General features: G+C 37.3%; 2 long non-coding RNA genes across 3 annotated transcripts; one reads left to right on the top strand and one right to left on the bottom strand.

Annotated features, from left to right (window-relative positions):
• Positions 1 to 39,773: 39,773 nt before the first annotated feature.
• Positions 39,774 to 96,770, top strand: LOC118148899 (uncharacterized). Its single transcript, XR_004735962.3, has 3 exons — positions 39,774 to 39,875; positions 43,741 to 43,857; positions 96,678 to 96,770. It is a non-coding gene; the product is annotated as an uncharacterized LOC118148899 (long non-coding RNA).
• Positions 96,771 to 97,707: 937 nt separating this feature from the next.
• On the bottom strand, positions 97,708 to 135,221 carry LOC118148898 (uncharacterized). 2 transcript variants are annotated; one of them, XR_013528861.1, is made up of 3 exons: positions 135,147 to 135,221; positions 100,231 to 100,326; positions 97,708 to 98,612 (listed from the first exon to the last, which is right to left on the bottom strand). It is a non-coding gene; the product is annotated as an uncharacterized LOC118148898 (long non-coding RNA). The 2 variants fall into 2 exon arrangements; XR_004735961.2 differs by lacking the exon at positions 135,147 to 135,221 and adding an exon at positions 102,850 to 102,920.
• Between the last annotated feature and the right edge of the window lie 8,958 nt (positions 135,222 to 144,179).

Genomic DNA, 144,179 nt, shown 5'->3' with positions numbered 1-144,179 from the left:
ATGTGTTGGATAGATTTACCTGCCAGTAAAGTGAAAGTAGGAGCAACAGAATCTCCATAACTCCAAATCAATATATTTCCCTTCTTAGTGAAAGTAAGGGAACATCATCAACTCGTTTGCAAACTTACACGCAGTAATTTTGGTTTTGATACTTGCTCTTTCTCATCTCCCTAATACAGCATCATCTAGATTGTGTCAAAGTAATCATGTGCCGGAGATCACTTCTGAAGGAGTCATGGGGCTTCCTGTGAAGGGATTCAAGCTGATCAAAGCAGAGGAAGTGAAGCATTGAACGGTTTCATCATGACATTCACATATCAAGTGACCTTCTATCATGCAATTTAATTTCTTAAAAAAAAAAACAACAGCACAATGTGCAGTTCTCTAGGTGAATGTGAGGAGAAAAAAATAAATCAGGTACCATCAAGGAGGCTTTTCAACATGGTATCACCTGGCCGGAGATTTAGATCATGACAGTGGAAATAACTGAGCCTTGGTGCACCGTGCTGCTATGAGACACGGTTAGTGTGTAGATGTGTGCTCAGCTGGCAGACAGCTAGGTCTATAATTCAGATTGCTTCAAGAAGTCGTAATGCAGCCACAAGAGCCATGTTCTTTGTGACAGAAATGTCAAGTCCTAGAAGGTCTCTTAAACTGTAAAGGGCACTTCATTACATAGAAGAACTGACTTAATATACTTTGCAAATAACTTCATAACATTCAAATTTGAGAATAATTTTTCACAGTACATGGGGAAATTAGCTGAAATATTTATCTTTGCTCCTCTCTAAGTTTTATAGCACTAGTCTAAAACTAATTAGACTCTGACAATTAAATCCTGCATGCCTGCCTCTTTTTTTTTCCCCTCAAGGAGTGTTATTTGTAATGTAACTCTCTTTCTTTAGCAGAGAGTGGCCTTTTTAATTTAAAGGATCTCAATTTAGGCTTTTTAAATGCCAAATGTCTTCACTTTTTAATGTATATCTGACAGGTATTTCAGAAAAGAGAAAAGAAAGGGAACCAGTCACCAAAACCAGTAGTTATTCTGATGAAGCATGATCCACAAAGTGGGTAGAAAGATTTCCCACCATTTCAGCCCAGTAGACAAGTAGGAGACCTCTCAGAGATGTCCTTCAAACCCACTTCCTACCTGAGAAGGTGAGGTATGTTATGGGGCAAGTTCAGGTTTATATTAACCCATAAATTCAGGGGAAGTAGACTTCCCTTCTCTCCTGAAAAAGAGTCTCAAAGTATGTATGTCTGCATCACCTGTTCCCTTGGAATTCTTCCTTTTGGAATCACTTGATCTGATTGTTGGCTTCCTGTTTTGTATGATATATAAATCTTGGGCAACTCTCCAAAGAGGGGACTTTATTGCATTAGGAAGGCTCAGCAGTGTTTGCCTTAGGTGAACTCTGCTCTGAGCCCAGAAGGAAAATTCTCTTTCCTTTGATGCCTTTCCCCCCTTGGGGATTAATTACCTTTGGCCATACCATTGGCAAGATCTTGAAGGTTAAAATTAAGATGTGGCTCTGTCATAAATTGTTTAAGAAGGGTTTCTTTCTCTTTTATTCCAGGTTTTAGACTAAACATCAGATATTTCCCTTGTGGCTTGCAAGTGATTTGGCACATCTCACCAGAGCTGGGGAAGCTATAGAAGGTTTCGTGGCCACAGCCACACAGAGAATGATATTTTGTAGTAGTATGTCTGATATTCAGATTTCCCTTGAAAATCTTGTAGTAGAAAGACACTAAATATTAGAGACATGGAATCCCAGCCACGTTTAATTCTTTCTTCAGAAACTTGGCCAATAAACATTTTCTCCATTCCAAAATAAATTGAAACAATGAAGAAAGCATGTTACCATAAACTACACCAAACAAGTCCTTGATTGCTTTTAGGGTCAGTTTGTACCAGTGAGATAAGGATGTTTAGTGATGAGCATGTATACATGTAGGAATTAGCACTGAGATTTGTAATAAAATGCATGAGATAAGATAGTCTTAGTCTATACAGTTACAACCTACCCGTATATACAGCTGGATGTAAAAATAGAGAAAGGCTGAGAAGCCAAAGCTAGAAACATTATCAAGTTTAAACAATGGCACATTTTAATTTATCCCTTTATTCAATCAAATATTTGCATGCATTTTGTGTCAGGGCACTGCATTGATCTTGCAAACAATACAAAGGTAAATCAGACGTGATTCAAGGAGTTACTTCTTTTAAAAGGGAATTAAATATTTATACAAATAACAAACTACTATTTTAATTTTGAAAAAAGGAGAAGTGACTTCTATCTCTCTGTGATGGGTGGAGAGCTTTGTAAAGAAGGGACTTGAAGTAAGTCCTAAAAGCAAATAGAAAAGAGGCACTTAATTAAAGAGAATATATGTGAAACCTGTTAGTAAATGAAGAGAAAATTTTTGGAGTTTAGGAAGTTCCATTTTGGTAAACAGAATTCTAAACTGACCACCGATATTTTTGCTTTCTAGGGTTCATGTTCTATGTAATCCTTTCCCTTGAGTATGGATGGAGCCTTAGCAAATATGATGGATGCCATTCTTCGGTTTATATTATATGAAGAGGGTGAAGAGATTTTTGAAGGCATAATTAAGGTTCCTAATTAGCTCACTTTGAGTTAATCAATTATGCTAGGTGGGTCTTACCTAATCAGGTGAGTCCTTTAAAAGTGGTCTAACAATCAAAAACTCAGAGCAGCACAGAAGCTCTCCTGCTGACCTAGAAAATACAAATCACCATAAATATTTCAACTGTGGGAAAATATATTCTGCCAATATTCTTGTGGGTTCGAAAGAGGACTCTGAATCTTAGATGAGCCACATTTCTGATCAGAAAACTCAACTAAAGTGTGTTTAGACTCCTGACCCACAGAAACTGTGAAATGATAAATGGGATATAGGTCCTATAAGCTTCTAACTTTGTATTAAATTATTACACAGCAACAACAAAAATACACTCAAATATAGATTATACCACGGCCTTTAAACTGAAATACATCTGCTCCTGGTGTAGACAGAGGCTTCCCAAGGGTTCACAGCCACAGATTTAATAGAGTTATTTCTCAGATGCCCAACACTTATGTGTTTCCTGAAACGGATCTATCTGAAAATGTGTTGGTTCTCTTTTCTTATCTCCTCTGAACAATCCCCTTCTTGCATTTTGACAAGAAAGGTCACCTCTCTCTCATCTGATATACTGGTTTTCTGCCATGGGGTAAATAATACTCTGTGATACCAAGCAGAAAACAAAAAAGTTTGAAATAACCGAGGTCTGCAAAGCCTCCTGTAATCAAGGTATCCTCAGTCTGTGGTTGGGCTCCATATCTTCTTCTCATCTTATACATATTTGGGTTGAGGAAAAGCTTGGCATTAAAAACAGGATATTATGACTTGTATGAAGACGATAGGAATTCAAAAATGTTGTAGAATTGGTGATGACACATTTTGTTTAATAAGCAATCTTCTTTCATCTTAAATGTTGTTAAATATTGCATTTCTCCTGAGGATTGTTCCTGGTGGTAAGAAGTACTGAAGGTTGTGACATCTTATTTTACCTAGACAAGAAGCATATTATATTGATTACAATGTTCAATATAATATGTTTCTCTACTTTTGAGTTAGAATAATTAAGATTTTAAAAAAGCATCCTGGTAAATACCAACCTCTTCAAGGTGCTTTCTTCACACTGTTGACAATCTGTCTTGAGAACTTGATGAATGATTTCAGGCACCTGTGTTTCTCTCTGCATCCCAGGGACATATTTTGCATGATTTCCACAAAAGAGAGAACTAACTAAAACTTTACTTCCAATATTTGAGTAAAAGAAACACATAGGAAAGGCAATTGAGCATTTTCTATTTAGTTGAAAAGTTATTCAGACTGCTAGAAGATTGTTTACCATTTAGTTTTGCCAAAAAAGTTTCAGATTATTGGATACTTTGATATTTAATGCTTTGTCTCTTGCGGTCACAGGGAAAAATACATCTGCATAGATAGTTGTTTCAGGGACATATGAAATGATCAATAAAAAAACTTTCAAGTCGAAACTACATTAAGATAAAATTCTGAAGGAGAAGAATGAAAATGTGAGTTCAAGGAGGAAAAATGAGTTATGTAAAGCTTCTGACTGTTAAGATAATGTTTAAGAACATTTAAAATAAGTTACAGTGGTTATTAAATTACCACACTTTAAATTTCATTGAGTACTTATAAAGTAATATAAAAATAATATGGCAAATTGTTATAGTGTTTATTAAAGACATAAATATTTAGAATTGCATTTTTGTAACTTTTTAAACCCACAGTAAAATTTGTTCAATACCAACTTAAAAATGGATGAGGTTATACATGGTTTCTAAACCTTCATTTTGGAGATTTGTGAAAACAAATGTCCAGACCAAAAGGTGAGAGAGACAATGTTTGAAAGGCAATTTTGTGCTTAATTTAATCCACTGGGATAAAGCATGTCAATTTTATTTCAAAAGCAATAGGAAGCCAACTACAGTTTGGGAAACACAATGATATTCTTTTGTGTAGGGTGCCTTGATTGAGTTCCTCATAGGTGCCATATACTCTGCAAAGCTCTGTGGTCAGAGTTGTGTGCTTCAGTAGAGTCTGGGTGACAAGCAAATCAAACTTCACAATCTCAGCAAAGATTTCAGCATTGAATTAATTTGGAAAATTGACTTTCTGAATTATTTTCTGTTGACTATATAATTCATTACCCCTATTGACACACCCAATCCTTCTGAACAATATTGACGGCATATCAAGAGCTGTGACAATCCCAGGCTAACTTACCCAGGGGCCAGAGGTGGAAGTGAACAGCCATTTTCCCCAGTCCTCAATTCCTGTGCAGCCAAGTGGATGAGTAGAATAGACCAGACATGTTAGCTAAACAACGTCACAATTCATTTCCTATACCATCTTGACCATAGTCAGTGGAAGAAACAGGAGATTAGCATTACCCAGAGCCGAACTCTTACTTCAGCAGCGTTATACATACTTCAGAGTCTCACCTTTCATGATGATACTCGCTATGGCACAGATCCCTTCTATTATACATACTTCAGAGTCTCACCTTTCATGATGATACTCGCTATGGCACAGATCCCTTCTATTATACATACTTCAGAGTCTCTCTCACCTTTCATGGTGATACTCGCTATGGCACAGATCCCTTCTATACCTTTCCTCCAGCCTTTTATGTAGAAGTTTATGAAGCCAAGTATTTTATTCACTGTAATTTCTTGTTTCTTTTTGCGTATTCTTTTTCTCATTATAATATCACAAACATGCTATCAATATAATGGATAAGGATCCCCATTGTCATTAGCAGTATAACACTAGCGTTTCATCCTCAGTCAGGGTTTCTGCTTTATTACACAAAATCTATGTGTTTAGTGCTCCCCTCTTCTGCAAATGCAAATGTTCTATTGTGTAACCTTCCTTATCCTACCTGTCCAATAGATCTTATCAACCTTACATATAATCCAGAATTCATTCTTTCACAAATTTTATGCCTGCTAAATTTCTCCACACCAAGTAGTGAATGCAGCCTCTGAATATTGATGCCATCTTAGCATTTTTTCCAACTGCACAAAGGAGTTGACTATAGTGGCATTCAACTTATTTATTAGAATACGGTCTACACATCCTGTTGCGTCATGGAGAGCTATAACGGTAAATGGAAAGAAACAATTTGGAAGGAGCTATTGGTAAAAGCAGGTGAAAGACATTGAGTTTGTCCATGAAAAATGAAATAAATGAGTCCAGTTGCCTTGCATAATTTTAAATGGTAAGTTTCTACTCCCTGTGGACCGAGTACAGAAGTATGCATTTAGAAGTTGCAAAAATAAGCTGAGATCCTTTAAAGAAAAAATTATTACTTTAATATGATTAAAACATAACTGACTTCAAATTTGGGCAAAACGGTCATTTCTACTTCTGTAGGTTAGGGCTATTTTCTATGTTGGATGTTTTATTAGTGAACAGATTGGTTCTTCTCTGGCAGGTCCTCATTCATCTCTTAATTTAACGTCAGTCTAATCAAATATTGGTACCTGTCTATAAAAAACCTCCAAGGAGGTTTGTTCACACTCAGCTTAATAAAATGGAGTTGTTAGCATAATTGGTTTGTTTAATGACAATTACATATTTTTCCAGAAATTTTCAATATCATTTGTTGTTCATTGTTCTATTTAAAAACTCACATGTCTTGTCTGAGCCTGAATAGCTAGACATGAAGAAAACAAAATGAAACAGATTATTACCATCACAATCAATGAATTGTCACTTATGGTTACTAGTACTGTTTTCTGATATATGGATCCTAAAAGGCTCACCATGCATGATAATTATATTCATACATATGGCGGCTTTTAAAGAGGTGCCCTGTTTCACACAAAGCCATTAAAAAATAACATTTTATAAAAGAAAAATGCATCTTCTAGCAGGGAGAGTTTTTTATACAGCCCTGTGTATGAATTTTAGTTTTCATTAAAAATACTAAATAATATGCTGTATTATATATTTCAATGCCTGTTAAGAAGATAGATTTGAGGGCCAGGTGTGATGGCTCACGCCTGTAATCCCAGCACTTTGGGAGGCCGAGGCGGGTGGGTGACGAGGTCAAGAGATTGAGACCATCCTGGTCAACAAGGTGAAACCCCGTCTCTACTAAAAATACAAAAATTAGCTGGGCATGGTGGTGTGCACCTGTAGTCCCAGCTACTCGGGAGGCTGAGGCAGGAGAATTGCTTGAACCCGTAAGGCGGAGGTTGCGGTGAGCCGAGATTGTGCCATTGCACTCCTGTCTGGGTAACAACAGCGAAACTCCGTGTCAAAAAAAAAAAAAAAAAAAATCAACAAGTATCAATCAATTAATTATTACTTGATTATGTAACAAAAATTATTTGAAAAATTTCCGCCAAATTTAATGAATGAAATACATAAAACTATGGCTAAATCCCAAAGTAATGCCATAGAAGGCAACAGTATTCATAAGAATGAAACTTTGTTACTATATATATAACATGGAGAATTATTCAGCCATAATTCTCAGAAGCACTCGTTGAAACTGGGTTTACCAAATGTAAAGAAAATCGCAAAATTGAAGATAGTATGAAAAGAGAGACAATAATATTGGAACCTTATATTTATTTTTCATTGGGTCCTAGAATTTTCTCCAGCGGCTGGTCAGGATGAAAGAGGAAAGGAGACATAAGAGTAATTGCTGCTGAACGGAAAAAACGTAAGACCTTTTAGCACGGGCCAGCTGGACCTTCTTTTCTCCTGTGCTGCAATGAAATAATATACCATTTGATATTTTCCCTAGAGATAGCAAATGATCTGTGGACAGAAAGCAAACACTTCTTTTACGATAGTATTTACTGTGAAAATATACAGAAAATATTTATTGCAAATTTCATATAAGTGATGGTTTGCTATATAGAACAATGTAAAGAACTGATCTGTATCAAAATTTGAAACACTGGAACAAATAACATTAATGAACTTTTTGTTTTATAGTGATTAGCAGAATAAGTATGTTATTTTATACTTTTAGGCAGAAAAATATTACCAATGAATATATATTCTGAATAAATCAAATGGCTCTTCGGATTCTTCCTCTGCAGGTTGGCATCTCAGAGTTATTACCTTTGGCAACTGAAGATTTAACAATGTGATTTTTACTTTTCCTCTGTAATTATTTGAATGCATGGCACTTACACGTGGATTAGCTTGAGGGCAGATTAAACAGAAATGTTCTAATAGCTCCTATTCTTATGTATAGATTATTTTCATATTTCTTAGGCTTTTTGTTTATGTATTCTGCTATGTAAATTAATGTTAACAGTCTGGTTTGTTAGTGACTGATTGTTGAGGGCCATATTCTGAGTAAAGATTCTAATTTTGAAAATAAGTGTTACTAGCTGCCTATTAAATTTCTTCATTTAATGTAAATATGAAAACTTTATTATTGAAAAGCACATCTTTCTTTTAAGGAAGCTGAAACCCTAAAATAAAATCTAAAAGTTATTGCTAATCCTGAGCAGCTAATAGAGTCCTTCATCCAAACATTTGGATCAGTTTTATATATTCAAAGGGGTTTCTGGGGCTGAGTTCATAAGATGGGGGCTAAAGAGAGCTGGATATTTTAGTGAGAAGTTGGAGTTAGGAATGGTCTGAGAAGGATGGATTTGGCAAAAGAGAAAAAAAATGAAGACTAGGGAGAAGAGATTCAGCAATATCACCAAGGCTGGATGCTCCATGAGTTCATATATCTGGTGAAAACATCCCAGTTGCAGGTTAAGCAAGAGGGATCTGAAACAGGAAAATCCAGTGTTCGACTTTGAGTTCTTGGCTTTGTGTATATAAATCCCATGTTGACTTCTGCCATTTAGTAATGACTTATGTTTATATGAAAGTTTTCTATCAGTGACTTTTCTTTATTGGCTTCCATCTTTTTGTAATTTCTCATTTATTTTTTGTTGACAATTAATGGTTTTACACATTAGTGAAGTGCTTAGTGGTGTTTCAACACATATACTGTGTAGTGATCAGATCCAGGTACTCACCATATACATCATTTCAAACACTGATCATTTCATTGAAAAACTTTTATTATTTTCTTTACACCTATCATATCCTCTTTCTAGCTATTTGAAACTATACCATATTTTCTTATCACCTACACTCATCGATTGTACATTGGTATAGAACACTAGAACTTATTCCTCCTATCTGGCTGTAATTGTGCATATTTTAACCAATCTCTTCCTATCTTTTCCTTCCCCCATTCTTCCCAGCCTCCAGTATCCTCTGTTATGTTTTTTACTCCCATGAGATCAACATGTTTTAGTTTCCACATATGAATGAGAACATGTGGCATTTAACTTTTTGTTTCCAGATTATTTCACTGAATACAACGTCCCCCAGTTCTATGCATGTTGCCCTGAACCACAGGGTTTTCTTCTTGTTATGACTGAATAGTATTTGATTCTGTATACATGCCAACAATTTAAAATGCATTTATCTGTCGTTGGACACCTTGGTAGATTCCTTATCTTGGGTAATGTGAATGGTGCTGCAGTAAACATAGGGGTACACCTGTCTCTTCCATATACTGATTTCCTCCACTTTGGATAAATGCCCAGTAGCGGGATTGCTGGATCATTCGGTAGTTCTACTTGCAGTGTGTTTGAGGAACCTGTACTAGTTTACATTTCCAACAGTGTATACGAATTCCCTTTTCTCTGCACACTTGCCAGCATTTGTTATTTTTTGTTGAGTATTATTTCTTATGTTTGTCTACTCTTTGTATGCCTTCTTTTGAGAAATGTCTGTTAATATCATTTGACCATTTTCAATTGAATTGTTTATTTTTATGCTGTTGAGACATTAGATTTCCTTATACATTGTGGATGTTAATCCCTGGTCAAATGAGTAGTTTGCAAATATTTTCTCCCCTTCTGTAGGTTGTCTTTTTACTCTGTTGATTTTCTTTGTTTTGCAGAAGGTTTTTAGTTTGATATGATCCCATATATTTAGTTTTGCTTTTGTTGCCTGCAATTTTGAGGTCTTATTCATAAAATCTTTTTCAAGATCAACGTCCAGATGTGCTTCCCATGTTTTTTCCTAGTAGTGTTAAGTGTCAGGTCTTAGATTTAGGTCTTTAATCCTTTGGGTTGATTTTTGTATGTTGAGAGGGGTAGAGGTCTAGTTTCATTCCTCTGCATATGGATGACTAGTTTTCCCAGAACCGTTTATTGCTGTTCTTTCCTCAACGAGTGTCCTTAGCACCTTTGTGGAAAATCAGTTGGCTGTAGATATATAGATTAATTTCTGTGCTCTCCATTTTGTTCCACTGGTCCAAGTGTCTATTTTTATGCTAGCAACATGATGTTTTGGTTACTACAGCTTTGTAGTAACTTTGTGGTAAGGTGATGGCTTTGACTGCGTTCTCTGTGCTCAAGAATGCTTTGGTTATTTAGGGTATTTTGGAGTTCCATAGAAATTCTGGAATGTCCTTTCTGTTCCTGTTAAAAATGTTTTTGGTATTTTGATTAAATCCGTAGGTTGTTTTGAGTAGTATTGTCATATTAACAATATTAATTATTCTGATCCATGAGCATGACATGTGTTTCCATTTATTTGTATCCTCTTTTTTCTTAAGTCAGTGTTTTGCAGTTTTCCTTCTAGAAGTGTTTTACCTCCTTTGTTAAATTTATTCATAAGGTTTTTTTTTGTAGTTATTGTAGATAAAGATTGCCTTCTTCATTTTTTCAGCTAGTTCATTGTTTGTATATAGCAATGCTTCTGATTTTTGTATATTAATTTTGTATCCTGCAACTTTATTGAACTTGTTTCTAAGTGTTTTTTGATAGAGTCTTTAGGTTTTTTTTATAAGTAAGGTCATGCCATACATTTTAACTAATGACCATAGCTGAGTGCCATGTTTGTGTTGATACAGACAAGAAAAGGTACAACATGCAGAATACATCGCAACTCTTCCTAACTGAATTCTGTAGACACGTGTAGACTCATAAGTGACCATGAGAAGTTTGCAGAAATCTTTGATGGTAAACTGTTCCTTCGTCATGCAGCAATAGGGAAAGGTCCTGCCCGAGGCAATTATCCCTCATTCTAAAACGTTGGGTAACTGTAGCCAACACTGATTTATAAATATTTAAAATTATAAGGAATAATGACATAAGCAGGTTTAGGAAAATTGACTCCTACTCTCTGCAGTAGCTGCAATCTTCCAAAACAAATACCTAGCCTTTGCATTTTAGCATTTTTCCTATTAGAAATATTCATTCCTTCAACTGTTTGGTAAGTAACTATTGTGAATCTACTTTATACCAGAAACTGCATTAGATTCTGGAAATGTGGACATGAATAAAATTGCCCCTACCCTTAAAAAGTTCATAGTTCTGTTTTTCTTTCACGGAAAAAGATATATGTAATTAAAGTTCAGTGTGATATAATAAGAATAGAGTTATTAAAAAAACTGTGGTAGGTATCCAAGAGAAATGGACAGCGATTATTACTGTGACGATTGGCAAAATCTTCAAAATAAAGGCAGAATTTATTGGGAACTTCAGGTTCCAAATAGGGGACTGAATACTTTTAATTCTCATCTGTTCTCAAATCTCATTGAAGTGACACAAGAAATCCATATCAATCCTGAAGAACTGGGATGGCATCAGAAGATGGGAACTCCAGAAATGTTAGAAAGGAGAAACAGATGATTAGTTTGGATTGATATTGAGGGGAGCTGTAGTAATTGAAAGATACCACTGAAACCATTCAGTGCTGCTTTTCCTAAAGGAACACTGAAAGACCATGAGATTAGAGCATGCAAAACTGACATTTAAGCACAGGAAAACTGGCAGGTAAGTCACTGAAAGATTTCTAGGTCAGCATTCACCCTTTACAGAGTGCCTCTATGAAGTTTGGGCCTCCAGATTATAGCTAGCAAATATAGATCTCTCAATAAAATAGAGTCCACCACAGTGGATTCCCAGTGTGGGCATCAGGCCTGAAAAAACAAGCAGGACTGGTAACTCCTGTCTTCTACAATTTATATCATGAAAACAACATGTGCATGGAAGGAAGGCCATCAGTCCCTATACTGCATTTTCCTTACCACCTTGGGCTTATGTAACTGTGAGTTATATTTACTGACGGAAGAAAAGTGATTTCCCGCAAGTGTTTGGGGAAACAAGCTACCTATACGAATTAAGTCTAGATGCCAATAAGTAACTGAGGAAATCACAAAAAATCACTTCGAAAAAGGAGGTAATAATCTAAACACATAACCAATCTCTGAAGAAACAGTTAATGCATAAAATGAAACCTTAAAGTAAGTCTATTTGATATTCTTGGAGTGTTTTATGGTGATATCATATATCACCATAAAACATAAAGTTATAAGCATAAAGCATAGTCTCTTGATAGAGGGAGGAGAATTAAAGAATTTAAAAAATTGGAGAAATTAAAAATTATTCATAGATGGTAATAGAAAATTTGAATAGCAAGAGATATGGCCGATAGCTAAACTATTAATCTAGAAGCAAATGTATTAAGAACAAATGCAACAATACAACATTGTTATTATATGAGAAAAGAGACAAAGAAGACAGATGTGAAACATCTGATATCAGTTTAACAGAAAATCCAGAATACAATATGTGAGGAAGAAGGAAAGTATTATATTAAAAGAAAAAATTCAGGTCTTCCGTCAGACTTAAGGAACTTTTCAAATATTTTAAGATAACATCGTGGAAGAGGAAAATAAAAAAAACATAGATTTAATAAATATTGGTAAAGTTTGTGAACTCCAAACTGCAAAGAAAACTAAGAGACAGAAGAGGATCCTGACAAATGAATTATTAGTGGCTAAACTGGATGCTAAGGATTACAGCAAGTGGCTATAATTTAATAATAGAATTTTGATCCTAGAATTCTATACCAAAATATAACTAAAAATGAAATCAGTATGCTACAATGAGCACTTACCGGAAAAAATATTCAAGATAAGGATGCAGAAAAAAAAAACAAAAATATGAGTTCATATGGATATAAAAAGCAGTGATGAGAGAAGGAGCCAGTAAAACTTCTAATTACATTTTGAGTTGCTAATCATTTGGCTATGAAATTTTAAATGAGAAGAAACTCCTGACATATGCGAGACAAAGTAGACAGTAAAATTGCTATCAATAGGGAGCTAGAATTCCCCATAATTTTAACAAAATGTGGGAGGATGGGCAGGGAAAATGACTATGTTGAGCTCTTGGGGTTTTGTTGTTGTTGTTTTCTGAAACTGGGTTTCACTCTGTCACCCAGGCTGGAGAGCAGTGATGGAATTACAGCTCACTGTAGCCTCAACATCATGGGTTCAAGTGATCCTCCCACCTCAGCCTCCCAAGTAGCTGGGACCACAGGCATATGCCATAAGGCCAGGCTAATTTTTTAATTTTTTTGTAGAGACATGGTCTCCCTATGTGGCCCAGACCGGTCCTGAACTTCTGGGCTCAAGTGAGCCTTCTGCCTTGGCCTCCAAAGTGCTGGGATTTCAGGCCTAAGCCACTCTGCTTGGCTGAGTTTCTGCATTATACAATGGCCAGAGGTTGTGCATATAATTGTTTTTGCAATTAAGAGAAACATTTCAAACATACTTTTACAAACTCAATAAAAACTATAAGTATAAAAGAAAAACAAGAGAGTATTGTCTTATCATTGAAATAAACTGAAATGTAAAAAAAAACTTGATCAAAATAGGAAGCTTGGCAGGAAAAAGGGCAGCCTTACCTTGATGCTAAAAAAAGGCAGAAAAGCTCAGAGCAATGCCATTTGTGAATGCAGAGACAAAATTTGAAATATTAAAAATTAATATTACAAGTAAGTCAAAATTAATGTTATAGTGTTGTTACTACTGTAGGCTGACTATAGTTAACAATAATATATATATAGTTTCAAAGAGAATATTGAATGTTCCTAACACAAAGAAATAATAAGTTTGAGATGATAGATATGCTAATTACCCTGATCTGATAATTGTACATTATATGTATCAAACTATAACTTAGTACCTCATAAATATGTATAATTATTTGTCAATTAGAAAAATAACATTTAAAAATGTTAAATAACAAAAATGAACATTATAATATATCATGATTTTTATTTCAGAAATGCAAAGTCAACTCAAAAGTAGGAAATATTAATAAGTTCTTATATTAATATATTAAAAGAGGATAAAATCAGTTATGTTACTTTTCTGAATCACAAAGACATTTATGTTTATAATTCTGCAAAGAAACCAATAGGCAATTTCATTAAAACTATATCTTTCATAATAGCATCAAACTGTAGCTATAAAGTTAAGAAACACTTCAGAGCTATAATAAACAAAATCATAAAGCTATAAGAAAATAGAGTATGAAAGATTTACACTGTCTAAATTAATTGCTCCTTAATAGAAAGATTTAGTATTGTAAATATACTATTTATCTCAAATTATTGTATAATCTCAATGCAAATTCTGTCAAAATTACATAGGACCTATTTTCTTGAACTTTAAAATTTTATCCTAAAGGTTTCTGTTTTTTGAAATGAAAATATTATAATAGCCAAGAAAAATTCAGATTCATCCACTTATTTAATATTATGTATAGTAGCAAAAAAGTTCTAAAGATTGATTACTAAATTATGAAACCTTGTGAAAAAATAATCAGTTATTGAGACATATTATGATCCTATACAATAAGGAAAATGGCAACAATTTTAGTGATATATGTAAAAACAAAATGTCTGTACTCTATATAAGGGCAAACATAAAAATAAGAATACATGAGACAAACTAAGTGAAATGCCATGAACAAAATGTGTTAAAATTGAACATAGCACTTCTTAGTCTTAAAATATCTAATATAGTTAATGTGTCCTCTTTCAATAAAACAAATATGAAAAATACAGCAAGTGGGGTCATAAATAATTTACTCAGAAAACATCAATAAAGAGTTTATTTTTCTTTATTTTTTTATTGTATTTGGGCTCAAGGGTAAACATACACATTCTGCATCCTGCAGAATTGTTGCATACGTACATACATGCAGTGGTGGTTTGCTGTCTCCACCCCCTGCTCACCTGTCGCCTATGTCAGGTATTTCTCCCAGTGTTATCCCTCCCCATCCTCCCCACCCCTCTGCACTGTCTCTCCCCCGACTCCCCTCTACTCCCCACTCCTAGCCCTGTGAGTGTTGTTTCCTTTTCTGTGCCCAATGATTCTCATTGTTCATCACCTGCCTATGAGTGAGAACACGTGGTGTTTGGTTTTCTGTTCTTGTGTTAGTTGCTGAGGATGATGGTTTTTAGGTTCATCCATGTCTCTGCAAAGGACATGAACTCATTGTTTTTTATGGCTGAATAGTATTCCATGGTGTATATGTGCAACATTCTTTTGTTCAGTCTATCATCAATGGACATTTGGGTTGGTTCCAGGTCTTTGCTATCATAAACAGTGCCACAATGAACATACATGTGCATGTGTCTTTATGATGGAATGATTTATAATCCTTTGAGTATACCCAGTAATGGGATTGCTGGGTCAAATGGAATTTCTATTTCTAGATCCTTGAGGAATTGCCACACTGTCTTCCACAATGGTTGAACTACTTTACACTCCCACCAACAGTGTAAAAGTGTTCCTATTTCTCCACATCTTCTCCAGCATCTGTTGTCTCCAGACTTTTTAATGATCGCCATTCTAACTGGTGTGAGATGGTATCTCAATGTGGTTTTGATTTGCATCTCTCTGATGACCAGTGATGATGAGCATTTTTTCATAGGTTTGTTGGCCAGTTATTTTTCTTCTTTTGAGAAGTGTCTGTTCATATCCTTTGCCCACTTTTGAATGAGTTCATTTGCCTTTTTCTTGTAAATCTGCTCTAGTTCTTTGTAGATTCTGGATATTAGCCCTTTGTTAGATGGGTAGATTGCAGAAAGTTTTTTCCCATTCTATTGGTTGCCAAGCCACTCTAATGATTGTTTCTTTTGCTGTGCAGAAGCTCTGGAGTTTTATTAGATCCCATTTGTCTATTTTGGCTTTTCTTGCCATTGCTTTTGGTGTTTTAGTCATGAAGTTCTTGCCTGTGCCTATGTCCTGAATGGTTTCACCTAGGTTTTCTTCAAGGATTTTTATGGTGTTAGTTCTTATGTTAAAATTTTTAATCCATCTGGAGTTAATTTTTGTGTAAGGAAGGGGTCCAGTTTCAACTTCCTGCATATGGCTAGCATTCCCAACACCATCTATTAAATGGGGAATCCTTTCCCCATTGCTTGTTTTTGTCAGGTTTATCAAAGATCAGATGTTTGTAGATCTGTGGCATTGCCTCTGAGGCCTCTGTTCTGTTCCATTGGTCTATATCTCTGTTTTGGTACCAGCACCATGCTGTTTTGATTACTGTAGCCTTGTAGTATAGTTTGAAGTCAAGTAGTGTGATGCCTCTAGCTTTGTTCTTTTTGCTTAGGATTGTCTTGGCTATGTGGGCTCTCTTTTGGTTCCATATGAAGTTTAAAGTGTTTTTTCTAGTTCTGCGAAGAAGGTCAGTGGTAGCTTGATGGGGATGGCATTGAATCCATAACGTACTTTGGGCAGTATAGCCATTTTCACAATATTGATTCTTCCTAACCATGAGCATGAAATGTTTTTCCATCTGTTTGTGTCCTTTCTTATTTTGTTGAGCAGTGGTTTGTAGTTCTCCTGGAAGAGCTCTTTTACCTCCTTTGTTAGTTGTATTCCTAGGTACTTTATTCTCTTTTAGCAATTGTAAATGGGAGTTCACTCTCTGTCTGTCGTTGGTGTATAGGAATGCTTGTGATTTCTGCACGTTGATTTTGTATGCTGATACTTTGCTGAAGTTGCTTTTCAGCTTACAGAGGTTTTGGGCTAAGACGATGGGGTCTTCTAAATATGCAATCATGTGATCTGCAAATAGGGACAATTTGACTTCTTCTTTTCCTAATAGAATGCCCTTTATTTCTTTTTCTTGCCTAATTGCTCTGGCTAGAACTTCCAATACTATATCGAATAGGAGTGATGAGAGAGGGCATCCTTGTCTAGTGCCAGTTTTTAAAGGAAATGCTTCTAATGTTTGCCCATTCAGTATGATATTGGCTGTGGGTTTGTCATAAATAGCTTTTATTGTTTTGAGATACATTCCATCAATACCTAGTTTATTGAGAGTTTTTAGCATAAAGAGCTATTGAATTTTGTCAAAGTCCTTCTCTGCATCTATTGAGATAATCCTGTGGTTTTTTGTCTTTGGTTCTGTTTATGTGGTGAATTATGTTTATAGAGTTGCATATGTTGAACCAGCCTTGCATCCCTGGGATAAAGCCTACTTGATCATGGTGGATAAGCTTTTTGATGTGCTGTTGGACTCAGATTGCCAGTATTTTATTGAAGATTTTTGCATCTGTGTTCATCATGGATATTGCCCTGTAGTTTTCTTTTTTAGTTGTGTCTCTGCCAGATTTCAGTATCAGGATGATGTTGGTCTCATAGAAAGAGTTAGGGAGAATTCCCTTTTTTTTGTATTGTTTTGAATAGTTTCAACAGGAATGGTACCAGCTCCTCTTTGTATATCTGGTAGAATTCGGCTGTGAACCCATCTGGACCTGGACTTTTTTTAGTTGGTAGGCTATTAATTGCTGCCTCGACTTCAGACCTTGTTATTGGTCTATTCAGGGTTTCAACTTCTTCCTGGCTTAGTCTTGGGAGTGAGCAAGTGTCCAGGAATTTCTCCATTTCTTCCACATTTACTGGTTTCTGTGCATAGAGCTGTATGTAGCAGTCTCTGATGGTAGTTTGTATTTCTGAGGAATTGGTGGTGATATCCCATTTTTCATTTTTTATTGCATCTATTCAATTCTTCTCTCTTTTCCTTTTTATTAGTCTAGCTAGTGGTCTGTCTATTTTGTTGATCTTTTCAAAAAACAAGCTGCTGGATTTATGGATGTTTTGAAGGGTTTTTTTTGTCTCTGTCCCCTTCAGTTCTGCTCTGATCTTAGTTATTTCTTGTCTTCTGCTTGCTTTTGAGTTTTTTTAATCTTGCTCCTCCAACTCTTTCGATTTTGATGATAGGGTGTTGATTTTAGATCTTTCCTTGTTTCTCATGTGGGCATTAATTGCTATAAGTTTCCCTCTCGACACTGCTTTAAATGTGTCCCATAGGATCTGGTATGTTGTGTTTTCATTCTCATTGGTTTCAAAGAACATTTTTATTTCTGCCTTCATTTCATTGTTTATCCATTTGTCATTCAGGAGCAAGTTGTTCAGTTTCCATGTGATTGTGCGGTTTTGAGTACTTTTCTTAATCCTGAGTTCTAATTTGATTGCTGTGGTCTGAAAGACTGTTATGATTTCTGTTCTTTTGCATTTGCTGAAGAGTGATTTACTTCCAATTATGTGGTCAATTTTGGAGTAAGTGCAATATGGTGGTGAGAAGAATGTGTATTCTGTGGATTTGGGGTGGATTGTCCTGTAACTGTCTATTAGGTCTGCTTGGTCCAGATCTGCCTTCAAGTCCTGGATATCCTTGTTGACTTTCTGTCTCGTTGATCTGTACAATATTTTCACTGGAGTGTTAAAGTCTCCCACTGTTATTGTGTGGGAGTCTAAGTTTTTTTGTAGGCCTTTAAGAGCTTGCTTTATGTATCTGGGTGCTCCTGCATTGGGTGCATAAATATTTAGGATAGTTAGCTCTTCTTGTTGCCTTGATCCTTTTGCCATTATGTAATGCCCTTCTTTGTCTCTTTTGATCTTTGTTGGTTTGAAGTCCATTTTATAAGAGACTAGGTTTGCTACACCTGCTTTTTTTTTTTTGCTCTCCATTTGATTGGTAAGTCTTCCTCTATCCCTTTGAGTCTATGTGAGTCTTTGCACGTGAGATGGGTCTCCTGAATACAGCACACCAATGGTTCTTGGCTTTTTATCCAGTTTGCCAGTCTCTGTCTTTTGATTGGGGCATTTAGGCCATTTACATTCAACATTAATAATGTTCTGTTTGAATTTGATCCTGCCATTTTGTTACTGGCTGGTTGTTTTGCCCGTTAGTTGACGTGGCTTCTTCATTGTGTCATTGTTCTTTAGCATTTGGTATGTTTTTGCAGCAGCTGGTACTGGTTGTTCCTTTCCCTGCTTAGTACTTGCTTCAGGAGCTCTTGTAAGGCAGGCTTTGTAGCAATGAAATCTCTCAGCAATTGCTTGTCCATAAAGGATTTTATTTCTCCTTCACTTATGAAGCTTAGTTTGACCAGATATGAAATTCTGGGTTGAAAGTTCTTTTCTTTTAGGATGTTGAATATTGGCCCCCACTCCCTTCTAGCTTGCAGGGTTTCTGCCAAGAGATCAGCTATGAGTCTGATAGGCTTCCCTTTGTGGGTGACCCGACCTTTCTCTCTGGCTGCCCTTAGGATTTTTTTCCGTCATCTCAACTCTGGTGAATTTAACAACTATGTGCCTTGGGGTTGCTCTTCTTGAGGAATATCTTTGTGGTGTTCTCTGTATTTCCTGGATTTCAACGTTGGCCTGACTTGTTAGGTTGGAAAAGTTCTCTTGGATAATATCTTGAAGAGTGTTTTCCAACTTGAATTCATTCTCCTTGTCACATTCAGGTACACCTATCAAATGTAGTTTAGGTCTTTTCACAAAATTTCTTGGAGGTTTTGTTCATTTCTTTACACTCTTTTTTCTCTAATCTTGCCTCCTCATTTTATTTCATTGATTTGATCTTCTATCTCTGATATCCTTTCTTCTGCTTGATCAATTCAGCTGCTGAAACTTGTGTATGCCTCGTGAAATTCTTGTGCTGTGTTTTTCAGCTCCATCAATTTGTTTATGTTCTTCTCTAAGCTGGTTATTCTAGTTAGCATTTCATCTAACCTTTTTTCAGTGTTCTTAGTTTCTCTGCATTGGGTTAGAACATGTCTTTTAACTCAGAGAAGTTTGTTATTACCCACCTTCTGAAGCCTGCTTCTGTCAATTCATCAGATTCATTCTCTTTCTTTTTTCGTTCACTTGATGGTGAGGAGCTGTGATCCCTGGGAGGAGAAAAGTGTTCTGTTCTTTGATGGTTTCATCCTTTTTATGCTGTTTTTTTTTGCATCTTCATGGATTTATCTCCCTTTAATCTTTGAAGTTGGTGTTTTTAGGAGGAGTCTCTGAGTGGACATTTTTTTTTTCTGTTGGGGTCAGAGCTATACCTTTTGTGGACTGTAGAGGGCATTGCTGGGCTCTCTAGGATGCAGTCAGGTTGCTGGGTGGGTGGGCCTTCCCTGAAGTTTGTTTGCAGGTGAGATTGGCCCCACCTTCCCAATGGCGTCTCTCCTTCCCCCCTGGATCTTCCTGGTTGGGGTCAAGCTGGTGTATCTGCTGTCTAGTTTAAGTTCTGTGGAAGTGGGGCCTGCCAGGCCTATGGTCTCTTGCCCTGCTTTCAACTCTGCCTCCCTCTTTGGGACAGTCTGTCCCACTGTCCTTAGTCCAAACTCCCACCCAGGTCCCCACGACAACTTGACCCACCCAGCAGTAGCCGCTTCTCAGATTTGCATCAACTACCCACAGCGCCCCAGCGTCTGGCAGGGCTCTTGTGGACTGTCAGTTGCAGGAGGGATGAGGTAAGCGCAGAATCGGAGTTGGAACACCAGGGGGTTAAGTCCCCCGACCCTCCAAGACCCTCCAAGCCAGCTGCACGTTTCAGGTGGGGACACGCCCCTCCCCGCCATCTTGATTAGCCCCCCTGGGTGGCTCTCTCCCTGCGGCTCCTTCCCTGGGCCTATTTTCAGAGCCCTATCAGCCCCACAGAAACCAGTCCTCTAGCCCTCTGCTTCTCATTCACTGGGAGCCGCCTTCTGGCTCTGGCTTCTCTCGGCCATTTTGGCGCCCACCCCAAGAGCTTATTTTTCTTTTAAAGTAATTTGTTTAGAATGTCTTCTTTTTTGTTTAAAATAAAGTGATAAAGAATTACCATGAGCTTCTTGGAGCTATTCATGTCCCTAACCATGAATCAGGCAGTCTCCCATGTTCCCGTGGGGGTAAACCCTTATCAGAGAAGTGAAGGTATTGTCTGACACTTCTGTTGTGTATGAGATTATAGAAGCTTAAGCTTCAAAATAAATACTTTGGGTTTTTAAATTTAATTTTTTACCCAATGCTTTTGCTTGAAGATTTACAAAGATCGTTAAGTCTGCTTTGTGAGGCTGACCATTCCTTTCAGGACGGTACAAATGGCAAGTTTTTCCTTGGTCCAAACCAATCTTTGCCTTCAGGGGTTTGAAGCCAGCTTGATTTGTCCTACATCGTGTATCTTCTCTCTATTCTCCTCTCTGTTCCTGACGCCTTCAATGCCTGCATCTTCCCCTGTAAACAGCTGATCTTTTGACATTTTCTTACGTTCCTTGATAGACAATTTAGCCATACCCAACTCAAATATCCTCTCCTGATATAGACCAGCTACTAATGGGGCCACCTGGAATGTTGTAAGTTCTACACATAACATAGTTTTAAATTACATTTATTGTTTTAGAAAAGCTTTTGGCTCACACCAAGCTTGCTGTTCACAAAAACCTGTTGGTTTTTTTTCAAATGAATTATTTAAGTTATACTTCATCTGTTCTGCATTGGAGAAATCATTTTTAAGCCTCAAAGGTAGCTCTAAAATATATCTCTAAAAAGTTGTTAGTAAAAATGTATCTCTAATAAGTTATTAGTAAAAGCTAATAAGTTTTTTGTCTGTTGAAATAATTTTAAATATTAAATGTCATGCCACATGTTACCTAGTTAACTCAATTTTTAGTTAAATGCAAATTTAACTAGTACGTCTTTTATATATTCTCTTAAGTTAGTAATCAATATATTAAATTGGTCAGTATTTCCTTGCCATATCACTACAGAAAACCAGGCTGGCATGATAGGGATGGCTGTCTAGCTAGCTACAGCCTAGCTAACTGTATTCTCGTCCCATCCATACTTTATTTCTATAGTCTCAAGAATATCACGAGAGACTTTGTTACGTCTCCTCCTAAAGGAAAAACACTTCAATAGGAAGGCTGTAAGATTACTGTTTGCTCTGTTAAAAGCAGCATAATTCTCCATTTTGAATAGTCTTATGTGGAGTCAAAACTTATAAAGCATAATATGGTGAAGCTGCTGTGTTTGGAATCAGAGTGGAAAGACAGTAAAGCTGTTCCCATCACCCCCATTACTCGGAAGCCCTTCCTACATCATGGCTGCCCACAAGTCTCAGGGATGCAAGAAAAACACTTGATGACACTGATTTTTAGTGTCCCATCATATTTATCAGTAGAGTCAGCTCCGCTATCAAGGAAATAAGATCCGTTAAGGAGGAAGTAAACTGGGTGAACACATGCTCATGCTTTGATGCCCACCACTCTATTTGAAGTACTCCTTAAAGTCTGTTTAATACTTTTATTGGATAATATAATGTGTATTCACAATACTTTCAAGCTTACTGACGTGTGTGTGTGTGTGTATGTGTGTGTCTGTGTGTATGCGTGTGTGTATGTGTGTGTGTATGCGTGTGTATGTGTGTGTGTGTGTATGTGTGTGTATGTATGTGTGTATGTGTGTGTGTGTGTGTTTGACATATTCTCCTTTTATAATACAGGAATTATAATTAGTGTGAAGGCCAAATCCTGGTGTCTGCTATGTCTCCTTAGAATTTTTAGTTAAGATATTTTGAAAGATCAGGAGACAAAAATTGCAACGACATGGGAAACTAAAAATAGGAATAGACCATATGCTACTGTATGAATGTATGCACGTTCCAGTTGTAGACACATTCCACTCAATGTACCAGATCCTCGGTGTCTGCTCTTTTGTGGCTTAAAGATTGACCAGAAAATCTGGCAGCCACTCTCATTCTGATGCACAAGAACTTCCATGGAAGATAATTTTTTCAGTTACCTAACTTTAAAATGTACAAAAAGGACAATTGTACTAGAAGTTTTTTTTTAAATGACCATCTACTTGTCAAATCACATATTTTGATAATTGAAGAAAAAACTGAAATTATACATGATGGTGGGATACAGGCATCTGTAAATAAACACCTTGTGATGATACATAGAATCCCAGTGTATATGAACTAGATGTATGCTGTTTCCCCCTTTTTCATGTAAAACCAGACAAAAGATATTGTAATATAGCTGCAATTGATTTGGGGGATAAATTCTTGCATTAAAACATGCTTTTAAAGACATATGCTTTTGAATTTTACTTGTTTATTACCATATTATGGTTCTCATTTCCCATCTTCGTATGCTGAAACTATTTTTATGAGTTTACTCCATTGGTGTTAAATAAAAATTGGAAATTGTGTTTAAGTGGAATATTGAAATTTCATTCTGAAGTTACAATTTCCAATTTATAACACAATCAAAAGTAGAGAAAGGGGCAAGTATTGCATTCTATCCTGTGTTACACAATGACCTCAGGAAAAGTCTTGTATGCCTGTGCTGGGTGAGCAAATAAGAATCACTTAAGCAGTACACAACAACAGATGTGATTTTTTAATGTACTTTCCTTGAACAAAAAAAACTACAGTCCAGTCTGACTCTTCAATATAGTTTAACAGGCTAACTAGTTCACTAGTCTCCTTAGTACACTGGATTAAATGACATAACTCTCTATCTATCCATCTGTCTACCTATCTGTCCATCCACACCAGGGCTGAATACCCCATTCTGAACACATTTCCTGAGACAGGTCTAGAAACAAAAGCAATAATTCATCAGTACATGTAGACTAAGTACCTGGATAAGAGTAACTCATATACTCTTGTAAAATAAAGCATCAGAAGAAGTTCTCAAGGATGAGTACACAGGGTAGTATTAGCAGGATGACATAGGGTTTATGGCAAGGTTTTTCAACATAAAGGCAAAAAACTACCCTGAAGATTCAGAGGGCAATATGTTTCTGAAAATAGTTTTCTGTGAGAATAAGACTGAAATGTTTGAGAATATTTGTCTTACTTTCCTAAGAAAAATCCAATAACAGCCAATAGGAGGTAGAAACAGGGACTGATATTAGTATCTCTGGATACAAACAGTAATTCTGATGTGGGTTCACTTAAGCGATTTTCTCATGTAACGGGAAGAATGGAAGCAGAGTGGATTGTCATGCAGGCTCCTTGCAAAGGTCAAGCTGTCATCAGAACTTCTGTGTTTTTCCAACCTCATTGTGTTGGTTCTCTGTTTTGAGGCTTTACCTCATGATCATAAAGGCTTACGTGAAGATGGCTCAACATGTTCATGTATCACATCCTTACATATGAAATATGCACATGAGGAGACTCCTCTTCCTAAGGCTCTCTCTCTCTCTCTCTCTCCTCTCTCTTTTTGAGATCGAGTTTCATTCTTGTTGCCCAGGCTAGAGTGCAATGGTGCGATCTCGGCTCACTGCAACCTCCACCTCCAGGGTTCAATAGATTCTCCTGCCTCAGCCTCCCAAGTAGCTGAGATTACAGGTGCCCACCACCATGCCCAGCTAATTTATGTATTTAGTAGAGACGAGGTTTCACCATGCTAGTCAGGCTAGTCTCAAACTCCTGACCTCAGGTGATCCACCCACCTTGCCTTGGCCTGTCAAAGTACTGGGATAACAGGTGGGCACCACCATGGCCGGCCCCTAAGTCTCTTTCTTAGAAAAGAAAAGCATTATGCAGAAGCAGTCAGTTGACTTTGCTTTCACACTGACCTGAATTGGACCACAGGAATGTTCCTTAGGCAATTACTGAAGTGAAAGGTAAAATAACCGTGACTTGCTTAGACGAATCATCTGAGGAGGTTCTGAAATCCATTACAGGGTCATGGACAGGGAAAAAGATAGTAAAATAAGGTTATAGAAGGGAACTCCCTAAAATAGAAAAATAAAAATCCACATTGGAAACAGTAAAGAGCAGGAATAAAATTGCAAAAATTGAACTGGTAATAAACTTAAGAAGCTCTCCCAGTGTTCTAAATAAAAGGATTTAAAACTTTGGAAAATTAAAAATATAGGAAGCATAAAATAGAGACTAAAAGTTGCACTTGTTAAGATAAAGCAAGAAAAAATGTATGAGAGATTAATCAAAGACTTAAGAAAAACCATTTCCTTGATATTGGTCTTGGAAATGGTGGTTTTAACATGACACCAAAAGCACTGATGAAAGTCAAATGAAGAACGTGGAACCACATTGAACTAAAAAGCTACTGCACAGCAAAGGAATCAACCAACACTATGTAACGGCAACCTACAGAGTGGGAGAAAATATTTAACATTCACACTATGCTATGATTCACACAACTCAATAGCAAAAGAACAAACGAATCACACACATACCACACCTGCCCATAAATAAACCAAAACCACCTCTTCAAAAAACTATCCAAATAACCAATTAAAAAATTGACAAAGGACCTGAATAGACATTATTCCAAAAAAAGATACACACATAGCCAATGGGTATATGAAAAGGTGTGCAACACCACCAATCATCAGAGAAATGCAAAGCAAATTGTAATGAGATCTCACCTTACACCTGTTAAGATGGTTATTATTACAAAAAGAGAGAAGCTAAGTGTTGGTGAGGCTATGGAGAAAAGAGACACCTTGCACAATGTTGGTAGGTATATAAATTAGCACAGCCTTTATGGAAAGCAGTAAGAAGATACTTCAAAAAGTTAGAAATAAAACTAGAATACAATCCAGCAATCCTGCTTCTGGGTATATATCTGAAGGAAGCAAAATCAGTATCTTGAGAAGATATTTGCACCCTCATGTTCATTGTAGCATTAGCCACAGTAGCCAAGAGACTTAAACTTTTCACTGACAGATGAACAAATGAAGAAAATTGATATTAAAATACAGAGGAATATTTTTCAGCCATAAAATGAAGGAAATTGTGTCATTTGAGCCAACATGGATGAGGACATTATGCTAAGTGAAATAAGCCAGACACGGAAAGAAAACGACCAGGTGATCTCAATTACACGTGGAATCTGAATATATTGACTTCATAGCGGTGAGTAAACAATGGTTGCTAAGGACTGGTGAGCGAGAAGGGATTGGGGGGAAATGGGTGAAAGGGTACAAACCTCAGGTTATGAGCTGATTAAGTTATGGGGATCTAATTACAGCATAGCAACTATTATTAATAACACTGTATTGTTTACTTGAAGTTTGGTAAGAGAGTAGATTTTAAGTGTCCTGGTAACGATGATTGGTATTGGATATGGTAATTTGATTGTGGTCACAATTACACCATATATATTGTATAATTATCATGGGTATATAAGTATTATATAGATATACACACATTTGATATTATCTTTGATATATAGAAATGTACATACATTTTTATGTATCAAATGTATATACATTTATATGCACACACGCATTCCTATATATACATGCATATATATATATATATACATACACAAACATATCAAATAATCAGGTTGTACACTTTGAATAAACACATTTTTGCTTGCCAGTAAATTTTTTTAATAAAAAAAGAAAACAGCAAGAGTCATTCATTTGCAAAAAAACAAAATAAAAAAGAAGAAGAAATGGAAAGAAAAGAAAAAGAAAATAGAAAAACATTTTCATGTCTATAAGGTAAAATTAACTTGAGCCTGCAGATTGAAAGTGACCGCATATACTCCAGGAAAATGAAATGAATAGTAAGAGACTCACAAATTCTGTACATATTTAGTTAGGAGAAACGACATATAGATAACATAAAAAGGAACATAATTACACTGGTCTCAGACTCTAATTGTGGCAACACTAAATTGTAAACAATGCCTATAGAATTTTTGGAAGAAGAAATTGTGACCTGAGAATTCTATGTGTAGCATTATTACCAATCTAGTTTGAAAGCAAGACTACAGCTATGTGTTTATGGCCTCTGAAAATATACTATTCATTTTCGTTTTCTGTAACTAAAAATATACTTAAGTTAATTACTCAATATAGAGAAAGTCTGGTATTGTTTTTTTTTAGGTGAAGTGGTAAAGACTCAAGATTCATATACTCATCTAAGATGTCACTCTTATTTAATGACAACAGAATTGTTTTCTTAGGTTTGAAAAGCTCTATTAAACTTGAGACTTACATATTCTTGCAGAAAAAGACATTAAGTCACTTTAAGAACCTAAGAATAGTAATGTGGTAATATGAGAGGACTGATTATCTTTTTATACTTAAAGCTACACGACTGGATGAAGTACAAACAACTGTGGTAGTTGCATTGTTCAGTTGAAAGCAAAGCTCCAAAATTAAACGTTCATATCAGAAAAAATATCCAAACCAAAAACCATTAATGGACACTGCATGGTTATTTCACTTGGATAGCTCTTTCTATTAATACCTTAAACAGAATAAAAATGTCAAGTGTTGTATAGAGATGTTTACCAATGAAATGACTACTGATGCATACAAAACTCTTCTACCTTATTGAAATGTAAACAAATAAAAATCAAAATAACAATGTATCTTTTTCACCCTTAAACTGCAAATTCTTAAGTAATTTTGGGACTCCATTCATTTGAAGATCCCATGGGAAGGAATTGCTGTACATGTACATTGAATCAAATTCTGAAAAGCAGTTGTCTAATGCACACAGTCATTCTATCCCAAATCAGAATGAAAGAATGAATGCTAAGGCAACATCTAAAAAATAATTGTTTCTGTGTCATGCTGTTCATCACAGTTCATTTATAACAGTGCAAACTGGAGACAAATATCACCGGAAGAGAAGTGATGTACAAATTCCATATACAAAGTGAATATACAAACTGTGATGTTATGTAGTTATTAAAGAAATGTTTTGAATAATCATTGCACTGAACAATGTTTATGGTTTAAGCAAAGTTGACTAATCCTGACGAGTAATTTTAAAATCATATTATTACTAGGTAAAAATATCTATAAACTGTCAGGAAGAAAATAGGCTGTGGTGACCACGGTTGACATTGAGAGGTAAAATTATAGGCAATTTTTTCTTCTTCTTAATACCATTCTACATGCTCTAATTTCCTACTTCTGATGTGAATTATCTTAATGAGTATAAGATAGAAGTAATTAAAATGAAACAAAAGTTACTTTTTTCCACTTCCAGTTTCTTCCATTTTTTAGACATCCTCAAAGTTTGTGGTGGTTCTGTTATTGAATCTCCAGCTCTTTTGCTCCCCTGAGATGTAATTTTTCTTAGGCCGGAGGATTACATATAAATATTATAAATATAATAAAGCCTTTGTAGGCTTTATATTTTCAAACTATCTCCCAACCTGTCTTGCTTTTCACTTTTCTCCTGTGTTTGCTCTCCTTTTGCCACTTTGGAGATAATTCTCCTGGTTGAAGAAGGTGGAAGCTAAATAGGAGTCGATTAGTCTCGGTTTTTTATTGTCCTCTGTGAGTATTGAACCATGTGGTACCCAGAGCCTGCCTTCCCTCATCTTCTGACTCTGAACTTAGCACAAAGAAAAAAGTTCCACTGTTTTGTCTTTAGAAAGTTTTGCAAACTTGAACTCACTTTGAGTACTCACCGTCCTTCTTAGAGATTCAGACCAATCTTCCAATTTAATCCTGAGTTCTATGTTCCTAATTCCTGCCCGAATCCCTTTCCTGTGTTCATTTAAAAGCTGAGCTCATCAAACAGTGTCCTTTGCAACTACAGTGAGTTTTTTTAAATCTGTGGCCCTTTAAACCAGATCAGTCCACTTACCAATCATTCACTGTTGATTTATGCTTCTGGTTTACCAACTGTTTCCTCTCTTAGGTCACGTCCTTTTATGCTAACTGCTTTGTATCTTATGTTACTTTCCCAAACTCTTGAGTGCTTGTGCATGGTTCACATACATATCTCTACAGGCCTGGCTGGTAAAAGGTGGAGAACTGGAAGGCCCAAAGCCCACCTACAGGGAGGGCAGCCATTATTTACCAACTACTTAGCCACCCCCAGCTGACTGTCATGCAGGACTGATGATCCATTGTGGTAAAAAGATGCTGAAAATCTCCATGTGTCTGCAAAGGAAGAGAGTGAGTAAGAGAAAAAGATGAAAGGAAAATAAAGAGAAAGAAAGGAAAGGAAAGAAGGAGGCAAAAAGGAAACAAGGAAAGGAAGATAAAAGGATCTATATATTTTAGTATAAGCAGTTAATACATTTATTTATTTATTCGGGTCAACTGTCCACAGAAATTACAAAAACAAAACGTTGTGTGCTACATTTGGTTTGAGACCTTTCGGTTTAACCTTTTATACCTACTATACATTTATTTTCCTACTCTGTCTCCTCTTAGTCCTGGTATTTGGATTTGAACTTTCTTAAAGTATCTTCCATAGCTCTATATTCTACAGCATCAACTCACAAAGCTTGTCTGTGTGTGTGTTTGTGGTTGCATATGTGTGTGTTTATGTATGTATGTGAAGGAAATAGATAGATATTGATATTTGGCTTGTTTCCCAGCAGTGTCGTCTGGCCTGGCATCTTTATGATCACATAGCAAAAGCTTACTTTTATTGAGTATCCACATATACATGATCCTCCACACAGCATGGCTCAGGACATAAAACAGGTTATGGAAACACACACTCTCAGGTGCCAGGTTGTCATGGACCCTTCATCTTCCCTCCCATCTTGTTGTCCTGGCCACCTCTGTTGTAATGTCTACTCATTTCTTTATTGTTTTTCTTGACCCTAAACTTGCACCTGAAACTTGTTAACTGAATTTGGTTCATTCGCTTTGACCTTCTGTCTTTTCTAGGGACATGACTTTAAATCACCTGTGGGTGCTCATTTTTCTTGACTACTGCAGGTTACTACGCCAACCCTGATTCCAGTACTGGATGACGGGGATGGTTTCACAAGTGAATATACTCTGACATCCAGTGACAACAGATCCCACCTGAAAACTTCAGTAATCAACTCTAGGTATATTAGAGAATGTACCTTATCTACAAAGTTTTCAAAAAGAACTTTTCTGAAATCCAAGGTATACATCAATTGATATCATTGTTATTAGGTTACATTAATTTTTGCTAGCCACTGTCCAAAATGTTTTATAAGTAGTAATTCATTCAATTGCAAGAACAACCCAATGAACTGTTTGTGATTATCATTCCTATTTCCAGAAGCAGAAACTGAGGCACTGAATGAGTAAGTAACATGCATTCAGCTAGAATCTGAACTGGGAATTTGGGCTTCAGAGGTATATACCCTTAACAACCCACATGGTGTTAGCTCTCTCTCCCTACATTGTTATAAACTCAAAGATGACATCGTTATTTTCTCCCAGGTTCCCATCATGTCTACTGCTTTCATCAGCTCTTGTTCACCAGAATGAGGTCCCAATAGCGTTTTTTCCTCAGTCCTGCCTCCACCCTCTGTCTTGGGAGCAGTGAAACCATCAGCTCAGCAGGGGTGTGTTAAGAACTTTTTGATGCTCCGCCTTCCACAGAATAAGTCTTCCAGCAGCTGCATTGATAGTTGAAGCTGCCTCTACTTGCTTCAGCAACAGTTTTGTGCTTTATTGATCATTTGCTTTTTCTCCACAGCTCTGAAGTGTCCTTCTAAAACTGCATCGATATATACACTTTTGTTTTTAACCAAATCCTACTCTTCCACTCTATGCACGGTCATTTATGTCCAGGTTAAACTGTGTTTGTATACAATGCTACTTCTCTTCTTTATTTCAGAGTCTCTCTGACTGACCTTACTCACCTACTTAACTTTTAAATTGAAACTTACATTTCCGTGGTTTCAAAATCTTTATGTCTGAGTCCACATGGAGTCCCCAGCTGTGCACAAACAAGTGGAAGTAACGCCTGGCCACATCTTCTCGCAGGCACCTCAAACGCAACACTTCCACAACGGAACTCATAATCTCTCCTCCGTAACTGCTCCTTTTTATCTCCCAAGTTTACCATCTATCTGGTTTTCTCAGCTAAAAATATTGGCTCCATTTCTCATATTGGTTGCTCATTTGAGGTTTCTTAGGTGACTTTTCCTTGGATTGACCTGTACATGTTGAAAATTTCCCCAGCTGAGTCCTTCAGTTTTTTTAATTGCTGCTGTAAAAAATTACCATCAACTTAGTGGGTTAAGACAGTGTAAATTTATTGCCTTACTGCCCTGCAGGTCAGAAGTCTGACCCAGGCTTCCCTAGACTAACTAAAATCAAGGTGTCATCAGAGATGTGTCCCTTTCTGAAGGCTCTAGAAGTCAACAATTTTCTTGTATTTTCCAGCTGTATATTCAGAATTATCAACCAAATGCTTATGTATTTAACTTTAAGGATCTTAATTAGGTAAACAACTAAGTCACACATTATCAAAGTGGTTAACAGAAAAATAACTAAAATGATGACTAACTTTGTCATCTATAATTATAATTTATAAAACCAAAGTTTTATAAATATCTATAGTTGCTCAAAATAAATTAGTTAGGAAAATATAAATAGAATAAATGTTTATAAATAATTTTTTTTTTTTTGAGATGGAGTTTCGCTGTTGTTACCCAGACTGGAGTGCAATGGCATGATCTCGGCTCACCACAACCTCCGCCTCCTGGGTTCAAGCAATTCTCCTGCCTCGGCCTTCCTAGTAGCTGGGACTACAGGTGTGCACCACCATGCCCAGCTAATTTTTGTATTTTTAGTAGAGACAGGGTTTCACCTTGTTGACCAGGATGGTCTCGATCTCTTGACCTCGTGATCCACCCGCCTCTGCCTCCCAAAGTGCTGGGATTATAGGCGTGAGCCACCATGCCCAGCCTAAATAAACTTTTTATGTAACTTAGAACCTTAAAATTATGTTATGCTAAATATTAATTAGATATTTGAGTCCTTTTCAAATAAGACAAAATACTAAGACACAAATTGCCAAACATAAATATGTTTGTTCTTGGCTTCTTAAATTTTACAGAAAGACTAAATATATTTGGTTTTATTAATACATATAAAAATTATGTTATGGGAGAAACATTCCTAAATCATAAGATAGTCCTCTCATATAAACTACTGATATGTGACAGACAATTCAAAATGTCTTGCTTCTTAAGTTTTAATTAAAAATTAAGGTTGCTAAGAATTAAAAATTAAAATTAATAGAGAATTCTGAGTACAAAGTGTACCAAAAAAGATGTTTTAAATTTAAAAAGTATTTAAACAGACATAAAAGCATATTATTTATTTTTTTAAAAGAATAATTTTGTCTAATTCAGAGGTTATTTAAAGTTTGTTTTAAAATATGGGTTTACACAAAACAAAAAACAACAAGATTTAAGAAACCACTAAGTAAGAGGAAAAGATATATAAATGTTGTAGGTATAACAATATATTTTGGGTATCAAAAAAGGTTATAGAAATAAAATAATTTTAAATAAACAGTAATAATATATGATAAATTTTTGTCTTAATGTAAAATGAGTGGTCACTTTTTTTTTAAGTATAGGGAAAAACAGAAAATCTCAACATGTCTTGAAAAATCTGAGTAAGTCACAGAAGGTTTGGAAAGGACAAATTTACAGAGGAAATTTTGTACATGATCAAGTTGCTTACAATTAGAGGAAATTATTTTTGTCTTTCTTTTTTTTTTATTCCTAGTAAAAGTTTTATTTTAAATTCCACTTTTTCTTGCTGTTAATATCTCAGCTTTCTTTTCACTAGTCTTTAGTGTTTTATCATTTTCTACCCTTTTACTTTTGCTTTATGGGAATATTTATATTTAACTTAGTTTTCTTATAGACTAAATACGGTTGGGTTTAGCTGTTTTTATCCAGTCCAACATTCTCTGCCTTTTAGTTGGACTTTTTAGACCACTTATGTTTTATTTTTGTCTTTCTAAATGTTGAGCTTTGATATTAAAAATCCACTAATAGAAAACTATAAATTCAGTCCCCTATATTAATAGAACAAGGTTTTCTTAAGGTATTAATCTACTCAGTAACATTTGCAAGAGGTTTTTATTTAATTCTAAAGTCTGTTTTTATTTAAAATGATCTTTTCAACTATCTTCTAATTTGTGGATTTACAGTTACAAGGAACGTTTTCCTTGATTCTATGATCTTGGCTTATCATGATGCTTCTAAACTCTTTGAAATTGAAGTTTAAAAGCAGAATGAGGCAATATTCCTGTTCTCTCTCCCTCTTTTTCTTCCTCTTTCTTCCTCTCCTTCTCTCCTTTTTTTACTTTTTAACATCCTAGATCCTCACCTCTACTCAATACATTCCTCTGAACAGCTGATTCCTTGTGATTCTCCCGTCCCACTGAAACCTCCAATCCATAAAAAAAAGATATTCATTTTTCTTCTAAAAAAAAAAAAGAAGTGAATAAGTAGTCTTCTTTCCCCTTCCCCACCCCAAAAAAAGAAAAGTAAAAGCAGAAAATTTCCCATGCTTTTAATAAAAGCCATGCATTTCCCTACTTAAGATATTACTTTTCTTGTTTACATTCCTTTAATATGGGCTAGACTAATGGCCTTTCCACACATACTCTTCCTATGTCTGACTCAATTCATGTACCTTTTCATCAGGTTTGACTTCCAGGTTGCCTAAATGAAATTCTCATAAAGAGAAGCGTGATACTACAGGAGGTGTTAATGAAGCCTCTTTAGTAACTGGTCTGAAAAACAGATTTTTATTTTGTATCACAATAGTTTCCTGTGTTGTCTTTATTGATTACTTAGGAAAACTGAGATTTGAAAGGGTTAAAATCTTTGAAAATATATATTATCCATGAAATGTCTGTGTTGCATTTAAAGTCTTTGGTTATCACTCTGGTTAAATACATGGCTATTACTTCGTAGTGACTTGTGATGCTGTTTTGATGAGGTGTTTTAAACGTTTTGGAATCTTTCACAGACTTCCTCATTATCAAAATTCTAAGTTAAGTCTTTCTGGTCTAAAACTAACTTTGGGATTTTCCAGTTGAGCCCCTGAAAAGCCTCAAAGGGTATATCTCTCATCTTGCAGATACATTGAATGAAGAGATTCAGTTGGTAAATTGTATGGAAAACATTGTCAAATGAAAAGTAATGTTGTATTTTCTTTTGATTACATTTATGAGTATGTTCTTAATATAAATGTCCCCAAATTTTATAAAATTCTTAAAAATCTAATATTTCATCGGTCATAATTCTGGGTATGATGTTGATTGCCACATAAATAACCAAATTTCCTTGTCAATTGCTGATTGTAATGAAGTTCCATCAGATTTTTAACGATGCTATTCTAAGTCGCTGTCTTCTAGTTTTAATTCTTCTCTAAAGGCATTTACAGTCAGATTCACGGAAAAGATTGTAACAAGTATGCTTAAGTAAAGATTTCTAATAACTTTAAAACAAATGTACTAAGTAAAAATCTTTCTAAACTCTAATAAAAAGAACTGATATATTCATAAAACTGAATCAAAATCAAGCAAAATAAAAAATTAAATGATATTAACTGATGAAATTTATGTTTTTAAATAAAGGCCTTTATTTAAAACAGTTTATGACCATTTTGTAAATTATACTTTTGTGAACATAAGTAAAAACATTTGCTTTTTCTTTCTACTTTGTTCTTCTAAAATTCAGAAACTATTTTTGAATATTCTTATGGCAATATGGTAATTTACATAAGTTCAATAAAAATCAACTGTCTTTTTATAACAAGAAACAACAGGAAATGTTGGTTATATTACCAGGGCTTTGACTAAAATAACATATTTCACAATGTTCATAAAATGTCCAACTTCAAGGATTCTCAGCCTTACAGTAAGAAAATAAAAATTGTCACTTTCTCACAGATCCAGAAATCTTAAAACTGTAGATGAAATCCAAAATCAGCCTTCATTTGGTTTTCTAGCCTTGAGAGGTTTTTAAGTCTGAGATTCCTATGTGCTCAATGTCAGGGAAGAAGTTGCATCTTTTTAAAAAGCTATTTATATATATGTTATTAGATTGTTATCAGAATGTAGCCCTACACATTTTCAAGTTCTTGTTATCTATCTATAGGCTAGACTAGATTCTGAAATCTTCAAGATTTCTGAAATTCATTTTTTTTCCTACACAATTACTAAAATGGAAAGTGCTCCATTCCTGAAGCTCTAGGAGCTAAAATTAGATAAATTTTAAGGGATAAGTCTTGCATCTGATGCATGGGCCTCACAGAAATCTCACCAAAACACACAATGCTGTAACCAGAGATATTCAGCCTCCCAAAGCGATGGAAAGTTAATGGCTTCATGCTATAAATGGCTTTTCCCAAGACATCTGAGCGAGACTCCCTATCATGAGACCCTTTCTCCTCTTCAGCCCTTCCTTTTTCACGTGGGAAGATAATAGTTTAATTAAAATTTTACAATCAATAGTTTCTGCTGGTTTTTGAGAAAAGCTGACCTAAGAGACCCTTTAGTCCGCTTAGCAGGAGACTTCGGTAACATCCCTCATACAACTGTTGTTCACTTTCTGCTTTAGATAAACTCAGTCATGAGATCTTAGGAAATAAAATCATACCATTGATTGGTTAAGTTTTCAGTCTGTGCTATGGCTAATGCTACATGCAGTACCTCGATAAATTTCTCTGTGAAAGGAATATACACAAAATTTAAAAATTTAGGTCACGTCTGTTGCCTTTGAAGCCCTTTGAAAGTGCCTGGCCACTGCTCCTACCATTATTATTCACACTGCATTTCATTGCAGCTATCTAAGCAACGCTGTGCCAACACTGTGCCTCTCTTAGGCTGCTCTGCTTTGCCAAAAATTGCTGTGCCTCTAATACATCAGTTCTCCTGATGTGTGGCAAGATCAACCTGCATTTTCTGCTAACCATCTCTTTCTAACCTATGTGCTATATTCTGTATATGGATCCTAAAACAGTGTTATTTTATGCTGCCGGTTTCTTAAAAACAAACAAACAAACAAACAAACAAACAAACAGAAGAAGTTATTTCTGATTTGCAGCTTTCTCTCTCCAGGCAAAACTTGTCTATTAGACTCTTTGGATCATTGCTTTCTTATTTCAAGGGTCCTTATTAGAAGAATAAACTGAGGAATAGATGATGTTCTATACTCCAAATTATCCCCTTCTAGGGTGCAGCCATAGTAAATGGATCACATGCACATATCCGAATCCCTCATTCAATAGGAATGCTGTTCCGGAAAGCCCCTCAGCACCACAGGCTTCCCTGACTCTCCTTCCATTCATGCTCTGCTGTTCTAGCTCATCTTTAACCAAACTGTTGAAAAAGCTGCATGCAATCCTCATTCTATCATGTGGAATCAGTTGCTACCAATTACTTAATTCCTTTTTAATTTTTTCTTTTTAAAGTACTGAGTTTAAGAGGGATTTATCACATTATTTTGGGTAGTTTTGAGCTCAGATGCATTCTAAATGACAACTGTGGACAACAGTCTATGCTGGGTAAATAGTGCCTTTTAAGGGGTGATGCTATCAGCCTTTTTTTTTCCTCCCTTTTTCACACTTTCTGTCTCCGTCTCACTCTCTCCTTCCTTTTCCTTCTTCCTTACATTTTTCTTCTGTGAATAAGTAGTTTGTTGAAAGCAGCAGAATTCCACATTAGCCTTGTCAGCTATATGAATGGTTAACACAGTCGCCTCAATATGGAGTCGTCTACCACCCTGTGAGTTGCTTTTTCCTTGCTTGGTGATGGATAACTCCCATATGCTAGAATCTGTGGGTCATCACTGTTACTGTGGGAATGCGGAAAGAAGTCAGTGTTTCTTTCAAGATGATGTGTTTCTCCATCTTTCTTTCATTATCATGCTCAACTTCCTGCCCACTCAACCCCCTAGAAGGCTTTTTTCACTTTTGATTCCCTAATCACTTCCCTTCGTCCCTATGAAATTTTAATACCACAGATATGTTACGTATCTCTTTGTTTATGCACTGTAGTCAGCTAACCATTGTAATAAATGTTTTATTTATTTCACCACTCCTTCCTATCTCTACTAAGAATCATTTTTTTACCTCTGGGGGCAATATTAATCTTCACAGAGAATTTATGCTTTCTAAAAAAGAAACTTCTGATAATACTGTCTATTTTCTTCTTTTGAGGGAAAGGCAGTTTGATATAATAAGTAGAGACTTGGGAGTCAGAGAAATGGAGGTTCTGTTTTTGCTACTACCAGCTGTGGGATCTTGAGAAAACACCTCTGAATCATATTTCATAAACGGTAAAACATAAGAAAATAGAGTTTATTCATAAGGCTGTTTGGAGATTAAATTTCAAATTCCTGTGTGTTCCTTAGCATAATGACACTCATGTAAGTTTAATTCCACAGTAGTTACTCTAGATCATAGTGGTCAACTCATCAATTTCTTGATGTCAATTACCTTCTGTCTTCTTGAAATCATATTATTCATGGATTAATTCACACACTAGTTCATATTTATTTCCATAAGATGTGGCAACTTAATATAGACATTCTTCAAACTGGTTCGTTTTCCCTCTGGAAGGAAAAACAGCTTGTATTAATTAGAGCTCACAGAACCTAGATCACGTCAGGTAAAAACAGAATGTAGGCTCCATAGGTTAAGGAAAAAAAATTCCTCGGGTATTCATATTTCCTGGGTCTAGAATTGAACAATAACTGATTTGATCTTTGCTAGAAATGTTGGGGTCTGCTCAGTAAAATGACTAATTACAAAATTACTAATAATGGTAGTCCCCCCTTATCCATGGGGGATACATTCTAAGACCCACAGGATACTCCTGAAACTGTGGATAGTACCAAAACTTACATATCCTGTGTTTTGTTCTATACATGCCTATTGTAATGTCTAATTTACAAATTAGGCACAATAAGAGATTAACAACAATAACTAATAATAAAATAGAAAATTAGAACATACTGTAATAAAATTTATGTGAATGTGGTCTCTCTCTCTCTCTCTCTTTCTCTCTCTCTCTCTCTCTCTCTCTCTTAAAATATCTTATTAACTCACCTATTTTCGGACCTAGGTTGACCATGGGTAACTAAAGCCTCGGAAGGTGAAATATTGGATAAAGGGAGACTATTGTGATCCCTAGGAGCTCTTGAGAGTATGTCTTTTAAACCTTAATCCTTGCTATTGAGACTTTGATTCGCAGACCAGCAGCTCCAGCATTCCCTGGGAACTTATTAGAAATGCAGACTCTCAAGTCACACCTAAGAACTACTGATTCAGGATCTTCATTTTAATAAGGTTCCCAGCTGATTTGTATGCATTGTAAAGTTTGAGAAGCACTTTGCATAATAACTTTTCTTACTCTAACTGCATCCAATAATCTTTTAATTAACACTATTTGCAAATGTTATTATCTATTCATACCTATTAACACTATTAACTAACTACTAAGCCCAGCCTTCATAAGTAAATCTAATGTACGTTGGACACATCCATAGAGTGATTCTAAACTTTAGTTATGAGCTGGGTGTGGTAGCTCACTTTTGTAATCCCAGCACTTTGGAGGTCAAGGCAGGTAGATCACCTGAGGTCAGGAGTTCAAGACCAGCCTAACCAATATGGTGAAATCCCGTCTACTAAAAATGCAAAAATCAGCTGGGCATGGTGTCATTCACCTGCAGTCCCAGCTATTTGGTAGGCTGAAACGGGAGCACTGCTTGAACCTTGGAGATGGAGGTTTCAGTGAGCCAAGATAGCACTATTACACTCCAGTCTAGGTGACACAGAGAAACTCTGTCTCAAAAAAATAATAAATAAATAAATAAATAAATAAATAAATAAATAAACTTTAGTTATGCTTATGACTTACCTGAGAAACCTACCAAAATTGCAGATTTCAGGGGACTACCCACAGAAATTAGTATTCCATAGATTTATGACTATGTCCAAGAATCTGAATTTTCTATAAACACTTAAGATTTTTTTAAATGCAAGTGATTTGTGGACTGTAGTTTATGAAAAATGTTATTACATCATTCAATTAACATAGGATCTTGTTCTTCCTTATTTCTTTAATCATAATGCGAGTTGATGGTCACTGTGCAGGTATATTTGGTTGGTAGAGAGCTCAGGAAATATGCACAAAGCCAGTTTCTTAGAATACTTACTCATCTCATTCTGATGTTTTTAACATTTTCTCTGATGTTGTAAAGTTCCTCTGGGAAAGAATATGTGATACTAGCTGAGACTGCAGAAAATGCATTGCAGTACTTGTTAATGAAGGGGAGAGAATTTCTTCAGGCTGAAGGCTGAAGATGAGCGGTCTTCATTTGGGGACCTCTTACCTCTCAAATTGTAGAGATTAGAGGTCTCCATAGGCACACCAATTGATTAGTCCCTCTTTAATCAACGATCACGGCCAAGATAACTAATATTTATTATATTTGTAACTTCTCTTGTAAGTATGTAGGGGAGGGGAGTGTTAAAAAACCAGATACATTGCAATGCTTTGAAGATAATTTCAAGATATGTCTTACCTAACTGTATATATTATTTTGTAAATGTTCGGCAGTAAATGGTTACTTCACAGCCATAGAATTTTCCTGTAACATTTTGTACTAGAATTAAGGTGTCAGGTAAAACACATTGAAAGTCTTTCAGAAATTAATGCACAAAGCAGAAAACACATTAATAGGAGTACAATAGACAATTTTAGAGATAGCAGATCATCCTCCCCATCTTGCTTGAGAAAAACAAGCAAGAAACAGATGCTGAATAACCATCACGTTACACAAAGCCTCCTTCAAAAACACCAAATGTAATTAGGAGTAGCTGTTACTTGAAGAAGGAAATAGCATAGTAAGAGGGTTGGTAGCACACATCAAATGGAAGAATTACATAATCCTCTGTATATTTAATACTACATAAAAGGTTTTTATGTGCAATGAGAGAGTCCATCAGATAAGAGAGGTTGGTAAATGAGCACATTTGACATTGAACCATGCTGGGGGTAGATATTGAGAATTTGACTTTGTTTATTATTGTTATTGTCAATATTTATGGCAAACCTTGAACTGACCACATGAGGGGCATTATTTTTTGTGTTTTTTTTTTTTTAAAAAAAGATTTCTTTCAACTTTTATTTGCCTTTCAGCATTACAGCCACTGTTGGGGTTTCTTAGCTAACAGAGCTAGATTTAATCAGTAGAAATTATGAAAATAAGAATAACTTTTGAGTGTCTGTCGATATTTATTTCTCTCTCTCTCTCTCTCTCTCTCTCTCCCCCTACCTAGCTGCCTATCAGAAGGAAGTGAAGATTCTTCCAAGGTCCCTTCTTCACAAGCCAATTTGATTCAAAAGATTCTGAGGGTGTTTCTGGAAGGTATTTTAAAGGTAATATGGCAGCAAAAAAGGAAAATATATAGGAAGTACCATAGGGCTGATTCAAGAAAGCTGTGGCTCATAGGGAGCAGATGGACTATTTGGGAACAGACATAAAAAGGAGCCGATAAGCCTCAAAAAGGGATGTTTTCCATAATTAGTTGTTAAGGGAAAGCCAGTAAAAGTTCTCTTATGCATCATCCTAGTTCCCATGATGTTTTGATGATCTTTTCTATAAAGAGACTGTTATAAGAAGTAAGATTACCAGCAGTACATCCAAGGGACTGCAGCTGGTTTACCTAATCCTTATACCGTGATTGGTAAAACTCACACAAGGGTCAGGGTAAGTAATGAGGCTGACATATCTTTAGGTGCATCTTTGTTACAAGTTTTGGATCAGCTTTAAAGAAGCAATTTTTACTTTGGCTAAACAGAGAGGCAGTGCTTTGTCTTTCTCTTTTCCAAGGTATATGTCTTTTCTTGTCCACAGCTAATCACACAGAACAATCACAGCAGCCTTCAGATTTTAAGACGCTATGTGAATGTAGCCTCTCTCTCTCACAAAGTATCATATTGTAGTTCACTCCAAACAACACTTTTTGTTGCCACTGATGTTTACAGTAAGAGTGGGGAGCTTAAGTGAGTTATTTCATGGCCTCTCAGATGCCCTTGCTCCCTGGAGATCAGAGTAACCTAATAGACCCCAGTAGGTCATTGCTGACATGGCTTCATTCAAATTGTAGAGATGAGACGTTTCCATAGGCACAACAATTGCAAATACAAACGTCGGTTGGGTCTCTGCAGAAGATAAAGTAACTTCTTAACAAAACAAAACAAAAACCCCCCCAAACATGTGGGCAAAGTGTAGATCTAAGAAAGCCCGAATAAGACGGTTTAAAAATTGGGTTTTTAATTAGATTGGGTTTGTTTAGAACATTCTTAGAGTGGTCTACTAGGTGAATTTAAAAATAGCAGTATGGTAAAAATGGGTAATATTAAAAAAGAGAGAGCAGTGAGACTGAGACTTATAGAGAAATTTAGGACACTTTGCTAACTGTATATAGAAAGTAGCTTTGGAAAAAGTACATAGAGTTTCTCCCACAGTTCTTGGCAGTCTTCCAAAATCAGACTAAGAGTTCTGTGAATTTGGAAAGAGAGGATTGTTTGGAAATATGGTGTCTATGGGGCCTCTGGGCAATAGGAATACTTCGCTTTTCAAACAAGAGGTGACATGGCTCTGGCATGTTCATAGATAGGGGTCAGTGTGTTACAGTGAGTTCTTTAAGACTGAGCCATTCTAGAATGAAGCGTGGTTAATCTGAGGAATGGGATCTACAGATGAGGGCGCTAAAACAGTTTGGAAGAGAAGAAAGAGAAGTCAAACTAAAAAGAGACCAGTGTAAGTAGCCGAGGCTATAGAAGGGCTCATGGTTTATAAATAAATTGAAACTGAAAGAAAGCAATTACAAAAGAAGCTGCATTCTCAGCAAACTGACACAAGAACAGAAAATCAAACACCGCATGTTCTCACTCATAGGCGGGTGTTGGAACAATGAGAACACATGGACACAGGGAGGGGAGCATCACACACTAGGGTCTGTGGGGGGGAACTACGGGAGGGACAGCGGGGGGTGGGGAGTTGGGGAGAGATAGCAGGGGGAGAAATGCCAGATACAGGTGATGGGGAGGAAGGCAGCAAACCACATTGCCATGTATGTATCTGTGCAACAATCTTGCATGTTCTTCACATGTACCCCCAAACCTAAAATGCAATAAAGAAAAAAAAAAAAAGAAGTTGCACTGTGAGGTCATGCAGCTCTGTTGGAGTATATAAATGCTATTAAACTCATGGGATGGTGTACTTTTATACAGTAAGGAAAATTGCTTGCCTTTATTTAAATCTGATGTTATTCACCTCATTTAATTGTTAGTTTTCTAGGAGAGCGTCAACAGTAAATGGTTAATACATGTGGCATTAGTCCTCAGCAAGCCTTGACCATGGAAAAAAGTAGTGGGAAGCTTCCGTTAAAATCAACGTGGTAGGCAAAACCCCTGAATGCTTTTATAGGAAAGGGCTGGAAAGCACAAGCCCCAGTCACTGAGAACCATTCTCTCAAGATAGGAAGCATATTATGTTTATCTTTTCTTCCTCGATGCTTGGTACAATCCATGGCACATCGTTTTTATTTTGTTTTGTTTTGGCAATGATTTGTGTGGGTGTGTGCCCTGTGGTGGATCAGCGTCATGATTTCTCATTAATGCTCAACTGAAATGTTAGTGTAATATCCTTTAAAATGTTCTTTCTGTTCTCTCTGCTGCCCTCCCGCCAACAACACGTTTAAAATGGGAAAGGCATAAATAAAAGAAAAAGGAAAATAAATTAGAGTACCAAGTAAAAAGATAAGAGAAACCCCAAACAAGAATAAGTTTCTGGGCAAGAAAACAAATCACATGAGTAATAGGAGGAGCGTTATATACATAATTAAACATGATATTTTAAATTGGGGCCATGGGATAAATTGGAACACGTGTACTTGGCAAAAGGAATCCATTTGTATGCAGAAATCAGAATTGTCATCAACTGCTCTTACAGTAAGTCTAAATTTCCATCTTTTGCCTTTGTACTTTTCCATTACACACAGCACATTATAACCAGATCAGCGGGGCAGCCAAGAGAGAAGATTTATATTTCTAAATGAAAGTTGATAGTTAATAGCCTAGCTGCATAATGAGCCACATGTCTTGTGCAGAGTCCAAGCTTATGCTGATTGTCCAAGCCTAAACAGTGACCGTCCCAAGCCTGATGACTTCGTCAATAATCCCAGATGGCCCATGCTATGTGAGACCCAATAAGTCAGCCCTATCTACAACACTGCCGCTGGGAATGAACACAAGAGAAGCAGCCACACTGGGCTTTCTCTGTGACAGCGAGGGAGGCGCGGTATCTACAACTTAGCACACAGCATGATTCCATTCGTGGAGGAGTCAGATACATTGAAACCACCTTTCAATTCATATTTTAAAATGAAAAATTTACCTTAATTTGGATAATTTGTGTTTTTTTGCACAACGGAGAGTTCAGTGATGGTGAAATTCCTTGTAATGGTGACAGCTTATGTTTATTTAGTGCTTTCCGGGAGCAAAGCATTAGGTTAAGCCCCTTTCATGCTTTGCACCATTTAATCCTAACAAAATTCTGATGAGTTAAATAGCACTGTAATTCTTATATTAATGAAACAGAAACTGAGGTTTACAAAGATTAAATAACCAGCTCAGTAGCAGAGCCAGGATTTGAACCCTAATCTTGTCTGATGCTAAATCTCATGCTTTTACCACAGCATGTTTGCTGTGCTTCAAAATATAATTGAGCAAAAGAAACCTAAAATTTGTTAGTAGGATCTATTAATAAAGATATTAATACTTTAATATCTTGTATCAATATAACATGCCTCTTCTGGAATTCAGCAAATTCTAAGACTCATTGTGTTGAATCCCTTCTGTTCCCACGTGGAAAAGAAGAGACTAGGGGGTGAACATTCTTTAGCAGTAAATAACTGTCCTCTTTGCCTCTCACATTTGACCTATCCTTTCAGGATCATGATAAATGCCATCTTCCCCAAGTAGACTCTTCCAGAACTATACTCCCACCAAAGTCAATATTAAGCATTTTTCCCCATGCTGTCCCCATCATGCTTTATGGAAATTATTCTCTCTGACTTCTGCACAAATTTCTAGGGGACAATTGCCTATCTTACACGCAGCTTTATTACCAAAACACAATGCCAGGCCAAGAAGAGAGTTTAGAATTGAATTCAATCTTATTTAGAATATTCTGTTTCTATTTATGTACTTAGGTGTTCTTATTTGCAATTTTAAGGTGCCCAAGAAATGAGAAGAAAGAACAAAGGCCAAGTCCATTGGTCAATTTGTACAAAATAACTTGAGGCCTGGCCAGGTGTCCATCCAGTTGAATCATCTGTCATGTGGTTTCCAGGTAAGAGTAGTTTGATGATGCTGTTCAAATTCATCACAATAGGGTGGGGAAGTACCACGGAGCACAAGTTGTGCTGAGGAGGGTTGTTCAATGCATCATCCTTCATATTTGCCAGAATTAATTCAAGCTGTCACTCAACAACCATCATTTGAACTTTGAACACTAGTTGGAGAGGGATCAGAAGACATGGTTTTCAGGAGAGGGAAATTATAAAAATGAACATAATAGCAGAAGTCTGTTTTCAAAGACCCATTTTCTATTAGAGAAAATGTGGAATTTTGCTCTCTTCCAAATTTAGTATTTATTTTGTTTGGCTTATGACAATAGCAATGTTTATATGGATAACACTTGACAGTTTACAAAGCAGTTTCACACTCATTTATTGTTTCATTTAGTTTTCAAAATAGGTCCTAATCAGCATCCTGCTGATGCTGAAGACCAAACACACTTTGTTATTTCTTGCATCCAGATTGTGGAAATTAGAGGCAACCAATGAATGGCCATGCTCAGTTAAGGTCATGGTGATGATGTAGAGAAAATGCTATTCTTTGGTTATAGGCATTAAAAGATGCACTTCCTAGGCTAGACTTCTATATCTTTATAAATCAGTCCCTAGTTTCATTTTTAGCTCCTAGCCTAAGGAAAACAGTAAACTATCTCCTGCCTTAAAAACCATCCACTTGAAATCACAACAATTCTTTCACACTAGATCACAATTTTAATTTTAATGTTATAAGTTCCAGGAGACATGTGCAGGTTTGTTACATAAGTATATGTATGCCCCAGTGGTTTGCTGCACCTGTCTACCCATCATCTAGGCTTTAAGCCCCACATGCATTAGCTATTCGTCCTGAAGTTCTCCCTCCCCTTTCCTCCACCCTGCAACAGGCCTTAGTGTGTGTTGTTCCTCTCCCCGTGTCCATGTGTTCTCATTCTTCAACTCCCACTTATGAGTGAGAACATGCAATGTTTGTTTTTCTGTTCCTGCGTTAGTTTGCTGACAATGATGGCCTTCAGCTTCATCTACGTCCTTGCAAAGGACATAGTCTCATTGCTCTTTATGGCTACATAGTATTCCATGGTGTATATATACCACATTTTCTTTATTCAATCTATCATTGATGGGCATTTGGGTTGGTCCCATGTCTTTGCTATTGTGAGCAGTGCCGCAATAAGCATACGTGTCTTTATAGTAGAATGATTTATAATCCTTTGGGTATATACCCAGTAATGGAATTGCCAGGTCAAATGGTATTTCTCGTTATAAATCCTTGAGGAATCATCTTCAGTCTTCCACAATGGTTGAACTAAGTTACAGTCCCACCAACAGTGTAAAAACATTCCTATTTTTCCACAGTCTCAACAGCATCTGCTGTTTCTTGACTTTTTAATAATTACCAATCTAACTGGCATGAGATGGTATCTCATTGTGGTTTTGGTTTGCATGTCTCTAATGATCAGTGATGCTGAGCTTTTTTTCATGTTTGTAGGCCACATAAATGTCTTCTTTTGAGAAGTGTCTGTTCATGTTTTTTGCCCACTTTTTGATGGGGTTTTTTTTTTTTGTAAATTTGTTTAACTTCCTTGTAGATTCTGGATATTAGATGGAGATCTTGCCAACATTTTCTCCCATTCTGTAGGTTGCCTATTCACTCTGATAATAGTTTCTCTTGCTGTGCAGAAGCTTTTTGGTTTAATTAGATCCCATTTTTCAATTTTAGGTTTTGTTGCAGTTGCTTTTGGCACTTTTGTCATGAAATTTTAGCCCATGCCTATGCCCTGAATGGTATTTCCTAGGTTTTCTTATTGGGTTTTGTTTTGTTTCATTTGGTTTTGTGTGGCTTTTGGTTTCAGATTTAAGCCTTTAATCTATCTTGAGTTAATTTTTGTATAAGGTGTAAGGAAGCAGTCCAGTTTTAGTTTTCTGGATATGGCTAGCCAATTTTCCTAGCAGCATTTCCAAGCACACAGGAAATCCTTTCCTCATTGCTTGTTTTTGTCAGGTTTGTCAAAGATCAGATGGTTGTAGATGTGTGGTGTTATTTCCGAGGTCTCTGTTCTGTTCCATTGGTCTATGTACCTGTTTAGGTATGAGTAACATGCTGTTTTGGTTACGGTAGCCTTGTAGTATAGTTTGAAGTCAGGTAGCATTTTGCCCCCAGCTTTGTTCTTTTTGCTTAGGATTGTCTTGGCTATACAGTGCCTTTTGGTTTCATATGAAATTTAAAGTAGTTTTTTCTAATTATTTGAAGAATGTCAATGATAGTTTGATGGGAATAGCATTGAATCTGTAAGTTACTTTGAGCAGTATGGCCATTTACATGATATTGATTCTTCCTATTCATGAGGATGGAATGTTTCTCCATTTGTTTATATCCTCTCTTATTTCCTTCAGCAGTGGCCTGTGATTCTCCTTGAAGATGTCCTTTACATCTATTGTTAGTTGTATTCCTAGGTATTTTATTCTCTTTGTAGCAATTGTATTCTTACCTTGTTAGCTGTATTCTTAGGTATTTTATTCTCTCTGTAGTAATTGTGAATGAGAGTTCATTCATGATTTGGCTCTCTGCTTGTCTATTGTTAGTGTATAAGAATGCTGGTGATTTTTGAATAGTGATTTTGTATCCTGAGACTTTGCTGAAGTTGCTTATTGGCTTAAGGAGTTTTTGGGCTGAGGTGTATGGGGTTTGCTAAATATAGGATCATGTTATCTGGAAACAAACAATTTGATCTCTTCTCTTCCTATTTAAACACCTTTACTGATTTCTCTTGCCTGATTGTCCTGGCCAGAACTTCCAATACTATGTTGAATAGAAGTAGTGAAAGAGGGCATCCTTGTTTTGTGCTGGTTTTCAAAGGGAATGCTTCCAGCTTTTGCCCATTCAGTATGATATTAGCTGTGGGTTTCCGATAAATAGCTCTTATTATTTTGAAATATGTTCTATCAATATTTTATTGTGAGTTTTTAACATAAAGGATGTTCAATTTTACCTAAAGCCTTTTCTGCATCTATTGAGATAATCATGTGGTTTTTGCCATTGGTTCTGTTTATGTGATAGTTTGTGTTTATTGTTTTGTGTATGTTGAACCAACCATGCATACCAGGGATGAAGCCAACTTGATTTTGGTGGATGAGCTTTTTGAGGTGCTGTTTGATTCGGTTTGCTAGTACTTTATTGAGGATTTTAACATTGAAGTTCATCAGGGATATTAGCCTGAAGTTGTGTGTGTGTGTGTGTGTGTGTGTGTGTCTGCCAGGTATTGGTATCAGGATGATGTTGGCCTCATGAGTTAGATAGGAATCCTTCCTTTTCAATTGTTTGAAATAGTTTCAGAGGGAATGGTATCAGCTCTTCTTTGTACTTCTGGTAGAATTCAGCTGTGAATCTGTCTGGCCCTGGGCTTTTTTCAGTTGGTTGGCTATTAGTTACTGCCTCAATTTCGGAACTTGTTATTGGTCTATTCAGGGATTTGGCTTCTTCCTGGTTTAGTCTTGGAGAGTGTATGTGTCCATGACTTCATTCATTTCTTTTAGATTTTCTAGTTTATTTGGTAGAGGTGTTTATAATATTCTATGATGGCATTTCTGTGGGGTCAGGGGTGATGTCTTCTTTATCATTTTTTAATTGTGTCTATTTGAATCTTCTCTTTTTTCTTCTTTATTAGTGTCTCCAAAGGTCTATTTTGTTAATTTTTTCAAAAGAACAGCTCCTAGAATCACTGACATTTTTGAAGTTGTTTTTCATGTGTCCATCTCCTTCAGTTCTGCTCTGTTCTTAGTTATTTCTTGTATTCTGATATCCTTTGGACTTGTTTGCTCTTGCTTCTCTAGTTCTTTTAATTGTGATGTTAGGGTATGGATTTGAGATGTTTCCAGCTTTCTAATGCAGGAATTTAGTGCTGTAAATTTCCCTCTTAACACTGCTTTAGCTGTGTCCCTGAGATTTTTGTACATTGTCTCTTTGTTCTCATTGGTTTCAAAGAATTTCTCGATTTCTGCCTTAATTTCATTATTTACCCAGAAGTCATTCCAAAGCAGGTTATTCAATTTCCATGCAGTAGTGTGGTTCTGAGTGAGCTTAATCCTGAGTACTAATTTGACTGCACTGTGGTCTGAGAGACTGCTTGTTATGATTTCCATTTTTTTTTTGCATTTCATGAGGAGTATTTTACTTCCAATAACGTGGTCAATTTTAGAACATGTGCCATGTGGGGCTGAGAAGAGTATATATTCTGTTGATTTGGAGTGGAGAGTTCTGTGGATGTCTATGAAGTCCACTAGATCCAGAGCTAACTTCAAGTCCTGAATATCCTTGTTAATTTTCAGTCTCATCGGTCTGTCTAATACAGACAATGGGTTCTTAAAGTCTCTCAGTGTTATTGTGTGGGAGTCTAAGTCTCTTTGTAGGTTTCTAAGATCTTGTTTAATGAATCTGGATGCTCCTGTGTTGTGTGTATATAAATTTAGGATAGTTAGCTCTTCTTGTTGATCAGTTTACCATTATGTAGTGCCCTTCTTTGCTTTTTTTGATGTTTGTTGGTTCAAAGTCTGTTTTGTCAGATACTGGGATTGCACACTGCTTTTTTTTTCTTTCCATTTCCTTGGTGAATTTTTCTCTATCCCTTTACTTTGAGTTTATGTGTGTCTTTCCAGTCTACAGCACACTAGGGTCTTAACTCTTTATCCAATTTTCTGTGTGTTTAAATTGGGGCATTTAGCTTATTTACATTTATGTAACCATAAATGTAATGTGATGTGTGAATTTGATCCTGTCATATTGTGATGTGTGAATTTGATCCTGTCATTATGATGCTAGCTGGTTATTTTTCACACTAGTTGATGCAGTTTCTTCATAGTGTCATTGATCTCTGTATTTTGGTGTGATTTTGCAGTGGCTGTTACCAGTTTTTCCTTTCTATATTTAGTGCTCCTAAAAGGCAGGCCTGGGTGGAGATGAGATCCCTCAGCTTTTGATTGTCTGAAAAAGATTTTATTTCTCCTTCACTTATGAAGCTTAGTTTCACTGGATGTGAAATTCTAGATTGAAAATTATTTTCTTTAAGAATGTTGAATATTGGCCCCTACTTTCTTCTGGCTTGTAGGGTTTCTGCTGAGAGATTTGCTGTTAGTATGATGAGCTTCCCTTTATTGGTGACCTGGCCTTTCTTTCTGTCTTCCCTTAACATATTTTCCTTCATTTTGACGTTGGAGAATGCAGAGTCTGAGGATTATTTATCTTGAGGTTGATCTTCCTGTGGAGTATCTTAGTGGTTGGTGCTCTCAGTATTTCCTGAATTTGAATGTTGGCCAATCTTTTGACGAAGGGAAAGTTCTCCCAGATAATATTCTGAAGTGTGTTTTCCAACTTGTTTCCATTCTCTCTGTCTCTTTCAGGTACTCCAACCACAGGTTGGTCTTTTTTAGTCCCATATTTCTCAGAAGTTTTGTTCATTCCTTTCATTCTTTTTTCTCTAATGTTGTTTGCCTGCTTTATTTCAGCAAGATGATCTTCAAATTCTGATATTCTTTCTTCTGCTTGATTGATTCAGCTATTGATACTTGTATATAGTTCACGAAGTTCTTGTGCTGTGCTTTTCAGGTCCATCAGGTCATTTATGTTCCTCTGTAAACTGGTTATTCTAGTTAGCAGCTCCTGTAACCTTTTTTCAAGGTTCTTAGCTTCTTTGTATTATATTAAATCATGTTCTTTTAGCTCAGCAGAGTTTGTTATTACCCACCTTCTGCAGCCTATTTCTGTCCATTTGTCCATCTCATCCTCTGTCCAGTTCTGTGCCCTTGCTGGAAGATGTGCTAATTTGGAGGAGAAGAAGCACTCTGGCTTTTTGGGTTTTCAGCATTGTTTCATGAATTCTTTTTCATATTCATGAGTTTGTCTAGTTTTGATCTTTGAGACTGCTGACCCTCGAATGGGGATTTTAAGGGGACTGTTTTGTTGTTGATTATGCTCTTGTTGCTGCTTTCTATTTGTTTGCTTTTCTTTCAATGGTCAGGTCCCTCTGCCGTAGGGCTGCTGCAGATTTCTGGGGGTTTACTTCAGGCCCTATTTATCTGGTGTGTTCCTGCACTTGGAGATGTTGAGGGACTTCTCTTCCCAGGTTCACCAGGGGCGTCCTTTGAAAGGCAGGAGTTTTCTGTCTCCACGCTTCCATCCCGGGAACCAGAGGGGTTTCAAATGTAAAGTTCTTTGGGTTTCCCAGCCCACAGGCTCGGTATGGAAAGCCAGGTGGACTCCTTTGTCCGAATAAAAGGCTGCTAAAAGCTCTGGGAGGAGTTGGCAGTGTAACTCAGAGTTGTGGACCAAGTAGCCAATCCAGTATCAGCGTCCATCATCAATCACTCAAAAAGAAGTTTGAAAGAACTCCTCTCATTGGACAAGAACATGAATGGGAGGGGCATAACTCAAGGGTTAAAACTCCACTGCTCCCACCTATAAGATTCCTTCTCTGGGTCCCCTCCCACAACAGCATGGGAGCTGTTTCTCTCTCTCTCTCTCTCTCTCTCTCTCTCTCTCTCTCTAACAAATCACTTTTCTGTAAAACACTTTGGGTCTACGATATTTATTCAAATGGCAAAGTGACGGCACCTCCAGGGCCCCTTTCCCCATCCTTCAGAGTTAGCAAGGCTAAGAAGCTTTTCGGAACCGGGAGGGAGCTGAGTAGCTCCCCTGGTTACAGTGTCACTCAAGGAGGCTATAGAACAGAAAAGATGGATGCCTGGTCCTTCCTCTGGGGAGTCACCTACCTGATGCCAATAAAAATGCTCCTGTACAGGATGTCTGACAACCCCTGCTGGAGGATCTCACCGAGTTGGGTGGCATGGGGTGCAGGACTCACTTAATGAAGCAGTGTCACTGTCCCTTTGTAAAGGGAGTGTGTCATGCTGTTGGGGAAACCCACTCATCCAGGCTGCCCAGATTCCTCAGAATTAGCAGGAGGAAAGACTAAGTCTACTAGTCGGTGGACTCTACAGCCACATCTCCCCTTAGGGGCTCAGGCCCAGGGAGATCAGACTTCTCTCCCAGAGCTCCTGGCTGGAGTTGTTGGAGTTCCTGCAGTGAGGCCCTGCCCATTGAGGAGGGAATGGCTCAGGGTCAGGCCTGAAGAGGCGCTCTGGGTGCAGTCTGCAGCAGCTGGTGTGTTGGGCTCTGGGAAATACCTCTTGGGATCAAGCCATCCAGCCTCCCTGGCTCCAGCAGGGGAAAGCATGGCCTGGAGCTATAGAGATGTCTGCTGCCCTTTCCCCACTCTGGGAATTTAGTGTAGTAGGCAGCTATCAGTCTTAGTGTTGGCTGTTGCCCGTCTCCCAAGGAGGTCAAACGGCTTACACAGCAGACAGCCACAGCTGTAGTGATGGCTGCCCCTCCCCCTGGGACCTTGGCAGACTTAAGCAGGCTCTAGCTGAGTGGCTGTGGAGAATCTGTGTGGCTCCGTGGTGGGGACCCTAGGCCCTGGTGACATGGGCTCACAAATGGTATCTTCCAATCTATGGGTTGCACAGTTGCATGCAAAAAGCATGGTTTCCTAGGATGGGAAGCTCTCTCACTCAACCAGTTGGCCCCTGAGTTTCATACACCCCAGGAACTGTCAATGCACCATATCCCCCTTAACAAGAATGCATCACCTCCCTTGGCTAGGGGATGGAGGCTCCCCTGCCCCTGTGGCTCTCAAGGGGGCAGCCACACCACACTGCTCTTCCTTCCTCTCTGTGGGTCACACCAGCCACCTGGTCAGTCCTGATGGCAGAACCTGGATACCTCAGTTACTGGTGCAGGATTCGCAGGAGGGTTTAGTTCTTTTTGATGGGAGCCTCTGATTGCCACTGCTTCTAGTTGGGCATCTTGGCCCCAATCACAACTTGTTATCGTGATGCTGTCTGTCCATTGAGATGCTGCACCTCGGGTGATTCCTGCACTGTATTGTAACCAGCCATCATCAAGAAATGCAAAAAAAAAAAAAAAAAAAAAAACCATGGCAGAATATTTTTATTGTGGTTTTGTTTTTAAAAAGGAAAAATAGAAGGCAAATAACTTAGACAAGCAGATAAAAGTTTTTGCACACAAATGGCATCTGGTTTTTTTTTCCACTATAAAAGCACCCAATCTGTTTCCCTCTCTCTAATGGATAAAAGTTGATTGTGTTTTAGAGACTGGCACACAGAGTTGAGGATCCATTAAAAGGGCCCAAATGGGTGACAGGAGATTAATGTTTGCCTTCTTGGGAACAGCTGTGCCAGCTTCCTCCCAAGAAGGAAGAATGATGTAACTCTTTGAATACAAAGAGCCAAGATGAGCTTCTCAACCAGTTGGCCCCTGAGTTTCACACACCCCAGGAACTGTCAGTGCACCATATCCCCGTTAACAAGAATGCAGTCTTACTTTTAAGGATGGCTCTAGGCCTAGTCATTTCCCTTTTGAAATGGTAATTTACTCATAAAACCTTGGGAAAAAAGTGTTTTGGAAGGAAACCAAACATTAAGGCATATACTTAATAATGAGTGTTCTCCTCCCTATAAAATAGAAAATGTCCCATCAATATAATTAGTACCAAAATATTCCCCATCACCAAAGTCCAAGTGAGAATTCAAAAAAACTGGCAAAGAAAAGGTGACTCATTACCCTTCATCAAAAGAGGAAAAGCTAAAAGTTATCTAGGCTTTTGATTGGTCTGTTTTCTTCTTCGAAGACTAAGTCAACTAACACTATGAAGTGCTATCAGTTGAGCAGGTGAATCAGAGATTCAGTCCATAACATATCAGCTAAAAAGTAATAATTAAGAAATTTCTGTTTTAAAACATAATTTCCTAGAGGAGGAAGAATATTCTGAGGATAGTGATAAAGCATGAGTAACTTAGGTTAGAAACAAGGAGGACTTTCTTGATGAGGAGAGAATGCCCAATGGTTGTGCGGAAAAGTCTTGAAAAATGGACTATATTTTTGTTGGAATGGGTTTAATTGCAGTTCTGATTAGCTGGAATTGAAGATTTTTTTTTTTAAACAATCTTTCAGCCCCCTAAATCTCCTTAAAGATTTCCATGATGAAATAACTGTACTGACATGCAGTTGTAGGAAATAATGCAGAGAGGTACCGCTTTTTAAGCAATGGTAATGTTTTGTAAAACTGTAGTACAATGTCACAGCCAGGATCTTGATGTTGTTACAGTCAAGATTATCGAGTTAAAACAAAACAATTAACAAGTTAAAAAATCACATTGAGTGGCTGGGCGCGGTGGCTCAAGCCTGTAATCCCAGGACTTTGGGAGGCCGAGGCGGGTGGATCACGAGATCAAGAGATCAAGACCATCCTGGTCACCATGGTGAAATCCCGTCTCTACTAAAAATACAAAAAATTAGCTGGGCACGGTGGCGCGTGCCTGTAATCCCAGCTACTCAGGAGGCTGAGGCAGGAGAATTGCCTGAACCCAGGAGGCAGAGGTTGCGGTGAGCCGAGATCACGCCATTGCACTCCAGCCTGGGTAACAAGAGCAAAACTCTGGCTCAAAAAAAAAAAAAAAATTACATTGAGTAAAAATAAATAAAAACAAATACAGAAAGGTCACCTACTGTACGATTCCATTTACAAGACACGTTTGAAATCACAATGCTTTAGAAACGAGGAACAAGCTTATATTCTCACCTTCTTTATAGTCATACTCACCTTCTTCCTCCTTACCTGTTCCTGACTGTTGACAACAAGTAATTTGTTCTTCATTTCTAAAGCTCTGTGATTTCAAAAGTGTCTTATAAACGGAATCGTACAGTATATGACCTTTTGGTCACATACTCAATATAATCCCCTGGAGAGTCATCAAAGTTGATGTGCATATTAATTGTTTATTCATTTTCATTGCTGTGTAGTATTCTTTGGTATGGATGCAGTTTAACTATTCACTTACTGAAAGAAATCTGAGTTGTTTACAGTTCTTGGTTGCTAGGAAAAATACAGTTATAAATATTTACGTATAGGTTTTTATGTGAAAATAAGTTTTAATTTGTATGGCTTAAATGTCTGGGAGCCTAATTGCTGAGTTATATGGTATTTGCAGCTTTCATTTTGGGGAAAACTTCCAAACTGTTTTCCAAAGTGGCTGGACCCGTGTTACATCCCCTCACCCTGCAGCCATATTTGAGTGATCCTGTTTCTCTGCACTTCTATACACCAGCATTTGCTGCTGTTATTTTTTTTAAAGCTATTCTAATAGGTATATAGTAATATCTTATAGAGATATTTTGCATTTTCCTAATGGTTAATAAGATTGAACCTAATTTCAGCTTATGTGAATCCCATCTCTCTAGCCTCTTCAGCTAAATGTTTGTGATTTTGCCCACTTTCTAATTAGATTATTTATTGTTGTTTTTTTAACTGTTGAGTTTTGAGAGTTCTTTATGTATTCTGTAGTTACTAATCCTCTTTCAGGTATGTAATTCAAAAATATTTTTTCTTAGTAGATAACTTGTCTTTTTAGCCTTTCTTTCTTTTTGGTCTTGCTCTGTTGTCTAGGCTGGAGTGCAGTGGTGCAATTATGGCTCCCGGCTTACCGTAGTCTCAACCTCTTAACGTTGTAAACTCACACAATCCTCCTGCCTCAGCCTCCCAAGTAGCCGGAACTACAGGCATTTAATTTAATGCCACACTCAGCTAATTCTTAAAAAATATTTTGCAGACTCAGGGTCTCATCGTGTTGCCCAAACTGATCTCAAACTCCTGGGTTCAAGCGATCCTCCTGCCTCCCAAATTGCTGAGATTATAGGCATAAGCCTCTGCAACTGGTTTTTTCTTCCTCTTAAGAGTTTTTTGGAGTTCAAATGGTTTGAAATTTTATTGAGATTAAAGTGATCAATTGTTTTTTCATTCTTTCTCTTTTTTTTGACAGAGTCTTGCTCTGTCACCCAGGCTGGAGTGCCGTGGCACAATCTCAGCTCACTGCAGCCTTCACCTTCCAGGTTCAAGTGATTCTAATGTTTCAGCCTCCCAAGTAGCAGGGATTACAGGTGTGCATCACCATATCTGACTAATTTTGTATTTTTAGTAGAGACAGGGTTTTGCCATATTGGCTAGCCTGATCTCGAACTCCTGGCCTGAAATGATCCATCCATCTAGACCTCTCAAAGTGCAAGGATTACAAGTGTAAGCCACTGCACCCAGCCTAATATTTTTCTTTTATGGTTCAAGTCTATGAACTCTTGTCTGTGTTTAAATCATGCAAACTTTTCTTAAAAGTTTTACAGTTTAACATTTTACGTTTAAGCCCATAATTCATTTTGAGTTAATTTTTGTAATAAAGTGTGAGGCTTGGGTTAAGGTTTTTGTTGTTGTTGTTACTGATGTCTAATTATTCCAGTACCATTTGTTGAAAAGACCATCTTTTCCCCGTTGATTACTTTTATGACTTCGTAAACCCATAGCTCTTAACATAAAAGAAGACACATGTTCTTCTATCTAAAAAAGTGATAGTTTTTGTTTAGAGAGTGCTAATTGTGTGCCAAAGCACTATCCTGAGCTTCTTATGTAGCTTTACCCGTTTTCTTGTCTCAGTGACTCATTACTCATTTAATTATCTTAATAACTTCTTGAGGTAAGTATTATTGTTTCCATCTCACAGATAATAAAACTAAAATTTTGCCAGGTTAAATGATTTGCTCAAATTCACAAAGCTGATGAGTTGGAAAGCTGGGATTAGGACCCAGGCAATATTCCCCTAGTGATCATGCTGTTAACCTTCATGAATACTGCATTATTTACAGTGTGCCAGATATCTAGCAAAATATTGAACATTTTGCCATTTTCCTCACTGTTACCACAAGGCATTTCAACTAACATAGTAATAAAAGACTCTCTCCTTACATCCTTTTTCTTAGGTTTCATGTGTTTGATGTTTTATTCATATCAAACCCCTCATGTCCATGAAAATACAAGTTAAGAGTCAAAAAGCATAAAATTCTATTTCCAAATTTGGAGTCTGTTTCACAAGCTGAAGGGCTCAGTTTTGATACCTTGACAACCTTTCTGTTACTTGCGAACCAATTCTGTTTCATGGGGTCTACACACACACACACACACACATACACACACACCACACACTGGGGGATCCCAGTGCTATTGTTATTAGCTGCTGACAGAGCTTAGGATTGTTTACTAAAATCAACTCCTATTTCCTTTTTGATTTGTCCTTTCAGTTTGTTTCCTGGCTTCTTAGAATAAACACAGTAAGTATTCACGATACATGAAGGCAGTGTGGAAATAAATAAGGATAGCCGTGCTGTCAGAGAAAAAAGGAAAAACTGCCCATGCAAAACTTTCCGACATGTAAATATTTCTTTCATATGCAGGCAGAAAATGGGTTTTTAAAATAGGAGCCAACAGTAGATTATTTAAACATTTCTACTCAGTAAAAATAAAAAATAAAAATAAAAACAAAGAAAAATCTTGCTTTACTTTAAGGGCATTTTGGAATCATTATTTACAAAAGCATTTCTGAAGTTGCAAAATCTGGCACAAATGAAAGACGAAGGAGCCAGAAGTTCCTTCTCACATAGTATCAAACTGACTTGGTTACAGGAACGCTGTCAAACTGAGTTTGAACAATCCTTTATTATTGTGTTTATCTATCCATGAAGTAACTCGTCATGTTTTCCTCTCAAGTGAAAAGCACTGTCCTAAAAATGGTACTTGTAGTAGTTCCCCTTATTGAGAAGAAGAAGAAGGGATAAAATCTGGTCCGAATGGTTTGAAGATTCAGTATGAGAGCTACTTGGTATAATCCAAAAGTCCCAGGATATTTTAAAATTGTCATCCTGATTTTTAGATGTGTCTCCAAACTAGATTTCCAAATCCTCTGAGATGTTTTTGCCACGATAGCTGGAGAGATTGGACGTGATACACATCAGGAGACTGGCTGACAATTGCTGGCTCTATGTCTACCACTGCTGAAGCTGTCAGAAGGTAGAGGCGAAAGCATTTATGCAACATAAACCACACACTTAGATTTCTTTTAAGTCATAGATAAGTGATATGAAATAGAACACTCTGGAATCTTGGTATACACTTGCCTCTCCCTCTCCCATTCCCTTCTTCTCAACACTCTAGGCTTTTATTCTGTTCTTTGTTCCCCATTTCACAGTCCATTTGTGGAAAGTTCACATCATGTGTTAAAATAATACCAACAGTTGGTGGCTCATGTCTGCAATCCCACTGCTTCGTGAGGCTGACGGGGGAAGATCACTTGAGGCCAGGAGTTTGAGACCAGACTGGACAACATACTGAGACCCTATGTCTATAAAAAAAAAATTCCCAAATAATAATACTAATAATTAATGAAACTCTGGATTTAGTGAAACTCTGGATTTACACATATTTATACCTAAGGGAAATTGTAAGCTACAAATTTTGTGTAAGGGTTCTTGCTGAAGTAGAAAGATGGAGTGAAAACTGTATATATACTTTTCAAAGAATTCTCAGAGCATTAAAGAAAGCAAAATCAAAGCCGTTCTTGTTGGCTCAGACTATATAAAATTTTGGGCATTCAGAAAAGGCCAGCTTTCAAATAAATTAATTTTATTTCTGTTTTCCTTCTCCTCAGATGAAGATATGCAATATTGCAGCAAGACATTTAACTGTGTAGGTCATTTGTGTTTTTAGTTTCATTATAAAAATCAAAAAGGGCAAAAGTAAAGTAAGTAATTTTGTTCTGAGCTTCATTATGAAAATCAAAAAGGGCAAAAGTAAGGTAGAGTGTAGTACATGGAATAATCAGTGTTTCTGAGACTCAGTGGTAAAACAACTTCAAGATAAAGCAGAAATAGAATAATTTGCCTTTTTTCCTTAACCATGTATAACTATGAACTTCTGAATAGCCTACTATTCTTTACCAGATCCCTTGAGTGATATTTTAAAAGGTAGACCAGATTATGTCAGCTCAAAATCCTTTACTGGCTCTCCATCTCCCTCAGGATAAAATCCAAAGCCCTCCCAATGGCCTTATAAAGTCCTGTACATAGAGTCCTGTACATAGACCAACCTCCAGTTACCTCTCTGATCTCATGTCTTCTGCTCTATTTTTCTCTTCTGAGCATTGTCAAGTTCTCACATTAATCTGCCTGGATTATGTTTTTCCTAAATGCCCTGTGGCTTGTTCTCTCACCTCCTTCAAGTCCTTCTCTCAGGAGACCTTCCTTGGTCTCAGAGACCCTCCACCCTTACTTCTACCGTTTCTCATCTCCCTGGGCTTTATATTTCTCCTTAGCATTTTTTAAAAATATAATGATAAGTATCTTAAATATTTATCTTGTTTTTTTATTGTTTTCTTTTGCTTTTTAGAATTCTCTACTAAAATGTAAATCCAAGAAGTGCAGGAATGTATGTCTAAAGCCAAAGTACTGTAAAGTAATGTGTGTGTGTGCATACACATAATGGAGTACTATTCAGCCGTAAAAAAGAATGAGATCCTGTCATTTGCAACAACATGGATGGAGCTAGAGATCACTATGTTAAGTAAAATAAGCCAGGAACAGAAAGACAAACATTGCATTTTCTAATTTATTTGTGGGATCTAAAAATCAAAACAACTGATCTCAATGATGTAGACAGTAGAAGGATGTTTACCAGGGTCTGGGAAGGGTATCGGGAGGCTTTGGGGGGCGTGAGGATGCTTAATTGGCACAAAAACTACGGAGAATGCGTAAGTCCTACTATTGGATAGCACAACACAGTGACTATAGTCAGTAATACCTTAATTGTACATTTTAAAATAACTCAAAGAGTGTAACTGGATTGCTTGTAATTCAAAGAATAAATGCTTGAGGGGATGGATACCCCATTCTCCAGGATGTGCTAATTTCACCTTGCATGACAGGATTAAAACATCTCATGTACCCCATAAATGCATACACTTATTATGTACCCACAAATATAAATATAAAATAGGTCCTGGCATATAGTAGGGTCTTAGTACTATATACTATTGGTGAGTGCTTAATAGATGGACAAGTCATGCTTCTAGAAGCTGAAAGAAAACTGATTGTTTCTCATTTACATTTATAAAGAGCTACAACATGGGGGAAGCAGAATTGGCGAGGTCATTGAATATCTACAATTAAAATGTGTTTTTAAAGATTATTTAAGTAGTTTCCTACTTTGGAGTGTAATTATGAGAGAGGCCTACAGGTCTACTTAAATTACTCAGTCAACGAATTGAAATCTCTATTCCTATTTTGCTGCAGAGGGCAATCCAGTTATAGTGTCTCAGCCCACAGAAAAGTGCCAAAATTGATTCAATAAAAGAGAATTTGGCTTAAAGAGGGATTTGTCTCCCCATTCCCCTACGCTTGTCCATGCTGGATGAGAAAAACTAGGCAGCTTTGAAATTTTTCAGACTTGGGTTTGATTCCCACCTCTGCCAGTTATTATCAATGTGAACTTGGCTGATTTGCTGACTCTTTCTTAACTTCCACATTTTTCTTCCTTAACTTCCACATTTTTCTTCCTCAATAAATGGGGGCACTTTAGATGTAGTAGTTTCCTGCGGCTGCTGTAAAAAATTACTACAAATTCGCTACCTTAAAAAACCCAGAAATTTATGTTCTCAGGTCTGGAGGCCGGAAGTACAAAGTCAGTATCACCAGGCTGTAAGCAGGATGTCAACTGTACAACACACCCTCCAGAGACTTCGGGTGGGATGTTTCGTGACTTTTCTAGCTTATTGTGACTTCTTGGAGTCCTTGGATTGTGGTCACATCCCTCTAACCTCTGCTTCTGTCTTTATATTGCGTTCTCCTTTCTGTGAAATCTGTTTTCCTCTTAGACGGACAATTGTAATGACATTTAGACCCAATAAAGTCATCTGAAATTATCTCATCATCTCAAGTTCCTTAACTTAGGCACATTCACTAAGACCCTTTTTCCGAATAAGGAAACGTTTAGAGATTCCAGGGATTCGAATACATATATGTTTGTGGGGGCATATTTCAGGCTATCATAGGTGTCCTCTTAGGATTGATGTTACAGTGACTGGCATATTTAACGAATTCAGTAACCTTCCTATATTTTTATCTTTCCCTTCTCTTCCTCCAAACCTCCATAACATTCCCCTGTAGCACTGAGTCCCACCCCTAATTTATGAAATAGGTTCTGCCTGCCCTTAGCATCATGCTGCCTTTCAGTTTGTACCTCCATTATCTGGTCTAAAACTGACTTTGGGCAGTGGGAATAAAAGAAACCTTTCCTATCCACAAGTGGCTTCCATTCCGGTATGGGAGATAAATCGTTAAACACCCAGTTGTCATATAAGGAAGAAGAGTACACAATTTACACAGACACATCTGTAATGCACCGTAGGTTAATAAAGGAATTAGTAATTATTATTGAGACATAGAAGCTAGTGAAATCTTGGAGCCAATAAAATTTGAACTGAAACTTGAAGATAAGAATGTCAGTGGGTTAATGATGTTGGAAGAAATTTCCAGACAGGAGAAGGGCACAAAGGAGAACTCTTTCTTATGTCTCTGAAAAACCAGTACCTTCCCACCTCCCTTTGCTGCACTGTACACTCCCCCAAGCTCCGCCCCAGGCAGCCCACCCAAAACTGCTCTATCCTCAATGCTTCATATGGCAAGGTGTCCTCTTCTGTCGATCTCCTACCAATTAGCAGCTGTAACTAGGTGCTAAAAGGAAAAGAATATGATTACTCTAACTCACTATAAGTGGCCGATAACTCCTAAAATCTCCTAGGGCAAAAAGAAGCGTTTCTTACCATAAATAAATCTCTACTGGCATTGTATGCCATGTGTAAAATTATATGCAGAAAGAGTGTATTTCTAAATCAAAGGTATTAAGGAATATTACTTTAAGAAAATGATAAGCATAGAAAACATTTTTCAAATGATAGAAATGCCTAACTAAGCAGCGAAGATTCTGAGCTATAGAAAACCACCCGTTTTATTCTCCATGACATCAGCATTGTTAGGAGAAAAAGATTCCGCCTCCCAATCTTATCCATACCCCACCCCCAAAGAAAGGAAAGAAAAAAACTTTTTTTAAATTTTCTCTTCATGTTTTCTAAGACACTGGTTGGGAAGCAATGGACAGAAACAAATCACGCAACCGTCCTTTTTTTTCCAGCTAATTCAGAATGAATTGAATTTACACAAGCAACAGTGCTTAAGCAAAACCGTTCCTATGGTTACACAGAAGGCTTTCTAAATGTGGCACAAGATGCAGGCAGCCAAAATGACTTGACTGTTTATGTTAAATATGAAGCCTATTCCCTATTGAAATTTAATCATCTACTAGCTGCATTTTAGCAGCTTGCACCCTGATAAAATTAACATTTCGAATACATTTGGAGAGATAAATTGCTTTAGCAATTGGCGAGTGTTCACTCATATTTATTTGATCACATCAGTGATGCAGATGAAAGCATTTCCTCCTGAACTATTAGAAACTGGGTCTGCAAATTATCCTCATCTCTGGGCCTACAGGTCCCCAAACACATTCTATCATCTTTTTGTAGGTTAGCTGATGCCAGATGTTAGTCCTAACACTTGATGAGAGAGCAGGGCAAAATATATATATATATATATATTCCTTTTATAGCAAAGAGACAGAACCATCACTGTTTGTTGTGGCATTGCTCAAGCCATCCAGTGGTTCTCAAATATTCAACAAGGTGAACAGTTCAGACAGGGTGAAGTCTGTTCCCCCACCTCCCTCTATTTCACGACCTGAATGAGGAAGACAATCTGTGTGTTTTAAAAAGCTGGCAGGAAATTGGATCTGGGAACGATATATTCACTGCATATTTTAGCTGACACCATTCAGATTTGCTACATAAGGGCGTTCCTTGATGTCTGTAAGTAGGAACCTCTCATTCAGCAAAAATAGAAAATGAAATCAGGCTGCAGGATGCCAGTCTCTTGTATTTATGTATATATTTACTTCAATGTGACTGATAGTTATTGAGCTTCTTACATAGTCTAAGCATGATGTGAAGGACTATGGATACAAAGACAAAATATGTATTTCCTAAGCACCGACAGTCATTGGTTAAGTAGAAAAGATGGGCAATCAATACTGCTATGCCAGGTATTTCTTCTCAGTAGCTATCTACGGATAGCTCTATACCATGTCACCATCCTCTGCTAATGTGATCACGCCAAATGTAAGATTTCAGTTGTCAGGAAAGGATAGCTGCAACATATGGCTTGGACCATCTCCATAACTCATGTGCTCCAGCCTCTCCTGTGCAGGATCACCCACTGGGAGTCTCATCTCCGTCAGTTTCTCTACAGAGCTCCGATTTGTTCACTTCTTTCTCTTTCCTCCAGAATCCCCCCACTTACATCGATTCAGGCTCATAAATGGTATCTGCTTTTCTACTACCCAACACCAAAGGCTTCATTTTCTATAGCCCAGAAGTATGAGCTTTGAGGTCTTGATAGACAAATTCTATGAAATTCAAGTATAAAACATTAAAATCCTCAAAACACAAATTTATCAAAACTTCTCTAGCCTTTCCTAGTGTCAAAATATTTCATTCTAAATAGCAAGCTAGACAAGGCAGACATTTAATAATACTTTTATTCTATTTTTTTGCTTGAGATGAATGTACTTACAGCTGACACTTGAGAATTTCAGTCTGTTTGAGGAAATTTATTTTGAATTGGCAAGCGGCAATACATTAATCACATATTGATTCCCTTGTCAGGTTAGTTTCTGAATTTAAGATACCTCTTAGTGTTCTAATGAGTAATTCTAGAAGTGATTCTTTATGATCATTGTTATCAATCTTTTCAGTGAAAATTTTATAAAATTCATTAGATAAACAGAATATATAGCTTTGTCTTTTCATTTTTGAAAATTGACTTAAGAATCTATTTTTTGTTTCGGAATAAGTTTCAAGGGACTACTATCACAAATATGTGAGGCTTATTAAAATATCTTTTTACCTGTAGATTTTACAGATGATGTCGTATTCTATAGTGAGTTTTAAATTTAATCCATACCTTTACAAGACAGTCAGTCCTAAAGCTGAATACAGTTCGGAGGAATTCTTACTCTGCTTTTTGCAGTTGGGGTACATTTTAGAGGGACCCTAATTTCCTACCCTGTTCCTAAAAGAACGTGGGGATTCCTGAAAAGGCCTTAATATTTTAGTAGTTAAAGTACTAAACATTCTCTGAAAATCCAGCTTTCAGGCCATGACTTATTTACAAAAATTCAATTTTTAACATTTTTCCTGAGTCTGCAGCTCTCTAGAATAACGGTATGGTTGAGAACTAATTTCAAGATTAGGCTGATCTAGATGCAAATTGCTTTTTTTCTCACAAGATAGGTCTTGATCACGGTCAGAGCTTCATAATGGTCAAACTTCAGTACAAAACTAAGGAGTAAAACTTTTGTATGTGGGAGATGAACACTCTATATGAGGAGAGAATTTTAAATAAGAAGTGGAATTCCTAAACTGCACATTGGGAGACAATTACAGAGGACTTTACAAACTTAATGACATGGACCCGTGGACAAGGATGCTATGTAAGTCAGCTAGCTGCATGATCTCGACTGCCAGAGCCAAGTAATTTTATGTAGCTAAATGTCAAGAAAAGTATAGGCCCACAAAGTGGTTGTTTTTCCCAGAAATGATGAATCATTTTCCTATCCGAAACTCACCATGGCATATTTATTACACAGTATTTTGGAAGACATATCTACTCTTTCCATTCTTGTTCTCTTTCCCTTTTTTACTCAGAGCGAGAGAGAGGATAATTGCAATGAGAACCAGATGGATTTTAAAATATTGATTCTAAAATATTGTTGCCTCAAGTGTACATATAAGGGATTTATTTAATAATATTTCTAATGTACAATTCAGGAGATTTAAATAATGCATTTTGTGTGGTTGAAACAGTTAATTGTTCAGTGCTGACTTCCAGAGTTCACATTCAACAGCTCATGCATAACATAACGTAGGTGTATTTAAATACCCAAAAGTAATTTCATCAGGCCATGAACCACGGTGTCTTTTCCATTTGCTCTTATTCAGAACGCACTCACTAGTTCACTCAGCATCCATCACTTTTATTTTGTATCAGATACTCATTGTCTGAAGCAATAATGAATAAGTGGTCCAAAGAATAAAGTATTGCTTTGAACTGAGGACACAGTGCAGAGCGCTGTATTATGCAGGATTTTGCTACTAGCCAAAATACCTGTTTAGCTCAGAGCTCTTTGCAGAAAGCATGCCATTGCACCCACATTTGTGTATAATAGATATGCTATAGTGGGGGATGTAAAATGGAACGCTGTCTGTTTTCTTCAGTAGAATGGGAAATGGTATATTATGTATTTCATTTTAATCCTATCACTCCATAAACATAGTTTTTCATGAAACCTATTTGAAAGTCTGCTTTTTATATCTTCAATGTAATATATATAAAATTGAAACAGTAGACAATTTGAGACAAAAAAACAAGAGAGTACTTTTATATTTTTATCTGAATTGTTTGGTATGAAAACTTATAGACAATTAAAATTTTCCAGGAAAAAAATGCATCTTACTAAAATGCCACTGATTAATCAATAGAGAATGGAGTCCCAGAAGCACCTTCTATTTTGCATATGACAGAATAAAATAAATAAGCAAATTTCTAGATATGTAATTAATTTCATACACACTTATATTCAATGCAGTAACACAAACCAGGCAAGGTCTGCCTACAACATAAGGCCATTCACATGAAGGTTGTGGCAGAATGGACATATTTTACTATAAAAAAAAAACAATATGACAGATTTCTTTCTCATTGCCACATAGACACAAAAATATGAGTGCATTTTCAAATGCTGGAAATACAAATATATATATATATATGTGTGTGTCTGTGTGTATGTGTGTGTATATATATGTGTGTGTATATATATGTGTGTGTATATATATGTGTGTGTGTATATATGTGTGTGTTTATATGTGTGTGTGTATATATATGTGTGTGTATATATGTGTATATATGTATTTATGTGTGTGTTTATATGTGTGTATACATGTGTTTATATGTGTGTATATGTATGTGTGTGTATATATATGTGCGTGTATATATGTGTGTATACATGTGTTTATATGTGTGTATATGTATGTGTGTGTATATATATGTGCGTGTATATATGTGTGTATATATGTGTGTATATATATGTGTGTGTATATATGTGTGTATATGTGTGTGTTTATATGTGTGTATATGTGTGTATATATGTGTGTTTATGTGTGTGTATATATATGTGTTTATATGTGTGTATACATGTGTTTATATGTGTGTATATGTATGTGTGTGTATATATGTGCATGTATATATGTGTGTATATATGTGTGTTTATATGTGTGTATGTGTGTGTATATGTGTGTGTATATATGTGTGTGTGTATATATATGTGTGTGTGTATATATGTGTGTGTTTATATATACACATTTAAAAAATGATGTCCTAGAGCCTCAATTAAATGAAGTCTCCAAGGAGGTGGTGGTATGTTTTTCTTAATCAACTTTTTTCTTCTTCTTCTTTTTTTTTTGAGACAGAGTCTTGCTCTGTCACCCAGGCAATAGTGATCTTGGCTCACTGCAACAGCAGCCTCCCGGGTTCAAGCAAATCCCAGCCTCCTGAGTAGCTGGGATTATAGGCACCTGTCACTGTGCCCAGCTAATTTTTGTATTTTTAGTAGAGATGGGGTTTCACCATCTTGACCAGGCTGGTCTCGAACTCCTGACCTTGTGATCCACCTGCCTCGGTTTCCCAAAGTGCTTCCAGGTGTGAGCCACCGCACATGGCCCCAATCAAATTTTTAAACCATCAAATTGTTAGTGAGAATTGCATTGACCTTTCTGTAAGCGAGGAGCCAAGAACCATGACTTAGCGTTCTCATTCCCTTCACTAGTAAGACACAACATATTGGTTTTCTTTGCTGCCTTATTGCGTACAACATGAAAACTCTACCTGTATCTTTGATGATTTTAGAATTTGAATTTCTTTGGAGTGATAGCTGTGTCCAGCAGCCTAGATCTAAGTTTCTCTTTTTAAACTACCCTGCAGACCATGGAAGTGAAAGTAAGATGGGGTAACAGGCCCAACTACAACTGTTGCTGTTGAATGAGAGAAAATGAAGAGAAATATTCAATGTTGTAAAACTGTCTGAGTACCTAGAAAATATTGGTCTCTATACTTAATGTTGTGGGAGATTACGTAAAGTGAAAGCTAACCTCATAGTACTGTGCCTGTTTTTACAAAATATTAGTATTATAACTTACCTTTCCTGCCCTAAAGAATGAATGCATTCATTATTCCAATGTGGTTTACTGAAGGTTCCTTTTAGTTGAATAATAGACAATTGATGCATTTCTATAAATATGCTTATTAAAAAGTTCATAAACATAAACATATTAAAAAGTTCATAAACATTAATGGAGCTAAGCACCCACTGGTGTTTTGAAATTCACAGAGTATTTTGTTGCAAATATATATCTTGCTAATTGTAATAATAACTATTTAGATATGAACCACACACGCTTATTTCTTTACCTGTGACTTCAGTTACAATCCTAGTTGGATATTTTGCTACAGAACATAAAATGAATGCATTTCATTAACTTTTATTTTGACAATGTTAGAATGTTTGAAGACATGTTTCTCTGAAATTCACTTACTTTCAGCACTTACAGCCTGCTGTCTCTGTTCCTCTATCATGAAGAAAATTCTCCAGGCCTTGATGTTAGAAAGGAATGATGCTACTGCTTTCTCATCACAGGAGGATGCTTACTTGCCTCTCCATTAGTGTGAATGGGTTCACACTGATGCATTTTCACTCTCTGCTTTGACTCCCTTGTGACTGAAGGCACCATTTCTGAATCTTTGACCAGAGTAAGAGGAGCAGTTTAGATAGATGAGTACTGCCATGTTCTCTGGTGGAAGCGATCAGACTCCAGTATTATCTGGTTATTTGGGTAGGTTACTTAACCTGTCGGCCCTCAGTTTTCTCCTCTTAACTGAGATACTTGAAACAGACTATTCTTTATTTGCAGAGAATATTTTTCTCTCTTTCTTTTTTTGTATTTTTCCATGAGATGAAGTCTTCTCTATCACACAGGCTGGACTGCCGTGGTGCAATCACAGCTCACTGAGACCTCTGTCCACAGGTTCTAAGCAATCCAACCGCTGCAACCTCCCAAGTAGCTGGGACTATAGGCATATGCCCCCATGCCCAGCTACTATTTTTGTATTTTGTGTAATAATGGAGTTTCACCATGTCGGCCAGGCTGGTCTCAAACCCCTGCACTCAAGCTATCCACCAACCTCAGCCTCAGCCTCAGCCTCCCAAAGTGCTGGGATAATGTGCATGAGCCTCCACTCCCAGCCTGTTCATATACAATTCTAAAAAGTGTATGTGAACCATGTTTTTGTTTTTCCCCCTCCCAATTTTACTAAGAAAATCTTCATATACAGAAATAGATAAAAGAACAGTAGAATGCTCAGTTTTATACTACTAACCTAGGTCCTAAATTTAACATTTTTCCATGTTCTCTTTGTTATGACACAGTTGAAAGTAATTTGCAGGTATCATACTACTCAAATATTTCAGCACGAATCGCATAAGAATGAGGATATTCTGTGACATAACCGTAACACCTCTATCACAAAACAATACTTACCTGATAGCTTTTCTTATCTAAGTCATATTCAAATGTCCCCCTTTGTCTGAAAATTGAATTATATAGTTTCTTTTTCCACCCTCATCTATGATTCAATCATATTTCTTGCATTACATATAGCTATTATTCAAGACAACTTGTAGTGTCATAAAGTATGTGAGCTTTCATATTGCAGTGGTTCTTCCATTCAGGACCACTTGACTGAGAAAATCTAGGGCAAAAATAAATCTCCGAGTAACTAAACATACCTAGTACATGGTAGATGGTTAACATTTCCTTGCTGAGTACATGAATTTAGTTGTTGTTTAAGTGATAGTGAATTTTACTAAGGACAATTCTAACTAAATATATTGGAAAAACAGTACATTTCCATGTGAAAGGCAATTTTAAGTTCAGTCCATAGACTCTAATCATAGCTCATGTGATTTTGCTAATTTATTATGCACTTTATATGGAGTGGAGCACTGAGTATGAGCTCATTTTGCACAACAAAATCATGGTGTATTATTTTTCAGATTAAGAGGCTAGACAAATCAAGTGTTTAAATATTTCAGTTATTAAGAGACATAATCTATATATAAACTGGAGCCTTATCGCATAAACTACAGTGGTTTGCTTGACAAAGCTGGGTGCATGAGGGGAGCTTATTTACTCCTCGGAATCCTTCCTTAGCCTCACCTAGCAGACAGGTTCATTTCTGTTTGCATGCTCGGCGTTCCCAGCTGAAGCACTGTCTAGCGTTCTGCTTACTGATTGCTCTGGCCTTAAGGAAACTAGATCTCAGTGAGGAAGCCCTTTGAAAACCGAAGAATAAGTGTACAGTTTTTCTGTTCAGAGAGAACTTTGAGCAAGGTCGTGTCTGTTTCCTGAATGGACAGGATTAGGATAGGAAAACTGGAGCCTTTCCCAGCTCGAAGGGAGCCAAGTTTTTGCTGTGTCATTTCATTATTCTCTTTGAAGTAAATTCCCAGAAAATCAGATGCACCGATATTTAACTTAAATAGAAAACATATCTTAAAGCCAAAGGGGCATGATTCTGGGAGTCTGTCACCATTTTGGATTGCCTGTTCTTTTGTTCCCTTCTGTTAGTGAGGATAATCACATTTTTCCTGTAACTTCATAGAGAGCAGATTAATCCAGTGCAGCCATATTCCTGCAAAGTATCCTGAATTATACAGAGGATAAGTCAGGAAAAGGAAGAGATCAACTTTACTAATCATCTGATCCCACTATAGCATCAGAATTTAGTTTGGTTCATTCTTTCAACCTGACAATGGAGATCATCTCTTATTTTTTCTATTTAATTTCCCATGAAGTGAAATTTTTATTGATTCTGTAAATGAGTGGTCTGTTCACATAAAATAGACATCTCCACACTCTTAGAAAATTCTCCCTAAAAATCTGAGTTGACAGATTTAAAAACTAGCCCCCAGAAAACTGTCTGGTTAGCAGTTGGTTTCCTTTGTGGGATTAACTTCAAATCTGCTAACATACTTTAAAACACACGCGCGCGCACACACACACACGAACTAAATTATATGTCAATAAAAGTCAAAATTAATCATGAAAAGATACCATGTATGAGAGAGAAAGACTTGTTCTTATAGATTTAAAAACACTGTGTGTGAGATCTGTATTTCCAGATGTCTTATAAACTAACCTTGTGGAAAAAAATATTTATACCAGGTTTGCACACAAGGTAACAAAATGTGGAATCGGTCCCACAACTTTCTAGCCACCCAATATGTAAGCATCCTAAATGCCTCTCATTCTGGGCTCTCAATAAATACCAAACAGGGCAGCAATTTCCTTTCCTGTCTAGTCAGGGTGTCATTATTTCTGTAAAGTCTCTGAGCTAGTGAGCACATAGAAAAACACAATCCACTGCAACCTGAAATATGCCTTTGCGCTCCCACCTTCTCTTTTTCATGTGGCTTAAATTGCTGTGTGACCTACTGGAAACCCTAAGAATATTAGCTCTCAGTTCCCACTTATTCAACCTTAACCTTTCCTCTCCCAAATGCCAAGAAGATATAGCAGGTCTAATCAGCATATTTTATTTTGCCCTTTTCAATAAGCTGTTTAATGATGTTGATTTACTGTTGGAAAAAGTCTAAAAAAAAAAACTCCACCAGCTTTTGGACTGTTTCTGTTCCTTAGGGGAAATGGCATTTTATGTCACTGCTTGTCAGGGTGTTTTCAGTGTTGCTTTCTCCAGTTTGGAGGTCCTTTGGGAGAGTCAACTCAAACCTTTCTCACGTCAGTCATTTATCAAAATACAAAGTAAATGAGAGAAACTAACACCCAAATGCTTAGTATTACCCTTGGCTATTAATCTTCCTTCATGCTACCAAACAGCCATCTCTGTCACTGCACATCATGATGTAAGTCCTATGCCCAAAACATTCAGTTGGCTTCCAGGATGCCACAGGCATTTTCCTCGTCCCTCACTGGCTGTTCTTTTTAGCTTCCTTAACTGGCTCCTCCCCCTCTCTCCTCCAAACATCCGTGTCAGAGTAGTTTAGGGTTCCATTCTCCATCTTCTCTTCTCTGTGGATAGTCACGGCCTGGGAGAGCTTCTCCACTCCTTTGGCATTAGATAGCTAAACATTGATGATTATCAAGTTTTTAGGTCCAGTTTAGAGCTCTAAGTTCCAGATTATTATACCCAACTCCACATTTAACATCTTGACTCTGTTATCGGTAAGTTTTACACACGTATGACGACAAGAGAATGCCATATTTTCTCCAAATGTGCTCTTCCTCTTGGCTCCCCATTTTAATAAAATGCACTCCCATTCAATCGGTTGGCCAGACCAAAATCATCCTCAATTTCTCTATTTCCTTCATCTTCCATACACAGTACCAGTCTTGCCAGCTCTACTTCCAGAGCGAATCCTGAGTTGTCCTCTTCTATCTATACTGATATGACTCTCACTCACACAACCATTTTTGTTTTCTGTTGACTACTGAGTAACTCCAGGGTGATTTCCAGCTCGAGTTTTTCTCCTCTACGGTCTGTACTTTATACAACAGAGTGATTTTTTTTTAAATGTACATAAGGTGATATAACTTCCCTGTTCAAAACTGCAGCATTTTCTCATTATGAGTTAAGTGAATTATGACCTCCTTACTGTAACTTACAAAGCCCCAGTACCCTCCCATTCCCTGATCTCCCACCATTTGTCCTTGCTCTTCAGAGTGGCCACTCTGGCCTACCTGCTTTTCTTTTTTCTTCTTTTGCTTTTTGAGATGGAGTTTCACTCTTGTTACCCAGGCTGGAGTGCAATGGCGTGATCTCGGCTCACCGCAACCTCTGCCTCCCGGGTTCAAGCAATTTTCCTGCCGCAGCCTCCCGAGTAGCTGGGACTACAGGTGCACGCCACCATGCCCAGCTAATTTTTGTATTTTTAGTAGAGATAAGGTTTCACCATGTTGACCAGGATGGTCTTGATCTCTTGACCTTGTGATCCACCCGCCTCGGCCTCTCAAAGTGCTGAGATTATAGGTGCCAACCACCGCACTGGGCCACCTGCTTTTCTTAAAGCACACCAATGCAGTCTCAGCCTCATGGCCTGCCAGTCACTGCTTTCTTTGCCTTAAATACTCTTTCCTTTTATCTCCACATGGATCCTGCTTCACATCATTCAGAAGAGGATTGTCCTCATTCCTTTCTTCCTCCAAAATAGTTTTTTCTCCCTTATCTCTGGTGCTGCTTCACTCTTTTTCAAGGTACTTATTACTACCTGAAAATATTTATTTTTTTTAGTTATCCATTGCCTGCCTCCCCCACCAGAATGAAAACCCAGTGGGAAGGGTGACTTTGTTTTGTTTAGACTAAAGGCCTGTGCCTTCAGCACCAACAACATACATTAGCTGCTCCATAGTATTTGTTTAATAAAAGGCTCACGCCTGTAATCCCAGCACTTTGGGAGGCCGAGGCGGGTGGATCACGAGGTCAAGAGATCAAGACCATCCTGGTCAATGAGGTGAAACCCCGTCTCTACTAAAAATACAAAAATTGGCTGGGCATGGTGGTGTGCACCTGTAGTCCCAGCTACTCGGGAGGCTGAGGCAGGAGAATTGCTTGAACCCAGAAGGCGGAGGTTGCGGTGAGCCGAGATCGTGCCATTGCACTCCAGCCTGGGTAACAAGAGCAAAACTCCGTCTCAATAAATAAATAAATAAATAAAAGGATGAGTGATGAGGAGTCTTTAGTAAATAGGATAATTTAATATATTCTGTGTCTTGTTTTGTTACTTTTCAGGAATCTTTTTGTTTCGCTTTGTTTCATTTTTATGTCGGTGGTCTGCTAACCTAAAAAGGTAGATTTGTATTATTACACAGAAACGCTTCCTAAAGTCAGGCTACAACCGTTACTGAAAAACTGGATTTATATTGTCACTTACTCACTTTTAAGGTTTTTTTGGTCCAAATCTTCAAGAGATTATTGCAATGAATTTCAAACTTTAATGTTTAGAACAATCGCCTGGGGGAGCTGGCTAGTAAAGCCAGGATTGAATTCTAAACCCTGATTTGTTAATAAGCCCCTAGGTAACTTTGATGCAGCTGCTCCTTAAACTGCTCTGAAAAATACTCGGCGATGGGGTTTTGTAATGTCTTTCATAACTTTGAGAAAAATAGATTGCCTGCCTGAGTTTCCTCTAATGGAGAATCAGATTTTGTTGCTTAGGTGCCCGATGCTTAGTTCCCAAAGACCATAGCTCTGTCATGTGAGATAATCTGTTAACCATGGAGAAGGTAGGGATGAGTTTAAACTGAAAGTGGAGTCTTCCTAACACATTCTATTGCCAGAACCAAGGGGAAAGCATAGACAAGGAAGGAGAGACAGAGTCTGACAGGCCAGAAGCCCACGAAGAAAATAAGAGGGGGACAAGTGAGGCTTAGAATGAAAGTAGGCATTTTCCCACATGAAACAGGAATTCTTCACAAACGGCCTGTTTGAAAGTGTAGGGACAGGTTATACTTGCCCAGTTGGTCACAGAGGGAATACACAGAATTCTGCATCTTCCAGAGGTACTTGAAAAATATAGCATAACAGTATATGGCAAAGCTTTCCGTGATGAGCAAGCCCTCCTCACAACTTTCAATTACCGGGTCATGTAGTGTGATTATTGGACTGAGTTTTAGCCTGTAAGACAAAGCCCTCAATATCTGCAGCATGTACACATACTGTGATGTGAGACGGAGTTAGGGAAGGCATAGAGAAAGAAACTTTTTTGAATTTGACATATATTCTGCAATTTCAATTCTTGAAAGCATGCCATTTAATGTTATTAATACTACTTATTATCATTTTTCAATCCCATAAATAAATGTAGATGGAATAATTTAATTGCTTCTTATTTTCACTTTCATACTATGGCAAAAGATATCCTGCAATCAGTTCTTGGTCCTTTGAAGTATAATAGAATTTTAATCAAACAGTTATGAATGATTTTCATTGAAAGCCTATAGATGAAAAAAACCGAGGTTCCGAGAGCTTGAGTAATTTTCCCAAGATCATACAATCATGAAATATCAGAACTGAGATTCAGAGCTGAGTCTGATCAAAGCCTGTGCCCTGGATGAGCTTCCTGACCTCAGTGCTGGGAGTCCTGCCTTGCTTCCCCTCTCTACGATCTGCCTGGTTTACCCTGTACCACAAACAAGGGATGCCTTCCAGAAATCTCATCTAGTCACCAAACCATTGAATTCCAGGAGTGAGCAGAGGCATCCAGAGTTAGTGAGATTGTGCTTCTTAGTCCTGAAGGTGAATAATCTGTTCCGGCTGGTGAAAGGGCATCAGGCTGTGGCCCTCCCATCTAGCCCATCTGTGTTTTGCCCAGTCTGCCTGCCTGGATATCTGATTACTTCTTTCTGTTTTATCTCACTCTCTAAAAATTGAGCCTCATCCAGAACTCTAGGCAGGGAACCGTGGGTACCTGACATGTTTGCCTAGTTCTCTATGATAATTTTCCCTGGTGAGAGTCACTGATTCCAATGTCATACCAAATGATTCTACACTGACTTCCCTCATTCATACCTTGGACACCTAACTGTTTGCCAATAATTAGCCCTGTTAGAAACCCTGGCACCACCCCTGCTCTGCTCCTTCAGGGTACGTACATCAGTTACCCACTATGCTTAGGATTCCCTACACTCTCACATACTGTGAGTTTGCACTGGGGACCCATGCCCTTAAAGCTGACTCATGTGCAAGAAGAGGTCAAGGATGGAGTCTTGGTTACGATTTGTAGTTAACTTGCCCTAGTAAATAGGCCAGTCGTACTGTTTTCAACGACTCAGGTCAACAAACACAGGGACCTGGAACTTGAAAGTATTTTACGATCAGGTTAATGATGAGTTTAGATTTCTGGAGGGATACACTTCAAATAATGTTTATGCACTCTGGAGATCACGTTCAGGAAACTGAATTAGGAAGAAACCTGCTTCCTTCCACTGCCTGGCTAAACAGATGGGACACAAAAGGAAATCCAGATATAGAACCATTCCTGTTGCAGAGAGGCATAGAATCCTGAGTAGAAAATGAAAAAAGATTTTTCCATTTTATGCATTAGTAGAGTTTATTTTAGTGATTTGTTTAATTGTTAATCTTCTCTGTGATAGTGTGATCCCTGGAAGGGCCACCAGGTCTCTTGTGCTCATCACTGTATCCAAGAGGGGGCACAAAGAATGTGCTCAATCATTGTCAGCTGCTGGAAGCAATGGATTTAGGGAATGTCTGAAAATAAAAGACCCTTCTGTAAGCTAACAGTGATATTAAAGGAAAGATAGGTGTTGACTGCCTTACCAGATATTAGACATCATGCCCTTAAGTCTTGTGAAAACCATCTACACAATAATTACAAGTCATGATTATAACGGTAAGCAGTAGAACCTTACTCTGTATATTCACATTGCACTTTTCAAATAACAACTGTAACATTTCTTGCTCAAGTTCTCAAAGCTCAGAAATAGTTATATTTGAAGTCTGTGCCAACAAAAAGGATATATTCAATACATTGCTGGCTAAAAGCCATCTAAAAACTCCCTTTTCATTTTTCCTTCACCCTTCTCTCTATCCATGTAAGGAAAGACCTAGGCACCATGGTGCAAAATTCTACTATAATATCACACTTGGAAATACCTGGCTTTGGAACATTGTACCTAACAGTTCTAATGTAACAGCAAGAATTTTCCTCCTCCTGTTTATTTCTCTGAAGCTGTAATAAGCAATCCTGTGTGACATTGCCTGTGGCGCGGTTGCCAGGCAGCAGAAAGAGATCTGCAGCAGGAGGCGGGAGAGCGGGGGAAGAGAGGAAAGAAAAGCCAGGGAGGAGGAGCAGGAGGGATCAGTGAGTGGGGGGCTGGGTTCTGAAACTGCTGAGCCAGAATTCCATCTCCTTGCCATCCTTCATGTTCCAGGCACATAATGAGCCAATAAGCTGGGTTTTTAGAGGGAAAATAAAAACAGAAAAGAAACAGTTGAATGTTGTCATTAGATAGGGTGTCAATAATCTGTTTTTATTTTGTGAAGAAAGGGTTTCAGCTTTTTTTTTTTCTCATGAACTTTGCTTCCTGGTAAATGTAACTCTACAAATATTAAGAAGACTGCTTCTCAGTGGGCCTGCTTTGCTCTAAAGCAACAAACAACACATAATATCTTCCAGCACCATGCATGGGGAACATACAGGTATAACTTGAAAGGTTTTAACTCCGTCCAAATCTCATGGTGTGGAAAAAGTAAATCACAGAGAAAAGGTACTCAACCCTTTATAGAATATGCAGTACTGAGAGACAGCTTTCTTTGTACCTGAGAGCTGAGAGGTCATCCAAGATATTTCAAGAAGCTGGCTTCCTCGTTGTGAGGCTTTCTTTAGCTTGTATAATTGGGAGCTGCAGTTAAATCTCATCTTTTGGCTTTATGAGATTAAAACGATTGGACTGGGATCCGAGCAGAAGTCGTGAGGGCAGATGGCACACAGGTCCCTCCATGCCGGCTTGGATGTCCCCCAGCACAATGCATAGTGCCTTTTGCCAGCCTTCCAAGCTGTCTGTGACTAAGTTGGACACTCTCCAGTGGTAACAGACAATGGTTTTTATTTAGATGTTTGATTATTCTTATTAATCAAATAGAAAAAGAACAGAAGGTTTGTTCAAAACAAACAATGTATTTACAGATAGTTTTGTGTGGTAGATGCACATTTCAATGCTCTGAAGTTGCTGGTTATTTCTCTCAGAAGTCTCAAACTCACCATTTGGGAGAGAAAATGGGACAAAGCATGTTAAAATGGCAAGATGATCAGAAAGAACTTGGAATTAATGTAATGATGACTAAACTTCTTTTTTTCACCTTAGCAATGGAGTGAGAAAGGGGAAATGTTAAATTAGGATGATCAACTCTAAGAATTTTGAGGAATAACATATGGGAATCCTGTTTCCATCCCCGCTGCATATTCAGGCATATTTCTCCTGCACAGAAACTGACTTTCCAGTCACTACTAAGGTCATGAATCAAGGATAATCAGTGATTTCCTGCATATTCAAGAAGGATGATAATGTGTCAAAAGAACAGTACTCTTTGGCATATACCACACAAAGAGAGAAGCAGAGACAGATAGGGGATTAACCAGACAGATGGAATGATGAAAATAAGCAAGTGGCCGGGCATGGTGGCTCACGCCTGCAATCCCAGCACTTTGGGAGGCAGAGGTGGGCGGATCACGAGGTCAAGAAATCGAGATTACCCTGGCCAACATGGTGAAACCCCATCTATACTAAAAACACAAAAATCAGCTGGGCGTGGTGGTGTGCACTTGTAGTCCCAGCTACTTGAGAGGCTGAGGCAGGAGAATTGCTTGAACCCGTGAGGAGGAGGTTGCAGTGAGCTGAGATTGTGCCACTGCGCTCCAGCCTGGTGCCTGATGTCAAAGCAAGACTCTGTCTCAAAAAAAAAGAAAAGAAGCAAGCAAGCCAAGTCCACCAAGAACCAGGGCTAGGTGCAGGAACAATCTCACTCTGCTGTTTTTAAGAAGGCTAACACTTTTTCCTCAGGAGCTGCAAAATATTTGCAGACACTTGACAGTTCTCTAGGCAGCACAGTTTGAATACGGACACTCAAGCTCTCCAGAACATTCCGTGATTGAGGTTTTGTCTATACTGAACAGCAGGAGGAATTAATCAGGGAAGCTGCTGATTTGCCTGACCACAGTGGTTAACGACAGTCTCCACAGAACCTCCCTAGGAACTAGATCTGAAATATCACACCATTTCACGTGAAACTGCATTTTTAATCAAAGCAAGAGGAAAAATCTAGAGTCCCATAGTTGTGCCACAATAGAAATTTCTACCAAAGTCTACCATCAGTCTTCATTTTTCACTCTTTAAACATTTACCTGTTATGATTTAGTTTTTATTTCATTGAAGTTATACATGATTTAAAAGATGTTAATGAGGTTTTGGTTAGTCCTCTTTTAGATCCCAATGTTGATAGTTGACAAATGATAAAACACCAACATTCTAATGGGAGAAGATACACCATCTCTGCAGGACTTTTTAAGAGGTGGCCACCATCCAATTTTGTGACCCCGTGTCATCATCTACCTCCAAGCCTAGATACAAGAGATTGCTCAGATAATAAAAGGCCATTTTTTGGTCTCTCATTATCTGACTACCTAATGTGAAAGCTCTAGCATTATCCTTTCATTTACTCATTCTTCTCTATCTCAAGCCAGGTAGGAGGATTCCATGGGATTTATGTCATCATGGGAATGGGACATGAGAAAATTCTTGGGGAAAACTGACCTGTGTCTCCTGAGGTTTGGGAAGCCATGAACTCCCAGAGCAGCTGCATTTGACATCATATATGTCCAAAACCCTGGTCTGTAAAGGAGGTAACACAAGAGGATGGAAAACAGATAAGTTACTGACTTTCTATGGCCAAGACAAAGGTTCTGAACCAATTGAAATTCAAAGTGAAATATATTTGGTGCATTTAATTCAGTCGGAATAGATTAGACAGATTTCATTTTCTACATGCTGATAAACCTAGGGAAGTACTGAGGAATGGAAGATCAAACACACAACCTCCTTATAAACACACCTCTGTGCAGCATCTATAATGTACACACAATAGCCAGCATCTCTTTCCTCATACGGTTTAGATTGTTGAAAAAGTATTAAAGTAATTTACATTGGGGTTGTGATTTTTATTTGCAGTGCAAATAGGAAAGGACCTTTGATGCAAAACCTTGCCAATGCAGAAGCAAGACATAATTTTTATGGTAGGAAAGATAAAGAAAAATAGAATCTGCATCTCCCTTTGAAGAATCTAGCCCTCACTGCCAAGGAAAGCAAAAATAACAGAACAAATAGATTCCTGTGAGAGGATAAGCACCTTTTCGATCCTGTGAGCTTTGTCATTTTTCAAAACTAGTACATTTTTCATAGTTTGCCACAGTGATCTTCAAGTGGATAAATGGATATAGTCAAAAGCAAGTTAATTCCCATCCAGTTCCTTTCTTAAGGATAACAGATTACTTCAAAGAAAAGTGGCACAAAGCAATGGTAGACTAAGAAAATAAAAGCACAGTCTGAGAATGAATGGGTTCAGAAACCAATTAAAATAAAGCATGGCTTTAAAAGATTTCTTAAATTATTCACATCATGTTATTGGAAAAGCACTGGTTTCTCTCAGCCGTTTCTTCCTCAATGTTTTGTTTTTGTTTCTAGAAATAACAGGTTTAATTAAATGTGCAATATATATTCAAGTGATCCAGACTAATGCACACAGGGCTTTTGAAGTCACTTAGAAGATTTTAGGAGAGATTTGGATTTGCCAAGTTCAGATGCTAATGGAAAGCTGGGCTTCAGGGAAAGAGCATGCATGAGCTGTGCATGGCTTTGTCACTGCTGTCAAAGCTAGTTACTACATTATTAGGAAAAATGGATTTGGAAATAACAAACGTTAAGCAAACTGGAAAGAAGATTAAGAACTCCTTATATGTGTCGGGATAATTTCACATGCAATATTTCAATTAAATCTTTAAAAATTCAGAGGAAATGGATATTATTGCCCCATTTTAAAGATATATAAGCCAAGACTTTGAGAAGGCCAAGGTTCTTTCAACCCCAAGGTACCTGATGGCAACTACTATGCCCTTTCAATTACTATTTATTCGTATCTCCATGCTAATGAAGATGCATTATCAATACATACTGTTTCTGATCAGGAGATGAAATTGCCTTGTAATGCATTAAAGGTGTACTACCCATTTAATCTAGGACGATCATATTCTTAAACAGCCCAATTAGAACACTTCTGTATGTTCATGATTACAAATCAATGTCAAGCATTTCATAGGATTCAGTAAGAATGGTCACAAGATGTTGACAGTATGATTTACTGAACTTGCATACAAATGCTAGTTTCAGGAACACAGAATTTTTTCTATGAAAGGAACAGAGAGATAGTTGCAAATCAAGGCCACTGGAGCTAGCTCATTGCCTCAGTACATTGCTATTTATTTTGTGATTACAAATTTGAAAGCAAACTAAATAAATGTCTTCAGCTTTAAAAGGTACAAGTGCATTATACCTTTTATGACTAGCACTATCTTTTCTCTATAAACTACAAAAGAAGACAATGAATGCAGTTGAGCACATACTGTGAGTAGGCTGGTCCAGCCTATATTTTATACGCTGTGCAGAATAACACCCTTATAAATCAAATGGATGTTGAACATTAGACTTTGAGTCAGGAAACATGAGCTCTGGTTCTGATATCACTGTTAAGCAGGCCCATGAGGTTTTCCAGTAAATTATTCTGTTTGGGCTTCATTTTCCCAGATGTTATGTATAAATGTACTTTTAACATATATCAGCATTTATGAATATTTAGGAAGCACACACATCACCTATTAATTGAATTGATAAAATAAGAAATTGAGTTTGATTTCTTTTCTAAAGTTTCATAATGTTCTAACTTTTTATTTGTTGAACATGTCTAAGTACTGAATTCTTCTGTAAGTTATTCCAAAGAAAATACAAGAATAAGTGAGCTCTCTGAGTTTTCTGCAAAGGACACAAGTCAGATCAAACTCTTTCAGCTAAAGAAATGTTACTAGAAATAGGATATGAAATGTTAAAAGAGGATAGTTTTAAAAATAAGCTAACACATTTTCTAAGACATCCCATTAATAATATGTTATGTTTTAGAAAAGGTACTAGGCAAGGAATCAGCAGATAAATGGGACTTATTAACAATTCTACTGCTAAATACCTCAATAAATTTGGCTGTCACTTATTCTCTCTGGTTCCTGGTTTCCTCAGCTGTGAAATGAACTGCAGCACTGTGCTGTAAAGGAATACTGAGGGTTGGGTCAAAACATCCAATAATCAGTCAAGAAAAAGCAAGCATTTGGGGAAATCCATATCATAAAAAAAGCACCATATTCAACCCAACAGAAAAACTGATACCCAAGTAATCAATGTAGCAAACAAAAGTTGTGCGTGTTTTAAATGTGTTTGAAAAAATTCTGGAAACCTGTCCCTCAGTGGCCAAGACAGCCAACTAGAAGCAGCTAGGGTATGTGGCTCTCACAGAGAGGATTGAGAGGGTTGAGTAAATACAGTACCTCCAACTGAAACATCCAGGTACTTGTATTGGGACTAATCAAGGAAGCAACTTAACTCACAGAGAACAGAAAGGCAAGGGAAAACAACAGCCCACCCAGGAGTGATGTAGAGCCAAGGAAACCTCCGCTGCCGGGGAAGGGGTAAGTGAACATGTGATGCTGGAAAGCCAAACTTCTCCCATGGACACTCATAACCCTAGTTATGGTCAGGAGATCCTCTTGTGAATTCACTCCACCAAGTCCTTCAGTCTGATACACACAGCTAAGTGGAACCTTGACAGATCAGCCATTTGTGCATGCGCAGAAACCCAGATGCTTTATATATTCCAGCTCTGGGCTTCCCGGCAAAAGTAATTGCAACTGCAGCAAAGTGGAGGTTAGACCCCTGTACATACCACTATGAAAAGAGGCCAAATCCAGCGGGCTAAGCAGAGATGTTCTGTGGGCCCCATTTCCATAACATCTCACAGGGTAAGGCCCACAGGCTTGGAATTCCAGCCAGCCATAAACAACAGTGTTGCACCTACTTGGAACAGAAATCAAGAGTTGGGGAGGGGCAGGCAGCCATCTTTACTATTTGGAAGACCCAGCCATTCTAGCCTATGGGTGGAAGGGATCTCCCAGCATAGCACAGCTGTTCTACTAAAATGTAGCCAAATTCTTTAAGTGGTTCTCCAATATGTTTCTCCTCACTTAGTGAGACCTCCCAACTGGAACTCGTAGACAACCCTGCTGATGTTTTTTGGCCAATGAAGATTTGAAAACTTCTTAGGACAGAGCTCTCAGATGGATAGAAGGGCTACCATCTTTGCTGTTTCAGTGACTTAACCATTCCAGCCTCCAGGCTTTGGAGAGCCCAAGCTGACTGGGAGTGGAAGCAGCAATTCAGTACAGCACAGCTGCTCTGTGAAAGTGTGCCCAGACTGCTGCTTTAAGCAGGTCCCCAATCCTGCTTTGGCTGACTAGGTGAGACTCCCCAACTAAGGCCTCCAGCCACCTCCTACAGGTGTGTTTGGGCTGGCAACAAGTCTGTGCCTCCATAGGACAGAGTTCCCAGAGGAAGGGGCAGCTGCCATCTTTGCTGTTTCATAGCTTTCACTGATGATACCTCCTAGTACTGGAAAATTCAAGGTGACTAGGGACTGGAGTGGACCCCTAGTGAATCATAGTAGCCCTAGAGAAAAGTGGCCCAACTGCAAAAAAATAAAAATAAAAATCCAAATGTAAGCAACCTCAAAGATTGAAGGTAGACAAGCCCACAAATATGAGAAAGAATCAATGCAAGAATGCCAAAAACTCAAAGATCAGAGTGCCCTCTTTCCTCCAAATGACTGCATCGCCTCTCCAGCAAGGGTCCAGAGCTGGGCTGAGATGGCTGACATGATAGAGGTAGAATTCAGAATATAGATAAAATCAAACGTCACTGAGCTAAAGGACCATGTTGTAACCCAATACGAGGAAAGTAAAAATCATGATAAAACATTGCAGGAGCTGACAGACGAAATAGCCAGTATAGAGAAGAACAGAACCAACCTGATAGAGCTGAAAGACACACTACGAAAATTTCATAATGCAATCGCAAGTATTAATAGCATAATAGAATAGCAGGAAGAAGGAATTTCAGAGCTTGAAGACTATCATTCTAAAATAAGACAGATATATAAGAATAGAGAAAATATCAAAAAGAATGAACAAAACCTCCAAGGAATATGGAATTATGTAAAGAAACTGAATTTATGACTGATCGGTGTATGTGAAAGAGGTGGGGAGAATGGAACCAATTTGTGAAACATATTTCAAGATATCATCCATGAGAGTTACCTCAACCAAGCTTGACAGGCCAACATTCAATTTGGGAAATGCAGACAACATCAGTAAAATACTCTAGAGAAAATCATCCTTGAGACACATAATCATCAGATTCTTCAAGATAAAAATGAAAGAAAAAACATTAAGGGCAGCTAGAGGGAAAGGCCAGGAAACCTACAAAGGGAAACACATCAGACTAACAGTGGACATCTCAGCAGAAGCCCTACAAGCCAGAAGAGATTGAGGGACATTACACATTCTTAAGAAAAAGAAATTGCAACCCAGAATTTTGTATCCAACCAAATTAAGCTTCATAAGCGAAAGAGAAATATGATCCTTTTCAGACAAGCAAATACTGAGAGAATTCACTACCTCAAGATTTTCCTTATAAGAGCTTATAAAGGAAGCATTAAATATGGAAAGTAAAGGTCATTACCAGCCTCTACAAAAGTACATTTAAGTATGCAGACCAGTGACACTATAAAGCAACCACATAAAGAAGTCTGCAGAATAACCAGCTAACATGATGCTGACAGGGTCAAATCCACGCATATCAATACAACCTTAAATGTAAATGGGCTAAATGCTCCAATTAAAATACACGGAGTGGTAAACTGGATAAAGAATGAAGACCTATTGCTATGCTGTCTTCAAGAGCCCCATCTCACATGCAGTGACACACATAGGCTCAAAATAAAGGGATGGAGAAAAATCTACTAAGAAAATGGAAAACAGAAAAAGTAGAGGTTGCAATCTTAGTTTCTGAAAAAATAGGCTTTAAAACAACAAAGACAAAAAAAAAGACAAAGAAGGGTATTACATAATGGCAAAGGGTTCAATTCAATAAGAATATCTATCTATCATAAATATTCATGCACCCAACACACGAGCATCCAGATTGATAAAGCAAGTCTTAGAGACCTTCAAAAAGACAAACTCTCACACAATAATAGTGGGAGACTTCAGCACTCCACTGACAATATTAGGGAGATTATCAAGACAGAAAATTAACAAAGATATTTAGGACTTGAACTCAGCAGTGGATCAAATGATTCTGACAGCTATCTATGGAACTCTTCACCCAAAACGACAGAGTATACATTCTTCTCATTGCCACATGGCATTTACTTTAAAATCAGTTACATAATGGAAGCAAAATCCTACTAGACAAATGCAAAAGAACTGAAATAATAATAAACAATCTCTCAAACCACAGCACAATCAAATTAGACCTCAAGACTAAGAAATTCACTCAACACCATATATAATTAATTACATAAAAATTGAATAACTTACACCTGTATGACTCTTGGGTAAATAACAAAATTAATACAGAAATCAAGAAGTTATTTGAATCTAACAAGAACAAAAATACAATGTACCAGAATCTCTGGGACACAGCTAAGGTAGTATTAAGAGGAAAATTTATAGCACTAACTACCCACATCAAAAAGATAGAAAGGTCTCAAGTTAACAACCTAACCTCAAAACTAAAGGAACTAGAGAAGTAAGAGCAGACATATCCCAAAGCTAGCAGAAGACAAGTAATAACCAAAATCAGAACTTAACTGAAGGAGATAGAGACACAAAAAGCCATCCAGAAATCCAGGAGCTGTTTTTTTGAAAAATTAATAAAATAGCCAGCTAGACTAATAAAGAAGAAAAGCTAAAGATTCAAATAAACACAATCAGAAAGATAAGGGGAATATTACCACTGATCTCACAGAAATATAAACAACTATGAGATAATATTATGAACACCTTTATGCACACAAACTAGAAAATCTAGAAGATATGATTAAATTCCTGGACACACACATTTTTCCAAGAGTGAAACAGAAAGAGATTGAATCCCTGAACAGACCAATAATGAGTTCTGAAATTGAGGCAGAAATAAATAGCCTACCAACCAAAAAAAGCCCAGCGCCAGATGGATTCACAGCTGAATCCTACAAGTTGTACAAAGAAGAGCTGGTACCATTCCTACTAAAATGATTCCAAATAAATTTAAAAGGAGGGACTCCTTCCTAACTTATTCTATGGAACCAGCATCATCCTGATACCAAACCCTGGTAGAGAGAAAATTAAAAAAGAAAACTTAAGGGCAATATCCTTGATGAACATTGGTGTAAAAATATTCAACAAAATACTGACAAACCAATTCCAGCAACACATCAAAAAGCTTCTACACCACAATCATCCTGGGATGCAAGGTTGGTTCAATGCATGTAAAGCAATAAATGTGATTCATCACATAAGCAGAACTGAAGACAAAAACGATATGATTATCCCAGTAGAGGCATGAAAGGGCTTTGATAAAATTCAACACTGCTTCATGTTAAAAACTCTCAATAAACTAAGAAATTAAGGAACATATCTCAAAATAATAAGAGCCACACATTACAAACTCATAGCCAACATCATAATGAATAGGCAAAAGCTGGAAGCAATCCCCTTGACAACTGGGTGAAGACAAGGAAGCCCTCTTTCACCATGCCTATTCAACATAGTGTTGGAAGTTCTGGACAGAGAAATCAGGCAAGGCAAAGAAATAAAGGCATTTATATAGGAAAAGAGGAAGTCAAACTACCCCTGTTTGCAGGTGACATAATCCTATATCCTGAAAACCCCGTTGTCTCAGCCTCAAAGCATTTTAAGCTGACAAACAACTTCAGCAGTCTCAGGATATAAAATCGATGTGCCAAAATCACTAGCAATCCTATACACTAAAAAGCATCAACCTGAGAGCCAAATCATGAACAAATTCCCATTCACAATTCCACCAAACAACAACAACAATAGCAACAACAACTTAGGAATACGGCTAACTAGGGAGATGAAAGATCTCTACAAGAACTAGAAACCACTGCTCAAAGAAATCAGAGATGATACAAACAGGTGGATAAACATTCCATGTTCATGAACAAAAAGAATCAATATTGTTAAAATGGCCATACTGCCCAAAGAAACTTATAGATTCAATGCTATTCTCATTAAACCACAATTGACATTTTCACGGAACTAGGAAAATAACTATTTTAAAATTTATGTGGAACCAAAAAACAGCCTGAATAGACAAGGCAGTCCTAAGCAAAAAAACATAGCTGGAGACGACATGCTATGGTTTCAAACTATACTACAATATTATGATAACCAAAACGGCATGGTACTGGTACAAGAACAGACACATAGACCAATGGAACAGCACAGAGAAGCCAGAAATAAGACTGCACACCTACAACTATCCGACCTTTGACAAACCTGACAAAAACAAGCAATAAGGAAAGGATTTCCTATTCAGTGAATGGTACTGGGATAACTGGCTAGCCACATGCACAACATTAAACTGAACCCCTTCCTTAAACTGTATGTAAAAATGAACTCAAGATGGATTAAGAATTAAATGTTAAACCTAAAACTATAAAAATCCTGGAAGATAACCAAAGCAATACCATACAGGACATAGGCACAGGCAAAGATATCATGAGAAAAGACACCAAAAGCTATTGCAACAAAAGCAAAAATTGGTAAATGGGATTTAATTACATTAGTTTCTGCACAGCAAAAGGAGCTATCTACTGAGAAAATAGGGAAGCTATTAGGATTGGATATTTGAGTGAAGGAATTTATGTAAAATGGATTTCCACATTAACAATTCATAATTTGCATAGTATGAATTGTACCCAATAAGAACATATGCATTCATCAAATTGTATCATATTGTGACATTTGAAAATAATTTTAGACATAAAGGAAAGAAAAAGAAAAAGAGGAAGGAAGGAGGGAGGGAGGGAGAAAGGAAGAAAGGAAGGAAGGAAGGAAAAAGGAAAAAAGAAAACAATGTGGGTTACAGAGTCGGATAGCCTTGGACTTGTCCTAACCCTATTACTTATTAGCTCTGCATATCCGAATACGCTAATTAACTTTACCCACCAAAGTTTTCTTATCTATGGAACAGAGATTAAAGTAGGCACCTTAACATGCTATTATAAGGATTAAAGATAATGTATGCAAAGCACCTGGAATATATTCAAAATTTAATAAAGTGTAATTGTTATATAAAGAAGATAGATGAGATAATCTTGGTTTTATTTTATGGATCAATGAAATGGATTCTTATTAGAATCCTTTATTACTGATACAACTTCTACTCCTCCTTCTCATCTCCCCAGTTAAAACAGAAATTGGAGAACTGGAAAGAAGATTAAAAGGCAGTGATAGAATGGATGCTATTTCATTCTTCTTGTAGCTACAAAGCCTTCTCTGGCAGCTCTCTATATGTACTACATATTATAAAGATTGTATAAAAACTTTCAGGATATTTGTTCTGAGAAACTGCAGCCTGAAAAGCAGCAGATGGAAGAAATAATGAAAGGATGTATACAGACATTAGATAGTCTAGGATTCTTCCTAGAGGCAGATTTCAACATCCCATTGCACAATTCCATTCCTCCTCCTCATATCCCTTTCTGCCTTCTTTCCCCATTTCCCCTTGGAGATGAACTTGGCATGAAAGGAGAGAGGATATGATTTGAGGCAGCTGGTTGTGCAATGAGTCTCAGCCAAACCATCAAGATCAAACTGTGCAAAATCCCTTTCAACCTTTGAGGCAGTCCTGGCAAGAGAAGCAAATGCAGCGCAACTGACAAGAAAGTGAAGAGTCAGGGGTATCCTGCCTCCTGAAAAGGTTGCCATGTGACTCAGAAGAAAGACTGGAATTTTAGAGGAAAGAAGAAAAGCTGATTGAAATAGGGGACAAATAGGTATTTTTCTCTGGATTTTTAAAAACCAACAAATGAAAGTGTTTCCGATATCCTCTATTGAGAAATGGAGATAATCCAGGTGCGTATATGGTAATTCACCTCTGGCACTCTTCTTGTTGAGGATTCCCATTCAGGATGAAGATGCTTTATTAATCAAGTCTCTTTATCTGCTTACTTGGGGTCAGCCCCAGCTCATCTAGTATGTAAAGAAAAGCACCCTGCTTCCTCTGGACAGTTGAGCCTGCGCTATGGAGTATGGCTGTGCAAGCAGAATATGGGCTGGCTTTTAGTTCCACTTGCTCCTTGGGTCTGGCAACCTTGTTCAGTGAAAAACTTGCACACTTATGTGCAGTAACCTTGTTCTCAAATATCAATTGACCTAGAACACATGCCATGTTTTCCCATCTTTTTTATTTGTTAGAGTGTTTCATTTCTCTGGCCATTTTTTTTTTCAAGGCCCAATAATGGCCTTGAGAAAATATGAATGGCCTACTAATTTATATCCCAAACAATCCTATGAGTTAGGTACTATTATCATCTACTCTTCCAAATGAAGAAAACCAAAGTTTGAGAACTACTCAAATTGCTTACGGAAGGTCACGTGGATAGTAACAGAGCCAAGAGTTATAATTAAAATTCAAGCAATTTAAAGTTTAACAATAAAAATGTCAGTTACATATTTGAGTAAGGAGAAAACATCTCTCTCTAAATCTCATTGAGAAGTCTTGTCAGTTGCCAAAATAAAGGTCACTATTGAAAGTAATCATAACACATTGACGTCTTATAGATACTAAAAGGAATTCATGGAGCCTGCCTAGTGACGGACAGTGATTACAGTTTCCACTAGTTTCCAATACAGGATTCAAATAGTTTTCTTCTGTCATCATCTGAGAAATTCAATTGAACTGATCTTTAGTCCTGAAGTACTTCTGTATGTCAACATCTTGGTCCCTTCATTGGTTAAGACAGAACTAAATCCTCCCTGGGAGCCGTGTCTTAACTCTAGATCCAGCAAGGACAATGAGACTACAAAATGAGCTGCTCAAATTGCAGAAAAGAAATGTTTTTTACACCTTACCTCTTCATCAGAACTAATTCTGACACTAAATTATTAAATAAGCTTTAAGGATATTAAGAAATGAGCCTCAGAAATTTTTTTTACTTCCTAATTTCCAACCCAAGAACAAAGAAGCTTACTCAACCAGAAAACAGTCAGATTTCTAGGACTATGTTTTAAAGTAATTCTCCATCTGGTCTGCTTTTGAAGGAACAGTGAATTAATCACACGGGAGTATAAGTTAACAGGAAGTATAAAGGTATCCACAAACAAATGAACATACAAAGAAATCCACTTTTTACACAAAATAGAAAGCAAAAGAACAGAGGTAACTGTAGGCAACTCTGTACCCTAAAACATCTTTTTTACATGAAATGGGAAATTTTAGAAAATGTAGTTTATCTTTTCTTGTGAAAATTGACAGTGACATTTGCCAAATATTGTCAGTTCTCCACACACCCGGGCATGTGGTAGAACTGTACATTCATCCTTGTGTAATTGAGTAGATCCAGGTAAGTAGATTGCACCACTGAAATCTGCTCAGAAGTGATTTGTGTTATTTGGGGAATGAGCATTTAATTGAGAATGACAGAATGTGCAAAGCTCACATTTTACTCTAGTAAAGAACTGGCAACAACATTTTCAATGCTGGCTAATTCATCCTTCTGAGTCCCAGTGTGGCTATAATGAGTAGGGCCTTACTGCCAACCCAAGATATTTAAGCACTAAAATATATGTTACTATAACTTTTACTGATAATATCTTTAATGAGTACTGAGCACACAAATCTAGTGCTGGCCACATACAAAGATAAATGTGGTCTGGATTGCCAAGGCTGTTGGACACACCTTAAAATTTAGACCACTGACTTGAAATTCAAGGTTAAGTGGCTCCTACATTCATGGCATAATATCACAGTCATTCAATGTAATTCTACCTTATTTTTTAAAAAGTGAATGAATACATTACATAATGGAAGGAAATGCATTAACATTTAAATACGGATTTTTTTTTAATCATTTTACTTTAAGTTCTGGGGTATGGGTACGGATCGTGCAGGATTGTTACATAGGTATACAGATGCCATGGTGGATTGCTGCCTCCATCCCCTTATCACCTACATTAGGTATTTCTCCTAATGTTATCCCTCCCCAATCCCCCGACCCCTGCTATCCCTCCCCGAGCCCCTCACCCCCCAACAGACACCAGTGTGTGATGTTCCCCTCTCTATGTCCATGTGTTCTCTTTCTTCAACACCCACTTAGGAGGGAGAACATGAAGTGTTTGGTTTTGTATTCTTGGGTCAGTTTGCTGAGAATGATAGTTTCCAGATTCATCCATGTCCCTGCAAAGGACATGAACTCATCCTTTTTTATGGCTGCGTAGTATAAGTGGTATATATGTGCTACATTTACTATATCCAGTCTATCATTGGTGTGCATTTGGGTTGGTTCCAACCAATGGTTGGTTGCATTTGTAAAGTTCCATTTGTGGCACTTCACTATTGTAAACAGTGCCACAGTGAACATATGTGTTCATATGTCTTTATAATAGAACAATTTATAATCCTTTGGATATATACCCAGTAATGGGATTGCTGAGTCAAATGCTGTTTTTATTTCTAGATCCTTGAGGAATTGCCACACTTTCTTCCACAATGGTTGAACTAATTTACACTCCCAGAAACAGTATAAAAGCATTCCTATTCCTCCACATTCTCTCCAATATCTGTTATCTCTAGATTATTTTAAAGATAACCATTCTCACTGGTGTGAGATGATATCTCAATGTGGTTTTGATTTGCGTTTCTCTAATGACCAGTGATGAGGAGCTTTTTTTCAGATGTTTGTTGGCCACATAAAGGTCTTCTTTGGAAAAGTGTCAGTTCATATCTTTTGCCCACTTTTTGATGGGGTCGTTAATTTTTTTCTTTTGTATTTGTTTTAATTCTTTGTAGATTCTGGATATTAGCCCTTTGTCAGATAGGTAGCTTGCAAACATTTTTTCCCATTCTGTTGGTTGCTGGTTCACTAATGTTTGTTTCTTTTGCTGTGCAGAAGTTTCATTAGATCCCCATTTGTCTATTTTGGCTTTTGTTGTCATTGCTTTTGGTGTTTTGGTCATGAAGTCCTTGCCTATGCCTATGTCCTGAATGGTTTTGCCTAGGTTTTCTTCTAGGCTTTTTATGGTGCCAGGTCTTATGTTTAAGTCTTCAATCCATCTGGAGTTAGTTTTAGTGTAAGGTGTCAGGAAGGGGTCCAGTTTCAGCTTTCCGCACATAGCTAGACAGCTTTCCAACATCATTTACTAAACAGGGAATCCTTTCCCCCATTCCTTGTTTCTGTCAGGTTTGTGAAAGATCAGATGGTTATAGGTGTGTGGTATTACTTCCGAGGCCTCCGTTCTGTTCCATTGGTCTATGTCTCTGTTTTGGTACCAGTACCGTGCTGTTTTGATTACTGTAGGCTTGTATAGTTTGAAGTCAGGGAGCATGATGCCTACAGCTTTGTTCTTCTTGCTCAGGATTGTCTTGGCTATGTGGGCTCTTTTTTGGTTTCATATAAAGTTTAAGGTGGCTTTTTGTAGTTCTGTGAAGAAGGTCAATGGTAGTTTGATGGGGATAGCGTTGAATCTATCAATTACTTTGTGCAGTATGGCCGTTTTTATGATATTGAATCTTCCTAACCTTGACCATGGAATGTTTTTCCATCTGTTTGTGTCCTCTCTTATTTCCTTGAGCAGTGGTTTGTTGTTCTCCTTGAAGAAGTCCTTCATGTCCTTTGTTAGTTGTATTCCTAGGTATTTTATTCTCTTTGTAGCAATTATGAATAGGAGTTCACTCATGATTCAGCTCTCTGTTATTGGTATACAGGAATGCTTGTGAGTTTTGCACACTCATTTTGTATCCTGGAACTTTGCTGAAGTTGCTTATAATCTTATGGAGATTTTGGGCTGAGCTGATGGGGTTTTCTAAATATGTAATCATGTCATCTGCAAATAGAGACAATTTGAATTCCTTTTTCCTAATTGAATAACCTTTATTACTTTCTCTTGCCTGATTTCTTTGGCTAGAACTTCCAATAATATGTTGAATAGGAATGGTGAGAGGAGGCACCTTTGTCTAGTGCCAGTTTTCAAAGGAAATGCTTCCAATGTTTGCCCATTCATGATAGTGGCTGTGGGTTTATAATAAATAACTTTTATTATTTTGTGATATGTTCCACTGATATCTATTTTATTAAGAATTTTTAGCATAAAACGCTGTTAATTTTTGTCAAATGCTTTCTCTGCATCTATTGAGATAATGCTGTAGTTTTTGTCTTTGGTTCTGTTTATGTGGTGGATTATGTTTATAGATTTTCCCATGTTGACCCAGGCTTGCATCCCCAGGGTGAAGCCCACTTGATCACGATGGATAAGCTTTTTGATGTGCTGTTGCATTTGGTTTGCCAGTATTTTATTAAGGGTTTTTGCATCGAAGTTCATCTTGGATATTGGCCTGAAATTTTATTTTATTTTATTTTATTTTATTTTTTTGCATCTCTACCAGGATTTGGTATCAGGATGATGTCGGTCTCATAAAATGAATTAGTGAGGATTCCCTCTTTTTGTATTGTTTGGTATAGTTTCAGAAGGAATGGTAACAGCTCCTCTTTGTATGCCTGGTAGAATTTGGCTGTGAACCTGTCTGGACAGGATTATTTTTGGTTGGTAGACTATTAATTGTTGCCTCAAATTCAGACCTTGTTATTGGTCTATTCAGGGATTTAACTTCCTCAGGGTTTAGTCTTGGGAGGGCCTAAGTGTTCTGGAATTTATCCATTTCTTCTGGATTTACTGGTTTATGTGCAAAGAGTTGTTTGTAGTAATCTCTGATAGTAGTTTGTATTTCTGTGGAATCGGTGGTGATATCCCCTTTATCATTTTAAATTGCATCTATTTGATTCTTCTCTCTTTTCTTTTTTGTTAGTCTGCCTAGTGGTCTATTTTGCTGTTCTTTTCAAAAACCAGCTCCTGGATTTATTTGATTTTTTTTTTTGAAGATTTTTTTGTGTCTGTCATCTTCAGTTTTGCTCTGATCTTAGTTATTTCTTGTCTTCTATGAGCTTCTGAATTTGTTTGATCTTGCTTCATTAGCTCTTTTAATTGTAACTATAGGGTGTCAATTTTATATCTTTCCTCACTTCTCAGGTGGGTATTTAGTACCATAAATTTCCCTCTAGACACTGCTTTAAATGTTTCTCAGAGATTCTGGTATGTTGTGTATTCATTCTCATTGGTTTCAAAGAACATCTTTATTTCTGCCTTCATTTTATTATTTATCCAATATTCATTAAGGAGCAGGTTGTTCTGTTTCCATGTAGTTGTGCGGTTTTGAATGAGTTTCTTAATCCTGAGTTCTATTTTGATTGCATTGTGGTCTGAGAGACTGTTTGTTATGATTTCCATTCTTTTACATTTACTGAGGAGTGATTTACTTCCAATTATGTGGTCAATTTTAGAGTAGGTGTGATGTGGTGCTGAGAAGAATGTATATTCTGTGGATTTGGGGTGGAGAGTTCTGTGGATGCCTCTTAGATGGCTTGGTTCAGATCTGAGTTCAAGTCCTGGATATCCTTGTTGATTTTCTGTCTGGTTGATCTGTCTAATATAGGCAGTGGAGTGTTAAAGTCTCCCACTATTATCGTGTGGGAGTCTAAGTCTCTTTGTCGGTTGTTCAGAACTTGCTTTATGTACCTGGGTGCTCCTGTATTGAGTGTGTATATATTTAGGATAGTTAGCTCTCCTTGATGCATTGATCCCTTTAACATTATGTAATGCCTTTCTTTGTCTCTTTTGATCTTTTTTGGCTTAAAGTCATTTTTATCAGAGACTAGGATTGCAACCCCTGCTTTTTTTTTTCTTTTTACTCTCCATTTGCTTGGTAAATCTTCCTCCATTCCTTTACTTTGAGTCTATGTGTGTCCTTGCACATGAGATGGGTTTCCAAAATACAGCAAACCAATGGGTCTTGACTTTTTTTTTTTTTGAGATGGAGTTTCGCTCTTGTTGCCTAGGCTGGAGTGCAGTGGCGCGATCTCAGCTCACCTCAACCTCTGCCTCTTAGGTTCAGGCAATTCTCCTGCCTCAGCCTCCTGAGTAGCTGGGATTACAGGCATGCACCACCACGCCCAGCTAATTTTTTGTATTTTTAGTAGAGATGGGGTTTCACCATGTTGACCAGGATGGTCTCGATCTCTTGACCTCATGATCCACCTGCCTCGATCTCCCAAAGTGCTGAGATTACAGGTGTGAGCCACTGCGCCTGGCAGGTCTTGACTCTTTATCTAATTTGCCTGTCTGTGTCTTTTGATTGAGGCATTTAACCCATTTACATTTCATGTTAATATTCTGATGTGTGAATTTGATTCTGCCATTTTGATATTAGCTGGATGTTTTGCCCATTAGTTGACAGAGTTTCTTCATTATATCAATGGTCTTTACCATTTGGTACATTTTTGCAGTGATTGGTACTGGTTGTCCCTTTCCATGTTTAGTGCTTTCTTCAGGAGCTCTTGTAAGGCAGGCCTGGTGGTGATGAAATGTGTTGGCAATTGCTTGTCCATAAAGGCTTTTATTTCTCCTTCACTTATGAAGCTTAGTTTGGTTGGATACGAAATTTTGTGCTGAAATTTATTTTCTTTAAGGATGTTGAATATTGGCCCCCACTCTCTTCTGGCTTGTAGGGTTTCTGCTGAGACCTCCACTGTGAGTCTGATGGGTTTCCCTTTGTGGGTAACCTGACCTGTCTCTCTCACTTCCCTTAGCCTGATTATGTGCCTTGGGGTTGCTATTCTTGAGGAATACTTTGTAGTGTTCTCTGTGTTTCCTGGATTTTAATGTTAGCCTTCCTTGCTAGGTTGGGGAAGTTCTCCTGGATAATACCCTGAAGTGTTTTCCAGCTTGGATTTATTCTCTCTGCTACATTCAGATACAATCAAACATAGATTAGGTCTTTTCACATAATCCCATATTTGTTGGAGGCTTTTTTCATTTCTTTTCACTCTCTTATATCTATTCTTGCCTTCTCATTTTATTTCATTGAGTTGATCTTCACTCTCTAATAGCCTTTCTTCTGCTTGATTGATTTGGCTCTTGAAACTTGTGTATGCTTCTCGAAGTTCTCATGCTGTGTTTTTCAGCTCCATCAAGTCAGTTATGTTCTTCTCTAAGTTGGTTATTCTAATTAGCATTACATGTAACCTTTTTTCAAGGTTCTTAGTTTCTTTGCATTGGATTAGAACATGTTCCTTTGGCCCAGAGAAGTTTGTCATTACCCACCTTCTGAAGCCTGCTTCTGTCAATTCATCAAACTCATTCTCCATCCAGTTTCGTTCCCTTGCTGGTGTGGAGTTGTTATCCCTTTGAGGAGGAGATACATTCTGGTTTTTGGTGATTTCATTCTTTTTGCACTGGTTTCTTCCCATCTTCATGGATTTATCTACCTTTGGTCTTTGAAGTTAATGACTTTTGGATGTGGTCTCTGAGTGGACTTCCTTTCTGTTGATTTTGAAGCTATTTCTTTCTGTTTTTCAGTTTTCCTTCTAACAGTCAGGCTCCTCTGTTGCAGGACTGTTGGAGGCCCACTCTAGACCCTGCTTGCCTGGGAATCACCTGCAAGGGCTGCAGAACACTGAGGATCACTGCCTGTTCCTTCCATTGGTAGCTTCATCCCAGAAGAGTACCCACCAGATGCCAGCCAGAGCTCTTCTGTAGGACATGTCTTTTTGGATATACAGGGGTCAGGGAGCCGCTTGAGGAGGCCATCTGTCCCTTATCAGAGCTCAAGTGCTGTGCTGGGTGCTCCATTGCTCTTCTCAGAGCTGCTTGACAGGAATGTTTAAGTTTGCTGCAGTGGAACTCCAAACTGCCCCTTTTCCCAGATGTTCTGTCCTGGGAAGGTGGAACTTTATTTTTAAGTCTGTGATGAGCTCCTGCCTTTTTTCAGAGATGCCCTGCCCAGCAAGGAGAAAGTCTAGTCACAGTCTGCCTACAGAGGCATTGCTGAGCTGCCACGGGCTCCACCCAGCTGCTGTGTAAACTTGCTTGCGATTTTGTTTACACAGGTAAGATTAGAACTGCCTGGCAATGGCAGACGCCCTTTCCCCTACTGAGCTCAACCGTCCTGGGTTGAGCTGAAACTGCTGTGCTGACTGTGAAACTCTTAAGCTAGTGAGTTTCAGTTTGCTGGTCTTTGTGGGGCAGGACCTGCCGAGCCAGATCAGTTGGCTCCCTGCTTTCAGCCCCCCTTTTTTTTTCAGGGAAATGGGTGGCTCTGTCTCACAGCAGGCACAGCTTAAAATGGCTGTCCCGATTTGGGCTGGAAGCCAGCGGCACCAGCTGAAATGGCCACCCCAATTTGTGCTGGAAACCCATGGTGCTTTTCGGCCTGGCAGGAATCTCCTGATCTTTGGGCTGTAGAGACCATGGGAGAAGTGTAGAATCTGAACTGGAGTGTCAGAGTGGCTGAAAAAGTACCCAGTGGTCTCTGTTGTGTAGGAGTGGGGTCCTCCAGCCTGTTGCACTTCCCAAGTGAGGTAGTGCCCCACCCTGCCTTGGTTTGTCCTCTTTTGCTACATCCATTGTCCAGCCAGTCTCATTGAGATGAACCTGGTATCTCGGTTGGAAATGCGGCGATCACTAGCCTTCTGCTTTGCTCTCACTGGGAACTGTGCTCTAGAGCTATTCCTATTCGGCCATCTTGGAATTCCTTAATATGAATTTTATTGGGAGGTGACTTTTACTCTCTTCTACATTTGTTTTACCAGTTTTTTGTAATATTTATAAAACTATGTATTACTTTTGTGATAAAAAATTAAAGTTTGGCTACACCAAAAGTAACCTTAAAAAAAGAAAAGAAAATTGGTATCAGCCCTATTTTTTAGAATTTATGTAAATGTACTGAAGTATACATATATAGTATAATTCTCATTCCAGATTATAGGACTAGTCTTTCTAAACAAATCAATCATAACGACATATTCTTTTAGCATCACCCTCACCCTAACCCATCTAGTGTGTAAAGTGTTTTGTATTTCATTGGATAAAAAGAGTTCTGGTGAGCAAAATCATGTACATGGAATACTTCACCAAATTCTGTCTTAGCAAGGCCCATTTCTTTCAGGTATGCTGCACAGATACATTTTCACGGCTTTTCACTTCCTGCAGTCATCCTCAAGGACTTAGCATTTACTCTGACCTCTTTTCCCTCTAAATATGGAAACTTCATATCAGATCACACTATCATTTTCAGTGATTTTAATGAGTTATGAAAGTCTGATCATATAAGACTCTTCCACCCATATCTTCCCCAATTCCCCACACTTTGCATTTCCCATTGCCTCTGGGCCTGAAGTTTCATTCATTTGAAAACTATTCTTGGAAAGATCTCCCCTCCTCCAGCTGTTAATCTGGCATTAAGGGACCATAAGTCATTCAGATATACTACACTATTATGCAACCTCAACAGAGTGGAAAAAATCATTTGCTTCACTGTCAATGTAAAAACTTTTATCTTCTTTGACAGTTTTATTTAGAAAACCTCAGCTTTATTTTAATTTGATTCTAATGATGGCTTTCAGAAAACGATTTGAGTAAGTAAAAGTTTAGTGCAATGACAGCTGTCATAATTTCTGTGGTGGCTTCTCTCAAGGAGTACTTATTGAGAAGATGCATTTCAAACACAGTGCATCATTTCTGGCACAGTGGATGGAAGTTAATTATTCAGAGCTGGTAATGTTGTAGTATTTACTCAGTGGGGAATTTAAGTAAGAAAGGTTCATTTGTTTTATCTTTTATCTATTTCTTAGCCAATGCTTCCTTGAGCAAAACTCAGATTCACAGAAATCCCCATGCATTTGAAGGAAAGAAATTGCTGTTGATTGCCCTTACAAGGTAAAATGGCCATCACATTTTCTAATAATAAAATGATGACTTGAATTCAGAGTGCAGTGGGTAATGAATGGATTTTTTAGTTCAAATTTTATGCAGACTGCTGTGTGGAAATGAAGAGTAGAGGTATTTATAACAATCTGAAACTGCTTCATTTTGGAAGTATATTAATGGAATTAAGCATAATTATGGCTCTCACTAAATTTTCAAACTCATTTTTATTTGATAGGGAATACTAACCACATATGACCTTATCAGTCTGTAATGAATTTATCCTTGGTTGTTGGTGGTGAAGATGCAGAGACCAGAGGCTTCATTCTGAAAACAATTTTATTTGGAAGTATTCTTATCAGCTCCTGACAAAGTCCAAATAATGGACCAACTCAACAATGACAGTTCATTTAGTTATCAATAATTTTGCTGTGGAATATCTTGCCTTATAGAAATAAGGGCACTTATAATACTGAGAGCTGAAGAAGCAAAACTGTGAATATATGCATATCTTCAGTCATAAAAGATCTATATGTAAGCAACCTGAAAAATCCATCACTGTACAACTGCTAAATTAGTAACAGTTTAAATGATTTTAAGACTGCATTGTGGTTTCAAAGGAACAGCTAGCTAAGATTAGCTCATGAATGAACATTTAATATAAAATATGTGGTGGATTTTTTTCTCTTAAGGCTTATTTTATTTCAGAATTATAATGATACAAAATGACTAACGAGTAAAATATAAGTCAAAGAGAAATAGTCCTTTGCTTGCTTTGTTTAGCTGGATGCACAGAGGGTTGGGAAAGTGCTGCTTTGAAACTCTTGAAGAGAGAGCCTTGCAGAAGAGTGTCTTCAGATATCACAGAAAGATTTGTTTCAAATAGCTACTTGTGGCAATGCATTGTCTCTGGGGAAGCTGACATATTCCAATAAGAGATGACACTAAACATTAGGCTTTATATTTTATAATTTTTTATTAGTAATTAAGTGAAAGTGAGAAAGTTCTTTTCTATTTCTTTTTTTCAGATTGCATCTTTATGTTAAGTTTCTCAGCATTCACTCATAAAAAAACACATTAGTAAGAGGATTATGTTTCCCATTCACCTCTGATTATTTTAAATGGAAAAGTTCAAACTAAACAATGAAGCTTTTCTAAATCTGAAAATGTTTCCAATCTAAAGATCCAAAGGCCCTAATATATAAGCTCTGTCTGCATAATTTAGGCAAGACAGTAAACAGCTTTGAGAAATTTTAAGTCATGCTTTCTAAACAGCTTTTATCCTCACTAGATGAAATCTTATAATACCTTGTTGAATTGTTCCATTGTGTTTAAACAAAAACATACAGATTTAGCAGGTGATAAAGAGGACATTAATTTCAAAATATCTAAAAGAAGACAATTCACTACTTAATAGAAAATATTATATTGGACCACCATCTAATTCATGTAGATATGTATTTTATTGGTTAACACTGGTCTGAATTTATTCAGCAAACATCTAATGGGCTAGATGGTAATCCAAAATGGTAACCCTGAAAAAGAGATACTTTGATGTCTGCTATAATTCATATGTTTGTTTCATTAACTGCTTACATTTAATCCGTGTGTGTGTGTGTGTATTTGGCTTGGGTATGGGTAATTTATAATTGTACCATATGTGCCTCCTACAAAGGAAAAATGGGCTCTGCAGTCAGTCCTCTGGACCTCATTAGCAGACTCTGGATACAGTGAAAGGGAAGAGGGAGAATCATTCCTTCTCTATGCACAGGCATGGTGATGTTACCCAGCTGGTCCACCCAGACATCACAAATGCACACCAGTTCTCCAGCTGGGCATTTCCAGGGTCAGAGCGAGCAGATCTGGAAATAAGAAAAACCTATTACCCATCCAGTCCTTTGGAACCAATTCTATATTTATATACACAGCAATCTCAAGCAATCATATCATTTTGATTCCTTTTGAGGTACTTTTTAACATTACTCAGGTGTCCCAAGAGCCTATTTAAATACTTACAAATTGTTCAGTGCCATTTGCCTTTGTGATGGTTCAGAATTTGTTTTCAATTAGTTCAGAAGGTGAAAACTCTAGTTTGGAATTTATGCAAGCTTCTAGAGACTATTGAGCTATTCACTGCCAATGTGTATGTTATTAAAACTACAAAGAGTTCTTGTTGGAAGATGCATCATTAAATAAACAGATTATTTTTTAATGTTTAAATAAAACTCCTTGGAATAATCTCTTTGTGGCAATGCAGAATCCATTGTAATCTTGATAAATCTCTGCTCTAACATGAAGGACATTATCTTCCTTTTACACAATTAGACCAAAATGAAGAAATATAATAAGAATTAAGATTTATTTAGCAGATGCTATATATACAAATTGCTTAATTTAATTCTAATAATAAGCATATGACATTGCTTTTTGTCTTATATTATAAACCAAGAAACTGAGTCTTAAGGAAATGTTTGAATTATATCTGCCTGGCTCCAAATCCTGACCTTTTAAGCAATTTACTCCATGAGGTTTTTTTATATGAAGAAATATCCTGCTAAATAACCAAGTCATCCATCTCTTCCTCTCTCAGCTCTCTCCACGTCTGGTAACATGTATAGCATTGTGCTTTCTTTTTCAATTTGCCACTTAAATAGGTAACAATATCATATGGTGATTAAGATCATGGTGCTTACAGTTTAGTTAAGCCAGAGTTTTCATTCCAGCTCCTCCTCTTACAAACTTTGACCTAGGGCAAATTACTTAATTTTTCTAAGTATCAGCTACTGGTATTTATTTATTTTTGAGACAGAGCCTCATTTTGTCACCTAGGCTGGAGGGCAGTGGTGCAATCACAGCTCATTAGCTAGGACTACAGGCACCTGACACCATGCCACCTACTTGTTTTGTTGTTTTCTGTAGAGATGGGGTCTCACTACATTTGCCCAAGCAAGTCTCGAACTCCTGGCCTCAATCAGTCTCAGCCTTCCAAAGCACTGGGATTATGGGTGTGAGCCACCATGCCCCACCCTAAGCATTAAGTCTTATTTTCTATGGTTGTTTTAAAGATTAGTTGAGATAATGTATGCAAAGCATCTAGCGCAGCGCCTTGCATATAATAAACCCTGGCTAAATGGTAGCCAGTTTTGTTAATACCATATCATTTAAATGTTGCTGTGTCTTATAACTCCAATATCACCCTGTTTCTATTGTCACCACATTTTATTTAACTCCTATGCCTAGGATGACACTCATGTCTGTATTCCAAGCCTTTATTTCTCAGTGCCAAGAGGTTAGCTCCAAGTGGCTGAAACAAGTCATGAACATTTAATATGTGCAGAGTTGACTCCAGTAAATCTGAATCAATCACACCCACAGTCCAGTCACTGAGGGACCAAGTCCTAGCAGACACTTAAGACTCTCATTATCTTCAGCCTCCACCCATGACCCATCACCCTATTCATTCTATCTCCCAATGCTCACTTCATGCCGTTGCTGCAACCTTGAGTCAGATGCCAAACTTCTCTTTTCTGCTCTATTGTTTTTTCCTGATTTGTATTCCTGCCTCGAATCCCAGCTCTGCAATGAGACAGATAACAATTACATGTGTTTAATTCTGTAATTCCTTGTGATGGCTCTCCAGTCTATCTAGCAGGGACTCCTGTAGACTGCACACATTTCATGGAATGCACAAAAGAACTCACTGCAAGTTAAGAAGAAAGCATTAGCATTTTCTTTTTGTTTCATAATTTTATTCTTCTAAAATATTTTTGTATATGTATGTAATGCATATATTTTAGAATGTACCTGATATTATAGTAAAGTAGATACAGGTGTGGTCGTTGATTTTATATGTTAAATTTGCCTAGGCTACAGTACTCAGATATTTGGTCAAATGCATCTGGATCTTACTGGGAAGGTATTTTTTAGATGAGATTAACATTGAAATCCATAGACTTGCAGTAAAGCAGATTACTGTCTATAACGTGGGTAGGCCTCATCCAATCAGCTGATGTCCATGAGCAAAAGACTGACTTCCCTTGGGAGAGAGAACGTTTTCACAGACTGCCTTCAGAGTCCAGATGCAACAGCAACTCTTCCCTCAGTCTCCAGCCTGTTGGGCTGCCCTATAAATTTCAGACTTGCTAGCCTCCACAATCATGTGAGCCAATTCCCTAAAATAAATCTCACTAGCTCTCTTTCTCACTTTCTTGAATATATACTCATTGTATTGGTTCTATTTTTCTGGAGAACCCTGACCATTATAACATATTTTTACATAAATACATGTAACATGCTCAGAAGGGTTTCAAAAAAAATTTAATCTGTGCTCAATAATTTTACGAATGGGTAGCATGTTCCCAAAGTTTGAAGACTAGCAGTCTCTATGACAAAGTCTAAATCCCTAAGTGTGAAGGACCTTCATGGGCTGATCCTTGCCTGGCTCCCTAGTCTCCTGGGCTGCCATGCCCCTACACAAGTACCAAGCACTTACCACCTGAAAGCATTTGTGGCTCTTGGAATCTGATAGATTCGTGAACCCTTTTGCATTTGCTAGCATTTTACTCTGCCCTCAAACTTCCACTGCTGCATTTGTCTCATAAACTACAGAACTTTCGCTGGATTCAGTTCATGCATTCTCCCTTTTGAGAAATTATTTATATCCCCTGGACATATTTAGGCTCTCTCTTTTTTCTCTCTACGTGTCCACTATAGACCTAATTATGTCAATTATCCTCTTATTTTGTAACTATTTATTGTCATGTCTTTTCATTAGACTGTGGCATTCTTAAGAAGAGATTGTTTCCTTGTACGTTTTTATATTTTCAAAATTGAACAAAGTGGATAGCAAATATATGGTGAAGTGAGTCAGCATGGCATGACTGCTGTTCAATATACACCCAAGTACTCAATGTCGCATGAAAGAGAGTATGAAGCTGAAAAGGACCTTCGTGTTCTACAAATCCAAACCTTGAGTTTACACAGGAGATAACTAAGACCCAGAGGGATAACTTGCCCCAAATCACAAAGCCAGAAAAAAATAGTTTGTTTTTCATGTTGTCCGGAACTCTTTTCATTACTCCATATGGTTGAGTGGGATATATTTCAGGTGCATGTACATGTTTTCTGAGTGTTCCTAAAACGCAAACATAGGCAGTATGGAATGTGTAATCATAAACTAGTCAACACTCATGAGAAAATGCTGAAAATCTTACTGTGATCCTGCTCTTTACCAGATGACCAGCTATTACAATTTCTTACCCTATGCTTCCCGAAAGAGAGGAAGCTCTGTGGACAAATTGATCTTTTTAGATACTGATCTTGCCATTTGGATATGCTATTTTCAAAGAATAGCACCAATAAATGACATCTGATTAATTTTTTAAGTATAGTTTTTCTTTTCACCATTACTGTTTTGAGCAACAAGAAGAATCTTATGGAAACGTTTAAAGAATATACACCAACAACTACATCTACCTAACTTTACCTAACCCCAAAGCAAACTTAGGGGACATGCTACCCATTCATAAAATTACTGAGCACAGATTAAAATTATTTTGAAAACCTTTTGAGCATGTTACGTCACTCAGTAGGTCATTCATTCATTCATTCATTTTCTCACAAAGCCACAATAATACCATATCTCAAGCCATTTTCTCAAACCACTCTGCAATTGAATATCTAATAGCTTTCTGGATATTTCTGTATGGTGGCTTGGCATGGTTTTGAAATAATCATGCCCAGAGCTAAACTCATTTCCTTTTTCTGAAATATCATTTTCTCTTGTTTTTGTTTGGTATTTTGAATCAGCATGCATGGATTGCTGTATTACATGTACCCAGATAGTCAATTTTGCATGAAAGAGATGAATTACGGTATGTTATGCACTCAGATACTCAATTTTGCATAAAGGAAACCTCAACTCAGTTCGAGTAATCATCAGCTAGTTTCTTTGGTGAATGTATGCCTAAACAAATGAAAATAAACCCTTTCATTTCTACCTCCAACACAGACTTCCCTTCCCAATATTTTTTCTATTTCTAAAATTGGCACCATATTCTCTCAGATTATCAAGGAAATTTTTGAAATTAGTTTTCCTACCAGGATTAGACTTAAGCCCCAGTCCCTCCTACATGTCCATATACATTGTCCCTCAAGCCTTTTTTCTGACTGAATCTAATATGTTGCTATGAATTATGTCAGCAGTTTGCTCATTATGACTCACAAAAGTATTGACAAAGTTGCTCTGCCTATGTTATTTGATATGGAATCTTCTGTCACTTCTGACCAAGAGGCTACCTGTCTGGCTACTGCTTTTAATTATTCTGCCCATGTTTTGAGAGAGACATTGCTAATGTGATTAGTCAGAGCTTAACCACATTTATTGTGAGCATGGTTATTCTGTTCTAAAGATTAGTATGTTTAAGAGGCATTTCCTTTTGTACTAATTTCTCCCACGTGATCAGGATACCCAAGCAGGCATGGATTTGAAGTAGGTCTGGCCAGGTATCTCTGTTCTTATGTTATCTCTTCCGTGCTAATGAATAATTGATGAGTTAAACTTTGGTCTACTTTGCAGATAGAGTAAGTGCAAATAGAAGAAGGAATCAATAATTTTGCTTTAAGTTATATGCGCAAGTTCAATTTTACAAAGATTCTGTATTTTGAATTTGGAGCACTGATTCAGCTATTATAGACATAATTTTTCACAGTTGATGAAAAATGCTAACATGAATTTAAGAATTTAAACCAAAACCAGTTTAAGATAGCTTAAAGTAAAGCACACCAAGGCATGACATAATTACCTTTTTGAAATGCATTGATATCACAGAAAATCTTACATAACCAGAGGAAGGAAACATTAACTATAAGGGTCCGATGATTCAAATAAGGGCTATATTTTATGTGAAACCATGGAGGTCAGGAGACAATGAGATGACATTTTTAAAGTGCTAAACGAAAAGAAAAACTATCAACCTAGAATTTTATATCTAATGAAAATATTTCTCAGATCTGGGGGCAAAACAAAGTCATTTTCAGACGAGCGAATGATGAGAGAATCTATTGTTAGCAGGTGAATGTTGAAAGAAATGTCAAAGAACGTTTTCCGGGGAGAAGAGTCGATATAGTAGGTGCATATTTGGAGGTACACAAAGAACTGCTGAGAGCTGAAAATGAGAAATATGTGAATGCATATAGTTTTTACATTTTTTTAACTTTTAAAAACGATAATTTAACTTATTAAAGTAAAAATAGCAACATATTGTGTCTTTAAATACATATGAAAGTAAAATCTGTGCAACGAAAGCACAAAAAGGGTAATGAAAACGTATTGTTGTAAAGTTTATATATTACATTTGAAGCGGTACCATATTATTTGAAGATATGATAAAGATACATGTAAATCATAAAACACACACATAACTAGCAAAGCAAAATAGAGTTGTGACTAAAATACCAATCAAAAAGTGGAGAGGAATACTGAAAAACGTTCAATTAACACTAAGCTGTAAAAGATGGGAGATTTCAAAAAACACATGCATAGTTAGAAAATCAATAGCAAAATGGCCGGCTTAAACCAATCAGATCAACAATTGCATTAAATGTGAATAAACTGATAGGACTCAAGATGGCGCTGTGAGAACAACCCGATGGCGCTGTGAGAACAACCCAGGATTGGAGTTCTCGTTGTGTCTGCGGAGAGGTGAGTCTGAGCTGCATTTCCAGACTGATCTTTGTTGCTCACGGAACGGGGAAATTCCCAAGTGAAGAGGAGACGCGGGACGCCAGGCAGATATTCCGCCTGGCGAAGCCGGCAGCCGGGGTGGTGGCGGCCGGCCCTACCCAGCGCTCCCCACAGGGCGCACTTGTCCGGGTGCCCCGTTGAACCGGCAACTGGAGACGTGAGAGGGCTGGACTTGAGACTGAGCTAGACTTGAACAGTGGGCCAGCCCAGGGGATTGCAGGAACAGAGCGTTAGGATTGGCCCAGTGGGACGAACAAAACCGCGATTTCAAACAAGCCCCCTGCAGACGGCCCGAGACGCTCTGAGGGGGAGGGGCGGCCACCATTACCGAGGTAGCCCGCCCCAACTGAGATACACGCCCATTGCTGACGCAGCCAGCCCTTGCCAAGGCAACCCGTCCCTACTGAGATACACGCCCACTGCTGACGCAGCCAGCCATTGCCGAGGCAACCCGTCCCTACTGAGATACACGCCCACTGCTGACGCAGCCTGCTGTTGCCAAGGCAACCCGCTACAACAGAGAGATTCCGCCGCAGGGCGTGGTGGAAAACAGCAGAACAGCGGAGCCAGGGCGAGCCTCACAACAGCAGGGCAGAGCCTCGGCAGGCAAACAGTGGCTAGTCTGCATCCTAGCTGGGCAGGACCTCAACGGACATCCAAAAATAAAGCCCAAACCCCTCAACACAGAGCATTTGAGAAAAAAAAGGGTTTTTTTAATGAGCTCTGTTGCAGCAGAATCAAACATAGCAGCCTAACAGCCCTGAATGAACAACACAGCTCACAGCTCAGCAATTAAACCCCTATAAAGTACAAACTGTCTCCTCAAGCAGCTCCCTGACCCCTCTATATCCAAAAGACTGACATTAGGCAGGCACCATCCTGGGACAAAGATAGCAGAAAAAGAAACTGGTAGCATCCCTCGCTGTGCCACAGCTGCTAGAGGTGCACCCCAGACAAGCAGGGTCTGGAGCGGACCTGAGCACTCTTACAGCAAAGGGGCTAGACTGGTAGAAGGAAAACCAAGCAACAGAAATACTTCATCATCAACATTCTGGGTGTCCACTCAGAGACCCAAACGAAAAGTCAGCAACTACGCAGACGACCAGCGGACAAATCCACAAAAATGGGAAGAAACCAGCGCAAAAAGGAGGAAAACACCCGAAACCAGAACACCTCGCCTCCTAGAAAGGACCAAAACTCCTCACCAGCAAGGGAACAAAGCTGGACGGAGAATGACTGTGACGAAATGACGGAATTAGACTTCAGAAGATGGATAATGAGAAACTTTGGTGAGCTAAAAGATCATGTATTAAATCAATGCAAAGAAACTAAGAACCTTGAGAAAAGATTTGAAAAAAGATTTGAGGAAATGATAACAAGAATGGATAACTTAGAGAGGAATATGAATGAATTAAAGGAGCTGAGAAACACAATACGAGAACTTCACGAAGCATGCACAAGTTTCAATAGCCGAATTGACCAAGCAGAAGAAAGAATATCTGAAGTCGAAGACCAACTCAATGAAATAAAACGAGAAACCAAGATTAGAGAAAAAAACGCAAAACGGAATGAACAAAGTCTCCAAGAAATGTGGGACTATGTGAAAAGACCTAACCTACGTTTGATAGGTGTACCAGAAGGGGACGAAGAGAATGAATCCAAGCTGGAAAATACTCTTCAGGACATCATCCAGGAAAATTTCCCCCACCTAGCAAGACAGGCCAACACTCAATTGCAGGAAATTCAGAGAACAACACAAAGATATTCCGCAAGAAGAGCAACCCCAAGGCACATAATCGTCAGATTCAATAGGGTTGAAATAAAGGAGAGAATACTAAGGGCAGCCAGAGAGAAAGGTCGGGTCACCCACAAAGGGAAGCCCATCAGACTCACAGCAGATCTCTCGGCAGAAACACTACAAGCCAGAAGAGAGTGGGGGCCAATATTCAACATTCTTAAAGAAAAGAACTTTCAACCCAGAATTTCATATCCAGCCAAACTGAGCTTCAGAAGTGAAGGAAAAATAAAATCCTTTGCGAACAAGCAAGTACTCAGAGATTTTGTCACCACCAGGCCTGCTTTACAAGAGCTCCTAAAAGAGGCACTACACATAGAAAGGATCAACCAGTACCAGCCATTCCAAAATCACACTGAATGCTAAAGAGCATCAACATAATGAAGAATCTACAACAACTAACAGGCAAAACAGCCACTTAGCATCAAAATGGCAGTATCAAATTCACACATAACAATATTAACCCTAAATGTAAATGGACTAAATGCACCAATCAAAAGACACAGACTGGCAAATTGGATAAAAAGCCAAAACCCATCAGTATGCTGTATCCAGGAAACCCATCTCACATGCAAGGATACACAAAGGCTCAAAATAAAGGGATGGAGGAAGATTTACCAAGCAAATGGAAAGCAAAAAAAAGCAGGAGTTGCAATTCTCATCTCCGATAAAATAGACTTTAAAGCAACAAAGATCAAAAGAGACAAAGAAGGCCATTACATAATGGTAAAAGGATCGATACAACAAGAAGAGCTAACGATCCTAAACATATATGGACCCAACACAGGAGCACCCAGATACATAAGGCAAGTTCTTAAGGACTTACAAAAGGACTTAGACTCCCACACAATAATAGTGGGAGACTTTAACACTCCACTGTGAATACTAGACAGATCTACCAGACAAAAAGTCAACAAGGATATTCAGGGCTTGAACTCAGACCTGGAGCAAGCAAACCTGATAGACATTTACAGAACTCTCCACCCCAAATCCACAGAATACACATTCTTCTCAGCACCACATCACACCTACTCTAAAATTGACCACATAATTGGAAGTAAAGCACTGCTCAACAAATGCAAAACAACTGAAATCATAACAAACAGCCTCTCAGACCATAGTGCAATCAAGTTAGAACTCAGAATTCAGAAACCGACCTAGAACCGCACAGCTTCATGGAAACTGAACAACTGGCTCTTGAATATTGACTGGGTAAACAACGAAATGAAGGCAGAAATAAAGAAGTTCTTCGAAACCAATGAGAACGAAGACACAACGTGCCAGAACCTCTGGGACACATTTAAAGCAGTCTCTAGAGGAAAGTATATAGCAATAAGTGCCCATATGAGGAGAATGGAGAGATCCAAAATTGACACCCTATCGTCAAAATTGAAAGAGCTAGAGGACCAAGACCAAAAAAACTCAAAACCCAGCAGAAGACAAGAAATTACTAAGATCAGAGCTGAGCTGAAGGAGATTGAGACACGAAAAACCCTTCAAAAAATCAATAAATCCAAGAGCTGGTTTTTTGAAAAGATCAACAAAATAGACAGACCACTAGCCAGATTGATTAAAAAGAAAAGAGAGAACAACCAAATAGATGCAATAAAAAATGATAAAGGGGAAATCACCACAGATTCCACAGAAATTCAAACCATCATCAGAGAATATTACAAACAACTCTATGCCCATAAACTAGTAAACCTGGAAGAAATGGACAAATTCCTGGATTCCTGTGTCCTCCCAAGCCTAAACCAGGAGGAAGCTGAAACTATGAATAGACCAATAACAAGGTCTGAAGTTGAGGCAGCAATTAAGAGCCTACCACACAAAAAAAGCCCAGGTCCAGACGGGTTCACAGCTGAATTCTACCAGACACACAAGGAAGAGCTGGCACCATTTCTTCTAAAACTATTTCAAACAATCCAAAAAGAGGGAATCCTTCCCAAATCATTTTATGAGACCAACATCATTCTGATACCAAAACCCGGCAGAGACCCAACGAGAAAAGAAAACTTCAGGCCAATATCCATGATGAACATAGATGCAAAAATCTTCAATAAAATATTGGCAAGCCGATTGCAACAGCAAATCAAAAAACTTATTCATGATGATCAAGTAGGATTCATCCCGGGGATGCAAGGCTGGTTCAACATATGCAAGTCTATAAATGTAATTCACCACATAAACAGAACCAAAAACAAAAACCACATGATTATCTCAATTGACGCAGAGAAGGCATTTGACAAAATTCAACAGCCCTTTATGCTAAAAACCCTCAATAAACTCGGTATTGATGGAACGTATCTCAAAGTAATAAAAGCTATTTATGACAAACCAACAGCCAATATCATACTGAATGGGCAAAAACTGGAAGCATTCCCTTTGAAATCTGGCACTAGACAAGGATGCCCTCTTTCACCACTCCTATTCAATATAGTACTGGAAGTTCTAGCCAGAGCAATCAGGCAAGAAAAAGAAATAAAGGGTATTCAAATAGGAAAGGTGGAAGCCAAATTGTCTCTATTTGCAGACGACATGATAGTATACCTAGAAGACCCCATTGCCTCAGCCCAAAAACTCCTGAAACTGATAAGCAACTTCAGCAAAGTCTCAGGATATAAAACCAATGTGCAAAAATCACAAGCATTCATCTACACCAATAACAGACTTAAAGAAAGCCAAATCAAGAGCGAACTGCCATTCGCAATTGCTACAAAAAGAATAAAATACCTTGGAATACAACTCACAAGGAACGTAAGAGACCTCTTCAAGGAGAACTACAAACCACTGCTCAACGAAATCAGAGAGGACACAAACAGATGGAGAAACATTCCATGTTCATGGTTAGGAAGAATTAATATCGTGAAAATGGCTATACTGCCCAAAGTAATTTACAGAATCAACGCTATCCCCATCAAGCTACCATTGACTTTCTTCACAGAACTGGAAAAAACCACCATGAACTTCATATGGAACCAAAAGAGAGCCTGCATAGCCAAGTCAATTCTAAGCAAAAAGAACACAGCAGGGGGCATCACACTACCGGATTTCAAACTATACTACAAGGCTACAGTAATCAAAACAGCATGGTACTGGTACCAAAACAGAGATATAGACCAATGGAACAAAACAGAGGCATCGGAGGCAACACAACATACATACAACTATACAATCTTCGATAAACCTGACAAAAACAAGCAATGGGGAAAGGATTCCATGTTTAACAAATGGTGTTGGGAAAACTGGCTAGCCATGTGCAGAAAGCAGAAACTGGACCCCTTCCTGACACCTTACACTAAAATTAACTCCAGATGGATTAAAGACTTAAACATAAGACCTGGCACCATAAAAACCCTAGAAGAAAATCTAGGCAAAACTATCCAGGACATAGGAGTAGGCAAGGACTTCATGAACAAAACACCAAAAGCATTGGCAACAAAAGCCAAAATAGACAAATGGGACCTAATGAAACTCCACAGCTTCTGCACGGCAAAAGAAACAATCACTAGAGTGGATCGGCAACCAACAGAATGGGAAAAAATTTTTGCAGTTTACCCATCTGACAAAGAGCTGATATCCAGAATTTACAAAGAACTCAAACAGATTTACAGGAAAAAAACAAACAAGCCCATTCAAAAGTGGGCAAAGGATATGAACCGACACTTTACGAAAGAAGACATAGATGAGGCCAACAATCATATGAAAAAATGCTCATCGTCACTGATCATCAGAGAGATGCAAATCAAAACCACATTGAGATACCATCTCACGCCAGTTAGAATGGCGATCATTAAAAAATCTGGAGGCAACAGATGCTGGAGAGGATGTGGAGAAAAAGGAACACTTTTACACTGTTGGTGGGAGTGTAAATTAGTTCAACCATTGTGGAAGACGGTGTGGCGATTCCTCAAGGCCTTAGAAATAGAAATTCCATTTGACCCAGCAATCCCATTACTGGGTATATATCCAAAAGACTATAAATCGTTCTACTATAAGGACACATGTACACGAATGTTCATTGCAGCACTGTTTACAATAGCAAAGACCTGGAATCAACCCAAATGCCCATTGATAATAGACTGGATTGGAAAAATGTGGCACATATACACCATGGAATATTATGCAGCAATCAGAAATGATGAGTTTGTGTCGTTTGTAGGGACATGGATGAATCTGGAGAACATCATCCTCAGCAAACTGACACAAGACAGAAAATGAAACACCGCATATTCTCACTCATAGGTGGGTGATGAAAAATGAGAACACATGGACACAGAAAGGGGAGTACTAAACACTGGGGTCTATTGGGGGGAAAAGGGGAGGGCCAGTGGGAGGGGGAGGTGGGGAGGGATAGCCTGGGGAGAAAAGCCAAATGTGGGTGAAGGGGAGAAGAAAAGAAAGCACACTGCCCTGTGTGTACCTACGCAACTGTCTTGCATGCTCTGCTCATGTACCCCAAAACCTATAATCCAATAAAAAATTAAATAAATAAATAAATAAATAAATGTGAATAAACTAGGGCCTCTTCTGTAATGACTGAGTAGTTCATAAATGCCCTTTCACAGATAACAAATGTAAGTGTTAGACAAGATTCAAAACAAACAAACAAACAATAAATAGTGACTGAGGACAATAAAGGGCTAACAACAAACACAGCCAAATCCTGGAAGGAGCCAGACTCTTGGAAGAAGGCAGCAGCACAAGATGAGTTACCAGGTCTTACACATTTTATCCTGAGGGCAAGTGAAATCTGGCAACATGTGGAGACTAAATTTTTAATTGAAAAGTTCATAGTCTTTCTAACCTGAATAACTATAGGACAGAGTTTGTGGAAATCACAACTGCATAAAAGAAATGTGTATACTGATTAGGAGAGGCAGAGATGACTCTACCCAGATGTCTCACTTGCCTTTGAAACATGCATGTGTGGGACAGACTAGAGCTGAGGATGAAAAATTGTGCTAAGAGTTGAGCTGCTAACAAGGAAAATAATTTGCAGTTTAAGACCAGCTAGGAATTTCCAGAATCCAGAGTCTCTGCAATATAACATTCAAATATCCAAGATATAAATTACTCAATTTATGCAGTGCTGGAAAAGGTACTCATTAGTGTAATAAAATAGCAATCCAAGGAGACCAACACTGAGATGATCCGGTTCTTAGTGTTAATATGCATAGATTTCAAAGCAGTATTACAATAATTAACTTCAAGAATGTATAATAATATATGCCCACAGTAACTGAAAAGATAGGACATTTCATCAGAGAGGAAAAATAATGTAAAAAACAACCAAATGGGAATTGTAAAGCAGAAAAATGCAATACATTAAAAAAATGTCACTGAATGGGGTAATCAGTAAGAAGAAAGCTCTTCTTGAAGAAGTAAAATAATAAGGAAAACTCAGGTTTCCAGACAAGAATTGTGATTATAAAATGTTAAATATATGGTTAAATAAAAAAGACTATTATTTCTTTTTATCTTAATTTTAAAAAATACCTAGGACTGATTAAAGCAAAAATTATTGTAGTTTATGTGATGGATTTCAATGCAATGCATATGACAACTGCAGTGCAAAGGAATTGGGAGATTTAAATGAATCTATAATGTTGCAAGGTGTATAGATTTTTCAAGAACGAATTCACTATTTACTCTAGGTAAACTCGGAAAAGTCAAGGATACATACTGAAATTTCTAGAACATACAATAAAATTAATAAAAAGAGGCATACCTAAAAAGGCAATAGGTAAATTAAAATTACTTTCTAAAATATAAATAGGTTATATACTTTATTTACAGGACAAATTGTCAAGTGAAATAAAGACAGTAAACACAAAATTTTTCTGTGTATGAGTTACACATAAATATAAATAGTTGGCCAGGTGCCATGGCTCACACTTGTAATCCCAGCACTTTGGGAAGCCAAGGTGGGTGGATCATCTGAGGTCAGGAGTTCTAAATCAGCCTGGCCAACAGGATAAAAACCCATCTCTATTAAAAATACAACATTAGCTGGGTGTGGTGGTGTGTGCCAGTAATCCCAGCTTACTTGGGAGGCTGAGGCAGGAGAATCACTTGAACCTGGGAGGTGGAGGTTGCAGTGAGCTGAGATTGTGCCACTGCTCTCCAGTCTGGGTGACAGAGTTAGACTGTGTCTCAAAAAATATAGATATTATTTTTTGAAAGTATCATGCAATGGGGAGCTACTGGTCAAAGTTGTACCCTTTGCCCAGTTTCAGTTACACAGGAGGAATAAATTCTGCAGATCTGTTGTACAAAATTGTGGCCATAGTTAATAATAAAGTATTGTATATTGAAAACTGCTAAGAAAGTATTTCTTAAATGTCCTCATCACAAAAAAATAATAAATATATGAGTTGATTGATATGGTTTGGATATTTGTGCCCTCCAAATCTCATGTTGAAATGTGATCCCAGTGCTGGAGGTGGAACCTGGTAGGAGGTGTTTGAGTCACTGGGGCAGATCTGTCAAGAATGGTAATAAGTGGGTTCTCTTTCTACTAGTTTATGTAAGAGCTGGTTGCTTAACACTGCCAGTCATCACTTCCTCTCTTGCTCCCTCTCTTGCCATGGGACACTTGGGCTCCCCCTTTGCCTTCCACCGTGATTTCAAAGCTTCCTGAGGCCTCATCAGGAGCAGATGCCAGCCCAGGCTTCCTGTACAGCCTGCAGAGCCATGGGCCAAATAAATATATTTTCTTTCTTTTCTTTTTTTTGGTTGAGATAGTTCTTGCTCTGTCACCCGGCTGGAGTGCAGTGGCACAATCTCAGCTCACTGCAAACTCCGCCTCCTGGGCTCAAGCAATTCTCCTGCTTCAGCTTCCTAAGTAGCTGGGACTCCAGGTGTGCACCACCATGCCCAGTTGATTTTTGTATTTTCTGTAGAGACAGGGTTTAGCCATATTGGCCAAGCTGATTGAGAACTTCTGGGCTCAAGGGATCTGACTGCCTTGGCTTCCAAAAGTGCTGAGATTATATACGTGAGTCACCACTCTGCTCCCAGCCATCTCTTTCTTTATGAATTACTCAGTCTCAGATATTCCTTATAGCAATGCAAAACAGATGAACACAGTGATTTGCCTATATGTTTATCAGCTTGATTTAATCATTCTGCTACACATATATACACATGTATACATATATGTGTAGCAGAATGATTACGTGTATACATATACATGTAGCAGAATGATTACGTGTATACATATATATGTAAATCAATACATATAAAACATCATATTGTGCCTCACAAATATATACAATTATTTTCCAGTTAAAAATAAATAATTAAAGTTTTTTAAAATCAAAATTTAAAAGCATCGTGCAAATACCAATTATAAGAAAGGCAGGATGGCTATATCAATATATCATAGAATGAAGATTTCAGAGAAAGGAATATTATCAGTGATAAAGAGGACATTTAATAATGATTAAAAAATAGTTCATAAAGAAATCCTAACAATAAAACATACATATGTATCTAATAGTAGAGTTTTGAAATAATTGAAGCAAATATTGACAGACACTAGAGAAACAGATGAATCTATAGAGTAGGAGATTCTAAAACTAGTCTCTAAGTAAATAACAGACCTACTTGAGCGAAAATCAGTAAGAATACAAACAACTTGAAAACTTTATCAATCAACTTGATCGAACTGACATTTATAGAGCACTGCATCTAACAGCCTGCAGCATTTGAGTTCCTTTCCAATTCACACAAGACAGTCTCCAAGACAGGATATGTCCTGAGTCATTTAAAAAGTGAATTCCAAAGATTGATCTTATACTGGGCATGTTCTCATGCCACTGTGGAATTAAAGAATTGATAAAACTGAAAAATAGAAAAGCCTCAAATATTTGAAAATTAAGTAACCCTGGTCTAAGGAATTCATGGATTAAAGAAGAAATTACAAAGAAAACTACAAAATAATATAATATGAAAGAAATGATGAAAAACATTATGATTTGTGAAATGCAATTAAAATAGTGCTCAGCAGGGAATTTATAGCTCTATGTGCTTATGTTAGAAAAGAAGCAGGGTTTAAAATCAACGATCTAACTTTCTAACCTAAGAAGTTAAAAAATACTATATTCAAGCCAAGGAAAGTAGAACAATGAAAATAATAAAGATAGGAGCAGACATTAATGAAATATATAACAGATAAACAGAGAAATCAAAGAAACCAAATGTGGCTCTTTGAAAAAATTATATTAAAATTGATTAACTCTCTCACTATACTGATTATCAATAGCAGGAATGAAAAGTGAGGATGCTAGCATAGATCTTACAAGAATTAAAATGATGCAAAGAAAAATATTAAAGATGATTTGAGTCAGAAAATTCAACAATTTTGATAAAATGAACACATTCCTTGGGAGAAAAATAACAAACTGATTACAAAAATAGAAAATTTAAATTGCCAAATATCTACTCATGAAATATAATTAGTAAAAAACTAGTAATTTAAAAAAACTAGTAATTAAAAACATTACCTAAAATATAATTAAATCAATTGAGTAAAATGGACATTTCAGAAATAAACTTACATTTTTTTTGTGAAATGAGTTTCAACTAAGCCTCCAAATCAAAATGATAGGAGAAAGGAGCATCTTCTCAACATATGGTGGTGGGACAACAGAATAGCTACATGGGGGAGAAATCTTGCCTCATCTCTCTCCCTGTATACATAATTTAGCTTAAGATGGATCTCAGAACTAAAAATTATATAGCTTCCAGAAGAAAAATTGAATGTCTTCAATACCTTGAGATACACGAATATTTCTTAGGGTATAAAAAGCAAAAACCATAAAAGAAAAATTTAATCAAAATTAAATTTGTATGCTAATTAAAAGACCCTGTTCAATAATTAAACAGATAAGCCCCAGATTGGAAGATCATATTGTAATGCATATGTTTGACAAACGACTTATACCCAAAATATGCCAAAAACTCCTACAACTGAATAAACATAAAGGCCACTAGGCATGTCAAAACATGACAACATATTTGTGGTTCCCTTCAGGAAAGGATGGTGAATTTATCGACTGGGAGAGAATGGCAGGACCTCTCTGGGGTAGTAAAGTGTTCTGTATCTTGATCTGGGTGTAGAACATGGTGAGGTATGCTGTGTTCAGAACTTACCAAATGGTGCACTTAAGAGCCGGTGTCTCTCTTTTTGTGAATTGTATCTCAATGGAAAAAATAAGTGTTACTTTAATTTTCAAATTTGCTACAATACCAATCCTGTCATAATTTCTTCCTATATCATAAAAATTAATAATCACGAGTCAAATGATTTATTTTAATAAAAATGCCACTCATTAAAAACACTTGAATGTCACAATATGTCCTTAAATCTAGAAAGCTGATTTGCTATAAGATATGTGGGAAACAAATCTGTCCTCTGAGCTCACTTTATGGTAAAATTACTTTGCTGTGATTAATGAAAGTGTTTTTTCTCACTTATAAAGCAAAAGAATGTACACCCATTAATTTTTCACTTGCTAATGCAATAATAAGGTAACATTTTAAGATGATTAAAAATGACTCTTCAGGAAGCATGATACTGCAAAAAGAACAATGGACTAAAGTCAGGAGGACTGCACTGTGTTCTTGGCATTGCCACTTCATAACTGTGTATTGAACCCTGGAAAAGTCCCAGCATCTCTGGGCTTACTCTCCCTCATCTGCAAAATGAAGTGATTGAACTGAACGACCTCTGAGACCCTTCCTACCTCTAACATTCTGTGATCTATGACCCATGCCTTGAACTACGACTGCTTTTGACATTTTAATATGCCGAGGCACTTAAACTGTTTTCATCCATTCTATTACTATGCAAAGATCAAATTCAGGAAGCTATTTTTAAAATATTAAAAAATTCAATTAATTTTAGTTGATATTTATGATTCTGTTAGCACATTATTTGTTATTAAGGTCACATAAAGAACTAATCATTTCTACTCTGATTCCAGAGGCGTAGTGTGTATTACAAAAACATAAATCATATTAATGTGAATGTGAGATTAATTTTAAAAAGAGACAAATTACATGCTTTGCTTAGTATTTACATATTGGATATTATGAATTTATTTCTTATTCATGGTAATAACATTAATTACAATAAATTTGTTTTATATTCATGTAAATGTCACACACTTCTGGAATTTGGCATCTATAATACATGAATAAAGGGCCAGTAGCTTTTTATTCTCATATTTTGGATGTAGTCACTCAAATGAGTAGTCACACAAAATTAACAAGCTATGAAACCAGAAAAAAAAACCTATAGTTGCATTTTATTGATTTTCGTCACAATATCAAATACATAATTTCTTACCTCTGGCACTTATTTAGTCATTTTATGTAATGAGTTATTTATTAACATCCAGTGGCTAACTGGGAATTACTTTGATCCAGGTTCAGCACTTGAGGAAGGTGGTTTAAGGGGGCTGAGTACTCAGTGAAAGCAACTATTCCTATGGAAGCATAGTCTGGCTCTATGCTTATTTCCCTTCACCCCTACTAATCTCGATGAGAGACAATGTGATACAGTACAAAGAATTAAAATCGAAGAGTTAAGACGCTAGAAAACCTGGGTTCAGATTTCAATTGAACCACTTAAAATAAGCTTATCTTAAGCAAGTTTCTCAGCTTCTCTAGTTCTGTAAAATGGAGAAAATATCTAAATGAAATTAAATGTATGAATACATCTGGAACTCTAGGCAATTAATATTAGTTGCATATGGATTCGCATCCTATGCCTTCTCTCTAGTTCCTACGTTTGTATTCTTACTCCTTTTAATTTACAATTGCTTTGTTAGACGAAAATCTCTTTCTCTATTGTGTCCCTCCATGTTCTGATTAATTTCCTATCCAGACCAGCCATCTGCATCTTCACTCTTTCAGCTAGGCTCCCAGCTCCTCAACCGTTGGTCCAGTGGCTCCCACCACTCAGAGCAAACCATTCTATCTTTTCAGCCTCTTCCTGAAGTGCTTTAGTGCCTCACTTTGATGGAAACCTTGCTCTTCCCTAATGAAATCCTCAAAAGCCTGCTGAAGAAAATTCTTTCTTTCCAACTCTTATTAACACTTATGAACCCCAGAACCAGCTTTCTCGCTGGTGTCCTCCATTCTCCCACAGCCCACCATTTGTACTGCCACTTGGTCCAGGCTCCTAAGTCACTGCTGATATCATTCCTTGGTTTAAAAATCTTTACTGGCCGTGTACAGCAGCTTACGCCAGTAATCTCATTACTTTGGGAGGCTGAGGCGGGCTGATGACCTGAGGTCAAAAGTTTGAGACCAGCCTGGCCAACGTGACAAAACCCTGTCTCTACTAAGAATGTAAAAATTACCTAGGTATGGCGGTGGGTACCTGTAATCCCAGCTACTCTGAAGACTGAGGCAAGAGAATCACTTGAACCTGGGAGGCAGAGGTTGCAGTGAGCTGAGATCATGCCACTACACCCCAGCCTGGGCAACACAGCAAGACTTTGTCTCGAAAAAAAAAAAGAAAAAAAAATCCTTATTGACTACTTGGGCCCAGAGATTTGTTATGAAAAAGTCTAAGCTTATTTCTTGTGCTTTAAAGGCCTTTATTAATCAGGCCCAAATCTATCTTTCTCATCTTAATCACTACATCTGTTTGTAGACCTTTTATTTTAGTGAAACTGAACGGTTGCTTATACGCCTCTCTCTGTTCTTCCTGGACATGTTCACATTCTGTCTAACTAGAACGATTTTTACCCTAACCTCACATGTCCAATAATACCCATTTGCCACATACGAACTCAGGTTCCAGCTCTTTCTAAAGTTGTATTGGGTAACTGTGGGAAATAATCTCTTTCCATAGAGATTATTAGGTGGGCTCTGTGCCTCTCGTGGACATCACATCTTTATACCATGCATGCTACCAATTTACACATGTATCTTTTTCTCCTCGTGTATCCTTTGATTGCAGGACCCATACGTAATTCATCTGGGAATTTCTAAAAGCAAAGCACAATGGTTTCATAAATGGAAATCACTTGTAGAAAACAAGTTCTACAACATGTGAGTGAAATAAAGTAGTTTTGTACTATTTTTACAAAGCTTTATTTCCATGAACTTTGCTGGAAGAGTACTGGCTGCAGAAAACAGAAATTTATTATTTAAAAAAAAAAAAAGAACCCTCACAGAACAAAATTTGGGAAAAAAAGACCATACTTATTATAAAGGTACAAGGATATTTCAAGAAAGTAAGGTCTGGGAATGAGCAGGGTTTCATGGATGGACTCTAATCAAAGGCTGGTGCACTATGGGGAGACTGGGACCTCATAGCTCTCCATTTCTCATTTGTGATTATTTCTGAGTGTCCGATGTTGTTTGATCTTTCTCTCTCTCCATCTCTGAAAACTAAATTTTTTTGCTTATCAACCCATATCACAGATCTCGATTGCAACAACTTTTGAATTTCCACTTTTTCTATTAAAGAATATCTCTACTACCACTCAAATCTTTAAGTTACAATTCCGCATTCTCCAACAAGGACCCTAATATACCTGGCAGGAATCAACTACCCATCTTTCAACTTGCCATCCTTGTTACAGAGCAAAATTATACTATCAGATATTTTTGGACAAACTACTTCTTCAAAACCGTATACATGAAGGTTCTATAATCATTGGCATCCTTTGGGAAAGTAGCTTCTCCAAAAAAAGTGTGTGAGTGGCACAGCCAACCCAGTAGGTGCCCTTGCCAGTGGCTTGACTTCTGAAGCTATATTCAAATTATAAAAAATTATTCTCTAGTTTTAGGCTGGGTGCAGTGGCTCATGCCTGTAATCCTAGCACTGTAGGAGGCTGAGGCTGGTGGATCAAGAGGTCAAGAGATCAGGACCATCCTGGCCAACATGGTGAAACCCCATCTCTACTCAAAATACAAAAATTAACTTGGTGAAGTGGCGCATGCCTATAGTCCCTGCTACTCAGGAGGCTGAAGCAGGAGAATCCCTTGAACCTGGGAAGTGGAGATTGCAGTGAGCCGAGATCACAGCACTGCACTCCAGCCTGTCAACAGAGCAAGACTCCGTCTCAAAAAAAAAAAATTATTCTCTAGTTTTGTACAGCTGCTAGTTCTTCAAAAAATTTTTAAATACCTTGTATTTGCATTTTGTTCCAAATAGGATTCAAGTCAGAGTTATAGTTTTTGATGAAAATTTATAAAATCATTTTGACTCCTTGAGGCTATTTATCTTTGAGATTGGCAAAAGAACACTTTTGAAACTGAACCAGCTCATAAAATAGTTCTTCATCTTAAAATGAAAGTAGAGTCATCCAGTAAATGTAAAGAAGCATTTTTCTTCCATAGGCTAGGGAGCAACTGATTCAACACAGGATTTCATGAGTTTGAAAAGAAAGATGAATCATCCTACTTTAAACACAACTTTTGGCCATTAAATCTCAGTTGGTTTGACAACAAGCTTGGAAATCATTTCTTTCTTTCCCTCCCCCCCCCAAATCTGTTAGACTTCCTTCTTTGACCAGAAGAAGATCAAGTGAGGTGAAGTGATCAAAGGACACATGCGTCAGAGGAAGGGGCATTTCTTCCTACATAAGGTAGAAGTGTGAGGAAGGAGACTGATCTTCTTCAGTTCAGGAAGTTCTTTTCCGGAACGGAATGAAATCAAAGCAAGGAAAGCAAGACTCAGCTGGTATTAGGTAAAGGACTAGAGCCTAGGCGGCATCCAACATTGACACTGAGTGGACTGGGAGTAAAGGGAAGTGATATGTTTGGATCTGTGTCTCTGCTCAAATCTCATGTTCAGTTGTAATCCTCAGTGTTGGAGGTGGGGCCTGGAGGGAGGTGACTGGATCAGCAGGGTAGTTTCTCATGGTTTAATACCCTCCCCTCTTGGTGCCATCATCACGATAGTGAGTTTTTGTGAGATCTGATTGTTTAAGAGTGTATAGCACCTCCCCCCTCTCTATCTTGCTCCTGCTTCACGCAAGTGAACTGCCTGCTGTCACTTAGCCTTTTGCCATGATTGTAAGTTTCCTGAGGCTTCCCCAGAAGCCAAGCAAATGCCAGCATCACACTTCCTGTATAGCCTGTGGAACCATGAGCCAATTAAACTTCTTTTCTTTATAAATTACCCAGGTAATTTCTGTCTCAGGTATTTTTCTGTAGCAATTCAAAACCGCCTAATACAGAGAGCTAGGTAAGAATGAAGGACAGTGTAACAGGTAAGTGGGTGGTTATCTAAGATTGCTCGTATTGGTTATTTACTCAGCTAGCACAATCTTGTACACCAGTGATTTGCCAGGGCCTCTCAGGCCTTCATCCGCAGACTGAAGGCTGCACTGCTGGCTTCCCTACTTTTGAGGTTTTGGGATTTTGACTGGCTTCCTTGCTCCTCAGCTTGCAGATGACCTAGTGTGGGACTTCACGTTGTGATCATGAGAGACAATACTCCTTAATAAATTCCCCTTTGTGTCTTCTTCTATCCTATTAGTTCTGTACTTTTAGAGCAGATCTGGTTTCTCAAAAATATTTAAAAGCTAAGTAAAATAAATAAATAAATATTTATTTATTGTTTACTATTAAATAATAATAAAATATTATTTAATATTATTAAATAATAAAGTATTGTTAAGTAAATAAATAAATAAAAAGCAGGAGTTGCAATTCTTGCATCTGATAAAATAGATTTCAAAGCAACAAAGATATAGTGGTAAAAGGATCAATGCAACAGTAAGAGCTAACGATCCTAAACCCAGACACGTAGACCCGTAAAGAGATTTAGACTCAACGAGACGGAAAATTAATAAGGATATCCAGGACTTGAACTCAGATCTGGAGCAAGTAAACTTAATAAATATTTATAGAGCTCTCCACTTTAAATATACAAAATACACATTCTTGTCAATACCACATCACACCTACTAATAGGTTTAAATGAAATATGGATCGGCCATGATTAATACCCATTTTTAGAATAGCAACATTTCTGTTCTCTCTCCCTCTTTTTCTTCATCTTTCTTCCTCTCCTTCACTCCTTATTTTTCTTTCCTTCTCTCTAAAAAAAAAAAAAAGCTAAGTAAGGTGTGGTCACTTACCCACAGTTGACACAATGCCTGTAAGCCCCTGTAACTTGACCTCTGCACATCAGTTATGAAGACAGAAGAGTACAGAGGGAGATAGAAGAAGCATAGGTATTCTGGAAACACGTGTTTTTGCTATAACGTGTGACGAAGTGATGGAACGGAAAGCTGTATTGCTGGGAAAAGCTGAATTATGAAGGACTCCATGTGTGGTACTAAGAAGTTTGGATTTTTTCATATAGGAATAGAGAACTTGTGAAGGGTTTTAAAGAGTAGATGATATGAAGAGCCAGAAAGATCCTAACAGGCAGGATGGCAACAAAGAACATCCATTTTTATTTATTTATTTTGCATCAGTGTACTAGTTCTGAACATTTGATTTAAGTTCCTAAGTCAAAACTTAAAAGATCATTCATTCTTAAAGTTACCACGTTAGACTGCATAGAAACTCACAATTCATAAATGAGACATTCTTTTTTTGTTTGTTTGTTTTTTTGAGGCGGAGTTTTGCTCTTCTTACCCAGGCTGGAGTACAATGGCTCGATCTCGGCTCACCGCAACTTCCACCTCCTGGGTTCAGGCAATTCTCCTGCTTCAGCCTCCTGAGTAGCTAAGATTACAGGCACGCACCACCATGCCCAGCTAATTTTTTGTATTTTTAGTAGAGACGGGGTTTCACCATGTTGACAAGGATGGTCTTGATCTCTTGGCCTTGTTATCCACCCGCCTCAGCCTCCCAAAGTGCTGGGATTACAGGCGTGAGCCACCACGCCCGGCCCAAATGAGACATTTTTGTATCATATCAAAGTAGTTGTTCTTTATATCCTTATCTAAATTTGAAGTATCATTTTCCTTTTTTGCTTTGTATTATCCAACATAAAGCACTTCAGTTAGGTTCTAAGGACAAATGTGGGAGAAAAATCATGTATCAGAAACACCTTTGCTCCACCAGCAGCTTGAATTTACACAAACACTAGAATTGAGTGGAATCTGGGGCCCAATCTTTATATTAAGGAATTTGTTACTTTCTGTTCCAGACAACCAGGACAAACTACAAACTCTGCTAGCAACAAAATTACTTCCTATGTTTGAAATAGTTCAAACAGCAGGTGTTGACAAGACAAAGACATATTGCCTTTTCCCCAAAGGAAGCAAAGGCCCAGATCTTTACACTAAGCCAACATCTATAAAAAGGATGAAAGGAGGGTTTAACCAAGAATCTCAATTTAGTTTTCTCCAAAGAGAGAAGCTGAACACATTACTGTCACCAAATTTTAACTTAAGTAAGGAGTACACAAAGCTTTATTTCTTTTATTTTGTTTAACTCTGGTATTCAAGAAGATGGATAATTGTCTGAGAGACTGTGACAGTTACCTGGAAAATACTATGCTGAAAATAAAAAATCAGTTCAATTCAAGAGATCTAGATTTTCAATCTGCTATTTTACACTACAACAAGTTAATGAAGGAACTTACAAATCCTCTGGGTTTTATTTGTAAAATGGAGTTAATTATTTTTGTCTTCTAGGAATTTACTCATTTCTTTCAAGCAAGAATCAACTAAATTTTTAAAGCTGTTCAGCCAAAATGCAAGCGGAAAAAGCAGTTTTTAACATCATCTGATTTAAAAAGTAGAATATATTCCCCTGGATGTCTGAGTTATGTGATCAACTAAAATATACAACTTAAACTATTATAAACACATTCAAATCCCAAGCAACATGACATGTTTCATGAGAGCTAGAGGATGACGGTGAGGAGTGAAGGAGGTTTATGTTCAAAATTAGCTTTCATGACTTTTGATAATTTGTCTATTTTGGAATAAATTTATTTCCATTTAATAATTAATCTAGATTTACTGACAACTAGATGGAGGGAATAAGCATATCTTGGAAAAGTGAGATATCAGAAAACAGAAAGGTATTGATGAGGTTGGTGAGTGAGTGGGAAGTGGACCTCCTATTCTCCCCTTTATGTCATAAGACTTGTGTGTTTGCATTTTGTTTTCTCAGATCCAAAGAAAGAGTGACATTTCTCCAAATGCTCTTCTCTTGTTTTAAAACCGTTCAGCACTATGCTATTCTCACTATGGCTATAACTTTTACTGATGCACTGAAATTTCTGTGAAATTTATCTAAACTACAGGAAACCAATAGCAAGAAAGGATTTTACCCGAATTGGTAAATGCATTAATGTTTGTTTACTCTAGCAATATTTCTCCTGTAAGAGGGCTAGAAAGCAAAATGATGGGTCCCCAAGACTCATGGGGAAAGAGAAGAAAAGACATTTGGAATTGCATTTTTAAGTGTAGTAACTTTTTAATAAAGCAAGACAACTCATTTTTTGCTGATGCCTTTAAAACCCTGGGGAGTTGTTTTGAAAGCAATATGACAATATAAGCAGGTTCCCAAAGTGTACCTTACCTTTCACTCTATTGAGACCTTGTGAAGAAAATCAATCAAACGAGATCACAATTACTCAGGATTAACAAGAATGGTAACTAAGAAAAACAAACTTTGTAAATAATCAGAATTTCAAAATATTTAAGAATACGTAGTTCTTATTTATGGAATAGAGGTATAGGAATTCTCAAGCTTATATTTTATATTATTAACTTCTATTTAAAAAGATAATGTTATTTGAATGGGCTTCCAAGTCAATAATAAAGCATGTTAACCATTTTTCTGTTGTGCAGGTGCTGCTTTTTGGATATTGTAATGCTAAGAAAATATGACCAGAAGAGAGAGAGAGAGACAGAGAGACAGAGAGAGAGAGAGAGGAGAGAGAGAGAACTGATGATGGAATGCTTCATCTTATCAAAAGTCAGCAAAATATTGTATATGGGTGTTAAAGGCTAAATACTGAGATATGCATGATGATTCCAGTCTTTAGTTTAATACATAGATATGTATTCTGATTTTAGAGCACCTAGGAAGGGAGGAGTAGAGTTGAGGATGACCAGAGGAGTGAGGAAAGTGTAGGGCAGAAACAATGTATTTGTCTGGGTTTAACCCTCTGTCTATCCCCTTCCCAGTGCTCTGCTTCCAAGCAGAGACTTTGTAAGTAAAGTGGTCCTTACCAAATGGAGCCCATGAAAATCACCACCACCAGTCTATTGGCAAAATTCATTTTTGCATGAAGTTTCTCCTTTTTAAAGATGAGTAAAATGATAAAATGCAAATAAGATTTGTGAGAAAGTAATACAAATTTAATAAGAAGAAAAATTTTTCTGAAGAATCAGAGAGAAATGCAATTGCTTAAAGTTGGTTAACAAAAAACGGGAAGAAAACCTGGGTGTCCACAATAGGATAAGTAGAGACATGGTAAATAGAATGTGGTGATGCAGACACAAAAAGAGATCAGGTTAAGAAAAAATCAGAAGAGGTGCAAAGCACATAAACTGAGATTTAAAATAACAAAAAGAAAGGGAAAAGCAAAACTAAGAGAGATCAGCTCCAAAATTTCAGCAGGAGAATAACATTCTGCATAAAAAAATAATGTCAAACTCTAACTTGCATGTTCTCTTAAAATAATAAAGGAAAAAAGAGATAAAATTAATAACAGAGAAAATGAAAGGGATAAAAAGATTTGGAGTTAAAAATTGTAGGTGCTCCTAAGCTGTAGATCAAGTAATGCAAAAGCCAACAACAACAAAAAAGTAAATTTAAAAAACTTTCTGCAACTGAAATGAGTAATTATTAGAAATATAAATGAAGAAAGAAAGAGAAGGAAAGAAAGGAAAGAGGGAAAGAAGGGATAGAAGGAAGGAGGAAGGGAGAGAGGGAAGGGAAGGATGCAGGAGGAGAGGTAGGGAGAAAGAGAGTTAGAAGAAAACAAGCAATTTTTGTGACAACAGAACCACATCTAGACACTTCCTGTTGAATTTTTGCATAATACAAGTAAAGATAAAATTCTGCAATATTTAGAACATGGAAAAAATTACCGCCAACAGCAATAAGAAAATGCTTACCTACAGATTATTTTCTTTATATGTCTAACTCCTATTGTTGAGAAAATGTCCTGTAAAATCAGAATTTGATTGACAAAGATTGCAAGTCAAGCATTTTATTTTAAGCACATTTGATCTTTGTGGTCAAGGCAACAGAAAAAATCATCAGCACAATGTACATCACTTTACTGAAAAACTTAGAGGAGATGAATAGACACATTTTAAATCCCTTATCTGCACTGAAGCCAAAGGATAATTTTATTCTGAAGTTTAAAAACAGTAATGTTTAAATATTGCTTTTGTAAAACAGCGGTAGCCACAAATTAATTAATAATAGAATATTACATAATTTAAACTTTCTTTTATTGGTCATTTTGATAAAACTGCTTTTCTATTATAACTAATGGTGGAATAAGTCTATTTCAGAGAAGCTTTTAACAGTAATTTTCTTATAATTAACTTTTGAAATGACATAAATTTAAGGTGTTCTGTGGAATAATAGTATAAAAAAGTTTATTATATGATACTAGGGACAAAAGCGGAAAACAAGAGATCATATATAGTAAGAAGTGTAAACACACCACACATACCTACATAAACATGAACACACACGCATACTCTCACACAAACACACAATTAAAAGTATCCATTTGATTATAAAACTGCAGATTATTTTATTGTTTTTTCTTTTTAATACTTTTAAATTTTCTTCAATCACAATGCATTTCTATTATAATCAGAAAAGTCAATCATCAAATTAATAAAACAGAATTATCAAATTGATAAAGCTGTCACACTGACCCTCTACTGGGCTGTAAACTCTTAGGCAGTCTGTGGATGGCAAAGCTAAAAGAGCACTGTAACCCTGCTTTTGGAGCTTCAGAGGTCACGGGGACTCCACCCCTCCAGACACTGCCCTTGGACCTGCACAGAGTTTTCCTCCTGCCAGTCCCCAAAAGTGCTCACCTTGGCTCCTGCGCTCGCTTTCCTGTGCTCCCCTCTCGTGAGGGGTGGAACGCAATAGTGTCTATTGAGTGGAGTTTGCCCCTGCCTAGCCAAAGTGGCCAGCTAGGTCCAGTGCCTGACTCCAGTTCCCACCCATGAAGGGGTCAGGGAAATAACCTGGTTCAATATTATATTGTGAATATTACTTCTTGTAATTGATGACTGTTGTAATAAGAACACTTTTGGATCAATAATAATCCTATGCTGCCTTTTTAAAATAAATGCAGATATTAAAAACCCTTCTCCAAGTAAATAAGTAGATAAGTAAGTAGATGAGATGGATAAGAGTTTTATTATTCTGTGTTAAGTATATAAACTTACTCAGAATGATATGACAAAAAATGCAAAGTGGCCTATCATCAAAATTATATTTAGTAATCTATAACTTGATCATTAATTATGTTCTCTTTCAATTTTGTTGAAATAAAATATGAAACCACACGACTTAGAAAGACATTTGTTACCCAATCAGTAGTTATTAACTTTCTTAGTATCTGGGAGTATACCAAATACATTTTATAAATCTTATAAATGTATAATTTATTATAGTGCTACACTTTCACCTGGAGCCACTTTATTAAGGCTAACATAAAAAAATGGTGAGAGAAAATTAAATTTTCATCATGTTACGGCCTTGCTGACTTTTTAAAATGAAATGCCTATTTTAACACATGCACGACATATTTTCAAAAACTCTGGAGTTCCATAAACTACTAATGAATGGATCAACAAATAAGGTATTATTATTATAATACCACACAATGGTAAAAGTAAATATCCACTCAATGAAATATTATTGAACAATAAAAACGAATAAAGTACTAATACATGCTACACATGGGTGAACCTAAAAATATGTTACATGAGAGAATTCAGTTACAAAAGAAAAACTCCACATGGCATGATTCCACTTATATGAAATGTCCAGAATAGATAAGTCTAGACAGAAAGTAAGAGGAGCAGGAATGGGAAATGACTGCTAATAGGTACAGGGTTGTTTCGTGGTGACATTCTAAAATTAGATTGTGTTGACAGCTACACAACTCTGAATATACTAAAAACCACTGGACTAAGCACATTGAATCGGTATATTTTGTGGTTTGTGAATTATATCTCAATCAAACTGTTAAAAAAGCATTCAAGCTTCGAATTCAGTTTATATAATTCATGGAAAATGTCTGCTATATAACTTTATTGGTAAAGCCAGTCCTGATTCTTCCTGCCATAAAAACTGCCCTCACTTTAAAATTAAATTAAATGTGCATATTAATGTTTCCCTTTTATAACCATCTTACTTCCAAACACCAGAATAGCTGGGGATGAGTTTATCTCATTAATTCACATATCAATTTTTTAAAGTGCTGGCTGGATACCCTGAAATTCATTATACTAATTGTTCTAATGTCAATAGCCAGTGCTGTGTGCAAATCAGTACTGTCTTTTGGCCACAAAAGCTTGTGTTTTTGTTTGTTTTAAACAATGTTTCTGAAGAGGAGACTAAGGCAGAAATTTGAGCAAGACGTCCCTTGTTACAGCAACTATGTTTGAATCAATAAATACGTTTTCTTTTCTGTAAATCTATATGAACTTGAATAAATTGATATTCAGCCATAGTTGAATCATAGGCAAGTCTTTGAATGCTGTAATGGCATTAGTAATGCTTTTTCATTGCTGTAGAGGCAGATATAAATGACTGGCCTCGAACGACTGGAAACCTCTAAGTATTCACCAATCTGTAGCCATAGCGCTTATTCATCGTAACTTGCGAAGAGACATTTCCTATCTTGTACCAATTCTCACATTCCACAAAGCACATGGGCATCTTACTCGAAAATGAGTTTAATCTCAAACATACACTTGACATGTCACATCTTTCTATTTATTAACAGTGCACCAGGTATAACAAACTTTTATCTGTTATATGAAACTTCCTGACCTTTGCATTTAGACTTGTATGAAGTTTTCAAAGCCAACTTCAATAATTGTGTACAAGTATTAAGCTTATATACATATGTACTAGCACTCTACATTTTCTCATAAACAATGAAAAATTTAGAGTCTGGATGTTTTGTAAGCAAGTAAATAGTAAGAGATATTGTTTCAAATTCTTATCTGAAAAGTATATCAAGAGATTCTCCCTCAGGAAAGATGCATCTTGAAAAAGTCAGAAAGTGGGGGAGATAAGAGATTACTAAAGAAAACTGATAAAATTTAATTCTCTAATATCTCTGAATTCATAACCAAAGTAGCATGGGGCAAAATAACACATTTCTGATGCCGTATTTTGCCTATAACAGAAATATGTATAAACTGGGGAGGATGGCACTAAGGCCTGTTACAGATATGACATTTTGCTTACAAAAGCTTTCACAGACACCAATATTTCGAACTGTCTCTTGATTTGTGTCTTGAATGTTTTTAACTCCTGAAAACTGAATCATGTTACAACACTGGATGTGTAAGAGTTACATCCTTCTGTACTAGGGAGAAGGGTTGCTATAAATGGGTAGCTGGTAATGGAGAAATGGAATGAAGTACCTCCCCCTTAGGTTCAGTTTAAGGATCTGAAAGTAGATTTTCTTACAAATATTTGTGCCTTTTGAAAAGCCTTTGTGTATGTTTTCCTTAATCTACTTATGCTGCAATGACAAAATGCCTGAGATTTGGTAATTTATAAGAAACATAAATTTATGTATCACATTCTGAAGGCTGGGAAGCCCAAGATCACAATCAAGGCACCAGCAGGTTCAGTGTCTGGTGAAGACCCCATTCCCAGCTTACAGAATGATGCCTTGTTGTTGCCTTTTCTGCAGGGAATGAACACTAGGTCCTCCTAGGATGGAAGGAGGAAGGGCAAAAGAACCTAAGCTAGTTCCCCCCAGCCTTGTATATGGCATTAATCCATTCATGAGCCCTCATGTCTTAATTCCTTCCCGAAAAGCCTCACCTGTTACTACTATCACAATGGGGATTAAGTTTCAACATATAAATTTTGAAAGACACATTCAGACCATAGCAATATTCATGCATATGTAGAGCCTAAAGACCACTGATCTGCCTGAATTCACTTTCTAAAGAAAATTATTTTAAATAATATTCTTTTAAATACCTAAAAAATACCATCAGTGATCCTTCAGAGAAGTAGACATTTACAAGGAAGAGATTTTCACTAACTTCTGTGGGTATGCCTGGGACAGTTTGTCTTACAATATAGGTCACATGGCATACATGTGAAGAGTTTGGAAGTGAGAGAACACCACAAATAGATCCTTCCCCAAAGAGCAATTGAGATGCAATAAGGCCTAAAATGCTAATTTGGAGCAGAGTAGATGGCTATATCTAGTATACGGTGAATAGAGAAATAAACAAAACTTTGGAACATAGATATCCTTTGCTATCAGAATTCTCACTATGCAAATATTTGCTATTATGACTTGCAGTTACCTTTACAAATAAAAATCATTATTTGAAGAAAAACTGACCATAAAAATATACATGCACATACAATGAGAAATACTTAAAACACTTTATTCCAAGATGTATATTTAGAGGTGTGTGGATGGGTAAATCTGGTCCCCCTTTTCCCAATATTATCAGAATCAAGTTTCCTATTTGAGTTCTTTCTTCTTTCATAGATTCAGCTGTAGATTTAAAGGATGGTTTTTGGCATTCAGTTTCTGATTTTCTATTTCTGAGGAGAACGCACAGTCCACAAGCACCTTGAATTCGGACACGGATGACCTCACTCTTGCCTCACCTCACTGACGTTCTTCCTTGTCTGCTCCGAATAATGACAGTGATTAGCTGGCCACCTTTTCCATTCGGTTTTTCTTTTTTTTCTTTGACACCAAGTGGTTGACATCACCTTGTTTCTGCTGCCATCAAACTTCATGTGTAACCCTCCCAATGGTAGCTAATTTTTATTACCTAATAGTGTTATTTTATTTGTTACTTTATTTGCATTTGCTATACACCTTTATTATTTTACTATATTTACATAAAGGTCATATTTGCTGTGTTTTAGGAGAGAAATATAGTTTGAAGCTGATACTGTATACTACACTCTACTGAGTTCATTAAATACTAATTAGACAGTTGGCATTTTATATAATATATATTATATAGAAGTTTTTGGTAAATTACTTAAATGTTAGTATTTAAAAGTATTTGGGTATATTTCAGAAAATTATTTTGGAATTTTTGGATGGGTTTGAAATGCATTTTTATTGTTTCCATTTACAATGTAGAATATAAGCTCTTATCCTCAAATTTGCTATCAAATACATTTTCAAGAAACGATTGTGTTCAAAGGACAAAGGATGCCTGCACCGGCATCAAATCATGAATCATAAGAGCTAATGCTTTAAGCGATTGATTTTGTTGATTATTGACAGATTGCTTCTCACATGGACAGCACTGTGGAGCAGCTAAATGTTAGATAACAGCAATAATTTTATTTAAAGGCATTTATAATAGTACTGAGAAACCCTGGGAGAACAGTTGATAAAATCAAAATAACAAATACATATAAAAATGAACCTATTGTCGAGCTGTCAGAGAATCTATTGAAAGAAAATGCTTTTAATATTGTATTAAATAGACCAAGAAGAATATAGAATTCAATTTTTATTTTAAAAATGTTAAATGTGTACATAAAACACACTATCTCTGGAAGGAAACAGTTCACTTGATTTTTATTTTTCATTGAGATGGAGTTTTGCTCTTATTGCCCAGGCTGGAGTGCAGTGGTACAATCTCGGATCACTGCAACTTCTGCCTCCTGGGTTCAAGCAATTCTCCTGCCTCAGCTTCCCGAGTAGCTGGGACTACAAGTGTTTGCCACACGCAATGCTAAGTTTTGTATTTTTAGTAGAGATGGAGTTTCTCTGAATTGCCCAGATTGGCCTTGAATGCCTGACCTCAGGTGATCCACCGGCCTTGGCCTCCCAAAGTGCTGGCATTTCAGGTGAGCCACTGTGCCCGGCCATTTTGTGTCTTCATCTTACCTACTTTTTTCTATAATGAGAATCTATATTGTTATAATGATAACAAAACTTTCGAATATTTTGTCTGATTTTCTGATGGATAAGCTTTTTAAAGCACAGGAATAATCCATAGATAAAAAGATTAATACATATAGCTCCTGAAAATGTAAACTTTTGTGTCATATTTACCATAAGCAGCATTAAAGGCAAACTGCACTCATACTGACAAAATGTTAGTCATATATTTAATTTGTAAGAAACTTTCAATAATGTATAAGATAATACTTCAAGAGTAAGATATTTATTTAAAAATAGGCGAAGATCAATTTACAAAAGAAACACAAGTAGAAAATAATGTTAAGAAAGAATTCCCAAAATTAATAGAGGTTTAAATGAAAAGAAGACATTGCCTTTCAACTGTTACAGTGGATAAAGTGAAATAAGATCGTAACACTTGAGGGGACCATCTCCTGCCCTTGTGGCGGCATATCCGAGACAGGAAACCAGCCAGGAAGGTGAGCCCTCAGTGAGCCAGCATATCCATTGGAGGCAGACCAGAACAAGAGACTACCAGGGATCATGGACATAGGGGAGGGAAGTGCATATGGAATGGAATGCAAGCATTTTTATCTATTATAAAAAGTAATGACCCCATAAATCTCTGAAAGAAAAAAAAACAGAATCTGACATCTGGTTTGACATTTATCCTGCATTTAAATTTTCTCTACCATTTTTCATTGCACACTTGTTTGCGTTAGTTTTGTTCTTAATCATATTTTCATGTTTATGTTTCTTATTCAACTTGTGTATAGGATTCTTTTTTTTTTTTTAAGGCAGAGTTTCCTCTTGTTACCCAGTCCAGAGTGCAACGGCGCGATCTCGGCTCACCGCAACCTCCGCCTCCTGGTTTCAGGCAATTCTCCTGCCTCAGCCTCCTGAGTAGCTTGGATTACAGGCACGCGCCACCATGCCCAGCTAATTTTTTGTATTTTTAGTAGAGATGGGGTTTCACCATGTTTACCAGGATGGTCTCGATCTGTTGACCTCGTGATCCACCCGCCTCGGCCTCCCAAAGTGCTGGGATTACAGGCTTGAGCCACCGCGCCCGGCCGTGTATAGGATTCTTACCAGCAGAAAACTGTATAATTGTTTCTTGTATATGAACCCCTCTAACCAAGGCCCAGTGAATTATGTATGTCACTGCAGTTTAGCTGTGGCCTCAAGCTGGCATATTCCACTCAGAAAATAAGACTGATGCAATTATTTAAAACCATGTCTTTTAGAAGGCTATGTGGTACCAGAATATTGTAATCTATGTTTCTTGAGGAGGGTGTCTTTCTTCTAACACAAGTACATTATCTTAACAAGTGCATTATTCACTTGGTTCATGTCACATTAGCCAAACGCCTTGTTTATTGCCAGTGTCCATTTGATTGCTTCATGTTCGCTTCTGACTGTTGATATTCTGGGTATAACTATCGTTAGATATTTTGATTATTGCTTCTTTTTCATACTATGGCCTCAAAACACACACAGTTCCTGGAAAATTTTCTTCTGCATTTTGCTCCATCTCATCACATTTCTAAGAACGTTTTAGAGGGTGTATTAGTTCATTTTCACACTGCTATAAAGAAATACCTGAGACTGGGTAATTTATAAAGGAAAGAGGTTTAAATGCCTCAGGAAACTTACCATTATGGTGGAAGGTAAAGGGGAAACAAGTTCCTTCTTCACAGGGTGGCAGAAGACAGACGAATGAAGGCGGAACTTCAAACATGTATAAACCATTGGATCTCCTGAGAACCTAGTCACCATGAGAACAGCATGGGGGAAACTGCCCCCATGATCTCATTGCCACCCTCTCTTCACACTTGGGGATTACAGGTCACTTTCTTGACACATGGGGACTATAAATCAAGATGAGATTTGGGTGGGACACAGAGTCAAACCATTACAGAGGCATTGCTAGATTGGCATCCTGGACAATCTCCCACTGGTTTTTTCTCTTAACTCAACCTGGTAGTATTTCATCTCTTTCTCAATAGAGCATATGGGGGCTCTTGCACTCAATGGTTTAAAAGTAGGGCTGTCCACTATTCAGCGCAAAGACATGGAATCAATCCAAATGTCCAGTACTGATTAACTGAGTAAAGAAAATATGGTACAATTACACCATGGAATATTATGCAGCCATAAATAAGAATGAGATTATATCCTTTGCAGGAACATAGATAGAGCTGCAAGCCATTGTCCTCAGAAAACTAACACGGGAACAGAAAAGCAAACACCACATGTTCTCACTTATAAGTGGGAGCTGAATAATGAGAACACCTGGACACAGGGGGGGGAACAACACACACTGGGCCTGTCGGGGGGTGGGGGGAGGGAGAGCATCAATATAAATAGCTAATGAATGCAGAGCTTAATACCTAGGTGATGTTCTCATAGGAGCAGCAAAACACTATGCACATGTTTTCCTGCATAACAAACCTGCACGCCCTGCACGTGCATTCTGGAATTTAAAATTAAATTAAATTAAATTAAAGATTTTTAAAACCCTCTAAATTGATTGAAAATAAATAATTTTTTTTAAGACGTGGTTTCACCATGTTGGTCAGGCTGGTCTTGAACTCCCGACCTCAGGTGAACTGCTCACCTTGGCCTCCAAAGTGCTTGGATTACAGGCGTGAGCCACCATGTCCGGCAGAAAATAAATAAATTTTTTAAAAAGTATGACTGCCTATGATGATTCAAGACACTATGTTGCAGGTAGATGTAGCATTAATTACTGGCAGTAGTAGCCCTTGAGGATTCTGAAATAGACAGGTCTCCATGCCCAAGATAATGAATAAATAAAAATAAAAATGGAAAACTGATGTATGGGGAGGGGTGTGGAGAAGGATAGAGGAAATAATTCCAGTGCCAATGGTCAAGCAATGAGAAATATCTGGTTCCCATTACATTCCATGGAGTTCAAAATTAATCTTGGTTGATGGCAAATAATTGCTTGATAGGTGGTAAGACTCTAAAAATTCTGTCCACTTAAGCAAACAGAGGACAAGATGAAGTATAAGTGCACATATTCTACTTCATCTCCTTGATCTCAAGGAATACATTCTGATTAGATACTGTTTGTTTAACCTTTAGAAAGCAAAAACTGTAATGAACATTGAGTGTCTACTAGGTAGAATGCTTTGTTTAAAAAATAATAATAATAGCTAATAGTTATGGCAGCTTACTATTTGCCAGGCAATATCCTAAATGCTTTTACGGTTTTGTCATTTAAACTCTAAAAAAAACCTGTGAGATAGTTGTTATAATGACTCCCATTTTGCATGGGAAAATGACATTAAGAGAGATACTTAACTTTTCCATGTTACATAGCTAATAAATGGCCGGCCTGACATGCATAATCTCACTTATCAGTCATTATATAACTATCTATAGATAAGTATTTATTAAAATATATATGGCTAACCTTAAAGCATTCTTGAAATTAATGTTAGTATGTCTATTTCATATTGTTCTGTTGTATGGAATGCTTGTGCTCAGAGTTTGAGTCACTTGTCAAGGGTCACACAGGTAATAAACTGTTGTGAAAAATAAAAGATTAAACTTCAGTCCCTTCTGACTGTAACTGATGCCCTTTATCTACAATGCCAACCTTAGAACCTGTATTAAAAGATTAAGATTTTACAAATTACTCTGAAATGTCATTATAACATGGAAACAAGGTCACATGCCTGATGCTCATCTTTTGTACAATATAAAAATAATATTCACAATAAGGCTATTTAAATTATACTTTATTTTCTTACCTTATATTTATTCCTCCTAACAGCCCTGGGAAAATAGGCTTTGGAGCTGGTATTACCCATCTTGTACACATGAATGGACAATTGCTTAGAGACAGAAAACACTTCCCCTGAGGTCACCTGGCTAAGTAAGTGGTGGTGGAAGATTCCCTGGCTTTTAGCCCAGGGTTCCTTTCACACCACAACAACCAAATATGGCTTCTTGTCATTATGTCTGCTTTCAGATTTATTTTTTTGTGTCTCCATTCCTGTATCTGTTGACCTGGAATGAAAATGCAGCATATTACACGTCTGGAATGCTTTAAATTATATTTGGAACTCCCTCCAGTTGGTTCCTATAAGACGTTCTCTATTAGAAATGTTGTGTAACTACTGAGGGCAGGCTGCGTCTACTGATTTTCTTACTGAAAACGAAATTCCAGACAGGGTTCTGGGTTTTAATTAACAGATGCAAACTCCAATTTATGTGGAAGAAGAATGTATTGAAAAGATACAAACATTTGTGGAGGATTAAGAACTAGAACTCAAGAATCAGCCAGGAACCACTGTAGTCTAATGAGTCAAGAATCAAACCATGGTCATGCCTCAGAAACTGCCTAGGATGTGCTGCAGACCGCACCGCCATGGGGCATTTCCTGCTCTCATCATTGTTCTCTATTCTCCTTTGTTAGCACGACTAATCATCTCGAAGTCTCCCTACATCTCTGCGGCTCTCTTTCAAGGTGCTGAGTCTCAGATGAAAGAAACCCTTTGTGAGACTCTAAGTCATTTGTCTTACTGAGATGGAATATCTACCCTCACTGACTTCCCTAGTATGATGGGACTCTGTCCCTGATAAGAACCAAACAGTAGATCGTTGGAAGCCAGAAAACAACAAAAATTGTCCCTTATAGGACCAAAGAGTAAATTTGTCCATCTGATAAAAATCATTTTTTTATGGTAAGTAAGCACCTGGAGTTTAATATTCAAGAAACTTAATCTCTTTCATCTTCCAACATAGATATATAAGCAAATAGACATTCTTTCAACCTATATTGTATGTCCTTGAGCAAATGATCTCACTCTATTTGTGTGCATTTTCAATGATAAAATAACTACTTTATTACTGGTCACTCTCTCCCAGGGAGGCTAAATAGATTTATAACGACAGTAACTTTAAGTACTCAAAAATTATTTACAGAATAATGCTCTAAGGCATATGAAAAATGTTCTCATATTATAGTTCTGATGCACAGAACCCATTCTGTAGATGTTTTAGAGTTTCTGACTTAAAAATTCTTTCCATCAAGACAGATGAAGCGGGAGAGTAAAAGAGGGTGCTATAAAATCCAGATGTGTGTAAATGCATGAAAAACTTCATTTGAAACCAAAAATAAACCTCAGAGAAATAAGTACTGATATGTCACTGGGCTCATGTACTACATGAGGGGGCATCTCTCAAAACAAGGCTACTTGGCAGTCCTTCTCTTTCCATGCAGTTATAAATTGTGTTCTTGAATTCGGATTCAAATCCTGATGACTTGTCATCTACAAATATGCCTTTATGTTAATTTGTGCAACTGTCATTAATAAATGAAATAAATTCAGGGTATTTTCCACATTAAAAATATCCTGATTTTTCTAAGCAAAATAAAACTAACAAAATGCACATGTATCCCTCTGAAGAAATTGAGGAAGTGAAAAAGTAAAAGGTTACAATGTATTATAAAACTGTAAATTGACTATGGAACAGATTTATGATCACATAAAATTTTTAAATAGCATAAGAGCTTGGTCTCCTGTATATGACAGTCTTAGGACATTTACAATTTTATTTAAAAAATTAAAAGGCTCTTCTTGAGCTGCTATGGCACCAAAGATGCCCTGAAACCTCAATAAAAATCTTTTTCACTTTCACATGGAAGAGAAAAGATTGAAAAGAATATCTGGAGCATATAATGTCACAACCAACCTGCCTATCTGAGCTGTAAATATCTTGAATAGATGCTCCTGAAAAGGGCGTAGATGGAATTGTCAGTTACTGAAGTTGATTCAAGCAACACACTTGTGAGCTCCTTTGGTAAGCAGAACTCCTTAAAATTTATGTTTGTATTTTCCATATCACACTACCAAAATGTTGCCTGCCAGTGTTTTTCAGAAGAGACATAACATTGTCTGAATCAAAAAGCCATCTACCTTTCTCTAACATTGACTTTCTAACAAAGATGAGACATTATGAAGGGGATTGCATAATGATAAAACTTTCCCTTCTTACAAAAAGCTTGTAGATTTAAAGTCGGTTTGGTCTTAATAGCAGAAAAATAACTTGAACACCATCGATTTGAAGATATGCTCATGCTTGCTGGTGAAGGAACAAGACCTGGAGCTTAAACCTTCAGCCACTCCCACAGAACAGGAAAATACAGAGAAATACAGAAAGGATTCAAAAAAATAAAGTTTTCAAGATTTTCAAGAAGAACACTTTAGCACCACTAACACTCACAAGTTGAATAGATGATCTATTAAAAGAAATTTCAGTGAAGCCCTGAGTTGGAGTGCATATAATGAAATTGCAAAGAGCTGGACTTCAGACTGAAAGTTTTATCTGGATACCCAAATAGAAAGAAACTTGCTAAAAGAGTTGGATAGAATATTACAGTCCTTGTGCTAATAAAGAAAATAGAGTGAAGAGAAAACTATCAATGAATGTAAAACCTGATTTCTATTTAAATCTTTGTTTAATAATATTGATAATGTAAGTCTTTTTATACAAATTCAATCCATAAAAAGTATTGATGCAAAATGACCCATGCTAAATTTCCTTTTTCATGTAATTCACAAAATGATGTACAAAATAGCATTATACAAATAACTATAATATAATGGCTTCATTACATGCTATAACAGAAGAGTGAGGAACATAGAATTCAGTCTCACTACAGAAGTTAAGTACAACTTTATTGAGTAGCAATTTGCTCTGGACTTTGGAAGATAAGTAGAATTTTCATAGATTTGATTATTATGTGGAAGAAACCTAGGTAGGGAAAAACACTATGATTAAAGACATCGGCATGAAAAATCTTTGCCATATTCTAACAAAAAATATTAGTAGAGTAATACTATGCAGATGTATCAGAATAAAAAGTGAGATGCATAGTTATAAACAGGTTCTCTAAAAAAAAGCAAGAGGGACTTCTGCCCATGGTCTTTAAAGCCCACAGACCAGGAGATTCCTGCCAGGCTGAGAAGTGCCATGGGTTTCCAGCACAGAAATGGGAAGCCATTTCAGCCAGCACCATGGGTGTCCAGCACCAATCTAGGCAGCTGTTCTAGCTGGCACCTAGAATGCCTGTGAGACAAAGCCACCCTTTCCCCTGAAAAGCTGGGGGCTGATGGCAGGGAACCAAGTGATCTGGCAAGGCAGGTCCCACTCCCACAAAGACCAGCAAACTGAAACCCACTGGCTTGAGAGTTTTGCAGCCAGTACAGCAGTTTGAGCTCAACTCAGAATAGTCTAGCTTGGTGGGGGGAAGGCCATCTGCCATTACAGAGGCAGTCTGCCATTACCAGGCAGTTCTAACCTTACCTGTGTAAACAAAATCATGAGGAAGTTTACACAGCAGCTGGGCAGAGCCCGCGGCAGCTCAGCAATGTCTCTGCAGGCAGACTGTGACTAGACTCCCTCCTTGCTGTGCAGGGCATCTCTGAAAAAAAGGCAGTCACACATCAGAAACTTATAATGAAAGCCCCACCTTCTGGGACAGAGCACCTGGGAAAAAGAGTGGTTGTGATATCGGCTGCAGCAGACTTAAACATCCCTGCCCTGAAGCTCTGAAGGGAGCAATGGAGCTCCCAGTGCAGCACTTGAGATTTGATAAGGGACGGACTGCCTCCTCAAATGACTCCCTGACCCTTGTATATCAAAAGAGATACCTTCTACAGGATATCTCTGGGAACATCTGGTGGGTACCCTTCTGGGATGAAGCTACCAGAGGAAGGAGCAGGCAGCAATCCTGGCTGTTCTGCAGCCCCTTCAGGTGGTTCCTAGGCAAGCACAGTCTGGAGTGGACCTTCAGCAATCTTGCAGCAGAGGGACCTGACTGTTAGAAGGAAAACTAAAAAACAGAAAGAAATAGCTTCAACATCAACAGAAAGGATGTCCACTCAGAAACCCCATCCAAAAGTCACCAACTTCAAAGCCCAAAGGTAGATAAATCCATGAAGATGGGAAGAAACCAGGGAAAAAAGGATGAAATCACCAAAAACCAGAATGCCTCTCCTCCAAAGGATTACAACTCCTCACCAGCAAGAGAAGAAAACTGGATGGAGAATAAATTTGACAAATTGTTAGAAGCAGGCTTCAGAAGGTGAGTAATAACAAACTTCTCTGAGCTAAAGGAACATGTTCCAACCCAGTGCAAAGAAACTAAAGACCTTAAAGAAAGGTTAGATGAGATGCTAACTAGAAAAGCCAGCTTAGAGAAGAACATAAATGGCTTGATGGAGCTGAAAAACCCAGCATGAGAATTTTGAGAAGCTTACACAAGTTTCAATAGCCATATTGATCAAGCAAAAGAAAGTATCAGAGATCGAAAATCAACTCAATTAAATAAAGCCAGAAGGCAAGAATAGAGAAAAAAGAGTGAAAAGATATTAACAAAGCCTCCAAGAAATATGATATTATATGAAAAGACCTAATCTATGTCTGATCAGTGTACCTGAATATGACAGGGAGAATGAATCCAAGCTGGAAAACATTCTTCAGGATATTATCCAGGAGAACTTCCCCAACCTAGCAAGGAAAGCCAACATTCAAATCCAGGAAATACAGAGAACATCACAAAGATATTCCTCAAGAAGAGCAACCCCAAGGCACATAATCATCAGATTCACCAGGCTGAAATAAAGGAAAAAATGCTCAGGGCAGCCAGAGAGAAAGGTTGTGTTACCCACAAAGGGAAGCCCTTCAGACTACAGCACATCTCTCAGTGGAAACCCTACAAGCCAGAAGAGAGTGGAGGTGAATACTCAACATCCTCAAAGAAAAGAACTTACAACCCAGAATTTCATATCCAGCCAAACTAAGCTTCAGAAGTGAAGGAGAAATAAAATCCTTTACAGACAATTAAAATCCTTTATGGACAATCTCTCTTGCTGAGAGATTTTGTCACCACCAGGCCTGCCTTTCAAGAGTTCCTGAAGGAAACACTAACAATGGAAAGAAACAACCAGTACCAGCCACTGCAAAAACATACCAAGTGGTAAAGACCATCAACAAAATGAAGAAACTGTGTCAACTAATGGGCAAAACAACCAGCTAGCATTAAAATGGCAGGATCAAGTTCACACATAACAATATTAACCTTAAATGTAACCAGGCTAAATGTCCCAATCAAAAGACACAGACTGGCAAATTGGATACAAAGCCAAGACCCATTGGTGTGCTGTATTCAGGAGACCCACCTCACATGAAAAGACACACATAGACTCAAAATAAACAAATGGAGGAAGATTTATCAAGCAAATGGAGAGGAAAAAAAAGCAGGGGTTGCAATTCTAGTCTCTGATAAAAAGTACTTTAAACCAACAAAGATCAAAAGAGAAAAAGAAGGGCATTACATAATGGTAAAAGGATCAGTGCCACAAGAGCTAACGATCCTAAATATATATGAACCCAATACAGGAGCACCCAGATTCATAAAGCAAGTTCTTAATGAGCTACAAAGAGACAGACTCCCACACAATAATAGTGGGAGACTTTAACACTCCACTATCAATATTAGACAGATAATGAGACAGAAAATTGACCAGGATATCCAGTACCTCAACTCAGATTTGGACCAAGAGGACCTAATAGACATTTATAGAACTCTCCACCACAAATCCACAGAATATACATTCTTCTCAGCACTGCATTGCACTTAATTGCACTTACTCTAAAACTGACCACATAATTGGAAGTAAATCATTCCTGAGCAAATGCAAAAGAATGGAAATCATAACAACCATTCTCTTAGATCACAGTGCAATGAAATTAGAACTCAGGATTAAGAAACTCACTCAAAACTGCACAACTATATGGAAACTGAGCAACCTGCTCCTGAATGACTACTGGATAATTAATGAAATGAAGGCAGAAATAAAGGATGTTGTTTGAAACCAATGAGAATGAAGATATAATGTACCAGAATCCTGGGGACACATTTAAAGCAGTGTCTAGAGGGAAATTTATAGCACTAAATGCCCACATCAGAAGTGAAGAAAGATCTAAAATTGACACCCTATCATCACAATTAAAAGAGCTAACAGAGCAAGATTGAACTACTTCAAAAGCAAGAGGAAGACGAGAAATAACTAACATCAAAGCAGAATTGAAAGAGACAGAGACACGAAGAAACCCTTCAAAAAAATCAATAAATTGAGGAGATGGCTTCTCAAAAAGATCGACAAAATAGACCACTAGCCAGACTAATAAAAACGAAAAGAGAGAAGACTTGAATAGATGAATAAAAAATGATAAAGAGGATATCACCACCGATTCCACAGAAATACAAACTACCATCAGAGATTACTACAAACACCTCTATGCACACAAACCAGGAAATCTGGAAGAACCCTTTCAGATTTCAGTAAATTCCTTGACACTTACACTCTCCCAAGACTAAACCAGGAAGAAGTTAAAGCCCTGAGTAGACCAATAACAAGGTCTGAATTTGAGCCAGCAATTAATAGTCTACCAACCAAAAAAAGTCCAGGTCCAGACAGGTTCACAGTTGAATTCTACCAGATGTACAAAGAAGAGCTGTTATCATTCCTTCTGAAACTATTCCGAACAATACAAAAAAAAAGGGAATCCTCCATAGTTCATTTCATGAGACCAACATCATCCTAATACCAAAATCCAGCAGAGCTGCAACTAATAATGAAAATTTTAGGCCAATATCATGATGAATATTGATGCAAAAATCTTCAATAAAATATTGGCAAACCAAATGCAACAGCACATGAAAAACCTTATCCATCACGATCAAGTAGGCCTCATCCTGGGTATGCAAGGCTGGTTCAACATATGCAAATCTATAAATGTAATTCACCACATAAACAGAATCAAAGACAAAAACCACATGATTATTTCAATAGATGCAGAGATGGCCTTTGACAAAATTCAACATCCCTTTATGCTAAAAACTCTAAATAAACTAGGTACAAAGAAATGTATCTCAAAATAACAAAAGCTATTTATGACAAACCCACAGCCAATATCATACTGAATGGGCAAAAACTGGAAGCATCCCCTCTGAAAACTGGACTAGACAAGGATGCCCTCTCTCACTACTCCTATTAAACACAGTATTGGAAGTTCTAGGCAGAACAATCAGGCAAGAAAATGAAATAAAGAGTATTCAATTGGTAAAAGAGAAAGTCAAATTGTCTCTATTTGCAGATGACATAATTGTATATTTAGAAGACCCCATCATCTCAGCCCAATCTCCTAAGATGATAAGTAACTTCAGGTAAGTCTCAGAATGCAAAAATCACAAGCATTCCTACACACCAATAACAGACAAACAGAGCCAAATAATGAGTGAACTCCCATTCACTGTTGCTACAAAGAGAATAAAATAACTAGGTATACAACTAACAAAGGACGTGAAGGACCTCTTCAAGAAGAAGTACAAACCACTGCTCAAGGAAATAAGAGAGGACACAAACAGATGGAAAAACATTCCATGCTAATGGTTAGGAAGAATCAATATCGTGAAAATGGCCTTATTGCCCAAAGTAATTTATAGATTCAATGCTATCCCCATCAAAGTACATTGACCTTCTTCACAGAACTGAAAAAAAACCACCTTAAGCTTCATATGGAACCAAAAAAGAGCTTGCATAGCCAAGACAATCCTAAGCAAAAAGGACAAAGCTGGAGGCATCATGCTACCTGACTTCAAACTATACTACAAGGCTACAGTAATCAAAACAGCATGGTTCTGGTACCAAAACAGATATAGAACAATGGAACAGAACAGAGGCCTAAGAAATAATGCCACACACCTAGAACCATGTAATCTTTGACAAACCTGACAAAAACAAGCAATGAGGAAAAATCCTGTTTAATAAATGATATGAGAAAAAGTGGCTAGCCATGTGCAGAAAGCTGAAACTCTTCTTTACATCTTATACAAAAATTAACTGCAGATGGATTAAAGCTTTAAATATAAGACCTAACACCATAAAAACCCTAGAAGAAAACCTAGGCAATATCATTCAGAACATAAGCATAGGCAAGGACTTCATGACTAAAACACCAAAAGCAATGGCAACAAAAGCCAAAATAGACAAATGGGAGCTAATTAAACTGAAGAGCTTCTGCACAGCAAAATAAACAATCATTAGAGTGAACCGGCTACCAAGAGAATGGGAAAAAAAATTTTTCAAGCTACCCATTTGGTAAAGGACTAATATGCAGAATCTACAAAGGACTAAAGCAAATACACAAGAAAAAATAATCCTATCAAAAAGTAGGCAAAGGATATGAACAGAAACTTTTCAAAAGAAGACATTTATGCAGGCAACAGATGTGAAAAAATGCTCATCATCACTGGTCATTAGAGAAATACACATCAACACCATATTGAGATACCATCTTATGACAGTTAGAATGGCAATTAATAAAAAAATCTGAAGACAAATGCTGGAGAGGATGTGAAGTAATAGGAATGCTTTTACACTGATGGTGGGAGTGTAAATTGGTTCAACCATTGTTGAAGACATTGTGGTGATTCCTCAAGGATATAGAAATAGAATACCCAGCAATCCCATTACTGGGTATATACTCAAAGGATTATAAATCATTTTATTATAAAGACACATGCACATGTATGTTCACTGCAGCACTGTTTGCAATAGCAAAGACTTGGAACCAACCCAAATGCCCATCAGTGATAGACTGGATAAAGAAACTGTGGCACATATATACCACTGGAATACTATGTGGCCATATAAAAAGATGAGTTCATGTCCTTTGCAGGGACATGGATGAAGCTGGAAACCATCATT

The sequence above is a fragment of the Callithrix jacchus genome, chromosome 17 (assembly GCF_049354715.1).
Source record: "Callithrix jacchus isolate 240 chromosome 17, calJac240_pri, whole genome shotgun sequence".
NCBI classification, from domain to species: Eukaryota; Metazoa; Chordata; class Mammalia; order Primates; family Cebidae; genus Callithrix; species Callithrix jacchus.
The sequence above is the reverse complement of the archived record's forward strand: the minus strand, read 5'-3'. Positions and strand labels throughout refer to the sequence as shown.